The sequence below is a fragment of the Myxine glutinosa genome, chromosome 5 (genome assembly GCF_964187855.1).
Source record: "Myxine glutinosa chromosome 5, kmMyxGlut1.1, whole genome shotgun sequence".
NCBI classification, from domain to species: domain Eukaryota; kingdom Metazoa; phylum Chordata; class Myxini; order Myxiniformes; family Myxinidae; genus Myxine; species Myxine glutinosa.
Window position 1 is genome coordinate 136,974,254 of NC_136265.1, and position 121,896 is coordinate 137,096,149.

The window sequence follows — 121,896 nt, forward strand, 5'->3', positions numbered from 1 at the left end:
CAAAAGGACCGTCTTTGGAGGATTGGAGGAAAGGAAAGATTGGAGGCAAGCGCTCGAATCTACTTTCTTAATATTCGGAAGTTCAATCATTCAAACTCCTGGGTCTCACTGTCAGCCATGTTCTTTCTTGGGCAAACCACATTTCAAAGTTGGCTTTCAAAGGCAGACTAGGAATCCTCCGTCGTACAAAGAAAGTCCTTCCTTAGCTCTTATTCACCTACAAGGTGGATCCGCAGCTTGATGGATACTGCTCTCCCCTCTGGGCTGGCGCTCCTGCCTCACATCATGCTCAGCTTAACGCCGTGGACACCAAGGCCTATAAGATTAATGGAATCTCCCAAGATGAAGCTGATTCTATGGGCCTATTACTTTGCCATTGCCGACAGGTCGGTGGTCTCTGTCTGCTACCGCCTCCTCTGTTGTCTTGCACCATCTGCTCCTTCCGTGCTTTGTTCTCCCCAGGTTTCTGCAGGGCTCACATGGTCCACCATCAACCCCCTTCTGGTGAAACTAACTAAATCCAGGATCACTGCTCACCTCCACTCATTCGTTCTTCTTTTTTTTCCCACCTGTGGAACCACCTTCCACATTCTCTTCAATCCAATCCTTCCATCAAGGTTTTCAAGACAGCTGTTCACCACCATCTGAGATGGACATCGACGTATTAGAGGCCAAGTGCTCCAAAGATCTTAAGGACATCGATGTATCGGAGGACAAGTGCTCCAAAGATCTCAAGGACATCGACGTGTCAGAGGACAAGTGCTCCAAAGATCTTAAGGACATCGACATATTAGAGGTCAAGTGCTCCAAAGATCTCAACGACATCGACAAATCAGAAGACAAGTGCTCCAAAGATCTTAAGGACATCGACGTATCAGAGGACAAGTCCTCCAAATATCTCAAGAACATCGACAAATCAGAAGACAAGTGCTCCAAAGATCAGAGGACAAGTGCTCCAAAGATCTTAAGGACATCGACGTATCAGAGGACAAGTCCTCCAAATATCTTAAGGACATCAACAAATCAGAAGACAAGTGGTCCAAAGATCTTACGGACATCGACGTATCAGAGGACAAGTGCTCCAAATATCTTAAGGACATCAACAAATCAGAAGACAAGTGCTCCAAAGATCTTAAGGACATCGACGTATCAGAGGACAAGTCCTCCAAATATCTTAAGGACATCAACAAATCAGAAGACAAGTGGTCCAAAGATCTTAAGGACATCGACGTATCAGAGGACAAGTGCTCCAAAGATCTTAAGGACATCGACGTATCAGAGGACTAGTCTTCCAAAGATCTCAAGGACATCGACGTATCAGAGGACAAGTGCTCCAAAGAGGCAACAGCATCTCAGGCAAGGTTACCCACCACCTTGGCTTGGAAAGAAACAACTACAGAGAGTGGCAACCACATGAGCAGCAACCAAACCGGGCAGAATGCCAACGGTGCACGAGAACATTCATAAGGGAAAGTGACAGAAAAAAAGGAGACGTGGATGTATTTTGGGGAGGATGAAATCTGTCACAGAGCAGCATGAAGCTGCCCATTGCCCAGCATGTAACAGATGGTTCCACAACCACGGAGGCTTTACAGCAAATAGATACAGACCATACCCACTGTGACATCATACTGGATGAATACTACTCTTAGCTCTCCCTATTGGGGGTATCAGGCTCGTGTGAACAGGACAGGACACAGAACAAGTGTGTGTGTGTGTGTGTGTGTGTGTGTGTGTGTGTGTGTGTGTGTGTGTGTGTGTGTGTGTGTGTGTGTGTGTGTGTGTGTGTGTGTTTAATGTATTGTCATATAATGAAATGTGTGATGGGATTTGTGCCGATGTGATAATACATTAAATCCTCCAACAAGAGAAGTTCGATTAGTGATGTTGTATTGATGGGTTGAATGACTTAATGGACGCAACTGAGGTTGTGGATCTACTGATGTCGGTGATCTACTAATGTGGATCCATGATTGAGGTTGTGGACCCACCGTTTGGAGAGGTCCTGTGCTGAAAGGATTGAAACCTCAAGGAAGAACGATGCCCAGCTGATGATCCGTGCAGTCGGGAAACCAGTCAATTGCTTACAGGTGAAGGTTCTTACTTTAGGTAAGGGAACTATGTTTTGAGATTTATTATTTAAATAAGATTGAATATGGGATGTTGTGGAATTAACATAATTTACAGCAATCCTTTAAATTATATTAGAGTTTCGGGTTATCCGATACTGTGCAATGGAGAGATAGGATTGTGAGGAACAGACATGAAAAAAACGAGATATGTGTGTGTGTGTGTGTGTGTGCATAAGTTGGTTTGTGTGTGTCCATATGTGGGTTTCTGCGCTTCCTCCCCACAAGGGTTTGTGCACTTCTGTATTTGGGCTTCTTTGTGTGTCCATGTGTGTGTTTATGTGCGTCCATATGTGGATTTGTGCACTTCCATATGTGGGCTTGTATGTGTCCATATGTGTGTGTGGTGTGCATCCATATGTGTGTTTGTGTACATCCATATGTGTGTTCATGCGCGTCCATATGTGGATTTGTGCGCTTCCAAATGTGGGCTTGTATGTGTCCATATGTGTGTTTGGTGTGCATCCATATGTATTTGTATTCGTCCATATGTTGATTTGTGCGTGTCCATATATGGGTTTGTGTGTCCATACATGGGTTTGTGCATGTGCATATCTCGGTCTCTGTGTGTGCTTATGTAAGTCTGTGTGTGCATACGTGGTGGGTTTGTGTGTGTGTATACGTACATTTGTGTGTGCACATCTATGTTTGTCTGTGCATACAAGGGCTTGCATGTATCCATTTGTGGGTTTCTGCGCTGCCATATGTGGGCTTCTTTGTGTGTCCATATGTGTGTTTGTGTGCATCCTTATGTATTTGTGCGTGTCCATATGTTGGTTTGTGTGGCCATTATGTGTTACGTGTTCCTCCCCGACCTCCTGGTCTCGGTATACCTCCAAACCCCGGGAGGAATCACGGCAGAAAAATATATACTACTCCGTGTCGAAATCAATAAGGAAACCACACCAATGTGTATAACAAACCAATAATATATTTTAAAACCACACAATAATAATATTACCAATAATGATGGCAAATCCAGACAATCAATATATCTTAGGTTGGTACCAACACTAAGTCACATAACTCACTGCGTTCCCGGGGACTGGAACAAAAACCCCTCAATGTCTCTTTAACTCAACGGAGATGAGGCGACGGGGCGATGGCAAGTAAGGAGGTGTAGGCAAGGCATGGACTGTCACGTGATCCACACCAACAGCAAACGGGCAGTGGAAAGGGAACTCCCAAAGACGCGATCCAGACGTGTACATGCACCGTTCAATCCGCGAACCGCAGTGCAATCTTCAAGCGCCGCTTTATGGCACAGCCGTCCCCGGCAAACCACCGGAGGATAAGCCCAGCCGACGCGACAAAAACCTTTTCCGATGAAGGTAGTGCGCGGGGCGAAATGGCGGATGGTTCTCACTCGAGCCGCGGCCTCGCGGCGAAGATTCTCCGGAACCTCACGCCTGCACCTGACTTCGCAGGCTCTTCCACAACTCCAGCGATAACACCGATCGCACGAGATTCCTCCCAAGGACTCAAAGTTCCCTCGCCATGTACGCTTGACCACACTAGGCCCGGAGCTCTGACGTCACGCCTTCTTCCCCGACTTTTTTGCGCCGCCTCTTCCGGGTCACGATCCCTGTATCATTTTACGTTAACCTTTTAAACTTTAGATAGCTGTTCCTGAATACTAAACCTTTTGAGAATAATAATAATACATGATATCAGAAACATGTCAAGTGGGTGAAAACCACCACAGCGGAAGTGACGAATCCGTAACACTTACCCCCCTCAAGAAAGAAAGTTTGAACACAGCGAAAACTTTCTTTGCATGCAAACTCTTTAAACAAACACAAACAAACTCACAACCTCAAATCACCAATTCCCGTGAGCAGCAATTAATATCTCCCAAAAAATAAAGCAACAAACTTCGAACAACCCACAGAGATTTCCAACATTAATTCACTCTGGACAAAGCTTCAGCAACGACATTGTCCCTGCCCTATACAGGTTCAATTTCCAAGTGGAACCCCTGCAACGCCAAACTCCATCTCATCAACCTCTGACTTTTACTTTTTAGTCTAGTAGGAAGACTAGGTCCCCCTGCACCCCCCGGAGATATACTTCTAATCAGTGTTTCTAGATTGGAAAAAATGTGTAGAAAATGACTAGCTATGGCCCCAAGCTGAAAAAATGTCCCACATACCATTTTTATGCAAATTACTGCTGCCATTATCAAAAAAAGACTAGGTCCCCCTGCATCCCCCGGAGATATACTTCTAATCAGTGTTTCTAGATTGGAAAAAATGTGTAGAAAATGACTAGCTATGGCCCCAAGCTGAAAAAATGTCCCACATACCATTTTTATGCAAATTACTGCTGCCATTATCAAAAAAAGACTAGGTCCCCCTGCACACCCCGGAGATATACTGAAACTGGCAGTTACTGGTGATTGAAATGCGGTGCCTTTTTGTGTTTCAGGTCGAGGTACGTGAACTCCCCACGATCTACAGCAACCAGGAAGAGACTGATACCAGGGTGGTTCTGTACCTCCATCATGCTGCTACCATCGGATACAAGAACGCTGTAGTCAGAACACCGGACACAGACATCCTCCTGATCCTGCTCCACCATGCCCACAACATCAAGCTGACGGTGTACCTGGATACAGGGTCAGGGAAGCATCGCCAACTTGTCAACGTCTCTGAGCTGGCAGAATCCCTGGGAGAGGACTACTGTGCCACTCTCCTGGGGTACTATGTGTTCAGCGGAGAAGACTGCACCAGTGCCTTCAAAGGGAAGGGAAAAGTCGGGCCCTTGAAAAAGCTGGAGAAGAATCCCAGGTTTCACAGGGCATTCGGTGAATTTCACAGGGTATTTAGAAAAATAAAACTTTGTGTTAACGTCTGTGTAGACGGACCTTAATATGAGTCTATTATTTCGTAAAACTGTGATTATTTTGTAAATAAAGCACTAATTAGCATACTAGTATACCATAGACACATGTAATCATGTTATGAATAGTTCTATCATGATCTATGCCCTTCAAAACATGGGTCTAGACACCTTCATTTTTCAATTATCTGCAATATTGGCTGAGATATGTCAAAAATCGTTTTTTTGATAATGGCAGCAGTAATTTGCATAAAAATGGTATGTGGGACATTTTTTCAGCTTGGGGCCATAGCTAGTCATTTTCTACACATTTTTTCCAATCTAGAAACACTGATTAGAAGTATATCTCCGGGGGGTGCAGGGGGACCTAGTCTTTTTTTGATAATGGCAGCAGTAATTTGCATAAAAATGGTATGTGGGACATTTTTTCAGCTTGGGGCCATAGCTAGTCATTTTCTACACATTTTTTCCAATCTAGAAACACTGATTAGAAGTATATCTCCGGGGGGTGCAGGGGGACCTAGTCTTCCTACTAGACTATTTAGTTTCCTTTGAATGAAGGTCAAGGGGTTGATCAAAAATCCAAAGTCAAGCAAATCGATAGCACTTTTTCTGGGAGGCTGAGCTGAGGGCCAGGTTCCATGGTGGTTGGCTGGTGAGGCCTGGACATATTCACTACATGGACGCCTTTAGGAACGTGGAGTTCACGGTTAGTCCGTGTAGGAAAGTTCACTACATGGACGCCTTTAGGAACATGGAGTTCACGGTTAATCCGTGTAGGAAAGTTCACTACATGGACGCCTTTAGGAACGCGGTGTTCACGGTTGATCCGTGTAGGAATCTTGGCTCGGCTGCTCCGCAGCATTCAGTGCTTCAACTCTTTCTAACTTTCCTAACAATCCTGGTTGGACCACTTGTCACTGTAGTCACATGAATAGCGGTCTCCTTCTCGGCCACTGCTCTGATAATCCTTCCTTCGGGAGCTGTCATTACTCTGGAAGCCTCCATAATAATATCGATTGCAGCCACCACCACTACTACTCCGTGGTCCTCCTCTGTAGCCCCCTCGACACCTAGGAAATGCCTTCCCTACTGTTATGGTCCGACCTTCCAACTCCTTGCTATTAAGATCCTTTTCTGCAACCCTGGCGTCCTTTGAGTTTTCAAACGTGACAAAGCCAAACCCTCTTGACGTTTGTGTCTCCCTGTCTTTTATCAGCAGCACTTCCAAAAGCGGTCCATATTTGCTGAAGGCAGACTCCAGAACATCTTCCTTTGTTTTGAAGTTCAGTCCCCCTAAAAAGAGCTTGCTAATATTGCCTCCATCCCTGACGTGCGTGTGCTGACACTTAGTTTCAGGGTATTTCCTCTTCTCTTCAGGGTGCTTCATACTAGGCTTTTCAACAAACATCGGGTTACCAGAAACTTGACCACCGGCCAAATCATTCCCGATAACAAAAGATGCTCCTTCTACAGGAAGAGTGGTTTGTAAACCGACGGTGACCGGTCCTGACACCAAATCGGACTCCAAATGGATGACATGAAGTGGAGCACTAACACAGCCACCAATCCCCTGTAAACGAACACTATCACCAGTTGCCGTCTCCTCTGACAATGGCAAGATACCTTCACGCATTAAAGATTGATGTGCTCCTGTGTCCCTCGATACCCTAAAGCCTAAAAGGTCTCCGGTTAGTCGAGGCTCCATCCAGTGACACAAACCCCTCTGAAATAAATGGTTGGTAACCCTTTTGAGGGCGATTTCTCACAATGGCCATTGCATTTGGAGTTGTACTAGTCGAACTCCGCTCCTGATTTTCCCTTTTCAGGGCATAACATTGGGACATCAAGTGTCCAGGTTTATTGCAAAAAGCGCAAGTAGGCCAGAGGAAAAACTCGTGGTCTGCCTCGGGCCCCCCGGAGGATACGTCTGCCTTGGAACTGTTGTCTTCTGATTTCTCGAAGTCGTGTTATCAGAGTGGTCCTCATAGTCATCTCGAGGCTGCCCCCATGAATTTTCGTTCTCCGCCCCTGAGGTACCATAGCTCCCATGGCTAGGTCTAGGCGAGAAGTTAGGCTTGTGGAACCCCCTCCTGTAGGTTAAGGCATAGTCATCTGCCATGGTTGCTGCCTCATACAACTTTGGTACTTTCCTTTCCTCCAGATGTACTTTAATGTCCTCATGGACACACTGCTGGAATTCCTCCACCAGGATCAATTGTTGCAATAGTTCGAAGTCTTTCCCAACCCCTTTTGAATCACACCACCTATCAAACATGGTTTCTTTCATTCTGGCAATCTCCACATGGGTCTCACTCTCCCTCTTCCTGGCATTCCGGAATTTTTGTCGGTAAGCTTCCGGGACCAATTCATCGGCTTTGAGAATGTTTTTCTTCAAAATCTCATAATCTGCACATTGGTAAATCGGTAAAGCCGAATAAATATCTTGAGCTTTACCCACCAGAACACTTTGCACTAATATGGTCCAGGACTCCTCAGGCCAGTTTATCAGTTGAGCCACCTTCTCAAAGTGTGAAATAAAATTGGCTACCTCCTTTTCATTGAAGGGTGGAACCAGCCTCACATGTCTGCCAACATCCCAGGTGTTCTGACTAGGTGTCGAACCAGTCGGCATGGATGGACCATGTTCCCGTTCCGTTCTTTCCATGTTCCCTCTCCCCGTTCTTTCATCACATCCAGTTCCTTGAGTCTAATTTCCTGCTGAAGCGCCATTTCACGGTCCTTTAACTCCCTGTCGGCTTTTCTCTCCTCTGCTTCGAGTTCCCTTGCAGCTCTCCTTTCCTCTGCTTTTTTCTCTTCTAACCTTTCCTGGAGTTCTCGTTCCTGTGCTGCTCTTTTTTCCTGGAGTTCTCTTTCCACTCTCCTTTCTTCTGCTTGTTTCTCTTCTAACCTTTCCTGGAGTTCTCTTTCCTGTTCTGCTCTTTCCTTTTCTGCTTTCCTTTCCTCTGCTTTTAACCTTTCTTGGAGTTCTCGTTCCTGTTCTGCTCTTTCCTTTTCTGCTTTCCTTTCCTCTGCTTTTAACCTTTCTTGGAGTTCTCGTTCCACTCTCCTTTCCTCTGCTTTTCTTTCTTCGAGTTCTCTTGCAGCTCTCCTTTGCTCTGCTTTTTCCCTTTCCTGGCTCAGTAATTGCATCTCCAGTTTCCGGAGCTCCACATCTTCTGGTTCCTCGGGTAACCAATACCAGGCTACCTCTTCCCATGTTCCTAATCCCACCATAGATTGTATCACCACTGTCTGCATCTCTGCCTTCCTCATATTAGTTCGGACCTCCAAGCTTAAATGTTTGGCCAATTTCAAGAGGTCCGATTTTACTAACGCTCTGAACTGTGCTTCACTAGGGGTCACTGCAAACTTCTCTGCGTCAAACTCCATGGTGACTATTGTTAACGCATGTTAACCTTCACACAAAAAAATTTTTAAAAACAAAATATATATATTTTTTGTTTGTTTTTGGAAAAATTTGGGAATGTTGGAACAAGTTCCAAATTTGGGAATTCTGGGAATGTTAGGGAATTCTTTCCCGGACTAAATTTAGGGGATTTTTAGATCCCTGACGCAGACCCAATTTCGAGCCCACGAGTCAATTGGACGAGCCCCAAATTTCTGTTACGTGTTCCTCCCCGACCTCCTGGTCTCGGTATACCTCCGAACCCCGGGAGGAATCACGGCAGAAAAATATATACTACTCCGTGTCGAAATCAATAAGGAAACCACACCAATGGGTATAACAAACCAATAATATACACAAAGAATTAAGTTAAGCACCCCCCCCGTTTTTTTACAACCTCGCACATTACAAGTTTGTTGTCGTCAAAACAGTGTAATATACCCATGATATTGCTATATTTTCTGGAGAAGTGATATTATGGTCACATAAAAACATAACAATCATGCCGTTTTCAATATTTTATTCTGAATAATTTAAGGTGAAATTTTTTGGGAATTTTAGGCATATTTTCACCTCAATTTAAGTATGGAGCTATAGGTCCATCACGGACAGTGTGGATGACGTTTATGTTTTCTAACGTACAGTCATTGTTCTGAGAAGACCTCTAGCGATCTTTGCGTCAATAACGTGTGTAGGACCCACGTGATCGGATCACTGACTCAACCAATCACTTTTTTTCACTTTGATCACTCAATTTCATCAATGGATAATTGCTAATGTCATACCAATCATTATTTGATCTCACATACCTTAGAATATATGCCAATGTATACATATACACAAAGAATATATATTAGGGGGTGCTTACCTTAATTCGTTGTGTAGGGGTGCTTAACTTAATTCTTTGTGTATATATTAAAAAACCACACAATAATAATATTACCAATAACTAGGGCATTGCCCGTACGTGGGTGCCCGTTCCTTGCCAAAAAAAAGGGCATTGCCCGTACGTGGGTGCCCGTTCCTTGCCAAAAAAAAAAAAAAACGCTACCCGTACGCTCTACCCCGCCCGTACGCCCGTAAACAAAAAATAACAACGCTCTTCGCTTCCGCCCTTCGCTCTGACTGAATTGGGAGAAATAATGCGCATAAGAAATCGAATTACGTACCGTAATGGCGGTCAGCTCGTAACGCGCACACTGTCCGGAAGTTCGCATATCGCATATCTATCTATCTATCTATTAATGCCCATTTATTCAATTATCGCCAACGTATTTTGGCTTTTTGCAATTTAATCGCAAGGAAAAGTAGAAAGAGAAGAGGGAAAAAAAGAAAAGCCTTGCCTTGCTGCAAACAGCTGCTGCAAACAACAACAACATGGAAGGCTGCACTGTCCGGAAGTTGGCATATCGCAGTTACGATTATTTTAGTGTTAATGGCCAATTATTCAATTAGCGCCAACGTATTTTGGCTGTTTGCAATTTAATCGCAAGGAAAAGTAGAAAGAGAAGAGGGAAAAAAAGAAAAGCCTTGCATTAACGCATTAACGCTTGCATTGCATTAACGGTTCGGCACACGTGATAGCTCGCTGCTCTCTGATTGGTTGAAGCGTTTTTTGGACATAGCTCGGTAGGTACTTGTCCGATTAATTACAAACCTTGAAAAGGCACATCCTCGGGTCCCCAGCAATATACCTGGCAAGTTTCAAGTATATCGGACCCGTGGTTGTCGAGAAACAGCGGTCACAGACAAACACACAGACACACAGACAGACACACAGAGATTACTGGCATTATAGATAGATGATGGCAAATCCAGACAATCAATATATCTTAGGTTGGTACCAACACTAAGTCACATAACTCACTGCGTTCCCGGGGACTGGAACAAAAACCCCTCAATGTCTCTATAACTCAACGGAGATGAGGTGACGGGGCGATGGCAAGTAAGGAGGTGTAGGCAAGGCGTGGACTGTCACGTGATACATACCAACAGCAAACGGGCAGTGGAAAGGGAACTCCCAAAGACGCGATCCAGACGTGCACATGCACCGTTCAATCCGCGAACCGTAGTGCAATCTTCAAGCGCTGCTTTATGGCACAGCCGTCCCCGGCAAACCACCGGAGGATAAGCCCAGCCGACGCGACAAAAACCTTTTCCGATGAAGGTAGCGCACGGGGCGAAATGGCGGACGGCTCTCACTCGAGCCGCGGCCTCGCGGCGAAGATTCTCCGGAACCTCACGCCTGTACCTGACTTCGCAGGCTCTTCCACAACTCCAGCGATAACACCGATCGCACGAGATTCCTCCCAAGAACTCAAAGTTCCCTCGCCATGTACGCTCGACCACGCTAGGTCCGGATCTCTGACGTCACGCCTTCTTCCCAGACTTTTTCGCGCCGCCTCTTCCGGGTCACGATCCCTGTATCATTTTACGTTAACCGTTTTAACTTTAGATAGCTGTTCCTGAATACTAAACCTTTTGAGAATAATAATAATACATGATATCAGAAACATGTCAAGTGGGTGAAAACCACCACAGCGGAAGTGACGAATCCGTAACATATGTGTGTCTGTTTGTGTCCATATGTCGGTCTGTGTGTCCATATGTGGGTTTGTGTGTGCACATGTGGGTTTGTGTGTGCATATGTGGGTCGTTGTGTGCACATGTGGGTTTGTGTTTGCACATGAGTTTGTGTGTGCATATGTGGGTATGTGTGTGCATATGTGTTTGTGTGCATCCATATGTATTTGTGCATGCCCATATGTTGGTTTGTGGGTCCATATGTGTGTTTGTGTGCATCCATATGTATTTGTGCGTGTTCCTATGTTGGTTTGTGTGTCCATATGTGTGTTTGTGTGCATCCATATGTATTTGTGCATGTCCATATGTTGGTTTGTGTGGCCATTATGTGTGTCTGTTTGTGTCCATACGTGGGTCTGTGTGTCCATACGTGGGTTTGTGTGTGCATATCTGGGTCTGTGTGCACATGTGGGTTTGTGTGTGCACATGTGAGTTTGTGTGTGCATATGTGGGTCTGTGTGTGCATATGTGGGTCTGTGTGTGCACATGTGGGTTTGTGTGTGCACATGTGAGTTTGTGTGTGCATATGTGGGTCTGTGTGTGCATATGTGGGTTTGTGTGTGCACATGTGGGTTTGTGTGTGCACATGTGAGTTTGTGTGTGCATATGTGGGTCTGTGTGTGCATATGTGGGTTTGTGTGTGCACATGTGGGTTTGTGTGTGCACATGTGAGTTTGTGTGTGCACATGTGAGTTTGTGTGTGCATATGTGGCTCTGTGTGTGCATATGTGGGTCTGTGTGTGCATATGTGGGTCTTTGTGTGCATGTGTCGTTTTGTCTGCATATTGGAGTAAACTCCGTTGAATTTTATTTTCAAGGTCAGGCTGCCCTGCCATTTAAATGAAACCCAACAGGGGAATAAGATTTCCGAAAAATTGCAGTCAAGCTGAGTTGCTAAATATTGAAACTGCAAGAAGACAGTTATTTGTCCCAAGATGGCACTTAACTCCAAATGGGAAGAGATTATATCATTGATTTATACAAGGAAACATGAGGAATTGTCATTTGGCCCGTTGTTGTTGTGCACTCCTATCGTGTTGCACTACAGACTTTTAAACGTTGCACATTTACAAGACACAACTGAATTTTTTTTTTTTTGCCAAACAAACTTATGAATTTGCCAAAATTTGAATTTGAATTTGGGCTTCTTTGTGTGTGTGTGTGTGTGTGTGTGTGTGTGTGTGTGTGTGTGTCTATGTGTGTGTGTGTGTGTGTGTGTGTGTCTATGTGTGTGTGTGTGTGTGTGTGTGTCTATGTGTGTGTGTGTGTGTGTGTGTGTGTCTATGTGTGTGTGTGTGTGTGTGTGTGTGTGTGTGTGTGTGTGTGTGTGTGTGTGTGTGTGTGTGTGAAAATATGAATTTGCCAAACAAAGGTAAACATTTGGGGTTTCCATTCCCTATATGTCTACTCACCTTACCTTGCTTGTTGCACAACCACTCCCACAATGAGCTTTGTGACATAATATAATCTGTGATGGGGATAGAAGGGTGTGCTGCTAAATCACCGGGTCATTCTCAATTTAAAAAGATGAATTGATTGGAAGTGAAGTTTTCTCATTTTAAACCTTTTGCAAGCCATAGTTTGGCGTTTACAGGTTAGAGTTCAGCGTGTCGAGTTCCGAAAGACGTCCACTTCAAATCCATGGATCACCTATGGTTTTCCTTTCGATAAACTATAATTTTACACTCATCGCCTGTCACTATTTAAAACCAATTTTGAACTATTGCGGCAAACCTTTGAAAGAATTGTTTGAAAATCCGATACTTTGCGTCACTTACTGTAACTTGTCCAGCTGTGGTTTCTTAGCGACTAACAATAAGTACTAAACAATAATTACCTTTGTGACGTCATGGGCTACTCGTTTGAGACTCCGCAGAGAGGACCATGTTGGTTCACAAGTCTTATCTGACCTTTTACCGAAAACATTCCGTTTTTGTACAACATTACAAGCAAACCAAAGTTGGAAAAGGGCACACGATGGTGGTGCTGGAATGTTTGAGGGTCCGCATACCGCTGTCAAACGGAAACCCATTTTTCTCCAGTTGTGTGGGAGAAAGGCCATGGGTGTTGGAGCTGAACCCGTACTGACTGTTTGTCCATGCCGGGGCAGGCATTCTGAAGCCATTTGTCTTCTTGTGACCCATTCCAATACACACCTCCCACAGTTTTATTGGTGTTTACAGTAAAGTTTCCATTTTGCAGCCATTTTTCATTGGAAGGATGGTTGACCACATAACACAGACAAACATAGGACCGATACGCAACATGGTTCAAGTATTAAGTTTTGTATTCGTATGTGCGTATACAATTGTACGTGTACGAGGGATGTTCAAAAGGTTCAATGAAAGAGATACTCATAATGGTCCAAGATACGCAACACATTTTACTTTCCAACATATGAGATGTTATTTGTACGAAAATATATAAACTTTAAATATGTAAGTGCACTCAAAACACACTTGCACAGCAAAAATGTCTTGCTGACTGGGTCACCATCATAATCACAGTTTCGGCCCATTAACCACAACACACCTCCGATGGGCCAACACAAAATACAAACTGTAACTCAACCAGCAACAACACTTGAGAAAAATTATATATATATATATGTATATACATACATACATACATACATACATACATATACACACACACACACGCACACACACACACGCACACACACACACACACGCGCACTCACACACACACACACACACACACACACACACGTACTTTAAAATGCAAAACGATGTAGGGATGGTTTTCCAAAAAGTATGTAAACAAGGAAGGGATGGTCACAAGAAAAAAGTATGTAAATAAGGAAGGGATGGTCACAAGAAAAAAGTATGTAAATAAGGAAGGGATGGTCACAAGAAAAAAGTATGTAAATAAGGAAGGGATGGTCACAAGAAAGTATGGCCCGGATGGCCACTGTTGCTCCGAGTTTCTGCGCATGTGCACCGAGCATTCTGGGTTGGATTACGTCATTTCAAAAATCCCGTATTATCCCGTCTTTAAATCCATTGTTTTCCGAGACCATTAAGATAGTGCTTGGGTGAGGTTGTGAGTTGCAACCTTTTGTTACCTCTACCACCGAAGGTGGATGGAGGTTATGTATTCACCCCTGTTTGTCTGTCTGTCTGTGAGCAGAATATCTCAAAACGTTGTGGACGGATTCAGACGAAACTTGGTGTACATGTTGCGTGTGTGCCGCAGACGAATTTATTAGGTCTTGGTGAAGATCCGGATACTATAATTTAAGTGATTCTTCACCATTGAGTGATAGGTCCAAAAACGATATATACTACGATATCTCAAAAAGTTATGGACGGATTATGACCAAACTTGGTGGATGAGTTGGGTAGGTGACAAGAACAAGCTGATTACATTTTGTTTCAGGTCCGAATCCAGATCCGGCCTATCAGTGGATACAAAACATGATTGTTCAACCTGGTGGGGATATGTGCTCTACCAAGTGTTGTATTAGTTCATGAAATGTTTCATCCTCATGTCTGGATGGTCCTTCGCCTTCTGAGGATCAGATCTTGAAAAGCTAAGCTCGGGATCAATGTGTGCTTGAAGAGCAAGGAGAGAGAATCTAAGGAAGAAAGGAAGGAAAGCGAATAAAGAAAGGAAGGGAGGATGAAATAATTTTCTGCTTTTTAAACAAGAAGTGTAAATAGCGAAGTTAAAATCCGTTTATATAAATCGGCCATCTTGTGCTTTCTGCATGCACCCTCTCGTTTGCATTTGTGACATCATTGTGACGTCATTGGTGTGCTCGAGATCGTCATAATCACTTGTTACATACTGCCCTTCAGTTATGGAATGTCTCATAACACATGTCGACATGTCTGCTGTTATTATTCTCAACATAATTTTATTGTAAAAGTACAAAATGCGGTTTGTTCTCTCGCGGTGCGGGGCTGCGTTTTGTTAAACTTTTCATTTTTCGCCAAACGTTTGATTTATATGTCGTTTTCTTGGACCGTTTTTCTTCCATTCCTGCAACAAGTGATTATATGGATCTTATTGTGCTCAGATTAATGTTGGAATGTTTCAGGTGCAAGTTCATGCTGTAATGGTCATATACTGCCCCTGTAACCCCCCCCACGAACTCTGGGGGGTGGTGTTGCATTTCATGGTGATTTACAAGGATTTGGTTGAAACAAATGAGGGCTTGTGCAGTTCTGTAAATTAATTATATTCCTCTACCTCCTTCCCCCCCCCCCCCCCCTCTCACTAGAGGGTTTGTTCAATATCCCTCTCCCTGCCCTCACCCCTACTCACAGGAGGGTATGTGTGGTAAATTCCTCCCCCCCCCCCCCCCTGAATCCGTCCACACTCTTTTACCAAGGGGCTTGTTCTGTAAACTGCTCATCTCCCCTTTAATAGAGGGGTTGATCAGCAAATTCCCCCTCCCGACTCACTAGAGGGTATGTTCAGTACTCGTCTCCCCTCCACTCAACACTGGCATTTCATGAGTAAATTCCTCTCACCCCCTTGACCCCCCCAACAGTATGGCATTTGTCGGGTAAATTTCACGTACCCAGCCCCCCCCCCTCCTTCACCACCACACCAGACCAACCTGTTACCACACACTCCACTAGCGAATCGAGTCTTCCTCCATTTATTGCACATTTTACCAAATAACATTCTTTAGAGATTTAAAACATGAGATTGTGATAAAGAGTAAACGGAAGGAGGGATTTTTTTATAGCGATTCAAGACCTTTTTTGTAGAAACAGTTTAAAATACCCCTTTCCTCCTCTAACCACATAGATCCGTACTTTACCATAAAAACGTTTCAGCAATAACTCGAACCTCCAAACTACCCAGGCCTTTTCAAGAAGGTTTACATTTGTTCCCCAAAGCTTTGACCGTTGTGTCCTGCAGGCCTATACAGTTGTAGCTTAGCAAGCTGGGACCTTCAAACAGATGGGCAAAGGCAATTGTGGTTTGGCTGAGATGGTGAGAGTGAGCGTATGGAAAAGGGAGGGTCTCTGTTAGTAAACCTACTTTAGTCTGACCACAGAGGAAGTCGAAATGTTGACAGTAAACTACTTGATGGAGGGTTGTGGAAAAGAATATCGAGGAGTACTTCGATGCAATCCGAGGCTGTGGTCAGGATGCCTCCGCTTGGATTTCATGGCCTTTTAACCCGATCAATGCTGCGAATACCAGGTACTCGTGGATGTGGATATCGAGCCAGACAGTATATCTCCGAGTCCCTTGAGAATAAAAACTCATAAGAACAGATGTTCTTACGATCGATAATTTAGATGGAAGTCTTAATAATTAATTTTTGCCATTTGTATCAAAAGAGTGGATTCTGTGGGTAGGTCCACGGTCTTCTCAGTTAAACCACCCTCTCTGCTCTTGACGCACCGTGCTTCCAGAATCAATCTGATCTGATTCCGAATACATGGCATGCCGAGAGCCATGAGGATGATCTAACTGGGGAAACCTTGGAAATACCCACAAAAACTGATGCAAATCATGGACAGGGGAAAAGATTATTTCAATTGTTACGGCTATCGCATCGGCCAATCAGTTCAGACGCACTGAGCCGGATCGAAGGCCTAATCACACCTTTACCTCGCCCAATTTGGTTCATCCAAGGTCGATCAAGCGACACGGCAGATTCCTCCTCCTCACCGAGCCATTCAAAATGGTGACTAAAGCTGTCTCCACACTTGATGGGGGAAATGTTTAAACGTGGATGCTAAAGGTCCTGCCAGATCTGTCCTTTATAGTTTATAGGAATGATAAAACCGAACAGTTTTATTGATCGAGCTGACGAGAGAAACTCAATTGAGACCTAGTTCATCACATGACTAATAACAGGGGGAGGAACGTTTTACCATGAAAACGTTTTATACAACTTTATTTACAATGTGAAATACATGTCCCAGGTTTCATGTGAGTGGGAAGTCCTTGATGAAATAAGCCTAAACGGGCCCACAGGCACACCACAGTAGAAAGACCAGAAGAAGCGATAGGACAGAAAATACCCATTACGGCCCGCTTGTGCATAGCAAAGGTCTGTCTGAGCCAATGGCTGCACAGCCCTGCCTAGGAGTGTTGGGGGGGGGGGGGGGGGCAGCACCCACCAGCTCACTTGCAGGCGAAAGGAGGGAACATATGATCTCTTCTTGATATTGCAAATGGAACATCATCACAACCCAGGAACTGGAACCCACACTGGGCATACTGCGTCAGCACTCGCTCGGCTCTGACTAGACCCTGACTGGACGTGCACACAGGCTTTTATCGACATCCACTATGCCCGCCCCATGACATCATCCCACCATGTCTGCCCCGTACTGATTGGCAGTTCGGTCATAAATCAAAGGAAACCCCCTCCCCTGAGCCTTGGATTTGACTTGAATGTTCCAGGCTCACGTGTTCATCCCAAAGCTAATGCCTAATCAGTGTTACAAGGCCGAATTCCCCTGTAAAAGCACATTTAGGACAATTAAAAGAAAGTAACATGAAAAAGTTTCAATGGAGAAGCGGTGTTAGACACAAACATTAGGGAGGGAATACGACAGCTATCTGTACAAATATTGATGCATAATCCTATATTACAATAAAATTACCTCATTCTTACACTAATACATGTACTAAGGAAATGACAAAAGCAATACAATCTTTTAACCCCTAGAAGCCATTCCGCAACACTATCTTCAACCAGCAAATCGCAAAAATGGCTGAATCTATGACAGTGTTTCTAATACGAGGAAGTGGCATTGTATCTGGCACTCATACCATAACAAAAAAGAAAATGGTAAAAAATTGATGATACAAATTTTTTTTACAACTACGATATGACACCATAAGCCGTTGCACACTATTTACGCAAGTGCAGACTGGGAAACTCTGCCATAGTAATGTCTGCCATGGATTGCAAGGTAAGTATGCATCATTTACAAAGCCAAATGGCCCAGAATAAACAGAACTGTTAAACCAATACATGTAGCTGTTGACCTCGGCTACTTAAACCTCGCCTATCGGGCTGGAACTGACGAGAACTTTCCAGAATGAGAGACACCTGCTGAGACTGCAGGGCAGGTGGTGGTTATAATACGAGTTCCTTACAAGGACCTTCGATGCAGAAGGAGGCCATTTGGCCCATCAAGGCTTACGCTATTATTACCAACTTATGGTTCTTTGTCCATGCTCTATCCTTTTGAATGCTGAGTGTCGAGTAAGGAAGAAGCACGTACTATTTTCTTTTAAAATAAAGTCTTGAGAAAAATGAAGTGAGAAGGGTCTTTTCAAGTCTTGCTTTGTGTTTGTGAGCATGATGTTTGTTAACTTTGTTCATGAACTTAACAGTAGGCGGGCTGATGGCAACCACATGACCAGATGGCAACCATACGAAGCTGATGGCTCAAACAGTACAACCCATAGCTGAGCCTATTGCCAACTTTTCCTGGAAAAACTGACGATTTGGGAATGATCTTTGGGGAAAAGATGCATTTAAACAAACATCTTTGAGACTAAGTTAGCTCTGCGGTTGTATCGCTGGGCGCCGCCATTTTGTCTGAATCTCACTGTTACTATGCCCTCAGAGTGCGCAGCAAATTTGATTGGTCAAGACGGCATAATTTTTGCCCAAGTACTGTACTATACTAAACCGGAGGTTTTTGGAAATGCAAACAAGGTAATTTGTGTTCTAAAGTGTTCAAGTATATTGTGACAGACATCGCCTCTGGATAACTCCGAGAGGACGGGGTGTCTTTAAGAGTCCACGAACACCAGTCGCCCCAGAACTTCCTGCGGGATCCGACGCCCATAGTCGTGTTACCATACACAAAAACCTGAGTGTGAGCGGGTACCGTGCCGAAGGTCACGCAACAGACCTTAGTCAGTCGGCCAAGCAGTACCAACCTTGCATAACTGAACTTTGATCTAACTTAGATTTTTTTTAAATTAGTGCCGGCCAAACACCTCAGCAGTCTTATGCCGCCATCAGAATAGACAGAATAAGCCTGGACACAGTTTATTGAAGAAATTGTTTTATATTGGCAGTATTCAAAATGCAAGTATTTACAATGTGAGAGAACAATCACGTGACATATATGTACAATAATTAATCACAGCATGTATATATTCCCAAATTATCCCCTATGTGACATCACCACCTTAACAATGACGTAACACTCTACTGTATGTGGCATCATGCATCTGATGTGGAAGAGAGAGAAGAGTGATTGGCAAGTATGATGAGATAAGGACAGAAAGAGATAGATGGGGACAGGACATGCCCCTGCACACCTCACACTTGTTGATCCTGGCTCCCATGTCCTGACTGAAACCAGAACCCTCCGCATTTCCATTTCTCATACAACCGTGGCTCCAGCGTTTCCCTACGGGCCAGTGATGTGACTCGTGACACTTTTTTAACGCATCTCTTGGCGGGATGACTGAGTGATGTAGATGAGGTGGAGGGTCCAGCAATGCAGCTAGCGGATGTGGATGCGTGAAAATGAAGGTGCACAAGTGCAGAAGCCAGAAGGTGAAGAAATAACGAAGGTAGCGAAAGGACAGAGGTAAAGGATGGAGGAAACAATGAAAAACAAATAGTGAAGCAAAGATAACGAGTGGTGAGAAATGAATAGATAAAGCATGAAGGAAAATGACAAGGACGAACGAGCAAAGTGAAAGGAAGGACAGAAAGGACGCAAAGGACCCTCATGTGCTTATGAATAAGAAGAAGCGAGCAGCCCAACAGTGATTTTGTGTTGTCTGTCAGGAGAATGCGTTTGTGATGGCATCAGGTTTTGGTGCGATATATTTTCTCAGGTGTATTGAAACCTATTTGGGCGGTTTTGGGGGGCATCTGTGAGGAGAATATGCTCGTGATGCTGTGAGCTGTGGTAAATGGCTTGTAGAAAACAATGTGGAATAAGAAAAATGACACATGGGATTTCTAACTACACAAACAATGCAGATCTATCAACACAGACTTTAGACGGTTAAACTAAACAGTATAACTATGAAAGAAATAACATAACTATGTGAGGATCTCTTTGGGGTGCCTCAAAACCGTAATATAATTCATTTGAAAAAAAAAAAACACCAAAAAATAAAACATTGAATCCGAAGTTTACCGCCTCTTTTACATGCAACTTATTTAACACGTTAAATTATTTTTTGTGCCTGTTGGTGTGCACTTTATGACATCCATAAAATAGTAAGTTTCATATTTGGAATGATTTTGTATTTTGGTTGACTACTGGACAGACATACAGACTGAAGCAAATTGCTACCGTGAGTGTGCTACGGCATAAAATAATAAGGCAATGTTTGACTGTGTGTGTGTGTGTGTGTGTGTGTGTGTGTGTGTGTGTGTGTGTGTGTGTGTGTGTGTGTGTGTGTGTGTGTGTGTGTGTGTGTGTGTGTGTGTGTGTGTGTGGGTTCTCCTCCATAACTCCAAAACCATGATACCCAAACTTTGCATGAATACTTATCAAACTCCATTGGAGTACCTGAATGAAAACTGGGTGTTTGGGTGTGTGTGAACACCCCTTTTGAAGATCATTTTAAGGGGTGCTTATCAGAAGAAAAAAAAAAACAAGAAAGAGTAATCAGAGATTGCAGACCCTCGCCAGGATGTGTTTGTGTGGTGTATTTTGTGTGGTGTTTATTAGCTGCTGTACTCGTTTATTCACGACGTGGTAGCTTATTGACGATTTAGATTTATGTTCAATCCAATATGGCTACAGAACCACATGACCGATGAGTCATCAATTTAATTATCCCATACAATATTTGTGTGGGTCACATTCAAGAAATATCAGACTGACCGGATCAAGTGATATACTCGCCTAATTATGACATCATAACCAAGGCACCGATGACATCATCATTAACATATCTTATTCCCCATGGGGAGTACTTGACAATGAGCAATGTTTCAATTATTTCCATGGTGTGTTTTGGAGTTGTAGAAGTGCGACGTTTTTCGGTTTTTCCAAAATGGCGCCAATACCATGTGACCTTGGACGTCATAATTAGTTTTAAAATTCTACAGGAGGAGACGCTCCAATGGTGAAAAATTCCTGTCAATTGGACCAACGGTTACAGAGAAAAGCGTACTCACATTCTGTGCGGACAAACAAACAGACAGACAAATAATCAAATGGACTCAAATGCAATACCCTATCCTCTGGTGAGGGTAACAAAATAAGCCTTACCAAAATGGAGGTGCACCATCTTGGTCAGCCCTCTGTCACATCGCTGGGTTCTTAAGCTGCCATTTTGTTTTGGCCTATTTAAACGTGCCTTGCCGTGGAAACACCAATTCAAGTTATGGACCAATTCAAATGTATGATCAAAATCTGTGTTCGGGTCAGATCTCCAGGATCGGATCTCCAGAACTAAATAAGTGGTGAAATCTGGAGTGAAATCTGTAAATTTTAAGAAAGTACCGATTCTTATAACTAAGTGTATATCTTATAACTATAAGCTTTAAGCAAGGCTGTCCTTCCTCCTTCTCCATATTGCCAAAGCATTAAACTTAACTTTTTCTACTGTTCCAATAATTATATTGAGTGAAGAAAAGATTAAGGAATGTGCCCAAATTGTAACTTTATTGAGTGCAACGAAAATAATTAATCAGCGGGATCAACACTAAGGCTTCCGCAGTCACGCTTGGGTACTCCGTCGGGGAAATATCGGAGTTAGGAAGGCCAAATAAATCAAATGAAAGATCGAATTGAAAGAACAATTGACATAATGGGAGGATTACAATGATTAAAGCAACAACGGGACGAGTGAACTCCAAGCGCTCATCATTGAATGCCTGATCTTCATAAGTACGAATCGCGAATTACTCTCCAAGCCAGCCGTTCCTTATCAACCTTTTCGTTGGAATGCTTGCTTGGATGCTTAAGCTGCCCCATCATTCCAGACTCAAAGAGAAGGGCAGGTTCAGAAATGAATTTTGGATGGGGGTGGGAAGGGGGAGGTTTTAATCATAAAAAGGAGGGGCTAATTGGAAGTCACTCTTCTCTGGACATGCTGCTTCTGCTGTTTCAACAATGGATGGAGGTGCTCAATGTCAAACAGGAAATTAGAGCTGTCTCCCTTGATATGTCACGTGCCTTCGATACGGTCGGGCACCCAGCTCTGCTCACAAAACTCTCCTCCTATGGAATCCATGGAAATCTCCATGCATGGCTTGCAGACTTCCTCTCTGGTCATAGTCAACGTGTGGCCCTGAATGGATTTCTCTCATCTCCCCTTCCTGTGCTGGCTGGAGTTCCCCAAGGCAGTGTTCTTGGCCCTGTGCTTTTTCTGGTCTTCATCAATGATATTTCTGACTCTCTGGAAAATCCTCTCTATCTCTTTGCTGATGACTCCACTCTCTGCCGCTCCATACCTCATCCCTCAGATCGGCAGTCCGCAGCCTCCTCACTCTCTGCAGACCTGGACAAAATCACAGACTGGTCAAACAAGTGGAACATTTCTTTCAATCCTGACAAATCTCACACTCTCTCACTATGTCTCTCTGAAAAGACTGTCTGGACAACCCTCCCATCTACCCTGCTCAACAATCCTCTCCAAGAAGTTCTGTCACTAAATCTCTTGGATCTCCCAATCTGCCATGATCTTTCCTGGGAAAACCACATTTCCAAGCTGGCCTCCAAAGCCAGTCGCCGACTGGGCATCCTCCGTCGTGTGAAGTCCTTCCTTGGCACACCTGAGCTCCTCACCACATACAATGCTTTCATCTGCGGCTCAATGGAATACTGCTCTCCCCTCTGGGCTGGTGCTCCTGCCTCACACCTAGCTCGGCTTCACGCTGTTGAAACCAAAGCTTTCAGAATCATTGGAATCTCCCGCGATGAGGCCGATTGTGACGGCCTTTCAATGACTCACCGCAGGAAGGTTGGTGGTCTTTCTGTCTTCTACAGACTCCTCCCTGGCCTAGCCCCCCCCCCCCAGCCCTGTCTGTGCTCTGTCCCCCAAATATTCCTACAGGTCGCACAAGATCTGCCTGCAACCCTCTTCTGGTGAAACTGCCAAAATCAAGACTCTCTGCTCACCTTCACTCTTTCATTCCTCTTTTCTCCCACCTCTGGAACAACCTCCCTCACTCTCTTCAATCTCACTCCTCCCTCCAGGTCTTTAAAACAGCTGTTCACCACCATCTCTTATCTTCCCCCATCCAAAACCTTGATCTTTTCTACCCCTGTTAATTCACCCCAGATCCACTTTTCTGTAATACCGACTTCTGTCCTGGAAGTCCTAGCAGTGTCCATGTGTTTTTTTTCCTCTCCCACCCCACACCCCCTTCCCACGCCTCCTCCCCCAAGCCCTGTCCCTCCCACAGATCTCCCGATTTCCCTGCTCTCAAATGTTGTACTTGTGTGCTTAACCCTCTCTCCCCATCTTGTCTCCCGCTCCCTTATTTCGTCTTATGTGTCCGTTATTATTATTATTTTTTTTGTCATTAATGTTAGCTCTTACACAAGCCTCGATCTTGTATCCCCAAAAAAATAAATAAATAAATAAACAGTATTACCGGGCTCCACGTGGTGATTTGATTGACATGGAGCATCATGGGTATTGTCATGACATTTTCACCGTCAAGATGAAACTAACGGCACGAGCTAATTTAACATTTTTCTTTAACACTTACATATGACAATCCCTCCTCCGCCCCCAAAACCCCAAACCAACCTCACACCTTTTCCTGAGCATGCACCTCATCTTTTCAAAAAAGTTTCAGAGCAATGGCACCAGGAATCTTACCCAAAACTGGGAAGAAAGTACATGGAAGAAAAGTACTTGCTGGAAACTACAAAATATAATGACCACCATTGGTGCCAAGTTTATGTGATGTATGACGTAATGTCTGTATCGAAAAACAAATAGGCAAGCGGACCCTGTCTGTTCTTGAGTTATAGGAATCTCATCGTGAGCAAACGAATGTTTCAGTAACATGGCTTTTTAACTTCCCATAACTGTTTACTCATTGATGCAATTCCCTGCCAACAAAGTATGAGGATGCCAGCTTTCGTTGGTACAGGAATCCGACCAATACATCTCAGGGGTTAGCATAGCGCCCCTACTTACTACCTCCGAACTATACTGTGAGCACTGACTATGAAATATTAGACATAGAACTGCCAGGTGGAGGTAGCCTTCAGAAAGTGATAAGTAAACCAGATGTCCTTCCAAAACATGACAAGCAGATATTAGATCAGGAAACATGGGAAAGGTAAAATAATATGCAGGGTTTCGTAAGGAAAGCGTAGGGGATACAGCATACCACACACAGATTGAATATACTCTCCGCAGTACCTCGCTGGCCTTGACAGCCACTAGCTCCACCCACCTTCCTGCAATAACAAGCAGTAGGGGGGAAACTGGCAAAAAGATCAGAGGTTAAGGTTGAGAGGTCAGCGAGCAATCTTGCAGCTGCCTGAGTCACAGAGACGGTGCGTGGAAGATCTCCACAGGGTATTATCGTGGATCACCAACCATAAGGGACAGTGTGTAATGGTCACATGGATTCAGTCCCGGACAGCTTCCTTAATGGCTTCTCCAGCAGGACAACATCTTCAATATGGAACTCGTGAAAATGAACCCTGACTTAAGGTCAAAGGGCACCATGAATCCAAGGGTTCTGAAAACACAAAATCCTTCACGATAGACATAGACAGACAGACAGATGCAAACAGCCTTGCTGATACAACTGCGCTGCTTCCTCTCGGCGTCCCCCTCGCTCATGGCGAAAGCACCGTGGGGTTAAAGGGGCCGTGCAATTTGGGACAGACGGGGCTAGGCTGGGAGGGCCTGCACCCGAAAACAAACAGGCCAACGGAAAGCGCCCACGTACGCACATGCCTGACGCTTCGCTCTCTTGTTTTCCCAAACTGGAATGCAGCTTGGGATTGAATTGCCCGTGGGATGGCAGAACGTCGGTGCTTTCACCTCAGAGGCGAGGAGAACTAGAAGGGCCTGTGGTTTGAATGGCAAACACCACCACAGCATTTACATTAGGATACAGGACCGCCATTATATGCCCGTAGGAATGGCCTCGCAGCAGCGTCATGTACTTCCGAGATGGCGTCCACAATACACCATCGGTTAGGTGAATTCAGATTTGCAGCAGCGTGACAGTGATGCGCACGGACAGAAAAGGGAAGGAGCCGGGAAGATGGGATGTGGTTTGTGAGGTCAACGAAGAGCAAATTGGACAGAAGGCGGGTATCATCCTCCGCATGAACCTACTCAAGAAAACATTCCATCAGCCAGCAGAATTTTTGCCATTTGTTGGAATCCAAACTTGTTTTGCCGAAGTATGCTTGTATCTGTCCAGTTCCCTAAAAGGGCTTTTCAATTTTCTCTCTGTCTCACGATACCCGGGCCCCGGCAGGCCATGTCTTTCTTACTCCTGTTTTCCTTTCCGTTTTTTTTTTTCCTCCATCTCCTTTCCAACCAGAGGACAAACAATGGATCCATTTAAAGCAATGGTTAATGAGGCCTTAGCGCTGATTTTGTTAGACTCGCGGAGCGAGCAGCTCCAGGAAACGTGCATTTAACGAGTCGCCTCCAATTTGCTGCAACGTTTCTCCGCCAGGAGCCCGCAGCAGCCACTGCCGAGACACAAACGTCACTTGTTTCTTACTATTTACGTCGGTCAAGACCCATGGAGGAAGTCGTACAACACAAATGAAGAGTTTGTATTACAGATGTTTTGCATTGTACATTGTCATGTTGTTTTGGTTGCAAATACCTAGGTAAGTCACAAACTAGGTGATAGGAGAGAGAGAGAGAAAGAGAGAAAGAGAGAAAGAGAAAGACAGAGAAATAGACAGAGAGAGAGAGAGAGAAATAGACAGAAAGAGAAAGAGAAAAAGAGAAAAAGAGAGAGAAATAGACAGAAAGAGAAAGAGAGAAAGAGAAAAAGAGAGAGAAATAGACAGAGAGAGAGAGAGAGAGAGAGAGAGAGAGAGAGACAGAGAGAGAGAGAGAGAGAGAGAGAGAGAAATAGACAGAAAGAGAGAGAGAGAGAGAGAGACAGAGAGAGAGAGAAAAAAAAGAGAGGGAAAGAAAGAGAGAGGAAAATAGACAGAGAGAGAAAAATAGAGAAAAAGAGAGAGAAATAGACAGAAAGAGAGAGAGAGAGAGAGAGACAGAGAGAGAGAGAAAAAAAAGAGAGGGAAAGAAAGAGAGAGGAAAATAGACAGAGAGAGAAAAATAGAGAAAAAGAGAGAGAAATAGACAGAAAGAGAGAGAGAGAGAGAGAGAGAGAAAAGAGAGAGAGAAAGAGAGAGAAATAGACAGAAAGAGAGAGAGAGAGAGAGAGAGAAAAGAGAGAGAGAAATAGACAGAAAGAGAAAGAGAGAAAGAGAAAAAGAGAGAGAAATACACAGAAAGAGAAAGAGAGAAAGAGAAAAAGAGAGAGAAATAGACAGAAGGAGACAGAGAGAAAGAGAAAAAGAGAGAGAAATAGACAGAAAGAGAAAGAGAGAAAGAGAAAAAGAGAGAAATAGACAGAAAGAGAAAGAGAGAAAGAGAAAAAGAGAGAGAAATAGACAGAAAGAGAAAGAGAGAAAGAGAAAAAGAGAGAGAAATAGACAGAAGGAGACAGAGAGAAAGAGAAAAAGAGAGAGAAATAGACAGAAGGAGACAGAGAGAAAGAGAAAAAGAGAGAGAAATAGACAGAAGGAGACAGAGAGAAAGAGAAAAAGAGAGAGAAATAGACAGAAGGAGACAGAGAGAAAGAGAAAAAGAGAGAGAAATAGACAGAAAGAGAAAGAGAGAAAGCGAAAAAGAGAGAGAAATAGACAGAAAGAGAAAGAAAGAAAGAGAAAGAGAGAGAAAGAGAGAGAGAAAGAGAAAGAGAAAAAGAAAAAGATAAAGAGAAAGAGAGAGAGAGAGAGAGAGAGAGAGAGAGTGCTTAAGTTTAAGTAAGCCCCCTAAGGCTGACTTGTAACGAAGAGTGAAAGAGAAGACTGTTGTCATGTTGACTCTACAAACCTAAACATGGCTGACTTAACATAATTGTACACTTGGAACAGGAAAACCTCATACTCTCTCTCCAACTGTCTCGTGAACCCTCCCATCTATAGTTCCTTAACAATTGGAACAGAGTATAGTATCTGGGCCTATAACTTTCACGTAGCAAACACACAAGTGGTCTCTCCTCTACCGCCTCCTTTTTGGTCTTGTACCCTCTTCCCTTGCACTTCTGGTTAAAAAAAAACATTCCCAAATCCAGGTTCACTGTTCACCTCCATTCATTTGTTCCTCTTTTCTCTCGCCTATAGAACCAACTTCCTCAGTCTGTTCCATACAATTCTTTCCTCCAGAGCTTCAGAATGTCCATTCATCACAACCTCAGGTCATCTCCAATCCATACTCATGATCTTTTATACCCTCATTAGCCCTCCTCAAGCCTACCTCTTCCTTTCCAGGTTATTGTGCTTTCCTCCTCTCTTCCTCACCATTCTTTTTGCTCTTTGTTTCATTTCTGATTCATCTCCGGGTTTTACCTTCATATTCTTCCTGTGTTTGATGTTTTATCCATCTTATTCACTCCCTGTGTGCTCCTCCCCCTCCCAGTACTTTCTCTTTCTTCCGCATCCCATTTCTTCTTTCAAGTGTCTCTCTGTTGTATACCTCTACATTGCTGTTTATGAGTCGTCGTCCCCCATTTATACTATGTTCTTGTTGTTCTGTTATGTTTTTGTCCGTTCTCTGTTCTACCTCTTCCATGAGCCTCGACTTTGCACACAAAACAAAATGATGGATGATGAACGTTGTATAATTTGATTAAGGGCTGTTTAGGGTTCCCATTGGACCACATAGCTCATGATGATGGGATCCCAAATTCCCATCTGATGTTATACTCCAATTAACACTCTAATATTAGATATTAATTTGCCCATTGTCCTCAAAGTCCTCGCAATAAACGACTTGATATGACATATGAATGTTAAACGAGGCCTTTCACGCATGTGTTGTATATGTGTTTACACGGAGTCGGTTCTGCTCACCGGGAACTTTTAACCTGCCGTTGCTAACGTGAAATCTGCGATTCGAATTGTCTTTCAAACATAATTTTCTGTATTTAGAAAAAGAGTGGCAATTTCAAAATGAATACCGTAATTGTTCTGTTCCTGAATGCAAATCGGACTCACGGACATGTAGGAATACGAGAAATATCCTTGGATGAGAGATGTCAGGTTTGTACCATTTCACACCACACACCAAGATGGCGGCGAGGGGGAGGCGACGCGCTTTGCCACTTCCCTCTTGCCTGAGACGGACAGGACCGAGGGTCGCATCGTATACATCAAAAACGTCCACCACATCAAGAGTATGGTTGCCAACCTTTTTCTGCTTCTATTTCTTTTTTTCCTGGCATTAATTGGTGGAGGTTGAAGATCCCAAAGTGTCTTTTACGAAGAGTAGGTGTTGGTGATGAAAACTGGACGCGGATCACTCAATAAGCTCTTGCTTCTTCTCAATATGAACAGAAGACGTGGGATTTCTGCTCCGTCAAAGGGTTAATGGAGGAACATATACTGTATATATATATATATATATATATATATATATTGTTGCGGTTGTGCCATAAAGGCAAACCCCCTATAGTCAGTTGCACCACAACATGTAGCCTGCAGTAGTTAGATATGTCTTATTGAATGTAAAGATTAGCCCTTTCCCATTGTGTAGTAATCAAGACCAATATGCATTGAAGTTAAGCAGGATTTCAAACCTCCGTGTGGTTAAGGGAAGCCATTACTATGAGCAGGAAGGCGTGGCCAAAAGCACAGCCCAGGTGACCAATGGCGAGCCGGGAACCCGTCGCCATGATGCGACAAGCCTCAGCCAATGGGAGGCTGTAGAACATTTTTTCATGCGTGGGCAGATCTGGTAAAAGCCCACGCGGATCGCAATTTCATTCCCTTGGCTTGGATTTCGCCACGTGAACGACACCCCTCTTGGACTCTGCCTCGCCGACGATAGTGCTCTTTGCCTTGGATTTCACAGCGCAGAGGACACACCTGAGCTCTTGCCCTTTTTCGCCACGCCCACGACGAGACCTCGCTTGCTTTTTCGTAGCTCACACGACACGTGTTTGGCCTTTGTGTTCTTGGTCGACACCCATCGCTTCTGCGCCGATCTCTTGCGCCATCAGGCTGACCTGCAAGCTTGTCCAACCTGCACTGAAGTTCATCTACCTGCGCTGAAGTTCATCAACCTGCGATGAAGTTCATCAACCTGCGCTGAAGTTCATCTACCTGCGCTGAAGTTCATCTACCTGCGCTGAAGTTCATCAACCTGTGCTGAAGTTCGTCCATGCCAACTTTGAGGTGGCGGTTCGTCCTTCGGACCTGACCTCGTCCAGGCTGCACTTGAGGACCGAACTGCGCACACCAGACCACATGGCCAATTGCGAGGAATCCCAGCACGTACATCGGTACGCCCTTAACCAGTGTCTTTTCCCCTGTGTGAGAGTGAGTGTGAAGGTGCCAGTGGGGTTTATTATTAGGTAAGACTTGATAAGCTGTATCTTTTGTGTATTCTCTGTGCCTTCTAAATAAAAGGCTGTACATTTGGTTACTTTCCAACCTATTCGGTACGTCCTTTCTCCATTGGCCTAGCATCATCCGAGACCGAATTTGGCTAGATTCAGGTCCATAAATCTCGTGAGGTAACGCCGCTTTCCACACCGTGCAAATCCGCCCGGCACACAATTGAATAAGGTGTGTGAAAGCGAGGGTTCGATCCCCGGTTTCTCCGGTCACGTGTCTTGAAGGTATTTGGGAATATTGACCAGTAAACTCTTCGACGCATAGCTGGGAAATTGGTGATCGGAATTGCTTAGCTAATTTGTTTCCAGTTCCTCCATCTCCTTTGTGACCTCAAAGGAGATGAGTTGTCCGTCATACTCTGACGTCCCATGAGTATCTGACGGAAGGCTCAGATCAAAGGTTGGCATTTGTATATATATATATACACACACACACACACAACAAACTGACATGGAGGGTAAGACTCGGAGACATCAGTGAGACCTTTGTACCATTTAAAAGGACGTTGGTGGATCATTTAAAGCTCAATACAGGAGACAAGGTTTGGACCTGGGACAAACAGCATAAATTTAGCTGAGTGCTCAGATGGGAACACCAAACAGGCCAATCCATTTGGGTTGGAATCTTTCATGTCTTGGGAAACAAAGCCAAAGCCTTGAGCGAATCAACCATTGTTTACATTGTACGACTACAGTCACTACTACAGTGTGGACCTAAAGTAATCGATGGTGGCGTTATCAATTGGACTTTGAGATCATAAATGATAACGTGCGGTTTTACCCACAACCCATTCAAAAGCATTTCACTTGCAACTGCTGTTTGCACAGAATTTAACAGGTAACTGTGTTGTTAGCCAAAAACAAAAACCATTAAATTTAACTGGTAACTGTTGTTAGCCAAGAACAAAAAACATGAAAATTAACAGGTAACTGTGTTCTTAGCTCAGAAAAAAATACATGAAAATTATGAGCACCAAGGAGTTTTCAAAAGACTTCCGGGATAAAGTTGTGGAAAGGCACAGATCAGGGAATGGGTATAAAAAATATTTCAAAGGCCTTGAATATCCTAGCAACCAATCATTAAGAAGCGGAAGGCGTGTGGTGCCACCAAGACCCTGCCTAGATCAGGCCGTTCCTCCAAACTGGATGACCAAGCAAGGAGGAGACTGATCAGAGAGGCCACCAAAAGGCCTTTATGGCAAAGACTGGTCACTGTGTGCATGTGACAACAATATCCCAAGCACTCGACAAGTCTGGCCTGTATGGTACAGTGGCAAGAAGGAAGCCATTACTCAAAAAAGCCCACCTTGAGTCCCGTTTGAGGTATTCAAAAAAACATTCTGGAGATTCTGAAGCCATGTGACAAAACGTTTTGTGGTCTGACGAAAACTTTTGGCCTAAATGTAAAACTTTACATTCGGTGCAAACCCAACACAGCACATCACCCAAAGAACACCATCCCTTCTGTGAAGCATGGTGGTGGCAGCATCATGTTATGGGGATGTTTGTCATCAGCAGGGATTGGGGCACTTGTCATGGGAAAATGGATGGAACAAAATACAGAAAACCCTCAAGGAAAACCTCCTGTCCTCTGAAAGAAAGCTGAAATTGGGACGGAAGTTCACCTTTCAGCATGACAACGACCTGAAGCACACAGCCAAAGCTACACTGGAGTGGTTAAGGAACAAAAAGATAAATGTCTTTGAATGGCCCAGTCAGAGCCCCGAACTAAATCCAATCGAAAATCTCCGGCAGGACTTGAAGATTGCTGTCCATCAACGCTCCGCACCCAACTTGACTGAGCTTGAACATTTTTGTACAGGATGGGTAAATATTGCCCAATTGAGGTGTGCAAAGTAGGTCGAGACCTATCCCAACAGACTCACAGCTGTAATTGCTGTCAAAGGTGCTTCCACCAAGTATTAACTCAAGGGGGTGGACACTTATCCAACCGAGATATTCTAGTTTTGTATTTTTAATTAATTTTCTGAAATTTGCATAATTTATTTTTCCCTTGGAAGTTGTTAGCTGTCAAAGGTTGGGTAATTGTGGATTACGATGTGCAAATTAAGGTGGAAAAAGTTTCATTTAATGCAATTTAATTCCAGGCTGTAAGGCATCAAAAGGTGAAAATTTTGAAAGGGGGTGTAGACTTTCTATAGGCACTGTATACACGCACACACACGCACACCATACTCGTGGGCCGTGCAATCCGTGCATACACACTCCAAACAACTACTGGAGTATATACTAAGTGCTTAGATAATAAATATAACCTTTATATATTTGATTAAGTGGATTGTGTGGTTGCATTTTGTAAACAACTAAATATGGTAACTAAAATCACAAACGAGTGATTAAAATGAGCTCTTCATTTAAAAGTTTACAGCTTTTGAAATTTTAGTGTAAATACGGCAAAATTTAGAAAACGAGGCGGAAGAGGGAAGTGTTAGCGTTGCCGAGCAACCAGTTCGAGCTCCATTGTCTTGGTCACGTGTCCTCTGTGAGCAGAGCTAGGCTGCACCGACCGACTTTTATTCGCAAATATTATTGTTTATACACATTTTCTGATGCTTTTATGATTTATTCTTGGGCTACTGGCTTCGAGTTGCATCAATGTGCAAAATTTCAGCTTTCTCGGCCACAGGGAAAACATAAAACATTTATATCAGTGAGTGGTTAGAAAGAACTGTTTATATAAGATAAAATTTTCCGACACCATCTTACTCCTCTGCGTGAAGCAGAAGAGCAATCTTGCGTGGGATTCCATTATGGATGATAATTACAATGAAAGTTCATGATTTATGGCAATTCTTGGTGGCAAATCCCACCACAACTTACTTACAGAGATCTTGTCAACTGTTTCCAAAAAAGGATATGGTTTAGGCCTTAAATCATACTGTGGAAAAAATTGTAAATAGCAAGAAGCGAATCAAGAAGCCGTGTCGGGCAACGTTTACAGACGTACGCCACAGGCATGCAGCCGCGGCCTGTTTCCATACGGAGTACGTCTCGCTCTCAAATCCCCCTGTTTTCATAAAATCAGCCATGTGTACCGCCTTCACTAACAAGCTCTTAGCCAAGTGACGTCATAACCTCCACAGTGTTGGCATTTGGTCTGCCATGTTGAAGGCTCAGAAAAACAAACTATCCTGCATGTAAGGCTCGCCGCGATGTTCCCCGGCCTGTGCTTTTGGCTCCGAGACTACCGGTAGGCCTATACATCTTCGGAAGTTCAGAACGGCACGGCGGAGAGACGACGATAAATCTGGAGGCCCAAAGAATCGGCGCTAGTTCAGGAATCCGAAGGCCCAGGCCTGCGTTGGCTCTCCAGCTCCGTTAATCCTCGCTTTGTTCCATGACCAGGGATGAGAGAGAAGACAAAGGGCGAGGCCATGAGGCCGCTTGTTAGCCGGGGATTTCTGCAAAGTGCCCAGGTTCATAAAAGCTTTGACGCTTTGGCCCGCCGGGCCGTTGTGAAAGGGATTTGCCTGTTCCTAATTGACTTGCATGAGATTCAAGAGGAATAAAACTTCAGGACGGACTCTTCGAGCTTCTATGTGACGTGCAACATATATATATAAAATGACATCATTGGGAGGAAGTCTGTACTTATTGTACTGAACATCAAAATGGTGATTGTTGTCCGGCAGCCTTGGGGTTCAATTCGGATAAATATAATTTATAAATGAAAGAGAGGTCAGGTGTTGGAGGAATTTGGGAATAGTGGGGAGAAAGTTCCCATTCCCCACCCCCCTCTCCCACCTTCCTGTGCCTCCACCCCCCAAGCCCTCTCCCTCCCACAGATCTCGCGATGTCCCTGTTCTCTGCTGTTGTACTTGTGTGCTTCCCTCTCTCTCCCCATCTTGTCTCCCGCTCCCTTTATTGTATGTTTTGTGTGTCCGTTTTCTTTTTTTTGTGATTAATGCCAGCTCTTTCACGAGCCTCGATCTTATATACAAAAAAAAAAAGAGAAAGAGGTTTGGGAGATGGGAGAAAGTGTGGTGGTGCCATCGGCCGGGTTGGTTTGGGAGGTCAAAAAAAGTCCGCCATTTTCCATGAGTAAGACTTATTGGCTCTATTTGCACACAATCACCTTTGTAAGAAACACGTTAGGGGTATTAAGGGTCGATAGGAGGTGGAGGGTGAATGGACCGTTTGGAGTGACAGCGGCGTCCGCGTGGTTCAGGTGTCTCAGGGGTGTCAGAGTCGACTCGCGGTAAGTTGGCGTCGGGCCCGTGTCGGGTCCACACTGATTACACCAGAATGTGCTCCTTGTTCGCCGGGACGGGAGCGAGGAATGCTGCCAGTTGTTGTCGTCCCATGAGAAAGCGGTGGGCTGAAACCCATCTTGAGCAAATCTCTACAATGTCCTCACATGGGGAATTTGAAAACAGGAACAATTGGAGGGTCTGATGAATGGACAGAAGCTTGTTTGGTCAGAGTCCGGGGGAACAGGTGCTTGGAAGGGATCTTCGTGCAAAACGAAGGCAGGTTGCCAGGTGAGTTCATGAAGATTGTGGACAAAACAAAACAAATTCAGGAGATGAAACACAGAACGTTATCGAGCTAAAGAGGGTTGCACTTCTTTTTGACATGAAACATTGGTTGAGTGCTCAATAGAAAAGCAAGTGTGGAAACACAGGGCAGATAACCCCACAGTGTGTTGTCCGAACATCTGTGCTTGTTGGAGGATTATTATGAGTCACTAAGTTGGACACGAGATGAGTTGCGAAATAATCAAATTATATCTACTAACACTCATTCAAGGCTTCATTTACTCCAAACCTTTTGTGGAGGGGCTTCCGGGGAATTATATTGGGCCAAGACTTTCACGAACTGGCTGGCTAGGCCTGCCGATTGACTTGTTTGGGCAGGAATTTGTATTTTTTTTTCTCAGGGTGCCGGTGATAACTATAGCCTACTCTTAGCGAAAGACATCGTGAGATGTTCAACGTTCACGAATGACCTGTCCTGGTGAAGGGATCCTCATTCTTTACGTCTTTACGAGGGACAGCGCACACCTTGATGTGTCGCCCTGCATGTAAATAACCAGGATGGCAGTTTACAGGTGCGTCGAGATTCGAACAGCTCAGAGGAGGAGTGTGCACACATAGAATCTCTCCTGCCTGGTCCAATAAATTATATACAATGTATACGGGCCGAGTACCCACCCTGTGGGTGGTAGAGTTTCTGCATTAATTGCAGGAAAAGTGGTCTGTATATTGTAAGAAGACTATAGATGTTTGTGTGGTGTGCATCTAAAAGGGTCTGATGGGTCTAAAGGGTTTAGGGGTCAAATGGTCATCTACATCCCGCACATCCAATAGTAGTTGGGGTCTACAGGGTTTTAAGAGTGTAAAGGGTTTAAGGAGTCTAAATGGTTAAAGGGGTCGAAAGGAGTTCAAGGAGCCAAAAGAGTCTAAGTTTCTAAAGACCAGTCTAAAGGGTTTAAAGAGCCGAAAGGGTCTAAATGATTTAAGGAGTCTAAAGGTTTTAAGGAGTCTAAAGGGTCTAAGCAGTCTAAATGGTTTAAAGAGTCTAAAGAATCTAAGGAGTCTTAAGGGTGTAACGAGTCTAAAGGAGTTCAAGGAGTCTAAAGAGTTTAAGGAGTCTAAAGGGATTAAGGAGCCTAAAGGGTTTAAGGAGCCTAAAGGGGTTAAATAGCCTAAAATAGTTTAAGGAGTCTAAAGGAGTTCAAGAAGTTGAAAGTGTCTAATCAGTCTAAAGGGTTTAAGGAGCCTAAAGGGTTGAAGGAGTTTAAAGGGTCTAAGGAGTCTAAATGATTTCAGGAGTCCAAATTATTTAAGGAGTCTAAAGGGTTTAAGGAGTGCAAAGGGTTTAAGGAGTCTAAAGGGTCTAAGGAGTCTAAAGGGTCTAAGCATTCTAAAGGGTTTCACGTGTCTAAATGGTTTAAGGAGTCTGGAGGGTTTAAGGAATCTAAATGCTTTAAAGAGTCCCGAGGGTTTAAGGAGTCCAAAGGGTTTAAGCAGTCTAAATGATTTCGGGAGTCTCAATTGTTTAAGGAGTCTAAAGGGGTTAAGGAGTCTGAAGGATCGAAACAGTCTAAAGGGTTTAACGTGTCTGAAGGGTGTAAGGAGTCTAAAGGGTTTAAGGAGTCTAAAGAGGTTAAGCAGTCTGAAGGGATTAAGGAGTCTAAAGGGTTTAAGCAGTGTGGAGGGGTTAAGCAGTCTAAATGATTTCAGGAGTCTAAATTGTTTAAGGAGTCTAAAGGGTTTAAGGAGTCTAAAGGATCTAAGCAGTCGAAAGGGCTTAACGTGTCTGAAGGGTTGAAGGAGTCTAAAGGGGATAAGCAGTCTAAAGGGGTTAAGCAGTCTAAATGGTTTAATGAGTCTAAAGGGTTTAAGGAGTCTAAAGGGGGTTAAGCAGTCTAAAACGTTGAAGGGATATAAGAGGTATAAGGGGTCTAAAGTTTCTAAAAATAGTCGAAATGGTCATAAAAGGGTCTAAAGGAATCTAAAATGTTATGTTTTTTGATATTATATTCGATAGGCATTGAAATATCACATAATGCGGCTGCTCGTGGGACCTCTAATGAAAGGGAGCCTTCGTCTCAGAGTAGTAGAAAGTGATGGAACTGGACAGCCACAATGGACAAATAACCCAAATAATAATACATATAATGAAAAATCCGGAAAAAAACATTCAAAAGTAAAAAATTTGAAATTTTTCAGAAAAAGATTTCGTGGAAAACAGAAGTTTTGGACTTTTTAGGTTATTTTTGGTTTTGCGGACCCCCTGAGTATACCCTGAAAAATTGGTGTTGATCAGTCCAAGTGTCTCGGAGTAGTTACCGGACATAAGGACATCCAGACATAACACGTCCGCCTGTACAGTATTTATAAGGTAAGATAAGAATATTATTTATTTATTTATATATGGTATAAGTAGTTTTTTTTATGGCGCATCCTTCATCACGTCTTAGAGCACCCGAGCCAAAAACCCGACAGTTCCTGTCATTGCGACCCCAAAGTAAAACACCTGTTCCCTGCTCCAGTCGGGCCGCCTTGCCGATGATGGAGCCGGGCCAGAACCCACAAGCTCGGTCCAATTTATCCTCCCTGGGTACAGCTTGGATTCTCGTATAAGATTCCATCGTGTTGAAAAATCTTAAGGCGACTCTCCTTCCCACATCCAGCAACCGCCGGGGTTTGAAGTCCACGTTCTTGACATTTTATCGAAGCACAAAAATGGCCGCCATTAAACATTTTTCCTATGGTGCTGCGCTCGCGTGGGCCTAGCCGTGTTTAACATTCTTCCCACCCATTTTGTGCCGTTGTTTCGCGTTTCTGGGTAGAATTTTTTTCGCCATTGCGATTTTCCACAGGAAGTTCATTGTGGACGCCTTGTGTCATGCACAGTTGGTTTTAGGCCTACTCAAGGCGTCAAACAAGATGGCGGTAAAAGAATCATTGTTTACGACTTGTATGGCCTCTAACACCTCATGGCAAGACCATATTGAGATCGATAAGAATCTATCGATATTATACTTGCAGGTGTGATCAGTTAAGATCAGATCAGGCTTCTTCGGAAAGGTCAATGGATGACACTGAACAAATTGGTAGCGCCATCTTGTCTATTTTCCCCCAAATTTCCATTTTAGATCATGGATGGCTTATGTTGTGGAATACGTCAACTTATCCATGGTTAACCCTTTCTGGCCCTCCGAGCACGTGATCAGCAATGTTGGTTTTCTGCAACCCCCCTCTATCCCCAAATAGTAATGCACTATTGGTCACTGTTCACACAATGGTTGTACATTTACAGTCGGCTGTGCGTGTTTGACGAGCTCTGCATGGGTAAACATTGATGTTCCAAACAACATTTCCTCTGAATTTCCAACCAAAGTGTGAAAGTGTTTTGACCAAACCCTGACTACGCGTGGAAATGTTTACCTCCCAAAAGGAGCTCGCATTCCACGTGCTTGCTGAAAATGCAAGGAACCCTCGGAGACTTACTGGCCATTCCCATGCACTTCCAGGTTTCTTCATTTTTCTTCTTTGTTGGTCCGTTTTACATTGTCCGTCTGTTTATTATTGTCCATCTGTCATTATCCATCCATCTATCGTTATCCCTCTGTCTATCTTTATCCGTCCATCTATCACTATCCGTCTGTCCATCATTATCCGTCCATCACCATACGTCCGTCCATCATTATCCGTCCATCCATCATTATCCGTCCATCACTATCTGTCCGTCCATCATTATCCGTCCATCCATCATTATCCGTCCATCACTATCCGTCCGTCCATCATTATCCGTCCGTCCATCATTATCCGTCCATCACTATCTGTCCGTCCATCATTATCCATCCATCCATCATTATCCGTCCATCCATCATTATCCGTCCATCACCATCTGTCCGTCCATCATTATCCGTCCATCCATCATTATCCACCCATCCATCATTATCCGTCCATCACTATCCGTCCGTCCATCATTATCCGTCCGTCCATCATTATCCGTCCGTCCAACATTATCCGTCCGTCCAACATTATCCGTCCATCCAACATTATCCGTCCGTCTATCTTTTTTTTCTTTTTTTTGTATACTGAATCGAGGCTCGTGAAAGAGCTAACATTTATTTCACAAACAAATCAAACAGACAAACAAAATATATAAAAAGAGGGAGCGGAAGACAAGATGGGGAGAGAAGGGGAAGCACACAAACACAACATTTGAGAGCAGGGAGATGTGTGGGAGGGAGAGGGCTTGGGGGGAGGAGGCGTGGGAAGGGGGGGGGGGGAGTGGGAGAAGTATAAAACACAAGGAGACCAAGAACTTCCAGGACAGAAGTTGGTATTTCAAAAAAGTGGATTTGGGGTGAAATTAGCAGGGGTAGAAAAGATCAAGGTTTTGGATGGGGGAAGATAAGAGATGGTGGTGAACAGCTGTTTTAAAGACCTGGAGGGTGGAGTGGGATTGAAGAGAGTGAGGGAGTTTGTTCCAGAGGCGGGAGAAAAGATGGACGGATATCTATCCGTCCGTCCATCATTATCCGTCCATCTATCGTTATCAGTCCGTCTGTCATTATCCGTCCGTCTATTGTTATCCGTCCATCTATCATTATCCGTCCATCTATCATTATCCGTCCATCTATCATTATCCGTCCAGCTAACATTGCCCATACATCTATCACTATCTGTCCATCTATCATTATCAGTCCATCTATCATTATCCATCCGTCTATCATTATCTGTCCATCTATCGTTATCCATCCATCTATCGTTATCAGTCCGTCTGTCGTTATCCGTCCGTCTATTGTTATCCGTCCATCTATCATTATCCGTCCATCTATCATTATCCGTCCATCTATCATTATCCGTCCGTCTATCATTATCAGTCCATCTATCATTATCAGTCCATCTATCATTAATCAGTCCATCTATCATTGCCCATACATCTATCACTATCAGTCCATCTATCATTATCAGTCCATCTATCATTATCAGTCCATCTATCATTTATCAGTCCATCTATCATTTATCAGTCCATCTATCATTATCCGTCCATCTATCATTATCCGTCCGTGTCTATCATTATCCGTCCGTCTATCATTATCCGTCCGTCTATCGTTATCCGTCCGTCTATCGTTATCCGTCTGTCTATCGTTATCCGTCTGTCTATCGTTATCCATCCATCTATCGTTATCCGTCCATCTATCGTTATCCGTCCGTCTGTCATTATCCCTCCATCTATCTTTACCGTCCGTCTATCTTTACCGTCCGTCTATCTTTACCGCCCGTCTGTCATTATCCGTCCGTCTTTCATTGTCCGTCCATCTATCATTGCCGTACATCTATCACTATCTGTCCGTCTATCATTATCCGTCCGTCGTTTATCATCCGTCTGCTTCCTTGTTTTGTTCATATCCCTTAAATTTTTGTCATCGCCCATCCGTTTTTCATCCTCCATCCACTTCTTGTTTGTGTTGCGTCCGTTGTTTAAAAAGAAAACCACTCATTGTTCATCATGCTCACCTACACTCATTTATTCCTCTTTTTCCTCACCTGCGGAACAAACCTCCTCAGTCTGTTCAACTTCAATCCCATCCTTCCCTCCAGGACCTAAAGATGGCCGTTCACCACCTCTTCAGGTCATCCTCCCTCCATACTCATGGTATTTTCTACCCTCATTAACCTCACACCCCAAACACACGCCTTCCTTTCCAGGTTATTGAGTTCCCCTCTCTCTCCCTCACTCTCTTTGTATTTTTTGTTCCATCTGTTTCATCCTTCGTGTTCCCTTCCTCTTCTTGCTGTGTTTAACCTTGTATCCAACTGGTTAACCTCCTGTGTCCTCCTCCTCCTCCCTCTGAACTCATTCTTCACCATGACCAAATGCCCTCCACCATCAACCATATTCTTCTTGTTCTGTTATGTTGGGCTCCATTCTAAGTTCTCATTTTTCCATGAGCCTCGACTTCATATAAAATAAAAACCCAGCTGTATTCATGTACAGCATGAAATATTCATATTCCCACGAGGAATTCATTCCAAGCATCTAATCTACATGATAACAACCCATAAGGAGGTGCATGTTTTTTAAAACTAGTTTGTTGACATCATAATCGATATTGTTACATTTGACAGGTAAATGAACATGTTTGGAGTCAATGTGTCGACAGACCACTGAGATGTCAATGAACCCAAAATGTAAAACACCAGAATGGACCCAGAAATTGCTGATTACTTTCAGTTTTGTCCACAAATTACGTTGTCGGTGGCAATCTTTACTGTTAATAACATTCGCAGTAGTAGAAAGTTTGATTTCAGATGGAACTAGTGCAGCACTAGGTAGAACGCATACCTGTGCCAGGTTGAACAGTTTACGTTTTGTATCCCACTGATAGCCTGGATCGGGATCCAGACCTGAACCAAAATCTCATTGACTTGTTATTGTCACAATGTCACCTAATCAATTCATCCACCAAGTTTCGTCCGAATCCGTCCACAACTTTTTGAGACATCCTGCTCACAGACAAACAAGCAAACAAACAGACATGGGTGCACCTTCGTCCATATTTGGTGGCACAGGTATATACTTAATAACTAAAGAAGTGTTCGATTAATAATAAACTTAAATGGGTAAAAAGTTAACGAAACAAAATACTTCACAATGTTCTTCTTGCATCGCCCGAGATGCTGTGTTTGCTTTATGATGCAGCGCCCCCTGCTGCCAAAGTTGGTCTCATTTGTTAATCATCCAGATCGAACCTCAAGCTTGGGCGTTAAACCATTTATAACGAAACAAACTTTATAAAAACCTGCTAAGTTAGTTGTAAACTTGAAATAAACTCGAATTGGTATTTTAAAAGAAGCCTCTCACAACGATTCGTGTGTATATATATATATATATACGTGTGTGTGTGTGTGTGTGTATATAGTGTGTATGTATTATGTATGTATGTACAGTGTACATTATATATATATATATATATATATATATAGTATATATATATATATATATATATATATATGTATATATATACACACATACAGTGTGGTCCAGGAACCCTGGGCACATTTTGAAGAACGATACCTGCAACCAACAACGAAGTTTATTATTGTTCTTTGGTGCAAAACAAAACATCATTACTTGTTAAATAGTCTAATCAGTGGAATATACATGAAACAGATCAGTTCAAATGTTCAAACTGCTTTCCTTCATTGTATATGCACAGCTGTAGACGTGACGAAACACTCTGACACACAGTTCTGCATGTTTCAGTCGTTAAGGCAGCAGTCTCATTACGGATGAATTGTTTCAAGTCTCTAAGTGTCGTAGGATTCCTCGTATACACTTTGTGTTTGAAGAAACCCCAAAAGAAGAAATCACAGGGTGTTAAATCACATGACCGCGACGGCAATTCAACCGGACCACGATGACCAATCCATTTGTCTGTAAAGTTCAAATCAAGGGCCTGTTGTACACTGGCAGCATAATGAGCAGGCGCACCATCATGCATGAACCACATTTGGCCAACATCGAGTGGAAATACATGCTGCTCCAACATTAGAAGGTAATTTGCAGCATTCACATTTTCTTCGAAAAATATTGGTCCAATAATGCCTCCAGAAGAAATGCCTGCCCAGACGGATACACTAGCTTGATACTGTACGTTGTGATCAACAGTAAATCGTGGGTTGTCTACTGCCCATATCACGCTGTTATGTCAATTCACAGAACCAGATAAAGTAAACTTGGATTCATCTCACCACAATATCCTGTTCTGCAAATCATTGTCCATTTCCATTAACCCAAGCAATGTCTCACTTGCCTCAACCTGTCTCACTTGCCTCAACCTGCCTGTCAAAATTATCCTCAGATAGTTGGTGAATTAATCTGGGTACGTATGGTTTCACATTGTCTTTTAGTATTCTTTGAATCGATGATCACCTTATGTTGGTGACGCTTGATAAACGACGAGTTGATAATGGTGTGTTACTGTCGAGTTGTTGTTGAATGACCGCTCTGCTTTCCTCAGTTCGAACAGTACGAGGCCTACCTGGTGACTGTTTTGGAAGAATGCTGCCGGTTTCATCAAACTGCTTGTTTATTCTGCCGATGGTTCTTCTGTTAATTGCGTTGGCGCCACATTCTTTGACAAGTTGTCTGTGAACTTCAGCCGAATTTCCAGATACAGAATACAAGCGTACATTCTCCGTCTATGTAATCCAAGCGAATGTTCTGTCTCACGATATTATCCATCATATTAGGGCATCTAATTCACAATGAACTGAACTAATGCAAAGACAAACACGTGCAGGACAGTGAGTGAAGCTCACCCCGATCCATATCACATGATGCACCTCACGCTGTTGTGTATCACGTGATGCCTGTGCATGTTGAAGCGGTCACATCCATTTATGAATAATCATGTTTTGTTTTGTACCAAAGAACAATAACAAACTTAGTTGTTTGTTGCAGGTATAGTTCTTCAAAATAAGCCCAAGGTTTCTGGACCACCCTGTATATATACACTACATGGCCAAAAGTATGCGGACACCCCTTCTAATTAGTGGATTCGGCTGTTTCAGCCACACCCATTGCAGCCAGGTATATATAAAATCAAGCACACAGCCATGCAATCTCCATAGACAAACATTAGCAGTAGAATGGGCCAAACTGAAGAGCTCAGTGACTTTCAACGTGGCACCATCATAGGATGCCACCTTTCCAACAAGTCAGTTCGTCAAATTTCTGCCCTGCTGGAGCTGCCCCCGTCAACTGTAACTGCTGTTATTGTGAAGTGGAAACGTCTCGGAGCAACATCAGCTCAGCCGTGAAGTGGTAGGCCACACAAGCTCACAGAACGGGACCGCCGAGTGCTGAAGTGCATCGCGTGTAAAAATCGTCCGCCCTCGGTTGCAACACTCACTACCGAGTTCCAAACTGCCTCTGGAGGCAATGTCAGCACAACAACTGCTCGTCGGGAGCTTCATGAAATGGGTTTCCATGACGGAGCAGCCGCCCACAAGCCTAAGATCACCATGCGCAATGCCAAGAGTCGGCTGGAGTGGTGTAAAGTTCGCCACCATTGGACTCTGGAGCAGTGGAAACACGTTCTCTGGAGTGATGAATTACGCTTCACCATCTGGCAGTCCGACGAAGAAAATCTGGGTTTGGCAGATGCCAGGAGAATGCTACCTGCCCGAATGCATAGTGCCAACTGTAAAGTTTGGTGAAGGAGGAATAATGGTCTGGGGCTGTTTTACATGGTTCGGGCTAGGCCCCTTAGTTCCAGTGAAAGGAAATCTTAACGCTACACATGGCATACATGTGCATATTAACGCTACACGTGTGTGTGTGCGCATGGCATACAATGACACTCTAGACAATAATTGTGTGCTTCTAACTTTGTGGCAACAGTTTGGGGAAGGCCCTTTCCTGTTTCAGCATGACAATGGCCCCTGTGCACAAAGTGAGGTCCATAGAGAAATGGTTTGTCGAGATCGGTGTGGAAGAACTTGATTGGCCTGCACAGAGCCCTGACCTCAACCCCATCGAACACCTTTCGGATGAATTGGAACGCCGACTGTGAGCCAGGCCTAATCGCCCAACATCAGTGCCCGACCTCACTAATGCTCTTGTGGCTGAATGGAAGCAAATCCCTGCAGCAATGCTCTAACATATAGTAATGCTCATGACTTTGGAATGACATGTTCGATGAGCACATGTAGTGTATATATATTATATATATATTGTTACGGACCGCGGACAAGATGTTGTTTGCCGAGCGGATGGCGCCGCGGCCGAACAGTTACCCCGACTAACCCGATTTCTGAACGTTGGCCAAAATCGCGCCACAGATATTCAATGGGGAAAAGACTAAAGCGAAGGATGTGAAGAAGAAGAAAGACAAAGGGTAAGGAATACAAATATAATTTATTTACTATATACAACCAAAAGTAACCAAGGAGAAGGAAGAATAATAAAATAATTTACAGAAGATATTAGAGACACAGTGCAACGCTAGCTTACCTACAGTCTTAATTAACCCAGGGACAGAACAAACAAGGACAGACTCACGCAGGGAATGATGATAGGACTGGCAGGAGGTGAATGGCTGGAGGGAGAGGAAGGTCCACGGGTACTGCAGCACGATCGGCGCGTTTAGCAGCCGTTGTTCCTTCGCGGCCCTGCTCAAGAACTGCCGTCAAGGCCCCAAGCTGCTGTGGCTGCTGCTGCTGCTGCTGCTGCTGTGTGTACGTCGTGTGCTCTTTCCAGGACTCATCTGACTCATCTCGTACTCAGTCTAACCACTCAACTCAACAACTCAACCACTTCCTTGCTTCTTGCGCGCGCGCTTTTATAGCGCCTCAGGCGATCAAGCCGCCGGCCTTCAGGACACGCCCATCGGTCAGCTCGCCTCGGCCCTGATTGGTCGGCATGGCCCTCTGGCTCCGCCCTTGATGACGATGGGCGGGCACGCCCTTCTTCCCCGAGCTGAGCACATGTTCAATGGTGGTTTTGGGGCGAAATCAGCAACCCACAGCTGTAGCAAACCTGGCAAACTGCCCAGTGCAGTTGGCAATGGAGGCTTGGAGGGGATGTAACTGGCAATTGAGGCTTGGCAATGGAAGTTTTGGGAGTGGGAATGGGGAATGAAGGGAATCTATCTTATTTCACTAGGTGCAATGGAGTGTCATCTTAATGGAAGACAAGGCCTTACCCTAATACACATAATAAAGATATAACTATCAACAAGGGGGAAATCTATGATTGGCTAACGTGTATGCTTTATGGAATTAACTACGGGAACGCCCTTTGACCTTTATACATAACTGGAGTAAGGAGGGTCCAGAATAAAGCAATAATAATAAAAAACACAATAAAAAAACACAATCCTCATATCCACAACAATATATATATACATATATATATATATATATATATATATATTATATAATATATATATATATATATATATATATATATATACTAGCAGAAGTACCCGGCATTGCCGGGCGGGGGAGGGGAGGGGAGGGGGAGGGGGGGGAACGGGGGGGAGGGGAGAAGAGGGGGGGAAGGGGAGAAGAGGGGGGAGGGGGAGGGGGGAGGGGGAGGGGAGGGGGAGGAGGGGAGGGGGAGGGGGAGGGGGAGGGGGGAGGGGGAGGGGGAGGGGGGAGGGGGAGGGGGAGGGGGAGGGGGAGGGGGGAGGGGGAGGGGGGGGGAGGGAAGGGGGAGGGGGAGGAGGGAGGGGGAGGGGAGGGGGAGGGGAGGGGAGGGGAGGGGGGAGGGGGAGGGGAGGGGAGGGGAGGGGGAGGGGGAGGGGGAGGGATGGGAGGGTGGGGGGAGGGGGAGGGATGGGAGGGTGAGGAGTGGGAGGGTGGGGGGGAGTGGGAGGGGGAGGGGGAGGGGGGGAAGGGGAGGGGAGGGGGAGGGGGAGGGGGATGGGGAAGGGGTAGGGCAGAAAGGAAGGGGTAGGGGGGAAAGGGAGGGGAGGGGGAGGGGGAGGGGAGGGGAGGGGGGAGGGGGAGGGGAGGGGGAGGGGAGGGGAGGGGAGGGGGGAGGCGGAGGGGAGGGGAGGGGAGAGGGGGAGGGGGATGGGGAATGGGTAGGGTGGAAAGGAAGGGGTAGGGGGGAAAGGGAGGGGCATGGGGGAAAGGGAGGGGGAGGGGAGGGGAGGGGAGGAGAAAGGGGAGGGGAAGGGGAGGAGAAAGGGGAGGGGGGAAGGGGAGAGGGTAGGGTGGAGGGGGAAGGGAAGGGGAAGGGGAGGGGGGAAAGGGAGGGGGAGCGGGAGGGAGGGGGAGCGGGAGGGAGGGGGAGGAGGGAAGGGGTGGGGAGGGATATAGATGGTTACTGGCAATTGATCACACCCACAAATGATGTAATCCACACAATTTATGTACTTTACATAACGTTAATAGGAATACATGGCCGTGTAGATGGGAAATACAGTTTGTTTGAAATAAATCAAAGATATATGATGAAAGTGAAAAAAAACCGAAGTGGTGTGAATGGAAATGTTCCTCGCTGAAATGTGAAAAAACTGAATTACGTGCGAACGCATAACTGTGAGATTATGGCGGCAAAGTTGGAGCATCACGTGATCGCTCTGAGCGAATCAGCGCGCTGCTCTGCCACCAGCTGAGATCCCGTGTATAATGTTCCTCGCTGAAATGCGCTGAGGTAAATATGAATAAAAAATTCGATATATTTTCACTTTTACGTTTTGGCTAACTCGCTCGCGAACCTGACGAAGATCCTGAGCAAGGATCGCTACGTTATGCTACATTCGCTACATTATGGCTAAAAATATGGATCTAAAGATGAAAGAAAAAAAACCTATGTGGTGTGAATGGCAATGTTCCTCGCTGAAATGTGAAAAAACTGAATTACGTGCGAACGCATAACTGTGAGATTATGGCGGCAAAGTTGGAACATCACGTGATCGCTCTGAGCGAATCAGCGTGCTGCTCTGGCACCAGCTCAGATGCCATTATATTCCTCGCTGAAATGCGCTGAGGTAAAAATATGGTAAAAAATATTATGAAATAATTTTTTTAGGTTGGCCATGTTCTTCCCAGGCTCAATGGCCATGTCTATGCCAAATATGAAGCACGTGAGCCTCTCCGTTTAGGAGTCTATCGGTAACATTACACACACACACACACACACACACACACACACACACACACACACACACACACACACACACACACACAAACTGTGTTTTATATATATAGATATATATATATATATATACAGTATATATTGTTTTACTAGCGAGGTACCTGCGCTAACGCACGGGTGGGGAGCCGGAAACAAACAAACAATGCGGAAGCAGCAAATGCTAAACCATGAACCAATTAATTCCACATTCCCTGTGCCACCTTCATTCACACGTCAGACATCTACAGCAGGTTTGTGAAGGAATTGCACGAAAAGCAAAATGTACTCGTCTGAATGGTTCTATTCCCAGTCAATGGCGAATCTGCATATGACGAATCCACGAATGTCACGGTTAGAAAGTAGAAACCCTCACGTCATTTCCTCATTCATTTGAAATCAATATGTCTATTTCATTCCAACAGCATACGCTTATCATCTGTTCTCTGCTATGACTCCAATCACAAATTAAATAGCATTAATATAAAAATCAAACTTTTACCAACACTCATGACATAAACAAATATTTAAATTCATGCTGATGTTACATCCGGATATGGAGCAGTTCCGTACAGTTGGAAATTCAAAATCGTAATTGTATTCACTCAATTCTAAACGTCATTCCAATCATAAATTGATACTTTAACAAAATACTGTTTTAAATGACGGTTATTATCAAGCAGCTCATTGCCGTTATCTGTCCACTTCAGGATTCGCGGCAGGTTCGTATTGAGTTAATTTTAAAATCGTAATTTTATTGAGGAATTTTTGAAACCTCCGACCGACCTCAACATCCGCTGGGACCCCAAAACGTTCCACAGGGGGTTTGGCGGGGCTAGCCCCAAAACTGCGGGAGTAGTTTGGGGACGGACAGACAGACAGACAGACGGACAGACACTCTTGTTTTATAATATAGATATGTGTGTGCATGTGTAGTATGTGTTGCATATAACAAACAAATTACATAACAAACGTCCAACAGATACACCCCTCCATCCCTTGGGCCAATGGGCGATCTCCATGTTACCGATGTGCATATTAAAGCTCATTACACACGATGAGAGATCTACGCAGCAGGCAGCAATACCATAAGACGGATTTATTTACTGGGTGAGGTGATAGAAATAGGGAATTAGGAAAAAAGTGAATCTGGATGGAAAGGAGTTTGTAAACATCAAGCTGACACGTTGACACGTATCACGGAGTTTAAACTGTAAAATGTGATTCTAAACGTTGCTTCTCATGATCTCACGAGTTTGTTGTATTATAATTTATATACAATACTGTGGTGCTGTGCACACACGAATCGATTGCCAAAGATGTAGGCCACAACGCGTTGGTACAAACAAAGAATCTTTATTAAGAGCTCGCACTTCAGCACTGGGCGGGCTCGAGCTTAGAGCCCGCATATATGTCCCGAGGCCACGCCTTGTCCCCGGGCGTGGCCAATCAGTCGAAAGGCGGGGCATGCGCTTTCGTTCCCCGCCTGGACGCTCGCGCCACCCACTGGTGCGCGGAATTATTGTCCCTTGTGCCCGCCACACGCGCCCCCCCCAGAATTCCCGCGCACCTGAAGGGTGAGTTTGCGGGGAAGCCGGATGACCCGGCCGAAACGCCCCCTGGCGGTGCGTGCAGGGCTGGGGGGTAGCGGGACGGCGGGGCTGTTGGGTGCCGGGGGGCGGCCTCGACGCGGAGGCAGAGCTGCTTGCGGGGGGTGGTCCAGATCGAGGTGGGCCGGCTTGAGGCGGTCCACGGAGATGCGATCCGGGGCACCGCCGATGTCGATGGTGAAATATTTGTCCCCGGTCTCCAGCACGCGGAAGGGCCCGTCGTACGGGGGCCGTAGCGGTGCCCGGTGGGCGTCGTGCCGGACGAAGACGTACTCCGCCGTGCGAAGCTCCGGGGCGACGTGGGAAGACGGGCAACCGTGGTGTGCCGTCGGCACCGGGGCGAACCTCCGGGCAGTCTCCTGAAGGGCGGAGCGCTGTTGCGCCGCGGACCAAGGAGCCGTGGAGTCGGGGATAAATTCGCCCGGTACCCGCAGTGGTTGCCCGAAGACCAGCTCCACCGAGGACGCGCGCAGGTCGTCCTTGGGCGCCGTCCTGAGGCCCAGCAGGACCCAGGGGAGCCTGTCAGCCCAGCTGCCATCGCGGACGCTGGCCTTGAGCGCGGCCTTCATCGAGCGATGAAAGCGCTCGCACAGGCCACTGGCCTGGGGGTGGTAGGCCGTGGTGCGGTGTAGTTTTACGCCGAGCCCTTGCGCCACCGCGGCCCAGAGCTCCGAGGTGAACTGGGGGTCGCGGTCGGAAGAGATGTCCGAGGGGGCACCGAACCGGGCAACCCAAGTGGCGATGAAGGCTTGCGCCACATCAGCCACAGACGTCGCCGCCAATGGGACGGCCTCCGGCCACCGTGTGGTGTGGTCCACCATGGTGAGGAGGTGGGTGAACCCCCGCGAGGGGGGCAGAGGTCCCACCAAGTCGACGTGCACATGGTCGAACCGACACTCGGGCATCGCAAACAGGGCCAACGGGGCCTGGGTGTGGCGGTGGACCTTTGCGCGCTGGCACGCGAGGCACGTCCTGGCCCAGTCGCGGACGTCCTTCCTGAGGCCATGCCAGACTAACTTCGCCGCGACGAGCTTCTGGGAGGCCTTCGTGCCCGGGTGGGACAGGCCGTGGATGGCGTCGAACACTGGGCGCTGCCAGCCAGTGGGCACGATGGGGCGAGGCCGGCCGAGGGAGACGTCGCACAGGAGGGCTGCGCCCGCAGCGTCGAACGGCACCTCGGTGACGCAGAGGCCCGTGACGGCGGTCCGCAAGGCCTGGACGCCGGGGTCGGCGGTCTGGTCCTCCGCCATCCGGGCATAGTCGATCCCGAGGTGGACCGCGTGCGCGACGGACCGGGAAAGGCCACCGGGTTGTCTTTACCCACCACGTGACGGATGTCCGTCGTATACTCGGACACGGCAGAAAGGTGACGCTGCTGCCGTGCCGACCATGGCTTGGCGACCTTGGCCATCGCGAACACAAGGGGCTTGTGGTCGACGAAAGCCATGAACGGGCGGCCCTCCAGCAGATGGCGGAAGTGTTGGAGCGCCAGGTGGAGCCCGAGCAGCTCGCGGTCGAAGGTGCAGTAGCGGCGTTCGTGCGGGCGATGCTGCCGGCTAAAAAACGCCAGCGGTTGCCAAGCACCACGCACCCACTGCTCGTGCACCGCGCCCACCGCGTCGTCCGACGCGTCGGTGGTGAGGGCGATCGGCGCATCGGGCGCCGGGTGCGCCAGCATGGTGGCGTTGGACAGGGCCAGCTTTGCGCCCGCAAACGCCGCGGCCATCGGCTCCGACCAGGCGATGTCACCTTTGCCCGGCTTGCCCCGGAGGGCCTCGTGCAGGGGGCGGAGGAGCTGGGCGACGTGGGGCACGAAGCGGTGGTAAAAATTTCCATGCCCAGGAACTCCTGGAGCCCCTTGATCGTGCAGGGTCGCAGGAAATCCCTGACCACCTCCACCTTGGCCGGGAAAGGGACGGCCCTGTGCCTGGTGATGCGGTGCCCCAAGAAGTCGATGGTGGCGACGCCGAAACGGCACTTGGTGGGGTTGATGATTAGGCCATGCTGGCCCAGGTGTTCGAAAAGCATGCGGAGGTGGAGCAGGTGCTCCTCCCGGGACGTGCTCGCGACTAGGATGTCGTCCAGGTAGACAAAGAGGAAAGGTAAGTCGCGCAAGACGCTGTCCATAAGCCGTTGGAACGCCTGGGCCGCATTCTTCAACCCGAAAGGCATTCGCAGGAACTCGAAGAGGCCGAAAGGGGTGATGACGGCCGTCTTCGGGGCATCGCCCGGTTGTACGGGGACCTGGTGGTAGCCCCGGTTGAGGTCCACCTTGGAAAACACTGTCGTGTTTGCCAACCGGGCGGAAAAGTCCTGGATATGCGGGACCGGGTAGCGGTCGGGGGTGGTGGCATCATTGAGCCAGCGGTAGTCCCCGCATGGCCGCCATCCCCCGCCGGGCTTCGGCACAATGTGCAGAGGAGAAGCCCAAGCGCTGTTGGAGCGCTGTACGATCCCCAGCCGCTCCAGCATGGCGAACTCCGCTTTCGCCACGGCGAGCTTCGTGGGTTCGAGTCGGCGTGCCCGGGCGTAGAACGGCGGCCCGACCGTGGGTATATGGTGCTCCACCCCGTGTTTAACGGCCACCGCTGAGAAGGTGGGCCGCGTGAGGGCCGGGAAACTGGCTAGGAGGCGGGTAAAGTCTTCCGCTGCCGGAAGCGTGCAAACTAAACTCGCCGGGACGGAACCTTCCAGCAAGCCGCTTGGCAAGCCGCTCGGTGAGCCGCTCAACGAGCCGCTCAGCGAACAAGTGAGCGAGCTGAAGGTTTCGGCCTGGACGAGACGTCTGTGCTTCACGTCGACCAACAGCCCATGCGCACATAGGAAGTCTGCGCCCAGCAGAGCCATTGGCATGCTGGCGGTCACGAACGACCATTGAAAGCGCTGCCCTCCGAACCGCAATGAGAGGCAACGCTTCCCGAATGTGCGGATGGGTGTACCGTTGGCTGCAAGCAAAGCGGGGCCCCGGCCCGCGGCTTGCTTGTCGGACGTGGAGGCGGGGAGGATGCTTACCTGCGCTCCTGTGTCGCAAAGAAAACGGCGCCCGGACAAGGTGTCCGTGATGAACAGGAGGCTGCCGGAATGGCCGACGCTCATGGCCGCAAGTGAGCGCCGGTCGTTTCCCGACCTGTCAAAAGAACACGGCGGGCGGCACGTTTTAGCCTTGCGGCCGAACCTGGCATGGTAGTAGCACCAAGTTTGCGGCGGTGGCCACCGCGGCGGCCGTGTCGGTGGCGGTGGTGGTGGCGGCGGCGGTAGTGGGCGGGGCATAGCAGCGGCCACGAGGGAAGCAGGGGGCGCTGGAGCCTCCGCACCGGGAGCCACTATGGCAGCACCGTACACCGACCGCGTGTCGCAGGCCGCGAAATACTTGTCGGCCTCTCCAGCCAGGGCGCGGGGTTTCGTTAGTTTGGAACCGGCCAGCGCGAGGCGCACCTGTGCAGGTACCTGGCGGAGGAAAAGTGCGCGGAACAAGAAATCCGGGCGCTGGTCTCCAAGCAGTGACAGCATGAAATCCATCCGGACGGATGGTCGTGTGTCGCCGAGGGCGGGAAGGTCCAGGAGGCGGTCGGCCCGGTTGATCTCCGTGAGCCCGAACGTGGCGAGGAGGAGACGTTTGAGCGTCTCGTACTTGTTGTCGCCCGGCGGGCGCCGAAGGATGGACACGACTCGGGCGGCAGTGCCGGGCCCGAGGGCGGCGACCACGTGGTAGTACCGGGTCTCATCCGCCGTGATGCCTCGGAGCTGAAATTGAGCTTCGGCCTGCACAAACCAGACGTCGGCTTGCACTTCCCAAAACTCGGGGAGTTTGATGGCGTTGGTAGCCATGGCGCGTTCGGGGGTCAGCAACGGCTGAACCAATCGGGGTCACCAGTGTGGTGCTGTGCACACATGACTCGATTGCCAGAGAGGTAGGCCACAACGCGTTGGTACAAACAAAAAGTCTTTATTAAGAGCTCGAACTTCAGCACTGGGCGGGCCCGAGCTTCGAGCCCGCATATATGTCCCGAGGCCGCGCCTTGTCCCCGGGCGTGGCCGATCGGTCGAAAGGCGGGGCATGCGCTTTCATTCCCCGCCTGGACGCTCGCGCCACCCACTGGTGCACGGAATTATTGTCCCTTGTGCCCACCACAATACGATCAAATGGAGCATTAAAACGATTTTTTTAGGGTGTAACTTGGCGCCCCATTCACTATGCGCATGGTGCGGTTGTCCCCTCCACCCCAATCACTACGCCACTGTGTGCGCATGTGTGTGTATGTATGTGTGTGTATGTATGTGTGCGCATGTGTGTGTGCACATGTGTGTGTGCGCATGTGTGTATGTATGTGTGCGCATGTGTGTGTGCATGTGTGTGTATGTGTGTATGTATGCGCGTGTGTGTGTGTGTGTGTGTGTGCGCGTGTGGTGTGCGCGCGTGTGTGTTTGTAGGTGTCTGTGTGTATGGATGTGTGCATGTGTGTGTGTGTAACCCGAATACCTTCATACAGAATTACAGAAAAACTGGGCTTTCAAGGTGTATAGGCACAGTTTTGTCTTGTAAAGTTCGCATTGTACACTTACCACAGCCTTTCGTCAATTCCATTTACTAGTGAAACATAAACGGTGATTCGGAACCAGGAAGCCTCAACAAACGTGAAAATTGGACAAATAATTGAAAGTTAATGTTACATCACGTGTAGATCGCAGTAGATCTAGGAAGCAACGACACGACACTGTATTTCCGGTCTTGATGGCTGATGCTGCTTCCGGTATACATGTGTGTAATAGAAACGAACTGTCCATAGGCAATTCTGACTAATTAAATCGGTAGTTCATTTGTACGTGATGTCGGACTCGTTGTGGAGCTTTGATGCACAGCAACCTCCGGCTCGAGATTGGGATGAGGAGAGCGATGAGGAAGAAGAGGAGCGATCGGAGGAAGAACAAAGGTCGGTTTTCGCGGATACACAATAATACTGTCCATCATATCAATAATATAATTAAATGGTATTTTACGAAGAAAAACATCTATTTCTAGGAAAATATATATACTGCGTCTCTAACGATTTAACAATTTTGATGTTGATTCCTGAGTAGCTAACAAACTCTAAAATGGACGTTATCACTTTACCTTTTATGAGACTCGACACCTCGTTTTCCATCCCATCCATGTAACATGTCTTGTAAAAGCGAGAACAGCACTCAGTAAATGGAGCGCATATCTCCAGCAGGCTGAAGATTATGTTTTGCATCCCACTGAGAGGCCGGATCTGGATTCGAACCTGAACCAAAATCTCATCTCGTTCTCGTCACCGAACCAACTGGTCCACCACTCAATACTGAGTCTAGGCTCGTATGAGAACTGGCACATGGAACATATAATAAAAAGGGAGCGGGAGACAAGAGAGAGGGAAGCACAACAATAGTTGAGAACAAGGACATTGGGAGATCTGTGGAAGGGAGAGGGTTGGGGCAGGAACACGGGATAAACAAGATCAGGAAAGGAGGTGGATTTGGGGTGTATTAACGGGGGTACAAAAGATCAAGGTTTTGGATGGGGGAAGATAGGAGATGGTGGTGAACAGCTGTTTTAAAGACCTGGAGGGAGGAGTGGGATTGACGAGAGTGAGGGAGTTTGTTCCAGAGGTGGGGAAAAAAGAGGAAGGAAGGATTGAAGGTGAGCAGAGAGTCTTGATTTTGGCTATTTCACCAGAAGAGGGTTTCTGGCAGATCTTGTGCGACCTGCAGGAATATTTTGGGGGCAGAGCACAGAGCTGGGCTGGAGACGATTTGGTAGAAGACAAAGACCACCAACCTGCCTGCAGTGAAAGAGAGAAAGGCCCTCGGAGTTAGCTTCATCGCAGGAGATTCCAATGATTCTGAAATCTTTGGATTGAACAGCGTGAAGCCGAGCTAGGTGTGAGGCAGGAGCACCAGCCCAGAGGGTAGAGCAGTATGCCATTGAGCTGTGGACGAAAGCTTTATATGTGGTGAGAAGCTCAGAGGTGCCCAAAAATGACCGCACGATGGAGGATGCCCATTTGGTGACTGGCCTAGGAGGCCAGCTTGGAAATGTGGTTTTCCCAGAAAAGATCATGGCAGATAGTGAGACCCAAAAGCTTGAGTGACAGAACTTCTTGGAGAGGATTGTTGAGAAAGTGGATGGGAGGGTTGTCCAGTCAGTCTTTTCGGAGAGACATTGTGAGAGTGTGAGATTTGTCAGGATTGAAAGACATGTTCCACTTGTTTGACCAGTTTGTGATATTATCCAGGTCTGCAGAGAGTGAAGAGGATGCTGCCTGTCGATCCGAGGGATGAGGTATGGAGCGGCAGAGAGTGGAGTTATCAGCAAAGAGATAAAGAGGATTTTCCAGAGAGTCGGAGAGATCATTGATGAATACCAGAAAAAGCACAGGGCCCAGAACACTGCCTTGAGGAATTCCAGCCTGAACAGGAGGGGGAGATGAGAGAATTCCATTCAGGGCCACACGTTGACTGCAACCAGATAGGAAGTCCACAAGCCATATGTGGAGACCATGGATACCATAAGAGGAGAGTTTGGTGAGCAGAGCGGGGTGCCAGACCGTATCGAAGGCACGAGATGTCAAGGGAGACAGCTCTGATTTCCTGTTTGGCATTGAGGACCTCCATCCATTGTTGAGACAGTAGAAGCAGCATGTCCAGAGAAGAATGACCTGGTCTGAATCCAAATTAATGATCAGACATCAAGCCATTGGAGAAAAGGAAGGATTTAATATCAGAAGTGATGATTGATTCCATGACCTTGCTGCTGATTGGGAGCAGGCTGATTGGTCTGGAGTTGCAAGGATCTGTTTTTGCACCTTTTTTGTGTAAAGCGGTAATGTTGGCTGATTTCCAAGCTGATGGCAGATGACCTTGAGCAAAAGAGAGGGTGAAGAGAACAGACACAGTGACATAGACAGAGACAGACAGAGAGAGACAGAGAGAGACAGAGACAGAGAGAGACAGAGAGAGAGAGACAGAGAGAGAGACATTGTGAAAGAGACTGTGAAAGAGACTGTGAAAGAGCGAGGCTGTGAAAGAGCAGTAGAGCAGGATTTTAGGACCCATGGGCTAATGCCATCTGGTCCAGTTGCCGAATCAGTCTAGGTTTGACAGAAACTTCTCCACCTTGTCAGGAGAGAAGGACACAGAGTCCAGGAGCAGTTGGGTTCGACTGGGTAAGGTGGGTCCAGAGAGAGATGGGTTTGGGAGACAACATTTTGAGGCAAACACAGAGACTTTGATGCATTCGGCTTTTTCACGTGCAGTGTCAGCTGTGCAGGCATTTGAGGTGAGGGAGGGGATGGAGGGGGAACAAACACCAGAAACATATTTGACCAGATGACACCAGGATTTGGAGGAGGGGAGAGAGAGAGATAGAGAGATAGAGAGAGAGAAAGAGACAGAGACAGAGAAATACATCTTCACCAAAATATAATATTGTTGCGGTTCTGAGAATGTACATATTTGATTAATAAAGGTTAAAGGTTTTGCCCCCATAGTTAGTCCACATGCAACACGTAGGTCACCTTAGAACGTTAGTTATTTCTTAGTATATGTGAGATAAGGCCTTTTCCAATAGTGATACCTGCGTTGTGTAAAAGAAATGAATAAGAGTAGGCCCCGTTCATTTTGCAGCCCTCCCTCCAATCGACTCCATTGCGCCCATCCAGTCTGCACCCCATTCCCCATTGCGCCCATCCAGTCTGCACACCATTGCCCCTCGCATTAGGAGGCTGAAACCAGCCAAATGCCACGAGGTAAGGCCTGGAAAAGGGGCAGAGCGCAAGGGTGGGGGTGTGGCCACGTCAAGCAGACATCAAGGGCGGAGCTGGTAAGACCCCAACAACCAACCAGGGCTCCGTGGGCATGGCTTAAGGGGCGTGGTGAGAACGTGGCTGGGACATTCGGGAGGGTTCGCTAAGCGGCGATATATAACCGCGAGGACAAAGCCCTTCGACAGGACTTGGACAATTTGCGCGTTGCAGAAGGACTGCGCGAAGAGGGCTGAGCGAGCTGGTATTAAGAGGACTTATGCAGTTTATGAGCACTTGAAGATTTCGCACATTACCAAGGACTGGAGAGTATAAGCGCTTTGTGAAAGGATTGTCACGTTTGGCATTGATTGCAAGAACTCGCTGGGGGTTTGGCTTTGGGCTTGCTGAGACCGCCAGTATAACCGTCTAGCCGGTTCGTTTATTACGTACGCGGCCGTGAGCCGTGGAATTACAGCCCAGCCTAGCTCACCTTTCCCATATAATTGTCCGATCCATGCCAACGACACACGGAGAGCTTGCCTGCCGTCTACCATCTTCTACGTGGCACGAGGCTGTGGACATCATCCCTGGACCTTCAACCCCGACCATCTACAACCCTCGTGTGAGTCTGAGTCTGAGTGCGAACGGGCCCGTGTCCAGGGATAAGTTAAGACTGTTATAAGGCTGCCCTGTGTATCTGCTTCTTCTTCTTCACTGTACATTGCTTCTTCATCTTCTTCATTGTACAAAGTGTGTAATAAATTACTTGTTCTTCCTGTTTCCTCTTAATTCGACCGTCTTAGTGATTTCTCCATTGGGTATACGTGGCACGAGTAGAAACCGCTCAAATCTGGTTAGTTCCTGATAACGGCCCGAATCGCGCCGAGCTATCCCGGGAGACACTGGTAATTAGGTAATAGGACTAATTCGACCTACCACCCTATTCAGCGCTGACCGGAAGGAACGTGATAGCCCCGGATCACGTCGGCTAGTAAAAAGACAAGGGGATTAATCCCCCCTTGGTAAGGGGAAGGCCGACGTTTGGAGATCCGCAACAATATTTTGTCTGTCACATGCCCAACCTGTCCACCATGATTCTTCCTAATCCACCCATCACTTTTTGAGATATCGTGCTTCCAAACAAGCAGACAGGGATGAAAACATAACATCCGTCCATCTTCCGTGGTGGAAGTAATTAGCGTGGGGTTCACTCCAGTCCACAAAGTGAGTGAAATAGAGGTGGGGAGTACGATTTGGGGGACGGTTGACCTCGACTATAGATCCCCGCAATCATGTCCAGATGTTAGAACGGGCGGCATTTAAAGTTTGAAACTTTGCCAGTAACAATAAAGTTGAAATAAATAAAATCATTTCTCACGCAATTACACATCTGGGCCTGGTGTTGGCTTCATGGTTAAGATGGCTGGCTTTAGATATCGGGGTCCTGAGTTCAATACCCTGTTAAATTCGTTGAATTAACACCAGTTGGGTTGACAGCCTGTCATCCTTCCGAGGTCGGCAAAATGAGTACCAGCTTAATGGGATGAATGAGCCATTCGAGTATCCTGCGTAGGAGTGGCGCCCGACCAGGATTGTGCCCAATAGCCAAGGAAACTGCTTCAGCAGCTCTATGCATCTAAAGATGCAAAAGGAATGGTCTTCTTCTTCTTCATTGCGAATCTCACATGGAGTCTTTTCTTTACCTCCTTTCCCCTTTAGTGGTCCGAGGCTGACATCTCCTCCTCTTCCTCATGAGTCGTACGAGCTCCTGGTCATATCCTGCGATGCTCAATCAAACGGTGAAACCTTCTCTTCTGTTGTAATCATGTTTTGTTCGTTTTCTGATAATGTCCCGAAACTCTCCCCTCAATCTCTCATGTCCTCTCCTAGCATTTATATCTAGCTGTGTTTTGCGGACGGATGGCTGGACGCTGGTTGGAGATGTAAGCTGCGACGGACAGCGACGGGCGGAGTGCGAGGGTGAACATCGCACGGAGAAGCTCTGCACTCTGCACGAACACTCGAAGGCCCCTCGGGTGAGCGGGATGGTATGCTCGGATTAAAAAGCTTTGCCTCGACTGATAGTCCAAGATTGCGAGAGATATTGTTTGAATGGTTAAAGTTTCAGCATTGTGAGAACCTGCCTTCCCGTCCATAATTTGTACCGCAGACGCTGATCGGCTGTTGCTCTTTCATCCCAGAGAATGTGCTGTACGATCTCACCGACATGGTACTAGTATATCTAAATTTGTCATAAGATTCATTAATACTCGTACAATACCAAAGGGCAATTATTCCCATCAAAGCCCTTGGCTCATGATGATCCTAGGTTCGACTACGCTGTGCTGATTTGTCGGTTGTCTCTCCACTGTCTTTGCCCACGGTCTATTAGCTCTTCCATGAGCCTTATGTAATTGGTAAAAAAAATGAAGGCATCATCACAATAAAACGATAAATGTGACTTTTTGTTTGTTTTTATAAGACAATGGTTATTGTAAAACAAACAACTTAACCATTGTTCGTATTACAATAACAGGACAACTTCACCACTTCCCAAATGGGATGACAAGGTAATGTACAATAACCATTGTGAGTATTACAAAGTAATGGAAGGTGGAGGTATCCGTTTGTATAAGGTGGTGTGAGAAACAAAGATCATGCCAACCATTGTGATTTGGCTGCGTGATAGACTTGGTTTTCGACGTAATATCGTTTGCTTATTTATTTACTATTTATTGCCCTCATGGTTGTTACCTTTTGAATGCAGGCCGGAGGCAGCCCTGCCTGACCCCACATCCCAATATACACTTTATAACGGCCTTTGCTGGCCTCACAATGGCCGTTAAGTCCAACGTGTGCAGGAGCTTGAAACCTTGCCCAGATTGTGAAGTACCTACACTCTGCGTGCTACTATTCGGCCGTGAAATAAAAACATATTAGAACAGCACTCGGTGGAGCGCACACCTCCGCCAGGCTGAATAGTTCACGGTTTGTATCCCACTGATCAGGTCCGAATCCAGATCCGGCTTTACCAAAATCGAATCGGTTTGTTCTTGACACTTACCCAACTCATCCACCAAGTTTTGTCATGTCATCCACAACCTTTTGAAATATACTACATATCGTTTTTGTCCCTATCACTCAATTTTTTTTTTTTAATTCTCTGATCTGGATTCGAATCTTCACAAAAAAATCGAATCATTTTGTCCGTGTCACATACCCAACCTCTCCACCAAATTTCGTCCGAATCCGTCCACACATTTTTGAGATATCTGGTTTGCAAACAACCAGACAGGGGTGAAAACATAACCTCCATCCACCTTCGGTGGCAGAGGTGACAAACGCACAGACAGACACTAAAATTTATTTATTTAGTTTTGGTCTTTCGTGAGAAACCCCATGATGATCTTCCATAGCCACCTCTGATCTCAAACTCTTAATGACCTCCCTCCCCCAATTCCTCACCCCTCTTCCCATTTATGACCACACTACCCGTTTGCAAAGTGTCGATTGGCCACGACAACTTGTGGGGCATAAATTTATATTACAGATGCAACTATGGTGGAATTTTCAAACTCACCTCAAACCTAACTTTTCCCTATCCCCCCCCCCCCCCCCCCCCCTCATACCATCTATCTATCTCTCATCTTCCTCCCTTCTCTCAATTTAGTCCCATACAGTCTGTACATAATAAATTGATGGCCCCTGAGCAAGGAATAATGGGGAAAAAATTATGGTAAATATTTTTTGTGATTTTTAAGGCATTCTTTGCTTGCCAAATGCCAAGTGGACTCCACATACATTTGCGAGATCACCAGAACCAATATATGGATGACTTGTTCTGCAAGCATCACACTGGGCTACAACTTTTAACTTGGCGTTCACTTCCTTCCTGCCATTTTCCTCAGTTCCTGAAGTATGCAAGTGGGAGCAAAGGAACAGATACTTTGCCTGAGAAACAGAACTCTTCACTCAAAGTTGTCATCCTCACTTCACTCCCGCTGTCTTCCTACCTGTCACCTCATTCAACGGACCAGCTCCCCACCCCGCTAGTCCGCTCGCTCTCGACGGAGCCGTACCTCCTGACGTTGGAGCGACCTGCCCCACAATTGGAAGTTCCAAACATTGTCACGGGAATTGCTGCAGCAAGTAAGGCCAGAAAAACGGGATGAATAGAGTTTGAATTTTTTTTTTTTTTTTGTATACTGAATCGAGGCTCGTGAAAGAGCTGACATTTACTTCACAAACAAATCAACCAGACAAACAAAATATATAAAAGGAGGGAGCGGAAGACAAGAGAATGGGAAGCACACAAACACTTGAGAGCACACAACATTTAAGAGCAGGGAGATGTGTGGGAGGGAGAGGGCTTGGGGGGAGGAGGCGTGGGAAGGGGGTGGGAGAAGTATAAAACACAAGGACACCAAGGACTTCCAGGACAGAAGTTGGTATTTCAAAAAGTGGAATTGGGGTGAAATTATCGGGGATAGAAAAGATCAAGGTTTTGGATGGGGAATGAGAGGAAGAAGAACTGTGTGTTGGATTTTGAGTTTGAACAAGCAAATGACTTGTGCAGGTAGACAAAGGTGTAACCTAATTTACTTCTTCTTCACTTCCCAAACAATCTCCAGCCTTGACAGAGTGTGCACTGCAATCCATCTCGGCCACACTCCTCTTGTCATATTCATCCCTCTCAAGCCATGATCCGGTCACCATCTCCTCTTTCTTCAAACCCGCTCACCTCACTCCCATGGCTTCCTTATTGGTAAGTCCCCCAGAATAGCACTTTATGATCACAGACTTGCAAGTTAAAAAAAAAAAAACATCGATAATTTTTCAAGTTTAAAAGGCTGATATTGTTTACCTTACCACATTCAACATCTCATTTGTTTACCTGCTTGTTCCCTTCCCCTGTCTTCCCCCAGCGTGTCTCCCCAACCATTTACACCCAGCCTCAACTCGTTCCCAGCAACCTTTACTGCTGATGGAGCCACTGATAAACATTTTTATCTCAAGACGTATCTCTTACTGTGCCCCTCCTCGACTTCAAATTACAGTCTTCAAACATTACCATCAACCTTAATAAAATGTTCCATGTCTATCTCTGCACAGTCGGCTCACGATTCTTGCTTCCCAAACCATCCAGTTATTATTATTATTATTATTTTTTTTTTTTTAAAGATTCTCATTGCAATTTAGAAAGTTTTTATTTATTTATTTACAAAACATACATCTGTGCCGAACCTTGTTTTCCACAGTAAATGCACAATATATCTCAAACATCCCACATGTAGTGAGAGATTTATCCAAAACCGTATTATGACATGATCGACCAGAACTTTTGAACCCTTGACGGTGCTCCATTTAGGGATGAGGTATGAGGGTGATTGTGGAATGTACACAGATTGAGGGGGGTGGGAGGAAGTACAGAAAGGAATTACAGGAAGAATGACAAAACATGGTGGGATAAGGGTGAGAAGGATGCGATTGACTGATCAATCTGACTGATTGACTGATCAATCTGGACATGATCGACCAGAACTTTTGAACCCTTGACAGTGCTCCATTTAGGGATGAGGTGTGAGGGTCATTGTGGAATGTACACAGATTGAGGGGGGTGGGAGGAAGTACAGAAAGGAATTACAGGAAGAATGACAAAACATGGTGGGATAAGGGTGAGAAGGATGCGATTGTCAGTGAGTTACACATCCGAGTAAGAGCTATTCCAGAAGATGATGAGAGGCTGCTGAGCGGAGCACCACAGCAGCTCTATGTATCTCTCCCTGCGTTAGCTCGACATTGACGGCCAATCGGATGCTGTGAAAAAGGCCAACAGGGTTAGGGATGCAGGGGTGGAATCAGAAGTAAAAGTGAGGGCCATAACAATAGTCATAAAAGGGAATAGGTACCTGGGAGGAGGAGGAAACACTTCATCCTTTTCGATGCATCTCGCCAAAGTCACTGCCACTCCTTCTTGGGCACACTAAAACAGAACACGTGATGTCAAGGAGGCACACGAGCTTTCACCGACTAGTGCACCCGCAGACACCGGGAGGGGCAGGAAGGGTCATCCCTCTTTGGGGTATATAGATTACAGTCGATCTATGGTCGGGTCTCAAGAACATTGGGTGTGTGTTCATTTACCAAGTTTCTTGTGGAGAGATCGCCAAGTGGTTTAAGCATTTGAGCAAGCACGCCATTCAAAACCGTTAAGGAACAGCTGGCTTGGCAAGCGCTAGCTAGCTGCTTGGTAAAGGAGCACAACCCGAGCTTCTCCCTTTCAGTTTCGTATTAAACAGCAGGAGCGAGTTTCAAAAGTTCGCTATGACAAATGCCACGGATAGTGGGGCGGCTTAGCCCAAATATTCAAAAGAATTGTGCATTTTGTGATACAAGCACCAAATTTGGCACAAATGTACATTAATATGTTGCGAACATTTTCAGATATTGGGCCACTTGAAATTCTCTCTTTATGTCCGCCATATTGGATTTCAAAATGGCCGCCACTTGAAATCTACATTTGCTATTATCTCTGGACGTAATGCAGCTATTGACTTGATTCTGGTATCTAAATGTATTTTTGGGGGCAAGGAATCCAATGGTACCAATTTCAACTTAATATTATCTATCACAGTCTGTTATATAATTTTATTTGGAAATTATCTAGGCAAATATTGGATTCAACACAATACTTTGAAAAGAATGTCTTAGTTCTGTAAATATAAATAAAATAAAAAACTATACTAAATCACTAGTAACAACTCAGACAAACTCATATATATACTGGCAGTCTAAAATATAAATTCATATCCCATTAGGAAACAAAGTGACCCATTCATTTGTGTTTTTCATATGCATATTTTATGTAACATTACATTCATATTGTCAATAAATACCAAACATGCATAATCCCCTTTTCCTAGACCCTTTAAGCCATCTTTTGTATTTCTAGAGCACAGAAATTTCTTGTATAGGCTTCCATCTGTCTTGTTTCCTTAACAATGCACTGTAGCATGTCTTTAACAATGTTTACAAACATGACTCCACTACATGTCTTTAATCACAGCCCTGACCCAAATAAAAGAGTAGAGAGGCTGCATGTGTGTTGACCCACATCAACTGTGTTCTTTGTGTGTGGCTGTGTTTAAATCACCTTGTGACTCCACATAAATGAGTTAATTACATACAATCTGGGCTCAGCTAGACAACATTGTGTGGTCAGCAATGAAGACGAGAGTCTGAATTACATGTATGCAAAAGACCTTGTGAACCAGTGAAGCAAATACACGGGTAAGCATGAATTAAATCTAGGGCATGATATAATTTCCATGATGTTTACCTCTACACTCAATGGTGGAAGGAGGTAATGTTTTGATCCCAGCTTGTCTGTATGTCTGTTTGTCTGTTAGTCCACAAAATTCCAGACAAAGCTTGTAGTAGTGGTAGTTGTAGTGGTAGTGGTGATAACAGAAATTGTTATATAGAACTGAACTTATATTATTATTATATGCAGAAAATAACTTCATTTCTATATGCCCTGCAGTGGACAGGTTAATTGGTTTATGCACTGAAGGGGTCACCCTGGTGTGCACTGCTGTGTTCTGCCTCACTGAGTTGTTCAGGTATGATGTACTCAGCACAAGCTTACCTGATACACATGTGTGCTGGCTAAAACCACTTGTCTGGTGGGCACGACAGAGGCAGGTTGTCTAATAGCCAACCTGGTCTTACTTTTTTGGGGTTTATCTGAAATTCTTACTATAAGGCTTTAAATTAGAAATGTTTTATATAAAGTAGTATTTTGAGTGAAGTGTGTATTCCACACTGACAGTTTTGACATGTTCTGAATTTAACACGAAGGCTGTAATTAACAGAACGGGGTATGTCTGGAAAATGTACTGTCCAACCTAATAAGAGTTTAGACTGATTTATATTTAAATCTTGGCTGTGTAAATATTGTAAGAATTTATGAATTCAAATGTTTTGTAAATATTCAATAAATTTGGGAATATTTTTTAACTAAAGAATCTCATGTGATTTTATTTCTCTTCTTGCCTCCGTATGGGTGAAAATTTAATTCCGGCATAATCTCACAAAACTAATTCCCTAAGTGTGCCAAGCTAAATGCTCTACGATATAGAGGAATTATCCTCCTCTCCATTAGTATGGCGGAGGAAACCCCTCTATTATATATATATATAACAAAATGTTAACATTATATCATTGTATCGTTGCAGATTCAGAAGACAGTTCCACCATGTCCAAGAGCTTCAGACTAGCTGATGTTGAGCGAACTTCACCATCAACATCACAGCACCTCACCACAACTGACTGGAAGTTATGCCTTATATGTCAAGAGGACAAGACGGAGACACTGACCAAACCTGACCAATCAAAGAGAAAAGACATTGGGAGTGGGTACAGTTCACTCGCAGAGAACTTGGTCAAATTCAGTGAACTTGGAGAGCTTCCAGGATCATTTCACCTGGAAAGACTCGATGATGGTCATGGCATTGAAGCTGCGATGGTTGCACACGGTGCAAAATATCATCAGACATGCAGGCTCCAGTACAACAACACCAAACTGCAGAGAGCACAAAAGAGAGCACTCAAGAAAGAATGTGAGAGCGATGAGGAACAAGCTGCATGCAAACGCACCAGGTTACATTCACGCTCATCGAGTACAGAGAAGAAGGTCCCAGAAAATTGTTTCTTCTGTGAACAACCTGCTGGGGCTGACAGTCTTCGGAAAGCTGCAACATTCCAAATGGACAAACGGGTGCGTGCCTGTGCAACCCTTCTTGGTGATACAGAACTGCTGGGCCGTCTCAGTGGTGGGGACATGATAGCGTTGGACGCCCAGTATCACCCACGGTGCTTGATAGGACTTTACAATCGCACAAGAAAGGCCCAGTCAACAGGATCACAGGACACAAAACAAGAGCGAGCAATGTCGGCAGTTGTCTTCGCTGAACTCGTCCTCTACATTGAAGAAACCAGACAAGATGAGGAGACGGCACCAGTATTCAGATTGGCTGACCTTGTCCAGCTCTATAAGTCCAGAATGGAACAGCTAGGAGTCCAGCTCGACACGAGAGTCCACTCCACACGACTGAAACAGAGACTGTTGGCTCAGTTTCCTGACATGCGGGCACACACCAAGGGGAGAGACATCCTGATGGCATTTGAAGAAGATGTCGGTGCTGCTCTTGCCAAAGCCTGCGAGCTGGACAGTGATAGTGATGCAGTCCATCTTGCCCATGCTGCACAGATTGTTCGCCGTCACAGCTCAGCAAGCCACTACTGCCAGATCTGACCTCACTCGCCCCATGTAACCATGAAGAGGCTGACAGTCGGATGTTGCTGCATGCATCTCACGCAGTCCAGCATGGACACCATGCAATACTCATCCGGACTGTAGACACCGATGTTGTGGTGCTGGCAGTGTCCCTGGCACGTTGCAACCAGAAGACAAACTGTGGCTGGCATTCGGAACAGGCCAGAGTTTCCGATACCTAGCAGCACACGAAATAGCAGCTGGATTGGGACGAGAGAAGGCTCGTGCACTGCCAATGTTCCACGCTCTAACTGGATGCGACACTGTGTCTAGTTTTCATAGACATGGCAAGAACACTGCGTGGGCAGTCTGGACGGTACTGCCAGAACTCACTGAGGCGCTGCTGCTGCTGTCCTCTGCACCTCGTGACATACCAGACGATGCAATGCGCATCATCGAGAGGTTCGTGATCCTGTTGTATGATCGAACCAGCAAATGCACAGACATTGACAAGGCCAGGAGGAAACTCTTCGCAAGGAAGAACAATGTGCAGCTCATCCCTCCAACGAAGGCAGCTCTGGAGGAACATGTCAAGAGGGCAGTGTATCAAGGTGGACATGTGTGGGGTCAGATACTGCTGCCAGCACCAGAGCTCCCTCCACCAACCAACTGGGGTTGGTCAAGGACTGGAGAAGGACAGTACACACCTTACTGGACCAGGCTAACTGAGGCAGCTCACAGCTGCAAGTGCAAGAAAGGGTGTGTGAGGTGCTGCAAGTGCAAAAAGGCTGCCCTTCAGTGCACAGCCCTCTGTGTGTGTGAAGGGGACTGCACATGACGATGAGTCAACAACATACATGTACTTGTGGCAATGCTGAACTTGTTAACATGACACTGTTTATGTACACGTATCTTCAGTACCGGTATATACCTAGCCTCAGATACCAGTACACCTAGCCTCAAATACTAGACCATGTAGCATGTCAGTATTATACCTAAGACATTTACAGAACTAAGACATTCTTTTCAAAGTATTGTGTTGAATCCAATATTCGCCTAGATAATTTCCAAATAAAATTATATAAAGACTGTGATAGATAATATTAAGTTGAAATTGGTACCATTGGATTCCTTGCCCCCAAAAACATACATTTAGATACCAGAATCAAGTCAATAGCTGCATTACGTCCAGAGATAATAGCAAATGTAGATTTCAAGTGGCGGCCATTTTGAAATCCAATATGGCGGACATAAAGAGAGAATTTCAAGTGGCCCAATATCTGAAAATGTTCGCAACATATTAATGTACATTTGTGCCAAATTTGGTGCTTGTATCACAAAATGCACAACAGGTTTGCTATGCTGCTACACTAGGAAGTGGCAGAAAGGGCCATGTTATTAATCCAACATTTGTGGGTTATAGCCGGCGAAGCCGGTGTTGTCAATGAACGCGTACGTATTATATTGAAAAGCCAGATTTTGCTGGATCCCTTGAGAATTCCGAAGCTTTGACGCACCAAATCGCTCAATGGAGGCCGCCATCTTGCGGATGCGGAAGTATGCATAACAAATGGAAAAAGTTCAATAGGAGTTTGTTTCACCCGTCTTTTTTTGATTCACAATCTTATGCACCTCTAATTTGTAATTAAAATACTTTAAGACCAACCTCGGCCCGCACGGGCCTGGTTATCTTCAATGAAAATCGTCACCAAACACCGGAACCAATGAGATTCGAGCATTTGAAAAAATATTTCAAAAAAGCTTTTTACCACATTTTGGACGCTGAAAACGGCGTCAAATATTCTAAAATTGACGAAGAATTATTTTTTAGAAATCTCGCGGCCGTAGGGAATAGTTTTTCACAGCCGGAAATATCCGAAGTTGAGATGGAATTCACCGAATTAATCAAGAAGGAAATTTTATAAATTTTAATCTCATCCAGAATGCAAATGGTGTCATTTTGAACTAGGTACGGGACCTACTACCAACTACCTAACCTACTGATGCCATAGTGATGGGTAAAATAGTGGCAAGAGGCTTTGGCTTCGCCGGCTCATTGCGGCTTTGCAGTCGGGTACTAGTATAGAGTACAGTGGATCTTCGCTCAGTTCTGTAAGTAAACCTTACTTCACAGATGTTGGGATTCCTCCAAATTTCTTCATTTAGTGTTATAAAGAGCATTAGCGACTGTTTAAAAAGCTAAGCATACGTGTTTGTGGTGTATAATTTTTTACTTCCTGAAGAAGCTGTTGCTCCCACGGAAACGCCATTATAACTATAAGCTATTTATACACGTTATCACTGCAGGAAAAACGTCTTGGGGAAGTGGGACATTTTTAGTATTAATATTGTTTTGTAATAACATTAACAATATGCGATTATCATTAATTTTGTTATTAAAAGCGTCTTTGGAAAAATGCCATGATAAAGCTAATGTAACATTTATATACACCTCAACGTGCAACCCCATTGACGGCAATGGCGGGCAAACTCGCTAGGGGGGAGAAACACCCCTTGGAGAGGGAGGGAAATGAATGTGCTACAACTTTCATTGTGTAACCCTTCATCACCCTGTCAAGTTTGGTTGAGATTGGATAAGTAACGACAGAATGTATTGGCATCAAAAATTCATCAGACAGACAGACACAAATGGCGTATTTTAGTATGATTGAAGTTACTTTAAAAAGAGGAAATTTTGCAGTAAACGCAGAAGCAAGAAATGCGGGAATTTAAGGGGTTGAATATATTGACAAGTTCTACAAATCCCCAATATGTAAAGCGGTTCTCCTCTGGCGTTCACCACGTTCACCACGTTCACCAAATTACATAAAACGATCGGTGATTTTTAATAATTAATCAAGTTGAGAATGTTTTTGGTGAAAGGGTAAAAATCACGACAGCTGTCGAACCCAGTACGAAATTTGTCCATAAATCGAACACATCTCAAATTTTAAACACTTGATCTCCAGAGAGTTCGGATACTGCATCGCTCTAATGTCAACGAAGGCAAGGTTGGCTGAGGTAGGAATAGTAGATCGATTCACATTGTCTGCGTCATTCCATTACTGGAACAGTCAAGTACACGGGATTGATTTTTTTGGTCTTACATCGAGTTAATTCGCTTTTTGCTTTTAAAAGGGGGTTCCTAATTACTAAATAGAATGCATTTGTTACTAAAGTGTGCTCGTCCATATAAAACCATAGTCCCCCTTTCGCTCCGCGGTGCGACGGGGGACAATAAAGGACGCTGTTTCCGGCATTCATTGAAAGCTTCTGGCTTCCAAAAATCCATTGGACGCTGCTTCCAGCACCATTCCAGGAATTGTTGGTCTATGTCCCTCATTCCCGCAATAATGATTGACCAATAAACAATATAACGAGTGAAAGACAAAGTTAACTAGAACGGCACTCGGTAGAGCGCATGCATCCACCAGGCTGAACAGTTTATTTTGGTATTCCAATGATAGGCCGGATCTGGATTCGGGCCTGAACCAAAATCTAATCAGTTTGTTCATCAAAATCTAATCACCTCATCAACTCGTCCACCAAGTTTAGTCATAACTCGTCCATAACTTTTTTTTGAATATCATGTTATATATCGCTTTTCGCCCGATCTCTCAATGGTGAAGGATCACTTAAAAATTAAATAATTATCGTATCCAAATCCATATTCAGATCTTCACCAAAATCGAATCGATTCGGTCTTGACACACACCTAACCTCTCCACCAAGTTTCGTCCAAATCCGTCCATAACTTTTTGAGATATCGTGCTATGCATCAGTTTAGCCCTATCTCTCAATGGTGACGAATCACTTTCAAAAATTAAATAACTCGTATCCGAATCCACATTTAGATATTTACCAAAATCGAACTGATTAGTCCTTGTTACACACCCAACCTCTCCACCAAGTTTCGTCCAAATCCGCCCACAACCTTTTGAGATATCCTGCTATGTATCATTTTTGGCCCTATCTCCCAATGGTGACGAATCACTTAAAAAAATTATAGTAGCCGGATCCAGAAACCAGATCTTCACCAAAATCTGATCATTTAGTTCTTGTCACATACGCCACATCTCTGCCAAATTTCGTTCGAATCCGTCCACAACTTTTTGAGATATCTTGTTCACAGACAGACAAACAGACAGACAGGGATGAAAACATCACCTCCATTCACCTTTGGTGGCGGAGGTAATGAGATTATGAAAAAGGAAAGGTTTATATTCAAAATAAGCGCCCAGGCAGAACCATCAAAGAACCGAGCAAAAGATGGCTACCGTATTTTCATTCAAATAACCCACGGGTTATACGTTAAAAAAGTTCCATGGAACTGGTGACTGAAGAAAAAGTGACCACTTCCCTGAGAAGATGATATATGTTATATATTCATATCCTTTAAATTGTACAATTTTATTAAGACATGTTTTTATATCGCTAAAATCTGTACAGTATAAAACAAGAAAGAGCAGTCAGGGATTGACGACCCTTGCCAGGACGTGTTTGTGTGGTTTATTGATGTAGCTTTATGTTCAATCCAATATGGATGCCAAAGCGCATGACCAACTCGATGGTATTCATAGAATACTTACCCTGCACAGTCAACTTGTTGTGAGCTAACTCTTCTGTTTTTGAATATTTTTTTCCTTTGATCCAATATGGCTACCAGACCACGTGAGCGATGACATCAAAAATTTATATTCTCTAATATAATTGTTGCATCAATCACGCTCAATACATTTCAAACTGATCAGACTAAGCGTTGTCCCTGTCGAATTATGACGTCATAATGATGGCACCAATGACATCATTAAGAACACCTATTCCACATATGGAGTTCTTTACAATGAGCCATGTTTCAATTTTTTCCATGCAGCGGTTTTGGAGATATAGAGGTGCAAAGTTTTTCGGTTTTCCCAAGATGGCGCCAGTACCGCGTGACATATGACATATGACGTCATAATGAAATTTTTAAAAAATTCTATAGGATGAGGCGCTCCTATGGTGAAAATGTCTTGGCAGCCAGACCAACGGTCGCAGATAAAAGCATACTCATTCTGTGCGGACAAACAGACAAACAAACGAACCCAAATGCAATACCCTCTCCTCTGGTGAGGGTAATACTACTAATGAAATGTAAATTGCAAAAGTACAAAATTAATATTGTTGGTGCAGTTTTGACGACTATGCCATCATTGCTATTTCCACAGACATTTAAATCTCATTTATAAACGAAAGCAATTCAAAACATATTCACAAATGATGACATTGCTCCAAGCGATTAGTCCGAAGACGTCATTACAGGAATTCCGACTGCGACCTGCTGCCTTTACTTTTCATAGTAACTGAAAAATGAAATAGGGAGAGGGGGCGGAGTCCTCACTCGAGCGTTACGTAATATTTTAGGTGTTGTGTGAAGCGTTACGGAGTGTTATGAGGGAAAGGGGTGTCAAATTTACGCAAGTAATATGTTGCGTATTTTTTGGGAAAGAAAGCATTTGATATAAATTAATAATGGCGAAACTGCTTAATTAAATTAATTTTTCTTGGATTAAATACTCGTCCGTTAATTGACAAATTAATTATATATAGTACATTGGCTCAAATTTGCATTTCACAATTCTCCTGCCGTGGAAATTTGCTCTTTCCGCGAGTGCTATGCACACTGATTTAACTGCAACATGTGATCAGGGCCTCTTATAGCAGAAAGATCACGGTGTGACCAACAGCACAAATCGTCTGTATATTTTGTGACGAGTCGGAAAAGCAACCACGCTTCTGCTGAAATCCGCAATGTGGTGAAGAGCAACACACAAGACGTGAAGAGTCAAACACCGGGGCGAGGAAGACCGCAGAACTTTCTGTTCCGATGATGTGGGTGAGGAGCGGCATGCAAATGGAGCTCACCGACTCGATGATGGCTTCCAACGTGGCCATGTCACGCTCCCTCGACTGCGACGGCTCGGCCAATCGGATGTGCAAGACGGGGGAAACGGGATTGCCTCCAACGGTGAGCCCGGGGATGCTGATTGGATACAAACAAAAGTGCGGGGGAGAGAGGTGGCATTGGGGTTCCATACATTTTCTCCGTAGCCTACTCTGTCATTATTACCTTTAAAATGTCCATCAACGAGTGTGAGTATACGGAAAAGTATTTTCATAAACTACAAGGAAATTTCATGGCACCAATTAAACGGCGTGTCAGTGTTCATAATGTTTATAATGTACCGGAGTACGAGAGGAACAATATACAGTGAGGGAAAAGAGTACTCGACCCCTTATTAGGGTACCAGGCCTTACAGGATAGAGGTGATAGGTCGAATCAATCTATCAATCAATCGGTTAAAATTTCAATGTGATTGCTCGCACAATCTGGCAGCCAGAATGCTTTAAAAACATTGGAAGAAGAAGAAACCTTACACTTTTATCTTCTCCGGAATGACTTACAAGATCGATGTGAAAATTCAAGCACATGATCAACGAGTGTTTTGGAATATAGTTTGCCAATTTAAATGCCATTGGTCGCATTGTCTGGCAGCCATTTTAAATCTGAATATTTTTTGAATTCCTTTGAATGAAGTTTTAAAATCCAATTTTGAATCCAGTTTTTTATTTTTAGGACGTCATGGGTCACATGGCTGATCAAAGTGGGGTTGTATCAAAGCAGGAGGCAGTGTATAGGCTAACCTCTCCCTCACAACTATCTGACCCCTCACTCCACTCCCTGATTGTTCTTCAACACCTCAACCCCACACCCCCACCTCAATATATCCCTCTTCCCTTCCCCCCTACCCCCCTGTCTGATTCCAAGAACTCTATCCCTCCCATCAACTCTAAACACTCTCCCCCTTTCAACCCCAAGAACGACCACCTCACCCACAAACACTATCTCACCCCCTCCACCGACCCAATAACTCTCTCCCCCCTCCTCCAATTTCCTCTCACCCCCATCCTGCCCCCCCCCCCCTCTCCCACTTCTAACTCTCCACCCACCCTATCTTTCTCACCCCACCCAACCCAAGCAAATTCATCAGGACAAAAGAATAAAGAGGCTGTCATGGGTCAGTATCAATGCAGGGGAGGGGGCAGGGGGGGGGGGGTGTATTGGTACCCGGTCATCACTGCCAGCAGTTATAAAGTGGCAGTTGTAGTTTATTTTTATTTCAATGGGGTTTAATCCTAACAGGGATGGGATATTTTGGGGGTTAATTTGATTGAGTGGGGAGATGTTTTGCCCTCTCCCTCAGATCTCGGCAACGGAAGATCGTATGTGCAATTTGCGCAAATTTGATATCAAAACGTGCGTGAGAATCTAGAGAAAAAAAAGTCATGAAAAGTCATTCTCTGATCAACAGTGGTTTGGAGGTTATCACAAAATAATAATAATAATTCATTTATTTTGTATAGCGCTTTTCAAGAAGCCCAAAGGCGCTTTGACAGAGTGGAAAACATAATGCATAACAATACATGAAAACAACAATTGCAAAAAGACAAGAATCAATAGGGAAATATGTAAAGCAAAAGGAGGGAGAAGGAGAAGAGATAGTCAGGGGTTAAATGCTGTGGGTTGAATGTTGAATGCAGTGTTGAACAGGTGGGTCTTTAGTGATGTTTTGAATGTGGTGAGTGAGGAGGAGTCTCTGATGGTGTGAGGTAGTGAGTTCCAGAGGGTGGGAGCAGCGATAGAGAAGGCCCTGTCCCCCCAGGATCTGAATTTGGTCCGGATGGAGGGGGTCAGGAGGTTGGTACCAGCAGAGCGGAGGTTGCGGGTGGGAGTGTGTCTGGAGAGGAGGTCAGCCAGGTAGGATGGGGCCAGGTTATGGAGGGCTTTGTATGTCAAGAGGAGGATTTTGTACTGGATTCTCTGGGGGATGGGGAGCCAGTGAAGCTTGTAAAGGACGGGGGTGATGTGGTCACGGGTTCGCGAATGGGTGAGTAGACGGGCAGCGGAGTTCTGAATGTATTGGAGTTTATTGGTGATTTTTGAGGGTGAACCATAGAGGAGGCTATTGCAGTAGTCCAGACGGGAGGTGATGAAGGCGTGGATGAGGGTTTCTGCAGCCGTGGAGGAGAGGGATGAGCGGAGACGGGCAATGTTTTTCAGGTGAAAGAAGGCTGACTTTGTGATCTGTTTAGTGTATTTGTCGAAGGAGAGGGTTTGGTCAAAGATGACGCCAAGATTCCGGATGTGAGGGGAGGTGGATACTGGGATACCGTCGATGTTGAGGGCAAAGTTATGGGTGGATTTTGTGAGCGTTTTTGGGCCAATGATGATTATTTCAGATTTATCACAGTTAAGCTTGAGGAAGTTGATTTGAAGCCAGGATTTTATTTCAGTGATGCAGTTTGTCAGGATAGAGTGGGTGTCGGTGGAGACGGACTTGGTGGAGATGAAAAGCTGGATGTCATCGGCGAAGCAGTGGAATTGGAGACCACGACGGCGGATTAAGTGACCGAGGGGGGACAGGTAAAGGATGAAGAAGAGGGGGCCAAGAACTGAACCTTGGGGGACACCTTGGGGGAGGGGAGCAGTGGGGGATTTGCAGTTATTGATGGAGATGAACTGGCGTCTGTCAGAGAGGTATGATTTAATCCAAGAGAGGGCAGTGCCGGTAACGTTAAAGGTGGATTCAAGTCGGGTGAGGAGGATGGTGTGATCGATGGTGTCAAAGGCAGCGCTGAGGTCGAGGAGGACGAGAATGTTGAGGTTGCCAGCGTCAGAGGAGAGGAGAAGGTCATTGGTGATTTTGAGGAGAGCAGTTTCAGTACTGTGGTTGGAGCGGAATCCGGATTGGAATGTTTCATACAGGTTATTGGCAGAGAGGTGATGTTTGAGTTGAGTGGCTACAGCGCGTTCCAAAACTTTTGACAGAAAGGGTAGGTTGGAGATGGGTCTGAAGTTGTTTAGGGTGTCAGGGTTTAGACCAGGTTTTTTTAGAATGGGGGTAACAGCAGCAATTTTTAGGGAAGGTGGGACGATGCCTGTAGACAGGGAGGAGTTTATTGTTGCAATGATAAGTGGAGAGAGAGCAGGGAGGGAGGCCTTGACAAAGCTGGAGGGGATGGGGTCAAGAGTGCAGGTGGCAGTTTTCATTCCTATGAGGAGTTCAGAGAGGTCAGTAGGGGAGATTGGGGAGAACCGAGACAGGGGATGGCAGGACAAGGGGGGGCAGGTGGTTGGAGGGGGAGCGGGTGCGGCGGTGGTCAAGCTGTTGTAGATGTTGTCAATTTTGCGTTGGAAGAAAGAGAGGAAGGAGATGCAGTTGTCTACTGTGAATGACTGGGTGGTGGTGTTCAGGGGGCGGAGGAGTTTGTTTATTGTCGAGAAGAGTGCTTTTGGGTTTCCGGAGCCAGAGTGGATAATTTGAGAGTAGTAGGCGGAGCGGCGCGGGAGAGGGCATCTTTGTAGTGTTGTTGGTGGTCCTTGTAGGCTTGGGAGTGAACTGAGACCTGTTTTATTGCGGAGTCTTTCAAGTTGGCGAGCACGAGTTTTCATCAGGCGGAGTTCAGGGGTAAACCAGGGAGCAGAATGGGTGAAAGAAACTGTTTTGGTTTTTACAGGCGCAAGCTGGTCAAGGCAGGAGGAGAGAGTGTGGTTGTAGTACTCAGTGAGGTCGGAAGGGGTGTGGAGGTCAACGAAGGGAGAAGTGGACATTTTTTCAGAGAGGGTGGATGAGAATGAGGTAGGTGAAAGAGCGTTTAGCTTACGGAAGTTGATAGTGCGATAATGTCTTGGTGTTGGGGTGGGGATGTTGATGGTCATAGTGATAGCCATAGTGATAGCTAAGTGGTCAGAGAGGGTGAGGTCGGAGCCAGAGAGATGGTGCAAATTTAATCCAGTGGAGCAGACAAGGTCCAAAATGTGACCACAGATATGGGTAGCAAAGTCGACATGTTGAGTGAGGTTAAAGCAGGTGAGTAAATCAGTGAAGTCAGTGGTTATTGTGGAGTCAGTGGAGTCCATGTGAATCGACTAGGGGGAAATCGACTAGGGGGAATTCTGCCCCCCCAACCCCCTCCTCCCCTCTTAACTCCGCCCAGATAGGGGGCTCACGGAGGAGCGACAACACAAATCAAGTGAATACAGAGACAAATACATGAGACAACACCGAGTTTACTTCAGACAAACACATTCACTGAACTTGGGGGAAGTGACATCACCGAGAGCATTCTGGGTACCAGCGACACCATCTTTATGACATAACTTTTCTCTCCACCGCTCAGCGGAACAATTCAGGAGGAATTTCCACATCTCTATGGATGCCAATCTATTGTGTTTGTCCATGCACTAGCCTCTAAATGCTGAGCGTCGAGCAAGGAAGAAGCACGTACCATTTTAAAGTCTATGGTATGACTCAGCAAGAGTTTGAACCGCCGAGCTCCAAGACTCCGAGAATGCTCTAACCATGGCAGGATATGCCACTGTGTGATTCAAACTGAGATTTTCTTTGAGCCCCGATAACGGGTGCTGCAACGATCGGAAACTCGTTCTTAGAAAGTCGCAACTGATGGTGCAGAGTGCCAATGGATAAATGTTAAGCTAGGACACCAAATACACATCTTTCTTTCCACAAATTTGTCCCGTCTTCCCTTCACAACAAACTGAATTATTGTCATGGTGATCCTTTCAACGTACTTGCAATTATACGACTCTCATTGGTTGCCATCTCCATTGGCGGGTTTCAGGATCCTCCCAGGGCTCAAAATATCCTCTTCCTCCATTTTGGTATAGCATCACGTTCCAAGGGCCAAGCACTGTGTTTTGTTGTTATCGTACCTTTGTTCCAAGGGCTCCTTTAAGGATTGTAACTAAGCCTGGGACAGTCTTAAATTGTCGTTCATTTTTGTTGTAACATTTCCTGGTATACTAGTTTTCAAAATATTTTCTCATCTATGAGAAAACATTTTTCTGATAGTTTTATAGGCAGGCACGTGATCTTTACGCAGGTGTTTGGTACGTTTCAGACAGAGGGTGTCTTAATGCCACGCAAGCTATGCAATGGCATGAGGCTCCGAGACAATGAGGGGCCCCGCATGAACGATCGTGGTCCACAAACTTTCAAGGCAAGGCCTCCTAAAGGGTGTGGGGTCTCACTTTGCTGACATAACACAACTTGAGTGGTGATAAACTCAGTGTAAAGGGAATACTCCATCTCAAGGAAAGAAAGCACGGTTGGCTTGGGGGGGGGGGGGGGGGGGGGAACTTTCTCCCCTGATGTTTAACTAGACAAGACTATTACAAACTTAGGGAGTGAGGTTGGTGGAAAAAGCAGGTTAAGTGGAATAATAACTACGTTTAATGAATACAAATGCAACAATAATCACAATAAACTATTGTAACGGATTTAGGGTCAGGGGCCTCTCTTGGACCCACTCCCTGACCTCCGAACCTAAGGCCACCAGGCCACAGATAATAAAGGGGCGCCAATTTGATTCATAAAACTGCATGAAGAAGTAAATGTATTTTATTTGCCAGATGTAGGGCACCCCTTTATATAAACTTTTCAAGAGCATTCCTTGGTTCCTCCTAAGAACACAAGGGTAGACTAGCATGTACACGAGATTTTTTTTGATGATCAAAGGAAATTGGATGCACCCGAGCTCAATTTGGAGTGTCCTAAGAAAGGGGTTGAATACTTGTTAACTCAAGACATTTCAGCTTTTTGTTTTTAATTATTTTGTAAAAGATTCGATAAAAAAATCCACTGACATTATAGGGTATTTATTATGTGTAGATCAGTGACAAACAAACTCAATTGAAACAATTTTAAATTCCGACTGTAACACAACAAAATGTGAAAAAAGTCAAGGGGTGTGAATACTTTCTGAAGGCACTGAAGATACATCCCACCCATTTAGCTTTTCTGTATCGGATTGTTTTTGCAAATCCCAAGGTGTCCCAGGAATCAAGTAACCAGCAGTGGCAAAGATCGCTATTTTTCTCCTTTCCTATACAGTCACAAGATTGCAGATCTCAGAAGGGGCTTTCCAAGAAAGGAAGGAACAAAGTGGGTGTTTGTGATATTACGTTTGCCTTACCCCTGCACGGAGTCGTAAAGTAGGCGACACTGTTCCCTCAACTCCTTGAACATTTCTGCAACAAAACAGACTTCTAATTTGTTTGCCACTCAACATTGGCCATATTTTACCCTTTGGAACCTAAAGCTCAGCAAATTTGTTGCCAATGCACATTACACACTGTTGTTCTGTTCTGTTCTGTCCTTCCATTCCCTCTTTACCTGGTTTCTCCTCCATCATAACCAGAGCCTCCAAGGCTGCCACGGTGAGCAGTGGAGGAAGAGAGGCCGAGAAGCAGTAGCCCTGTCCAGACAAGCGCTGGAGAAGAAGCAGTATGGAAGTGAGTAATGGGAATGTTGGTAGAAGTAAATGAGCTGTACACTTTTAAAACTCGGTTATTACAAACAATGGAAATCGTGAACACATCATGACACTCATGTGAAACATCTGCAGAAGGAACAAGGTGTGAAACAGCAATCCAAACATCTCACCTGGTGGTCAATTACAAAGGAGCGGCCACAGCAGAACCCTCCGATCGTTGCAAGAGAGTTCTCCATGGTGGAACATATAAAGTCTACATCCTCAACCTGGGAAGAGGAGAGCTTTTGTAAGATTTGGCCGAGCCTTAGAAATCCCAATGTAAAAGTGAGATATCGCAGAAATGAAGCTAGAAAGTGAAGAAAGGTGGGGTAAGAACGGGGGAGGGGGAGGGGAAAAATAAAAAACGGCTGATAAAGGAGAAAAAGGCTGAGGACAACATGAAAGTTGGGATTCAAAGCAGGAAGAGTGAGACATTATCCCTCACATTAATTCCAAAGTGTTCGGTCAGACCCCGCCCGGTATCACCGAGTACTCCAAAGGAGAGAGACTCTTCCAGGAAGATCCGAAACTTGTACCGATACTTGAGTTGTACCTGTCCGGCAAAGGAAGGTCAGTATAGATGATGTAAGGTGACAGATACCAAAGGTGGTCGTTTGTTTTCTTGGCTCAAGCCACAATCGTGCGATTTTAAACATTGGTTGCAGAGTATGTGGATTCTCATCTCACAAAATAATGAGAAGTATGGCCTTATTTTGAAAATGTAATGCTGCAAATTGGACAGCAGATGTCATATTTTGAAAATGTAATGCTGCAAATTGGACAGCAGATGTCATATTTTGAAAATGTAATGCTGCAAATTGGACAGCAGATGTCATATTTTGAAAATGTAATGCTGCAAATTGGACAGCAGATGTCATATTTTGAAAATGTAACGCTGCAAATTGGACAGCAGGTCATATTTTGAAAATGTAACGCTGCAAACTGGACAGCAGATGTCATATTTTGAAAATGTGACGCTGCACAAATGCATAAAATGTAATACAAGCCGGTTAATGGAATGACCAATGTAGTGTTACATGAAGGAAATTATTATGCCTGGTACCATTATTGATATAAATAATATTACCAACTCTGGTAGTGGACAAACATTGCCCGTGTTGAGATATATTCCTTCAACCAAGACAAACCGCCGCACCACCCTCGCCTTCTTTGGATTCTGGGCACAAATCACAGACATTGTCCGCGTATCACGACGACATCTCAACATCGACAGTGAACCATCTACACTCTCGAGCAATGCTCGTCCGCGACAATATTTCCGTGCAATTTTTTATAACCTTCTTATCTTCAGCAGCCTGTTCTTTAAGAAGCGTCTCGAGATGGTCCAGATCGTTGTGCCGGAACCACCGGATATTGGAGCGAGAGGCGGAGAGACCCTGTTGCAGTGGCAAGCTCACAGCCATGTCGCTGCAAAAGACGTTCAGGCAGTACCATTAAAGGAGCATCACTCAACTATAGCCCTGATATCCAAAAAGGACTACTCCAACACCACTCAACATTCTTTGCCTTTTAAGTGTCCGAAATGACTGTTACCATCATGTGCTTCTAATGATTGAAATCTATGTTACAGCTGTACGTGGTTAACGACCATTCAGCCTATCCTGCCTGTGTTAAGTCCACTTCCAACACTTTAATCTGTGTGGATTGCAGTGGTGGTGAAGGGGGAGCCATAGATTAAAGGCCGAAAAAAAAATATATATATATATATATATATACATTGTTATGATTTTTGTGCTCTAATGCCTATGCAAAATTGCCCTGAGGGCATCAAGAGCAAACCAGGATGTATGGACTGGCATCACAAATAGACCCTATGAGGCCGCTTTATAAAAATTTTATTCTTGAATCCTTAAATTGATTAACTTTTTGAAAAAAAAGCATTTCTCTGTCATTTTGAAAGATTACTGGAAAGTTAATCATTCAAAGTGATGTAAAAAAGGTTCAAAGTTTATCATTCTGGTCATATAACTGTGTGCAGAGCTAAATTATATTATAGAACAAGAAAGAGCAATCAGAGATTGCAGACCCTCGCCAGGACGTGTTTTTAGTGGTTTTTAAAGGCTTTTGTGTTAAAACAAATATGGCAGCCGAACGACGTGACCGATGGTCATCATTATCTTGCCAAAACGAAGTTTTTGCAAGATGTATCAGTCAGCTTGTATGTTTGTTTGTTTGTTTGTTTGTTTGTTTTTTTGTTTGTTTTTTTGTTTGTGGTTAATCATTTTTTTTTCACGTTTAGATCACTCTGTAGACCACAGTTATTATTGGAAACTCCTGTAACTTCGCATATCAGAGTCCTATAGAGATACCCTTCAGCACACAAAATTTTGAAGGTCAAGGTCAAAGGTCAAGGTCACTTTGCGGTCAATCATGGAGGTCAACGAAACCCTTATTTTTTGAGTAACTTTGATCTTATGATCTCCAAACTTGGTGGGTATATAGGGTGTGGTATGGCGCTCAGCTGATTAGTTTTTGGTGTCGATCGGCCTTGACCTTCAAGGTCATTTTGAAGGTCATTCATTTGTTTGTGGTTAATCATTTTTTTTCACGTTTAGATCACTCTGTAGACCACAGTTATTATTGGAAACTCCTGTAACTTCGCATATCAGAGTCCTATAGAGATACCCTTCAGCACACAAAATTTTGAAGGTCAAGGTCAAAGGTCAAGGTCACTTTGTGGTCAATCATGGAGGTCGACGAAACACTAATTTTTTGAGTAACTTTGATCGGATCGTCTCCAAACTTCATGGGAATCTAGTATATGGTCCGGCGCTCAGCTGATTAGTTTTTGGTGGCGATCGGCCTTGACCTTCATGGTTAGCGCTGGAGGTCGAAAATTATTGACCCCAAGGTCAAATTTTGAAATCGTAGGTACCATATCGAGTAATACCTCATATGAATGCCCTTGATGAGTGCTTCCCAGATCTGTAAACAGTTTGACGCTATGACGTCATTTGATGACGTCATGACGAAAAAACGGAATTTTCATGAAAAAATTATTTCCTCAGTTCTCATCAAAATCTTTCAATATTTCATGTGCGTTGGTCATGAAGACATACTATTCACCATACGAAATTATTAAGGTCAAGGTCAAATGGCAAGATACGGTTCACCCTGTGGGTGACATATGTTCATTTTTGTTTTCTCCACCATTTTATTCCTCGATGACGCTCAATAAATTTCATCTTGATCGGATGAAGTTTTGTACTTGTCGAATTATGATGTCATAATGGAGGAACCTATGACATCTTCATTAACAAATATTATTCCCCATGGAGAGTTCTTTACAATGAGCCATGTCTCATTTTTTTTTTCTGTGCAGTGCTTTCAGAGATCTAGAGGTACAAAGTTTTTCGGTTTTCCAAGGTACCACATGACCTATGACGTCATAATTATCATTAAAAATTCTATAGGAGGAGGTGCATCTATGGTGAAAGTTTCCTGTCAATCGGACCAATGAACCGCCTTTAGAGGCCATTTTTCCCCGCTGAGCGGGGGTTGGCCTTTTTTGGGCACCGTGGTCCGCTTTTTGAAGCAATGTTTTATGGCCGGATGCCCTTCCTGCCACCAACCCTGTTAGTCGCCTCTTGCGACACACAGGGAATTACCAGTGAACTGGTACTCAATTTGCCGACCTCGGAAGGATGACAGGCTGAGTCAACCCCCCTGGTGTTAATTCAGCAATTGACCGGGATTCGAAACCAGGATCCTAGGATCCCAAGTTGGCACCCTAACCGCTAAGCCAACACCAGGCTTTCAATGGGACCAATGGTTGCAGAGAAAATCATATTTATTCTGTGCGGACAAACAGACAGACAAACGGACTCATGTTGTGTATTGATCCAGAGAGCAAATCAACTTGGCTCTATGGTGAGAGTAACAAATCAACATGATGTTACTCACGCAAACACGACGTCTCCACGCTTGGCATAGGCTGGGATGGCAGAGGAGATGGCGGAGGGACCGTAGGCATAGATTATCGCCTCTTGTGTCGCCATCATCGAGGCCAGCTTCATCTCCAGCTCTAAGTGCACGTCTAAGCACAACCAGGAAGTAAGACATGCTCAAAGTCAGACTTGTTCAAAGCCCCGTTCCTTACGCTGGAAGCATGCTCACTCATTGGCTTAACATTCACACTCCTGGAATTCCCATCTCTAGTTCTGCAAAGGTAAGTAAAAGGTAACCAAGGACACAGGAAGTCTGTCATCCGTGGAGTCTTGCTTGTGTGATTGCATAATTTTACCGACGGCTCTTGCTATATTAATGCAATGAATCCTCCACTTTGCCTCATAGCTCTTCCCAACAGTCTACCACTACGCAAATTCTCACTCACCGAATGTTCCGTAGAACCCCCGTGGTCCACAAGTTCCAACTCCATACTTTCTTAGAGATGATAAGGCAGCAGCCTTCAAAAGCACAAACACAAAACAATAGTGTAAGTTCTTATTGTGATGTACCATACTCTGTTACAAAGCATCGGTGCTGCCGAAGCAGTTTCGTAGCAAAGGGTACAGTGGGTGGTTTGCCATTGCCTTCCCAGGAATAGTTGGAGCAGGAATTTGGATTTTTTTCAGAGTGCCGGCGATAACTCGCCTACTCTTCAGGAAGGACACCGTGGGGTCTTTAACATCCACCAACTAATGCCGGTAGACTGGACACCCGGCTTAACGCCCACCTGGGAGACGGCACACACATTGACGAATCATCCTGCCTGTAAAAGCCCAGGATGACGGTTCATAGCTGGGCCGACGTTTGAACCCAGGCTCGGCAGCTTGGAGGTATGTGTGCATACCTCTAGGCCATCTTGCCAGCCCATGCCAATACATCTCCCAGGAGCTGAAAATTCACCTTTGAGGTTAATGGCAAATCGTCCACCTCTTTAGTATCTGTGGGAGTGATGAGAAACTTTGCATTTCTTCCAACAAATTCACAAAGTACAGATACCTTGATACGTGGGCTTTCCAGGAATCCCAGGAAGTTCAGCGAGGAGAGATTCAGGCACTCACGGTTGTCCACAGTAACAAACTTCCCAGCAGCCCTAGTGAAGAAAATTGACAATATATTATATATATATATATATATCTATCTAATGTATATTATATACGGCTAACCCCCACTCTAGCAGGGAAAATGGCCTTAAAATGCATGTTGTTGTTGTTTTGTGTAATGTATATTATACATACAGCATGACATTCTGTCGGACAACGACGGGACACATCAGAGTGTAATAATTCATCTTGGGAAAACACCTGTCGATCCAGCCAATGTATGCTTTCCCCTGATTGTTTAAACCATTCAATACACATACTTTATTATTATTTGAATTTAACTTCAATATAAATATATTTAATTTCAGTAATATTATTGCAATATTTATTATTTTGGTGTATTCTGATTTTTTTTGATTTTTTTTTAAGATTACCTTTTTGGTCTTTGCTTTTCTTTTATGATGCAATTCACGTGTAATTACCTCTGCCACCGGAGGTTGTATTTTCACCTCTGTCTGTTTGTTTGGGAGCACGATATCTCAAAAGGTTATGGATGGAGTTGGACGAAACTTGGTGGACAGGTTGGGTAGGCGACAAGAACAAGCCGATTATATTTTGGTTCAGGCCTATCCATATCCATATCCTATCCATATCTGATCCATATCCGGCCCATCAGTGGGATACAAAACGTAAACTGTTCAGCCTGGCGGAAGTATGCTCTCCACTGAGTGCCATTCCAGTTTGGAATGTGGTCACAGTACCTGGAATCGAGTAAATAATTTCAATCAATCAAACATACCCCCATCTCCCTCACCACCCACCCCCACCCTCGAAGCATAAAAAACTTCAGCCTCTCAAGCTCCCACTTTTATTTTTTTTAAAAACCCACCCTGAGACAACATGGTACTTCAGGTAGGGTGGTGAGGGATTTGCAGGCACGAGGGGTTCGGGCTGCCATTCACGAATAAGCTCTTCCTCCTCCTGCAATCAATAAAATCATAATGGGAGCCTTCAGGTTTCCAACAAGTTCAAAACAATTTAAAGTGTCATGTAGATCGCTGTTATTAGTAACACAAAGAACCCCTTTCTATCCGCTCAAAATCTCTCCGCTCAAAAAGAACAAGGAATCTCTCCGCTCCCACCATGTGTTCTGTACCGTCCTCCTAACAGTGATTTTTATTTATTTTTGTATACAGAGTCGAGGCTCGTGAAAGAGCCAACATTTATCAAACAAACAAATCAAACAAACAAGCAAACAAAGTATATAAAAAGGGGAACGGTCGACAAGATGGGGAGAGAAGGGCAGGAAGCACACAAACAACATTTGAGAGCAGGGACATCGGGAGATGTTTTTGGAGGGAGAGGGCCTGGGGGGAGGCAGGATAGGTATAAAACGCAAGGACACCAAGGACTTCCAGGAAAGAGGTCAAAAGTCACCTCAAAAAAGTGGATTTGGGGTGAAATTAGCGGGGGTAGAAAAGATCAAGGTTTTGGATTGGGGAAGATAAGAGATGGTGGTGAACAGCCGTTTTAAAGACCTGGAGGGAGGAGTGGGATTGAAGAGAGTGAGGGAGTTTGTTCCAGAGGTGGGAGAAAAGAGGAATGAGGGAGTGTAGGTGAGCAGAGTCTTGATTTTGGCAGTTTAACCATAAGAGGGTTGCAGGCAGATCTTGTGCGACCTGTAGGAATATTTGGGGGACAGAGCCCAGAGAGAGCTGGGGGAGCAAGGCCAGAGAGGAGTCGGTAGAAGACGGAAAGACCACCAACCTGCCTGCGGTGAGTAAGTGAAAGGCCCTCGGAGATAGCGTCATCGCGGGAGATTCCAATGATTCTGAACGCTTTGGTTTCAACAGCGTGAAGACGAGCTAGGTGTGAGGCAGGAGCACCAGCCCAGAGGGGAGAGCAGTACTCCATTGAGCTGCGGATGAAAGCCTTGTATGTGGTGAGGAGCTCAGGTGTGCCGAGGAAGGACTTCGCACGACGGAGGATGCCCAGTCGGCGACTGGCTTTGGAGGCCAGCTTGGAAATGTGGTTTTCCCAGGAAAGATCATGGCAGATAGTGAGACCCAAAAGCTTGAGCGACAGAACTTCTTGGAGAGGATTATTCAGAAAGTAGATGGGAGGGTTGTCCAGTCGGTCTTTTCGGAGAGACATCGTAAGAGTGAGAGATTTGTCAGGATTGAAAGACATGTTCCACTTGTTTGCCCAGTCTGTGATTTTGTCCAGGTCTGCAGAGAGTGAGGAGGCTGCAGACTGCCGATCTGAGGGATGAGGAATGGAGCAGCAGAGAGTGGAGTCATCAGCAAAGAGATAGAGAGGATTTTCAAGAGAGTCAGAGAGATCATTGATGAAGACCAGAAAAAGCACAGGGCCCAGAACACTGCCTTGGGGAACTCCAGCCTGAACAGGAAGAGGAGATGAGAGAAACCCATTTAGGGCCACACGTTGACTACGACTAGAGAGGACGTCCGCCAGCCATGCGTGGAGATTTCCATGGATACCAAAGGAGGAGAGTTTGGTGAGCAGAGCGGGGTGCCAGACCGTATCGAAGGCACGTGATATGTCGAGGGAGACAGCTCTAATTTCCTGTTTGGCATCGAGGACCTCCATCCATTGTTGAGACAGCAGAAGCAGCATGTCCAGAGTAGAGTGACCTGGTCTGAAACCATATTGATGATCAGAGATCAAGCCGTTGGAGAAGAGGAAAGATTTTATATCCGAAGCAATGATGGATTCCATGACTTTGCTGATAATTGGGAGAAGGCTGATTGGTCTGTAGTTGCTAGGATCTGTTTTTGCACCTTTATTGTGCAAAGCGGTGATGTTGGCTGATTTCCAAGCAGATGGCAGTTGACCTTGAGCAAAAGAGAGGGCGAAGAGAACAGAGAGAGGGAGTGAAAGAGCGGAAGAACAGGATTTTAGGACCCGTGGGCTGATGCCGTGATAAATCCATTTACATCTCCCTGTCTGACAACATGGATCAACTTCTATCAACTCATCCCAACTCTCTCTTCCTCATATGTGGCAACTTCAACTGTCATCATGCCAGCTGGCTGGGTGTGGGTTCCTCTCTCTCACCAGCCATGGCACCTCAGCAAAGGACTTCTGCGACTCACTGGGACTGACACAATCTGTCAATTTCCTGACCCGGATCTCAGTCAATGGAGTATCTTCTCTTCTAGACTTGGTTATGACAAACTTCCCTGCAAATGTCTGCTGCTCTTCTTCTGCTCCAATCGGTTCTTCTGATAATTTGCTTGTTAAAGTGGACATCTCTGGCCATTCTTAGAGAGCCTCCTCAGCGCCGACGAGTCTGGTGTCAGGCTGACTGGCACGGTCTCCAAGCAGCCATCAATCATCTGGGCTGGTCTCCCATCTCCACTGCCTCTGACATCAACTTTTCCTGGGAATTCTTCCAAAGTAAACTGCTCTCTCTCGTGCACAGATTTATCCCAACTCGTCTCCAGTTGTCATACCCTTCCTCCCATCCATGGTACACTGAAGCTTGTGGTGAGGCAGTTGCCATGAAACAACTTGCCTTCACCCCATGTATATGGGGCTGTTCACAACGCCTCGCGAGTCAAATAACCACTCGATTTGGAAGTGACATCTATCTGACTTTTGTTCTGCAGATTTGTCTGCAAGATGAGTAACCCAGTTACTAATCCAACTGAAGGCAATCTCAGTTCCTTTCACAAAGCTTGGGACAAGTGTGTGTCCTCCCTCAGTCGAGCCAGGAAACAATATCTCTCTGCTCTCAAAACTGAACTCTCAAACCTGTCTCCCTCCTCCAAATCCTGGTGGTATCTTGTCAAATCTGTTTCTGGTGTTTGTTCCCTTTTCCCTCCCCTCCCTTACCTCAAATGGCTGCAGAGCTGACACCGCACGTGACAAAGCCGAATGCCTCAACTCTGTGTTTGCTTCAAAATCTTGTCCCAAACCCATCTCTCTCTGTTCCCACCTTACCCAGTCCAACCCAGCTGCTCCTGGACTCGGGACCTTCTCTCCTGACAAGGTGGAGAAGTTTTTGTCAAACCTCGACTCTGATTCTGCAACTGGACCAGACGGCATCAGCCCACGGGTTCTAAAATCCTGCTCTGCCGCTCAATCTCACCCTCTCTCTGTTGTCTTCACCCTCTTGTTTGCTCAAGGTCATCTGCCATCTGCTTGGAAATCAGCAAACATTGCAGCTTTACATAAAAAAGGTGCAAAAACAAATCCTTGCAACTACAGACCAACCAGCCTGCTCCAAATAATCAACAAGGTCATGGAATCCATCATCGCGTCTGACATCAAATCCTTTCTCTTCTCCAATGGCTTGATCTCGGATAATCAATTTGGATTCAGACCAGGTCATTCTACTCTGGACATGCTGCTTCTGCTGTCTCAACAATGGATAGAGGTCTTCAATCCCAAACAGGAAATCAGAGCAGTCTCCCTTGACATATCACGTGCCTTGCATACGGTCTGGCACCCCGCTCTGCTCACCAAACTCTCCTCATATGGTATCCATGGAAATCTCCACGCATGGCTTGCGACTTCCTCTCTGGTCGTAGTCAACGTGTGGCCCTGAATGGATTTCTCATCTCCCCTTCCTGTTCAGGCTGGAGTTCCCCAAGGCAGTGTTCTGGGCCTTGTGCTTTTTCTGGTCTTCATCAATGATCTCTCTGACTCTCTGGAAAATCCTATCTCTTTGCTGATGACTCCACTCTCTGCCGCTCCATACCTCATCCCTCAGATCGGCAATCTGCAGCCTCCTCACTCTCTGCAGACCTGGACAAAATCACAGACTGTTCAAACAAGTAGAACATGTCTTTCAATCCTGACAAATCTCACACTCTCACTATGTCTCTCCGAAAAGACCGACTGGACAACCCTTCCATCTACTTTCTGAACAATCCTCTTGAAGAAGTTCTGTCACTCAAGCTTTTGGGTCTCACTATCTTCCATGATCTTTCTTGGGAAAACCACATTTCCAAGCTGGCCTCCAAAGCCAGTCGCCGACTGGGCATCCTCCGTCATGCGAAGTCCTTCCTTGGCACACCTGAGCTCCTCACCACATACAAGGCTTTCATCCGCAGCTCAGTGGAATACTGCTCTCCCCTCTGGGCTGGTGCTCCTACCTCAAACCTAGCTCGTCTTCACGCTGTTGAAACCAAAGCTTTCAGAATCATTGGAATCTCCCGCGATGAGCCAGGATTGTAAGGGCCTTTCAATCACTCACCGTCTCCTCTCCGGCCGAGCTCCCCCAGCTCTATCTGTGCTCTGTCCCCCAAATATTCCTACAGGTCGCACAAGATCTGCCAGCAACCCTCTTATGGTGAAACTGCCAAAATCAAGACTCTCTGCTCACCTTCTTTCCTCTTTTCTCCCGCCTCTGGAACAAACTCCCCCACTCTCTTCAATACCACTCCTCTCTCCAGGTCTTTAAAACAGCTGTTCACCACCATCTCTTATCTTCCCCCATCCAAAACCTTGATCTTTTCTACCCCTGTTAATTCACTCCAGATCCACTTTTTTGAAATTCCAACTTCTTTCCAGTAAGCCCGAGCAGTGTTCATGTGTTTTATACCTCTCCCCCCCCCCCCCCCTCCCCAAGCCCTCTCCGTTCCACAGATCAACCGATGTCCCTGTGCTCGACTGTTGTACTTGGTACTTGTGTGCTTCCCTCTCTCTCCCCATCTTGTCTTCAACTCCCTTTATTATATGTTTTATGTCCATTTATGTTTTTTATATTTAATGTTAGCTCTTACACAAGACTAGATCTTGTATACAAGAAGAAGAAGAAAACCCCCCCCCCCCCCCCCCCCAAAAAAAAAAACCACACCAAGTTCAAACCAGACGTTTATAGTCTTCATTGTTGTTAATTTGATCGACAGAGATAAGGAGGTACCGCCTCTGTGAGCTGGGTGCGGTCAAGTGGTCGATAGGACTTGGAGAAAAACAGGAGTCTGATGATGCAGATAATGAGGAAAACCTCCAATAGTAAATGGTATGCAGGAGCCTGGAGGGGAAATAATAATTAGGAAGCAGAGTATTTGGAACTGTCAAATGTAGCCAACACACACACATCCCTCCGGCTCCACACACACACACACACACACACACACACACACACACACACACACACACACACACACACACACACACACACACACACACACACACACACACACACACACACACACACACACACACACACACACACACACACACACACACCACCCCTCACACACACACCACCCCCTCACACACACACCACCCCCTCACACACACACCACCCCCCTCACACACACACACCACCCCCTCACACACACACACCACCCCCTCACACACACACATCACCCCCTCACACATCACCCCCTCACACATCACCCCCTCACACACACACACCACCCCCCCACACACACACACCACCCCTCACACACACACCACCCCCCCACACACACCACTCCCTCACACACACACCACCCCCCCACACACACCACTCCCTCACACACACACCACCCCCCCCCCCACACACACACACCACCCCCACACACACACACCACCCCCTCACACACACACCACCCCCTCACACACACACCACCCCCTCACACACACACCACCCCCTCACACACACACACCACCCCCTCACACACACACACCACCCCCTCACACACACACATCACCCCCTCACACACACACATCACCCCCTCACACATCACCCCCTCACACACACACACCACCCCCCCACACACACACACCACCCCCCCACACACACCACTCCCTCACACACACACCACCCCCCCCCCCCCCCCCACACACACACACACCACCCCCACACACACACACAACCACCCCCCCACACACACACACATACACACCACCCCCCCACACCCCCACACATACACACCACCCCCTCACACACACACCACCCCCCCACACACACACACACCCCCCCCCCACACACACACACACACCACCCCCACACACACACACAACAACCACCCCCCCACACACACACCACTCCCTCACACACACACACCACTCCCTCACACACACACCAACCCCCCCCCCCCCCCACCCCACACACACACAACAACCACCCCCCCACACACACACACAACAACCACCCCCCCCACCCCCCCTCACACACACACACCACCCCCCCTCACACACACCACCCCCCCCCCCCACACACCACCACCCACCCCCCCCCTCACACACACACACCACCCCCCCCCCCCTCACACACACACACCACCCCCCCCCCCTCACACACACACACCACCCCCCCCCTCACACACACACACCACCCCCCCTCACACACACACACACCACACCCCCCCCCTCACACACACACACCACCCCCCCCCCCTCACACACACACACCACCCCCCCCCCCTCACACACACACACCACCCCCCCTCACACACACACACACCACCCCCCCCCACACACACACACACCCCCCCCCCCCCACACACACACCACCCCCACACACACACACCACCCCCACACACAACAACCACCCCCCCACACACACACACCAACCCCCCCCCCCCCCCCAACCCTCCACCACTCCCACGCCCTCTCGCTCCCCCCATATGACATATCCCAAATCCCCCCCCCCCTCCTCCTCCTCACATACACCCCCCTCCTCACACACGACAACACAACACACACTCTTTGACCGCTCAGATTTCTCAAAATGTACACATACAAATGATGTCACAGCCTTCGGTACATACACATCCGTAATCAAACTCAATGGCCTCTTCACGCGTGTATCAGCAAGTAGGTAACCAGGTCCCGTCAAACACCTAATCATTCACTCTCCTTGACCACCATCACACACGTGCTACCAATCTCACTGGCCCTTTCACACACCTGTTCGAACATCCCAAACACCACCATACCTTAGGCTTAACCCTCAAACATGTCCTTCTCCTACCTCATACACGGCCTGTGCCATCTCAACGAGCACCCACTGCTCACTCCCTGCCATCACGTTCAGTTAAGGGTTATTTCTTTAGTTTCACTTATATTACTGTATTATCTTCTTCCTGCCTTAAATTTCCGGAAGGATGGTTTGATACCACACCCAAGCGGCATAAATACTTCAGCAAATTAAATTTTGTTCCTTTAAAACTTTTTTTAAATCCGGCACACGTAGAACTTTAAAAATAAATGAGTAAACAGCTGCGATGCCATAGTACGTGTTCAATTTCAAATCTTAGAGCGATTTTAGACAACTTCCGGAATAACCAACCAAGATGGCGAGATCCAATTCCGACGTTTTGACTTCACATTTGCTATTTAAATTAGAAATTAAAGTTAACTCATTGAAAAAATATTTCCACTTATAATAAATACACCGCACATTTTGTTTATGTTTCAGGTAAATTGTAATAATATAATTACAATTTAAGTGTACGTATACACCGCTCCAAATTTGTATTGGTAAGATATCGAATGAAACAACGTCGTATCGGCCAGTGCTGACAGTTTTTACTTTCTTTTGAGCCTGTTACAATAAAATACTTTGCTCGTAATTAAAAAGACGTCATTTAAGAACATATATTCATTACGGATGCAATTACAGTGGAACGTTTACTTTAACGTCAAGTGTGGCACGCTACATATAAAGGCGTACCGCATTCAATACACCGCCCAACTATAAGCTCTTGAATATTTTCCACCATCCACAAACATTTACCGAACACAATGAGCGATATGGAATCTATTAAGCGTGGGATTCCCATACATCTTACCGTTTTGTGTTCTTTATCTCTCAGCATTTCAATGACGGAGAGCCCTGTCCCAGTATTGGCGGCCATTGCGATAGCGGACCGACGTCTATCTATCTCAAGACTTGTGTCTGCGCTACCTGCACTCAGGCGGTGTGTTCGGTAACTGGAACGCGTGTCGATGTATTTTATCACGGGGTGTCTGTGCTTAGATCGACATGTACAAAAGATCCCATGCCTTGACCTTTGTGTGTGCACACCTCTTTATCCCCCACGTACCCATATCATCATATGTGGATGCCGTTAGTCTTACCACAAGTAGCCCTTGATATTTAAACCATGTTATGGTGCGTGGTAAAGAACGATATGATCACTGTAATTGGAAATTCCTGAATCAGAATGTTAATATAGGACTTTGTACGACAACCTGATCATATCCATCTTCATACTCTGGTATCTATGGAAACCGTCGGTCTGTATATTAATGGCGGTTACGAGCTAGACTGGTGGCATTCCCTTTACGGGTCGACACTCCTAATCTTGAGCTGAGACAATGGAATAAAGGAAATCTTGGAGACAATGCAACAAGCAACCATTCATTCGGCCAATCGTGGACGTACAAGTGACGTCATGTTCCATGGCCAATCGTGGACATCCCAATGTGTGACGTCATAGATTCATAGAAGATTTAACTTGCTGCTGGTACATTATATATATATATATATATATATATATATATATATATATTATATATATATATATATATATAATGATGCACAATTTGATAATAAGATGTTAAAGCGCGGCGTTACGCGCGCTGCTTGCGAGCAAGGAGGAAGCGGACAAGCGGTAACTTATAAGCGTCTTTATTTCAGGAGCTCACTGTAACACTGGCGCGCTCCGGGCTGCGCGCCCGGTGTATATCATGAGGCCACGCCTACCCCTCGGGCGTGGCCACCGCCCACTTGGTGCGCGGAATGATGTCACCACGCCAGTGGGCTTTTGTGTCCGCCACACGCGCCCCCCCAGAATTCCCGCGCACCTGGAGGGCCAGTTTGCGGGGCAGACGAATGACCCGGCCGAAGCGCCCCCTGGCGATCCGCGGCGTCCGGGGTGCAGGGATGCCAGGTGGGATGCCCCTGGCTGCCCCTGGGATGGGTGCAGGACCGGGGGGCGGCGGGGCTGGGCGGTGCCGGGGGTCCGCCCGCAGGGGGGCGGCCCGGACGTGGGGGTCGGGCCACTGGCGGTGGATGGTCCACGTCGAGGTGGGCCGGCTTGAGGCGGTCTACCGAAACGCGGTCAGGAGTACCGCCGATGTCCAGGGTGAAGTGCTTCGCCCCGGTCTCCAGCACGCGGAAAGGCCCGTCGTATGGGGGCCGCAGTGGTGTCCGGTGGGCATCGTGGCGGACGAAGACGTACTCCGCCGTGCGAAGCTCCGGGGCGACGTGCGTCGGTGGGTGCCCGTGGCATGCCGTTGGCACCGGGGCGAACCTCTGGGCGGTCTCTTGCAGAACGGAGCGCTGCTGTGCCGCGGACCATGGTGCCGTGGAGTCGGGGAGGAACTCGCCCGGCACCCGCAGCGGTTGCCCGAAGACCAACTCCGCCGCGGATGCGCGCAGGTCCTCCTTGGGCGCCGTCCGGAGGCCCAGCAGGACCCAGGGGAGCCTGTCGACCCAGCCGCCGTCGCGGAGGGTGGCCCGGAGCGCGGCCTTCAATGAGCGGTGAAATCGCTCACACAGGCCGTTAGCCTGGGGGTGGTAGGCCGTGGTTCGGTGCAGCCGGACCCTGAGCCCCTGCGCGACCGCCCCCCAGAGCTCTGAGGTGAACTGGGGGCCGCGGTCGGACGAGATGTCTGAGGGGGCGCCGAACCGGGCGACCCAGGTGGCGATGAAAGCCTGCGCGACATCGGCCACCGTTGTCGACGCCAAGGGCACGGCCTCCGGCCACCGGGTGGTGCGTTCCACCATGGTGAGGACGTAGGTGAAACCCCGCGAGGGGGGCAGAGGTCCCACCAGGTCCACGTGGACGTGGTCAAACCGGCGTTCCGGCACCGTGAACGGGGCCAACGGGGCCTGGGTGTGCCGGTGCACCTTGGCGCGCTGGCACGCGAGGCACGTCCTGGCCCAGCCACGGACGGCCTTCCGGAGGCCATGCCAGACGAACTTGTCGGCGATCAGCCTTTGGGAGGCCCTCGCGCCCGGGTGGGACAGGCCGTGGATGGCGTCAAACACCTGGCGCTGCCAGCCCGCGGGCACGATGGGGCGAGGACGCCCGAGGGAGACGTCGCACAAGAGGGCCGCGCCCGCGCCGTCGAACGCCACCTCGGTGACGCGGAGGCCCGTGACGGCGGTCCGCAAGGCCTGGACGTCGGGGTCAGCGGCCTGGTCCGCTGCCATCTGGGCATAGTCGATGCCGAGGTGGACTGCGTGGGCGACGGCCCGGGAAAGGCAATCCGCCACCGGGTTGTCCTTCCCCGCGACGTGCTGGATGTCCGTCGTGTACTCGGACACGGCCGAGAGGTGACGCTGCTGCCGGGCCGACCACGGCTCGGTGACCTTGCCCATCACGAAGATCAGCGGCTTGTGGTCGACGAAGGCAGTGAATGCACGGCCCTCGAGCAGATGGCGGAAGTGCCTGACCGCCAAGTGAAGCCCGAGCAACTCGCGGTCGAAGGTACTGTAACGGCGTTCGGGCGGGCGAAGCTGCCGGCTAAAGAACGCCAGCGGTTGCCAAGCTCCACGCACCCATTGCTCATGCACCGCGCCCACCGCGTAGTCCGAGGCATCGGTGGTGAGGGCGATCGGTGCATCGGGCGCCGGGTGCGCGAGCATGGTGGCGTTAGCCAAGGCGAGCTTCGCGCCCGTGAACGCCGTGTCCATCTGCTCGGTCCAGGTAACGTCGCCTTTGCCCGGCTTACCTCGGAGAGCTTCGTGCAGGGGGCGCAGGAGCTGGGCGATACAGGGCAGGAACCGATGGTAAAAGTTCACCATGCCCAGGAACTCCTGCAGCCCTCTGATCATGCGGGGGCGCGGAAACCCCTTCACCGCCTCCACCTTGGCCGGCAGGGGGACGGCTCCGTGCCTGGTGACACGGTGCCCCAGAAAATCGATTATGGTGGCGCCGAACCGGCCCTTTGCGGGGTTCACAATCAGGCCATGCTGGCCCAGGCGTTCGAAGAGCGTGCGGAGGTGGCGTAGGTGCTCTTTGCGGGATGCGCTGGCGACGAGGATATCGTCCAGGTAGACGTAGACAAAATCCAAGTCACGCAGGACGCTGTCCATCAGTCGCTGGAACGCCTGAGCCGCATTCTTCAGACCGAAGGGCATGCGCAGGAATTCGAAGAGTCCGAACGGCGTGATGACCGCCGTCTTTGGGACGTCCTCCGGCCTGACGGGGACCTGATGGTAGCCGCGTATGAGGTCCACCTTCGAGAAGAAGGACATGCCCGCCAAACGGGCGGAAAAGTCCTGAATGTGGGGGACGGGGTAGCAGTCGGGGGTGGTGGCGTCATTGAGACGGCGATAGTCCCCGCACGGTCGCCATCCCCCGCCGGGCTTCGGCACGATGTGCAGCGGCGACGCCCAAGCGCTCTCTGAGCGCCGAACGATGCCGAGTCGCTCCAGGGTAGCGAACTCCGCTTTTGCCACCGCCAGCTTCGTCGGCTCGAGGCGGCGTGCCCGGGCGTAGACCGGTGGCCCGACGGTGGGGATGTGATGGGCCACCCCGTGCTTGACGGCCCCCGCCGAGAAGGTGGGCCGCGTGAGGGCCGGGAAGCCGGCGAGGAGGCGGGTGAATGCGTCCGCTGCCGGAAGCGTACAGACCAACGTGGCCGGAACCGAACCGTTCGGCAAGCCGCTTGGCAAGCCGCTCGTTGAGCTGGGCAACGCACAAGCGAGCGAGCTGAACGTCTCGGCCTGGACAAGACGTCTGCGCTTGACGTCGACCAGGAGCCCATTAGCGCACAGGAAGTCCGCGCCAAGCAGTGCCATGGGCACGTCGGCGGTGACGAACGTCCATCGGAAAACCTGCCCTCTGAACCGCAGAGAGAGGCAGCGTTTTACGTACGTACGGATGGGCGTCCCGTTCGCGGCAAGCAGCGCGGGGCCCCCACCCGCGGCGTGCTTGTCTGACGTGCCGGCGGGAACGACACTCACCTGCGCTCCCGTGTCGCACAGGTAACGGCGCCCGGAGAAGGTGTCCGTTATGAACAGCAGGCTGCTCGAACGGCCGGCGCTCCTCGCCACTATTGAGCGCCGGCCCAGGCGTTTCCCGACCTGTTGAAGGAGCATGGCGGATGACACTGCCGAGCTTTATGGCCGAACTTGGCGTGGAACCAGCACCAGGTGGTGGAGCTGGAGGAGCGCGGCTGGCTCTGCCAGGCCGGTGGAGTTGGCGGGTTTCCCCGCGGTGGCGGTTTTCGCCGCGGCGGTGGGCGGGGCGTGGCGGCAGTCACGAGGTGCGTATCAGCATGCTGCGTATGCTGTACAAGCTGATGCTGTGGATCAGCAGCATCAGCAGCAGCATCAGCAGCATCAGCCACGAGGGCTGTGACGGCCACGCCGACTCTCGCCCGCGTGTCCAAAGCGGCGAAGTACTTGTCCGCCTCGGCTGCCAATGCTCGGGGTTCCGTTAGCCCGGTCCCGGCCAACGCGAGGCGAACCTGCGCTGGAAGTTGGCGACGGAAAAGCGCCCGGAATAGAGAACCGGGGGCTTCGTCGCCCAACAGTGACAGCATATGGTCCATTCGGACCGACGGGCGCGCGTCACCGAGCTCGGGGAGATCCAGGAGGCGGTTGGCCCGTGCGTCGTCCGTGAGGCCGAACGTGGCTAGGAGTAGCCGTTTGAGTGCCTCGTACTTGTGGCCGTCCGGTGGGTGGCGAAGGACGGACACAACTCGAGCGGCCGTGCCGGGCCCGAGGGAGGCGACGACGTGGCAATAGCGCGTGTCATCGCCGGTGAGGCGCCGAAGCTGAAATTGGGCTTCGGCCTGGACGAACCAGACTTCGGCCTGAGCCTCCCAAAATTCGGGAAGTTTGATGAAGTTGGCCATGGCAATGGCGTCGCGTGTGGAAGGATCGCTCCGGCAGATCCAACGTCAAGGGGGTCACCAGTAAAGCGCGGCGTTACGCGCGCTGCTTGCGAGCAAGGAGGAAGCGGACAAGCGGTAACTTATAAGCGTCTTTATTTCAGGAGCTCACTGTAACACTGGCGCGCTCCGGGCTACGCGCCCGGTGTATATCATGAGGCCACGCCTACCCCTCGGGCGTGGCCACCGCCCACTTGGTGCGCGGAATGATGTCACCACGCCAGTGGGCTTTTGTGTCCGCCACAATGTAAAGATTTTTTAAATCTAATTTTAATGGTTTTTGTTGAGGATTGCACTTCACATTGCCACTGCTGTTTTGAACTGAAACCAAGTGATGGCTGCTGTGTATCCACATCAGGGCTTTCTGTGGCCGAGAGAGAGAGAGATGCCCTGTGTTCGGAGAAGCCTTTCACAAATGTTACCATGACAAATGACATGCAAAGGTGTGCTGGTGCGCTGTCATCAGGTAAGAGCTGTATTTGAGGGTATATTCTGGGTTCACATTATACTTGTCTTAACATGAATGATGGTACACCAAATGATGTGAACTGTGTCCGTTTCACCACAAAATAAGTATCATCCGACACACCAAAATATTCAGAGGAGACACCGTGATTGTTTATTGTTACACCATGTACGCAAAGCGAAAAGTAGGGTTAAGCTATTAGTTCACTTTTGTCTCTCGTTCTTCTGAATGTCCGTCTGTCTGCAGATGCCAGATCATGATTGAGGAACAACTGAATTTCAATTGAATGTTGTATTTTGAACACAAATCAGAAAACAAACCTGCAGTTTAGCAGTACTTTGCCTCTAATTTTTTCCCGATCGTGCATGCGCAGAGAGGAGTGACATAATATTTTTTTTACTATGTCTGGCAGTCAAACAAAATTGAAAGTCATTCCAAACAGGAAAGCGAAGGGGGGAGATGACTTACAATTTTTGCCTGTACACGTGCCACAGTGCGAGTGGTTTACTGTCTCCTGCTGGAGACGGGGGATTATGAGCCATAGACAACAACAACAACATGCATTTTAAGGCAATTTTCCCCGCTAGAGCGGGGGTTAGCCTTGCGGTCCCCATGACAATCTTCTCCATTTTGCCCTATTTTCTGCATCTCTCCTTGTTATCCCCCTTGCCCGCATTTCTTCTTCCACCATCTTTAGCCAAGTCTTTCTCGGTCTTCCCCGTCCTCTACTTCCTTCTACATTAACTTCCATCACTCTTCTCAACCAGTCACTTTCATCCTTCCTCAATACATGACCAAACCATCTCAACCTGTTCCTCTTCACAGCATCAATCACAGGCAATATTCCCATCATCTTTCGCAATTCATCATTTGTCCTCCTCTCTCTCAACGATACTCCGCACATCCATCGAACCATTCGCATTTCCACCCTTTCCAGCCTTCGTTGCTGCTCTACGTTCATTACCCATGTCTCGCTCCCATAAATCATAACACTTCTCACACATGCAGCATACACCTTTCCCTTCAGCTTCAGCGACACTCTCCTCCTCATCAGCACGCCACTCAGTTCCCGAAACTTCTTCCATGCACATCTCACTCGAGCAACCGTTGCCGAGTCTGATCCACCTTCTCCATTCAGCATGTCTCCGAGGTAGCAAAATGTTTTCACACCTGCCAGCTTCACGCCATCTCCAAGATCCAACTCAACATTTCCTCCATCTGCAGCTCCCTCTGCGCACACCTTACATTTGAATGTAGCTGCCACACTGGTTAATGACCCTCTCAGACCACTACATTTTTGATGAACCCACTCAGCGCACATTGTACACTGAATGGAGTTCACTCCGACACCCTTCCTGCACACAGCACACGGCCACTTCCCAGTTCTTTCCACCTCACCACATGCTTTACCACTTGCCATCACCTTTGTTTTTCCGATATTCACCTTCAGACCTTTTGTCTCCATACATTCCTTCCACTTGTTCATCTTTTCCTTCAGTCCATCCATACTTTCCGCAATCAACACCAGATCATCTGCATACAACAACTCCCACGGTAAACCCTCCTTTACGTTCTGAGCCAGCACCTCCATCACAGCTACAAATAGTAGTGGACTTAGTACCGACCCCTGATGCACTCCCACCTTCACCTCAAACTCACCACTGTTCCCATCCTTCGTCCTTACAGCTGTGCGTGCTCTTTTGTACATTGCCATCACTACTCTGATCAACCATTCCTCCACTCCTAACTTCCTCAATGCCCATGTCAATACTTTGCGTGGAACCCTATCGAATGCTTTCTCCAGATCAACAAACCCAAAAAACAACTTCTTCCTCTTATCCATGTACTTCTCCTGCAACTGCCTCACAATGAAAAGCGCATCTGTCGTTCCTCTTCCTGGCATAAATCCAAACTGCATTTCGTCGATCTTCACTTTCTTCCTTATCCTCCTTTCCAACACCCTTTCCAATACCTTCATTCCATGCTCCAATAACTTTATCGCTCGGTACGAGCCACACTCCAGAGGGTCACCTTTCCCTTTGTATAGAGGGACGAGGGTACTCAGTTCCCAATCCACTGGAATACGGCCTTCTTTCACCACCAGATTACAGATCTCTGTCATTCTCTTCACACCCCAACTTCCTGCTGCCTTCAACATATCTCCCACAACTCCCGTCGGCCCTCCGCTTTTCCACTCTTCATTGCTTTTATCGCTTCCTCAACTTCCTTCTCAGTTATCTTCTCTGCCGGTCCTAAAACTGGGTTACTCTCTATGTTGCCATCCCATTCATTCTCTGTATTCAACAGCATTTCCATATATCTTTTCCATCTTCCTTTAATTCCATCTGGGTCGACAACGATTTGTCCCACTTCATCCTTCAAGCAACTCACCCCCATCACATCACACCTCTCTTTCGCTATGTGCTTTGCAATCCTGAATACTGCTTTCTGACCCTCTTCCGAATCCAAGCGTTCTCCGAACATTTTCCTACATGCCTCCTGCGCCTTTGCTACCTCTTTCTTTGCAGCCTTCCTGGCTGCCTTATAACTTTCATGCTCTGCTGTTTCTGCTCCCGTACCCTTCGCCTTCTGCCACTCCTTGAACTTCTTCCTCTTCTCGTCAATCCTCTTTCCAACTTCAACATCCCACCACCATGTTTCCGAGTGCCTCGGTGGTCCTTTTGTCCATCCACATACCTCACCAACGGCTCCCAACAGACCAGCTTTCATTGACATCCAACCACTTTCAAGCTCAACCACATCATCCTCTACCCTACTCAGCCTCTCTTTTAATGCCTCCCTTACTGTCACCTCTTTCAACCTCCACACCTTCATTCTCGGTTGGTACTTCACCCGCCGAGCTCTCCTCGCACCTTTCACCCTTATGTCGCAGACAACCAAGTGGTGCTTTGAAACAGCCTCCTCCCCCGGGATCACCTTTGTGTCCTGGAGGTGCACCCTATCTCGCCTACGCACCATCAGGTAGTCAACGGTTGTCGTCGACCCACCTGACGTGTATGTAACAAGCTTATTGTCCTCTTTCTGGAACTGAGTATTACAAATCAACTTTATGAGCCATAGGATTATGAGCCATAGGACGAAACATATTTACCCACCTCCCCCACCACCCTCCACCCTGCTCCCGAAGGGGTATTTCTAGTAGTAATAATAATAATAACAATAATAATAATAGTAATAAAATAAATAGGCATTGTTCTGCTCTTACAGCACCCCAAGCTGGACCTACTCCAACCCTGCGTTCCGTGCTCTGCTCTGCGGTCAGTGGTCTGAGCTCTTCGCGGTCGTCGGTGACGTGTCAGGAGATTCAGCAATATCTTGAAGAACACTTCCCAGGTGGGTGACAATACAAACGACACTCAATACCGTATTATAAAGGAATGCAGCTTATCAAAATATGAGTATCAACAGAATTTGTCAACCATTTGTTTACGATCAAATGTACACATTAACCGGTCAAAATGATTCGCACAGGTGAGAAGAAGCTTTTAACAGTCAAATGCATGCCATAAGCGCACAATTTGGACTTTATCAGCACTTGATGCAATTATGCATCTATATATATATAAAACACAGTTTGTGTGTGTGTAATGTTACCGATAGACTCCTAAACGGAGAGGCTCACGTGCTTGATATTTGGCATAGACATGGCCATTGAGCCTGGGAAGAACATGGCCGACCTAAAAAAAAAAAATTCATAATATTTTTTTAACCATATTTTTACCTCAGCGCATTTCAGCGAGGAATATTATGCACGGGATCTGACCGGTGGCAGAGCAGGGCGCTGATTCGCTCAGAGCGATCACGTGATGTTCCTTGCCGCCATTAACTCAGTTACGCGTTCGCACGTATTTCAGAGCGAAAAGCGATTGCGTTTTTTCACATTTCAGCGAGGAACATTGCCATTCACACCACATAGGTTTTTTTTTCTTTCATCTTTACGAGATCCATATTTTTTATTCATATTTACCTCAGCGCATTTCAGCGAGGAATATTATACACGGAATCTGATCAGGTGGCAGAGCAGCGCGCTGATTCGCTCAGGGCGATCACGTGATGCTCCTTGCCGCCATAAACTCACAGTTACGCGTTCGCACGTAATTCACACGTTCAAAACAAACGAGATCCGCGAAGCGAGTTGGTCGAGTCGTGCTAACCAAGATGGCGACACGGCGGCTTCACTTTTCACGGAGTACGAGCGTTCTACATATTTTCAATTCAGTGCGCCCGACTCGCTCACGTACTTGATTTGTGGCATAGACATGGCCATTGGGCCTTCACGGTGTAATTTGTCCGAGTGAGCTTGAGTCGAGAGGGCGAATGTACGGGTTGGGAATGTACAGGTCTCCCTTCCCCCACCCGGCAACGCCGGTACTGGAGGGCGTCACAGGATCGGTGAGTCTCCAAAATCCGCTTTGTGCTGTTGCGAAGATGCAGGACGATGTCGCGATTGTTGTGCTGCTCTCCGACCATGAGAACTGCAACGTCATTGTTGACTGGCCCTCCCCTTCCCTCCCCCTCCCCTCCCCCGCCCGGCAATGCCGGGTACTTCTGCTAGTACAATATAATCACCAGGAAAAAAAATACATTACCTGATGTAAAATACCTCTCGCAACGAGCGACTTGTCTGCACCTATAGGAACGTCTCAGGATATGACTTGCAGACAATGTAGTGCAGCTTTTACATGGTGAGGTTTTGATGCTAAGTGGTTTGCAATGTCCCTCAGGTGCTTGGTTGAAGAATATGGCGGTCCCGTGCAGCAGCGTGCTAAGTGAGGCGCTAGGCCTGCTGGTGGAAGAGGGTGCATTGCAGCGCACATCCAACGGTCGATACCGGCTCACGAGGGGCGGCAGCTGTATTAAATTTACAAGAACCCACAGAAGCAGTCACATCGACGCTTCCTCCCGATGCTTGTCCCCTCAACTGCCATGTGCAGTTTCTTCATCAAATGACATTCCGACCACCAACCAATGCCCGACATATGAGAAGCACAAGGCCATACACCAAGCGCTTGGCTTCATTCGTGAGAGCTGGAGGCCCCGGGGCCGAGCCAAGCAGAAAGCCTCCTTCTCGGCACAGTTCCCACCGGAATCATGGCCTATGATCGACATCTCAAAGGAGGAGATAGGTCCCGCGACGGTACCTTGGGCAATGGAGAGGGAGATCATCAGGCGGATAAACCCCAAGCTCACCTACGAAAATGTCCAGCGTCACGCGAGACTGGCAGAGACGTTGTACCGTGAAGGAAGAGCCACTTCTGACAGGCCGCTGCATGCGAGGAACATCGGAAGTTTTGTTGCAGTGAGGAGAAAACCAAGGCCGTGCAGGACATGCACCTCATCGGCCTTGCCAGAAGGAACGGATTCACAGCAGGGCATCGCGGAATGGCAGTCCATGCAGTGCTCGGAAAACATGCTTTATGAACAAGATGAGAGGGCAAGAGGCCTGCATGTTAAAAGCCACAGGAGTAAACGCGCGCTCAGTCACGCCAAGCCAAGTGCGTGCTCCTACACGGACAGAAGTCTATCCTCTGATTGTCAGGCCACGTCACACGGGGAGAAGAAGAGCCGAAGTTTACAGAGGAGGTGGCTACCGAAATTAGTGAGAGCAGCTTGGACGAGTACAAAGGCCTGCTAATGTGGCGACGGGTTTTACCACAATATGCCGATGGGGACTGTTTTCCGTTTTACCGTTGTGAGCAGCCAGTGGATCGACGAAAGAGCAATATCTCATTTTGTCTACTCTGGAGACGTGATCTTTGTCTACGTCTGAGATATGCCTTAAAGAAAAAGCCGATCAGCACAAAGCAGTCGGAGCACAGCCACACACCGCAAAGTCGCACCAAGCGACCGACCGCAGACTCGTCACTATCGTTCGCTCTGCACGAAATCCATGACCATGTGTGTGGCAATTATTTAACACACAGGTACTTCTATGCAGAATACTTCCGAGTTTAGAGTAAGAAACACACACGACTTGCCTTAACATTGACTGACACCTATTTGTAACGCAAGGTTATAAAATGTGGTGCGATGGGCTGAATAGCACTGGCGTCGTGTTCCTTTCATTTTATTCTTTCCCCCCAAGTTTGCAGAAATATTTGTAGTTGCTGGAAATAAAAGTATTGGACGAACGTGTAACCCTTTATTGCCTTTGGATATTTTCTCCAGGGGTAGTTTTTGTTATATTTACAAACAGGACGATGACTGTGACAGTCTATTCGATTGCTGCCAATAACATGTGCTTGTCATGTTATCAGGCTAAACTTAAGCTCCATCCTTATGCAGCATCAACATCAAAAGGGACAGGAAACTTGACTTCGTTATGTCTCGCCTGAAAGTTTTCTTCTGCAAACGTGTGTGAAGCTTGGCGATGCAAGGTATCCATGGTGCATTGTTAACAAATGAGTACGGGGCAGAACATGGGGAAGCATCATGGAATCCTTCCCAATCGTTGCTCAACTCGTCTAACATTACATGGTTTGCTCAAGCTCCGTGCACTTGTTTAATGTAAAAGACTTTCATGATATAAAGCTCCAACAGGAGACGTTAGCATTGTGGGAATTTGTCAGGTTTGACATGATTTGGGATGCAAATCGATTTAATCATGATGCAAGGGCCAGATGCCACCTGTTATCGAACATGTGTGACCGTTTTAGCGCCACGCCAACACGTGCATCATGACACGCACTCATCTCAACACGGAAGTCAAAATTTGGCAAAGGGAAAGTAACATCCATTTTAAAATTCTGTCACTCAACCTTTTGGGTCTCACTATCTGCCATGATCTTTCCTGGGAAAACCACATTTCAAATCTGGCCTCCAAAGCCAGTCGCCGACTGGGCATCCTCCGTCATGCGAATTCCTTCCTTGGCACACCTGAGCTCCTACACCTGAGTTCCTCACCAAATACAAGGTTTTCATCCGCAGCTCAATGGAATATTGCTCTCCCCTCTGGGCTGGTGCTCCTGCCTCACACCTAGCTCGTCTTCACGCTGTTGAAACCAAAGCATTCAGAATCATTTGGAATCTCCCGCGATGAAGCTAACTCCAAGGGCCTCTCACTCACTCACCGCAGGCACGTTGGTGGTCTTTCCGTCTTCTACCGACTCCTCTCTGGCCTTGCCCCCCCCCCCCCAGCTCTCTCTGGGCTCTGTCCTGCAAATATTCCTACAGGTCGCACAAGATCTGCCTGCAACCCTCTTATGGTTAAACTGCCAAAATCAAGACTCTCTGCTCACCTTCACTCCTTCATTCCTCTTTTCTCCCGCCTCTGGAACAAACTCCCTCACTCTCTTCAATCCCACTCCACCCTCCAGGTCTTTAAAACAGCTGTTCACCACCATCTCTTATCTTCCCCCATCCAAAACCTTGATCTTTTCTACCCCCGCTAATTTCACCCCAATTCCACTTTTTTGAAATACCAACTTCTGTCCTGGAAGTCCTTGGTGTCCTTGTGTTTTATACTTCTCCCACCCCCCCTCCCCCTTCCCACGCCTCCTCCCCCCAAGCCCTCTCCCTCTCACACATCTCCTTGCTCTCAAATGTTGTGTTTGTGTGCTTCCTCTTCTCTCCCCATCTTGTCTTCCGCTCCCTCTTTTTATATATTTTGTTTGTCTGGTTGATTTGTTTGTGAAGTAAATGTTAGCTCTTTCACGAGCCTCGATTCAGTATACAAAAAAAAAATAAAAAAAATAGCGACTTTATGCCAAACTTGACACGCTCGTACTTGTACAACTGCGCTGTACCAGATGTGTGCCTCCTTTGGGAGGACTCCACCGTTATGAGGCACAGAAATCAAGAAGCTTGAATACTACTACTTCCTACAACCCCTCTCCCGAACATCTTGGTATTTATGTTTTGGTAGTTAATAGGTTATTTTAATCGGTGGTTAATGCCCACTAGGCCCACTCCCCGACTCCCTCCTCTCCCACCCAACCTCTCCTGTCTATTTTTCTATTCAGTGACCACCCCTCCCCTCCACTACCCATTCATGCATACATAGGCCCATGTCGCTGAAGATGGCAGGATAGTTTGTGATGCCTACTTACCAAGTGTGGTGAGAGATAAAACATGTTGTATTCAAACAATAAAAGGTAGCATCAAAGACCAATCGGCTCTCGTCTTGTTGATCATGTTCACATGAATGCTATTGTATCATAGCAATGCTGAATTTACATTAAGAAATGAATGCCCTTAAACTCCACAGACCACACTGCCACGCTTCCCTCACTCTTATTTCCTTCCTTCCTTCTCTCCGTCACATGAAGTATAGCTTCAATGTGGCCGGCACAAGATGTCTGCCACCACATGTGTCATGTGGGGTGCGTAGCTTTTGACCCGAAAAACATCTTCGACCACAGCCTTCCATTTGCCAGCGCGAGACTCGTCGAGCAGTGTCTCGACTCTCTGGGCCTCGCTCTGCGCTGCCGCCAGCCAAGTGGTGCGTTTGTCAGAACGAGTCGCTTCAGGAAACGATGTCACGGTGAGATGGAGATGTATCCGCCCTCCACGGTCTCGGCGAAGGAGGTTGCAGGCGACGGGCAAAGCGGCAGGGTCTTGGGGCAAAATGCCCATCAGGACGCGGTCCACCTCCTCGTCCAGTGAGAGCTGCGAGAGTCAAGTAACGCAATGAGACCTAGAACGGCACTCGGTAGTGCGCATATACCTCTGCCATGCTGAACAGTTTACCTTTTGCATCCCACTGATAGGTCTGATCTGGATCTGGATCCGGACCGTCAAAATCTAATTGGCTTGTTCTTGTCAGCTACCCAACCTACCCACCAAGTTTTGTCCGAATACGTCCATAACATTTTGAGATATCGTGCTATGTATCGTTTTTGGCCCTATCTGTCTCTCCATGGTGAAGAGTCACTGAAAAAGTCTCGGATCCAGATCCGGATCTTCACCAAAATCAAATCAGTTCGTCCTTGTCACATACGCTACCACTCTGCCAAATTTCGTCTGAACCTGTCCACAACTTCTTGAGATACTTTGTTCACAGACGAACAGGCAGATGGACAGGGGTGAAAACATAACCTCCATCCACCTTTGGTGATGGAGGTAACTAGTCGATAATCTCTTAAGAAATTCTGAGACATGTAATGCAACTATTCTATCATCATTAATTTATCAAGTGTATGTAGTCATTGTACAGGCCTAAAGGCTTGAGTTTTAGAATTTTCGGTCGTAGCTTTGTTCAGCCACCTTAATATTCCTTCTGTAAGACTTCCTCTACATGTTATAATCAACCTGTTGGCAACACACCAGAACCTCAGACCTAAACACCTGAGCAGCTACCAACAGCTACCCACCCATGTACTGAGATGAAGGATGACACACATCACAGTGAACATGATGCCACGTTTTGCACACACCTTACGGTTGTCTCCGGGCAAGACCCTGCAGCGGTTTGAAACGCCGTTCCGTTGAAGGTTCACGGAGAGCCAGTGTAGGGCATTGGGATTCCACTCGCAAGCCAAGACGAGCTTGGCCCGGCCGTGCACGAGCACAGGGAGGGTAAAGTAGCCAATTCCTAAAAAAAAAAAAAAAAAACCCGGCAGAATGTGCCGATCAAGAAGCTCAAAATTTCTCCGATGCTCCGATGGCTTGACCGTATGACACAGAGACATGTGGATACGCACTGTGATGCAATAAATTTATAAAGGAGGAACAAAAAACATCCCAAGGACTTTCGCTGTCGTAATTTAGTGGGCTCTATTTTATACAAGCTTACACCTGGCCTTGCTCCTCCTGACCTCTCCTACCTCTGCCCTCCCTTAGCCACGCCAGATTGCACGCATTCCTCAAGAAACCCTCACATTCTCACCCTCTGTCTGATTTCCCACCTGCATTCGCTCGTCCCATTATTCTCCCGATTGTAGAATAGTCTCCACGTGTCCGATATCTCAACCTTCCTCACTTTAGTCATTCAAATGTATTGCCCATCACTACCTACATACGTGGATTATTGTCCCCCGTCGCACAGCGGAGCGAAAGGGGGACTATGGTTTTCCCCTCCGTCCGTGTGTCCGTCCGTCCATCCGTGCATGCGTGTGTGCGTGCGTGCGTAAGCGAAGGACCGCATTCGAATTTGGTGTGTGGGTGCAACCCACGTCAAAATCCAAGATGGCCGCCGCCATGTATGTCTGATGCCATGTATGTCTGAACCTTGTGAACCGAATATCTTGAAAAATAAGCGAAGTACCAACTTCTAATCTGGTGTGTGGGTGTATCTCGGCATAAGGAAGAACGCTATTGAAAATTGGGTCGCCACGTCAAAATCCAAGATGGCCACCGCCATGTATGTCTGAACCTTGTGAGATGAATATCTTGAAAAATAAGCGAAGTACCAACTTCTAATTTGGTGTGTGGGTGTATCTCGGCATAAGGAAGAACGCTATTGAAAATTGGGACGCCACGTCAAAATCCAAGATGGCCGCCTCCATGTATGTCTGAACCTTGTGAGTGAAATATCATATCATAGCATGTTTTCTGCGTCTTCCACTTTGTCAACTCACATCACTTCCCCGACGGGGGACCGAGGCGTAATGCTTGTTTCCTATTCTGTTCCTCTCCGGGCCATTGCTAACTCCTTTTTGTGTTATTTCACCTTTTCTTCACATGTATGTTCATTAACCCCTCCCCAAAATACCCTGCGGTACTTTTTCTGGATCTGCTGCCCTTCGTCATTCAGCTTCTGTACGAGCTTAGACCCTTGCATTAAAAAAAAACAATAATCTACTGTCCATTAATTTTTTATCGCCAGTATATTTATTCTGAATGCAATGTTTCATGTCTTCGCACCCCGCGTACCTGCATACATGTCACACACAGTCTCTCCAGTGCAGTCCCACATTGCAGCACGCTGCTTCTCCTGTGCGTTTCCAGTAGAAAACATACATGTGCAGATATCCCATGTGTAGCTGTGGGGTTGTACCAGCAGCACAATAAATGTTATAGAGTTATTCCAAAGACTTCCATAGGATTAAAATATAATTGGTGCAGCAAACCTTATTCCATTCTCCCTTCTCTCCACCAAGCCATCGGATCCAAGAAGCAGGGTCACAGTCGGAGTCCGGAATCCATCGGGCTGGACTCTCCCCTGCTTCGCGAGACGTCGTACTCCGAGGGCTTTCGTTACAGCTGTCCATAGCTCGGGAGCTGGGAAGGCATTTCAGAAAAGTGACGTCTCCCTCGGGAAAGACAAAACTGCTTAAACAAATAGAATACATAAAATGATATTGGTTTGGATCACAGCAACAAATTTCCACCTACTTGCTCACCAAAAGAATCCCAAAAAGGTGACGCAAAGGCCTGTTGGTCAACGATAGCGAGGTCACCATGTCTTTCCCATCGTCGAGGGAGCTGGTCACGCCAATCGGGAGGCAACTCTGGACCGTCCCTGTGCAGCTCCAGGATGGAAGAAACGGCCTTGAACAAGCGCTCATGTGGAGAAGGCGAATGTCGGCACAGTGGAAACTCAATGCCTTCTACCAGCCGCCAGTCGGGCGTTCCTAGCTTCTGCTCACCACCAGAAACAGCTCAATGAGCCCCGAGCATGTTCAATCCCTGCGGAGCTGCACAAGATCCTCCAGGTTACAGAAATGTCAGTCTCGCAATATTTTCTGCATACACAATCAAGGTTCGTGGAGGAGCTAGAACACAGAACTGATCAGGATGTAACACACCAAAAGGTACAGTCACGTGAAAAAGTAAGTACACCATGTAAAGTTTTGACTTTTTCAACATATTTCAACATACAGCTATTTGATCTTAATTTCATCAATATTGATAAAGGTGCTATTGTAGCGGCTACCGCTGGGTTTACACAATCGCCTTGCACCTACCAAGGACGCGGAGCGATCACCATGCCGGGCTCGTCCAGGACGCCCGGGCAGGCCCGCGCTCAACTTGCCAGGCCTCGGCCGGGACGCCTGGGCATGCCCGGGCACGCCCGGCCACGCCCCTCTCGACTTGCCAGGCCGTGGCCAGGACGCCCGGCCACGCCCCCTCTCGCCTTTCCCGGGCAAACGCTCCGGGATAATGTGTGTTTGTATATTGCTGCCCGATAAACGGGCTTTTCAGAGTACCCGAGTTGTTTTGTGACAATAAAGAAACTCGGACGAATTCCAGCTTTTTGTCGAGTCCATTCTTCCGATTACGTGGGAGCACAGCTCCTACATTGGTGACCTACCGACATGGACATGGCAGTTGCCCTTAAACTGCCTACCTTCTGGGAGGCTCACGCGGCGGTTTGGTTCGCCCAGGTGGACTCCCTGTTCGTCCTGCGAGGCATCACGGCCGACGACACCCGCTTCCACCATGTGGTAGCAGCGCTCGGTTCAGCCACCGCGGCCCGCGCCCTGAGCCTCCTCGAGAGCCCGCCAGCCGCTGACAAATACGGTGCGATTAAAAAGCTCCTCCTCGACGCTTTCGCCCTCCCATCGGCGGAACGCGCACGGCGCCTGCTTGACCTGCCCGAGCTCGGCGACACGCGCCCGTCCGAGCGAATGGACTACATGCTTTCGCTGCTCGGCGAGCACTCTCCGGCATTCCTGTTCCGGGAGCTGTTTCTCCGTCAGCTGCCTAGCCCGGTACGCCTCGCCCTGGCGAGCACGACGATCACGGATCCCCGCGCCCTCGCCAGGGAAGCCGACAGGATCTCCGCGGCAGGCCAACGCATTGCAGCAGCGACCTGGGGCCCACCGCCGTCCGACGCAACGCCCATGGCGCCCGAGCACCCGGCACGGTCGACGACTGAACTGCCGACGCAAATGGCGGCCGCAACGCCGAGCCGACCACCTCCAGCACGACGACCGGGGCCTCCACCTGACCAAGCGTGGTGTTACTATCATGCCAGGTTCGGACAGAAGGCCCGGACATGCCGACCCCCGTGCACCTTCGGCAGGCCGGGAAACGGCCAGGCCGGCGTTCATTACCAGCCATGAGCGCCGGCCACACGGGCAACTTACTTTTCATCACGGACAAAGCGTCCGGACGGCGCTTCCTGTGCGACACCGGCGCCCAACTGAGCGTCATACCCGCCTCCGATCAGGACAGGCAGTCCGCGGTTTGCGGCCCCTCCTTGGTTGCGGCCAACGGATTAGCCATCCGCACCTTCGGCCCGTGCAACGTCACCCTCTGCTTCGGCAGCCAACCCTTTAATTGGACTTTTGTAACCGCCAGCGTGCCCATGGCTCTGCTAGGCGCCGACTTCCTCTGCGCACACGGACTGCTGGTGGACGTCCAACGGCGTCGCCTCATCAATGCCGAGACCTTCAGCTCCCTGGTATGCACATTGAGCAGCTCCGCTCCGACCGAGCTGGCATGCGCCCTCCCGGCGGCGAACGAGTTTGCTCGCCTGCTCACGGAGTTCCCGGCCCTCACGCGGCCGACGTTTTCGGCCGTCGCAGTACGACATGGGATCGAGCACCACATACCAACCACGGGCCCGCCGGTCTACGCCAGAGCCCGCCGCCTCGACCCAGCCAAGCTCGCCGTGGCCAAAGCCGAGTTCGACGCTTTGGAACACCTCGGCATCGTGCGGCGCTCCGATAGCGCGTGGGCTTCGCCACTACACATCGTCCCAAAACCAGGGGGCGGCTGGCGCCCATGTGGCGACTACCGCCGCCTTAACGACGCTACCACCCCCGACAGGTATCCGATCCCGCATATCCAAGACTTCTCCGCCCGTCTGGCAGGACGGGTCATTTTTTCAAAAATCGATCTCATACCGGGATATCACCAGGTACCTTTCAGGGCGGCCGACGTCCCTAAAACGGCCGTCATCACGCCATTCGGCTTATTCGAATTCCTATGGATGCCGTTTGGCCTCAAGAACGCGGCTCAGGCGTTCCAGCGCTTGATGGACGGCGTGCTGCATGACCTGCCGTTCCTCTTCGTTTACCTGGACGACATCCTCGTCGCCAGCACGTCCCGGGCCGAGCACCTCCTCCACCTCCGAACACTGTTCGGGCGCCTCAGCGAGCACGGCCTCATCGTCAACACGGCCAAATGCCACTTCGGCACGACGGCCGTTGATTTTTTGGGCCACCACATCACCAAGAACGGGGCCGTGCCGCTGCCAACCAAGGTCGAGGCCATCACCACGTTTCCGCGTCCCAGCTCCATAAAGGCCCTGCAGGAATTCCTGGGAATGGTGAATTTCTATCACCGCTTCGTGCCCCGCGCTGCTCAACTCATGCGGCCCCTCTACGAAGCCCTCCGGGGCAAGCCGGCCAAGCACGACATCGTCTGGTCCGCAGCAATGGACGCGGCCTTCCAAAGCTCAAAGCGGGCCCTCGCCGACGCAACACTGCTCGCTCACCCGGTGCTCAACGCTCCCATCGCCCTCACCACGGATGCCTCCGACTACGCGGTGGGCGCCGTACATGAGCAATGGGTGAACGGGGTTTGGCAGCCACTCGCTTTTTTCAGCCGGCAGCTCCGGCCGAACGAGCTCAAATATAGCACGTTTGACCGTGAGCTCCTCGGTCTAAACCTGGACGTTCGCCATTTCCGCCACCTCCTGGAGGGCCGACCCTTCACGGCATTCGTCGACCACAAGCCGTTGGTTTACGCAATGGCCAAGGTCACGGAGCCGTGGTCGGCCCGCCAACAGCGCCACCTCTCCGCCGTGTCGGAGTTTACCACGGACATCCGGCACGTCGCCGGCAAAAACAACGCCGTGGCCGACTGTCTTTCTCGGGCCAGCGCAAACGCGGTCCACCTCGGCGTGGACTTCGCGCTTATGGCGGCGGACCAAACCACCGACACCACGGTGCAAGCCCTCCGGGCGGCGGACACGGGCCTCCGCCTGGCCGACATCCCCTTCGCGGACACTGTCCTGCTCTGCGACGTCTCCCAAGGCCAGCCTCGCCCCATTGTGCCCATTACCTGGCAACGCCGCATCTTCGCCTCCCTCCACGGCCTTTCCCACCCGGGCCAGAAAGCTTCCCAGAAGCTGGTGTCGGCGCGATTCGTCTGGCACGGCCTTCGACGGGACATCCGCGATTGGACCAGCACCTGCACAGCCTGCCAACAGGCCAAGGTCCACCGACACACCCAGGCCCCGCTGGCACCTTTCACCGTGCCCAAACGACGTTTCGACCACGTCAACGTGGATCTGGTGGGCCCCCTCCCCCCGTCACGGGGGTTCACACACCTGCTCACCATGGTGGACAGGACCACCAGGTGGCCGTAGGCCGTTCCCCTCGTCTCCACCACCACCGCCGACGTGGCGCAGGCTTTCATCGCCACCTGGGTCGCCCGCTTCGGCGCACCGGCGGACATCTCGTCGGACCGCGGACCGCAGTTCACCTCCGAGCTGTGGGGCGCGGTCGCCCGCAACCTGGGGGTCAAGCTCCACCGTACTACGGCCTACCACCCCCAAGCCAACGGGTTGTGCGAGCGATTCCACCGCTCCATGAAGGCCGCGCTCATGGCCGGCCTTCAAGACGGCGGTTGGGCCGACCGGCTGCCGTAGGTCCTTTTGGGCCTCCGCACGGCCCCCAAGGAGGACCTCCGGGCATCCACCGCCGAGCTTGTCTACGGCCAGGCGCTACGCGTCCCGGGCGAATTCGTGCCCGACGCTACCAGTCCCTGGTCCGCAACTCACCAGCGCTCGGACCTCCAGGAGGCCGCCCGACGGTTTGCCCCCGTGCCAACATCCCACCACGGTGACCCCCAGTCCTACATCCCCCCAGCGCTTCGCACAGCGGAGTACGTTTTTGTGCGTCATGACGCACATCGGGGGCCACTCCGGCTGCCGTACGACGGGCCCTTCCGGGTCCTGCGACGGGACGACAAGTCGTTTGTCATCGACATCTGCGGCAGGTCGGACCGGATTGCGGTGGACCGCCTCAAGCCGGCGCACGTGGACATCGACCAACCGCCACGGTTGGCCCTTCCGCCGCGGCGAGGCCGCCCCCCGTCCACGGTGCCCCCCACTCGACCGCCCACCACCACACCGGACCCCCCCCACCCCCACGACCCGCCAGGGGTCGCTTCAGCCGGGTCATCAGGACCCCCCTCAAATTGACCCTGCCGGTGCAAGTCGATTCTGGGGGGACGTGTGTAGCGGCTACCGCTGGATTTACACAATCGCCTTGCACCTACCAAGGACGCGGAGCGATCACCATGCTGGGCTCGTCCAGGACGCCCGGGCATGCCCGCCCTCGACTTGCCAGGCCGCGGCCAGGACGCCCGGCCACGCCCCCCCTCTCGCCTTTCCCGGGCAAACGCTCCGGGATATTGTGTGTTTTTATATTGCTGCCCGATAAACGGGCTTTTCAGAGTACCCGAGTTGTTTTGTGACAATAAAGAAAGTCGGACGAATTCCAGCTTTTTTGTCGCGTCCATTCTTCCGATTACGTGGGAGCACACACAGCTCCTACACTATAATATAAAAAAAATATCATGAAACATTTACATTTTGTAGTCCATTGTATAATTTAAATGAACATAAATGCAAATTTCGCATGTGGAAAAGTAAGTACACCCTTGGCTCTAATAGGTGGTATTGCCCCCTTTGGCAGAAACAACCTCAAGTAGGCGTTTCTTATAACTGTCTACCAGTCTCTGACATCGACTGGGAGAAATTTTTGTCCCCTCCTCCATGCAGAATTCTTTCAGCTGTGCGATGTTTGAGGGGATTCTTGCATGCACAGCTCGTTTCAAATCCCCCCACAACATCTCGATGGGATTTAGATCCGGGCTTTGACTTGGCCATTCCAGAACCCTCCATTTCTTTCTTTTCAGCCATTCCTTGGTGGATTTACTGGTATGTTTAGGGTCATTGTCATGTTGCAAGGTCCACCTTCGGTTGAGCTTCAACTTTCCGACAGATGGCCTCACATTATCCTCAAGCACCCTCTGGTACAATGAAGAATTCATCGTGGATTCTATGATGGTGAGCTGCCCAGGCCCTGATGCAGCAAAGCTGCCCCAAACCATAATATTTCCCCCACCATGCTTTACAGTTGGTATCAGGTTCTTGTGGTCAAATGCTGTCTTTGGTTTTCGCCAAACATGTCTTCTGGTACTGTGGCCAAATCGCTCTACCTTTGACTCACCTGTCCAGAGCACATTGTTCCAGAAGTGCTGGTCTTTGCCTAGGTGTTCATTGGCAAACTTTAGTCTTGCCCTGATGATCTTTCTGGACAGCAAAGGCTTCCTCCTGGCACACCTCCCATGTAGATCAAATTTGTGCAGCCTCTTTCTAATGGTAGACTCGTGCACTTTGACATCAACAGTGGCAAGAGCTACCTGTAGGTCCCGTGATGACATTCTGGGGTTCTTAGAGACTTCTTTCAGCATCTTATGGTCTGCTCTTGGGCTGAACTTGCTGGGGCGGCCTGGCCTGAACAAGTCGGCAGTTGTTTGGAATCGTCTCCACTTGTAGATGATCTTCCGGACAGTCGATTGAATGATTTCAAATTGTTTGGAGATCTTTTTAAATCCCTTCCCAGACTCGTAGGCATCTATAACCTTCTTTCTGAAGGCCTCAGAGAGCTCTTTTGATCTAGGCATGGTGACGCCGCACACTTCAACAACAAAGAGCAAACCAAACTAAATGTCTGATGTTTAAATAAGACAGGTTCCTCCAAGATCCTCTCTAACGATGTTCTAATCATTTGGACCTGAGCTGGTGCACCTGATTCTAATTTTAGGTATTTGAAGTAGTGATAAATGTAGGGGTGTACTTACTTTTTCCACATGCGAAATTTGCATTTATGTTTATTTAAATTATACAATGGACTACAAAATGTAAATGTTTCATGATATTTTTAATATTATATTAACTTTATCTATCAATATTGTTGAAATGAAGATCAAATAGCTGTATGTTGAAATATGTTGAAAACGTCAAAACTTTACATGGGGTGTACTTACTTTTTCACGTGACTGTAGAGCAGAAAAAGGGAGGGGAGGGGGGCACCAACAGTAGGGATGGAGGACGCATGGGGTGGATAAGCTGGATATAGAAGCAAACTATCAATAAGGAAAAACAGGAAAGAGGTGGGCTTGGAGGACTAAGGGGGTGATTAATTTCTAATTCAATGTGTGTGCCATCGCTCGGATGGGCGTTAAACGGGCGTCCTATCTGTCGGCATTAGTTGATTGACATTAAAGATCCACACGGTATACTTCATGAAGAGTAGTCGAGCTATCACCGGCACCATGAAAAAATTCCTAATTCCTGCCCAAACTACTGCTGGGAAGGCAATGGCAAACCACCCAGTATAATCCTTGCTCAGGAAGCTTCTTCGGTGGCACCGACGCTCTGTGAAGAGTATGGTACATCATAGAGAGAAGGTGGTGAGAGTGGGTGAGGCAATATAAAGGGCTGTCTCTTTATTACATATGCAAATAAACTAGTTTTTGCCTCTACTCCACAAGAACCATACACACCTGTGTCCTCCCATAGATCCTCTCAACATGCCTTCCCTTCTCTATCCACTTCTGCACTCCCATCATCCTTCCTTCTCTTCTTTTTCTTTATTTTCACCCCCCTGAGCATATGAAATAAATTGATGGCCTGTAATCTGGCTTTTCTTTCTTTGTCACAGATTTGTCAGGCTATGATCAACACCCAGATTACATGGAGCATCCACTTGTAGACCAACAACAACAACAGCAGGCATTTTAAGGCCATTTCCCCTGCTAGAGCGGGGGTTAGCATTGCGGGCCCCATGAAAATCTTCGCAATTCTGCCCTATTTTCTACATCTCCCCTTGTTAACCCCTTTACCCGCATTTCTTCTTCCATCATCTTTAGCCAAGTCTTTCTCGGTCTTCCCCGTCCTCTACTTCCTTCTACATTCATATCCATCATTCTTCTCAACCAGTCACTGTCATCCTTCCTCAACACAGTCACAACTTCCTCAAGCTTGTAGACAATTCAACATAAAACTGTCAGGATAACGGAAGTGCACATTTCGTTTTTTAATCCCATGGCTCTGACTCAGCGAGCTCAAGTCACAACAAGCGCATTTTAAAGATGTAAATGTAACATGGAGCACAACTAGAGAGTTCATAGAACACCTTACCCTGCCATTATTTTCTTATGTTTGACTGCCAGATAAGCAGACAGAGTAAAAAAAACTTATCTTACTCCTCTGTGCGCATGTGAGCTTGGGATGAGATTCCACGTAAATTGCCAAATTCAGAGCCGAAGTTCTGCTAAACTGCAGGTTCGTGTTCTGACTCGTGTTCTACAGGGTCCAAAATATAAACTTAAATTGAAATAAAGCAGTTCCTCGATCATGGACTGACGTCTGTAGACAGACAGACAGACAGGGTGAACCGATACGCACATTTGAGAAATGAAGCACGAATTCTCATGAGGCCTTTCGTACACTCACTGTGTTCGTTTACATCGACTCATTTCTGTTCGTCCGGGCATTTTTAACCTGCCTTTGCTGGGGAGAAATGTATAATTCCAATTATCTTTGAAACATATTTTTCAACATTTAAACGAAAGAGTGGAGATTTCAAAATGGTTCACAATAATCGATCGTTGCTGGATGCAAATCGGACCCACGAAAATACAAGAAATACGAGAAATATCTGTGGATGGGACCGAGAGGAGTTGAGTTCCTATAATTTCCTGTTGATACAAGCGAGCGGCCACAGTGGACATATAACAAAACACACACACACACACACACACACACAGAGCTTTTACCAATACATGTAAAAATCTAGTATAATTTATCTTGTGGCTCTAGAACCAAACAGAGTATACAGGCCTCACCTCTCCCATCACTCTAACCCCCAGTAAATAGTAAATATCATGATTTAAAACTTACCATGTAAATTCACAAGCCCCAGATATGTCCTTTATATCGGTGTTCACAAGCATCTATTCATCAAAGTCTACTATGTCCTCATCCTTTGCCGAAAAGTTGGTTACCGTTACTTGGTAATAATGCACGGCATCTTTCCAATTGTAGATTTCCATTAAATAAATCACCAAGCCTGCCATATTCACAGGAGGCACTCCCATAAGGTTCAAAGCCCATTCACTTGTAGCGATCCGTCGGGGTTTCTGTAGCACATGCCCGTCCACTCGGACAATGCACCGGCCCACATGGTTGGGAGTTCGCAGTACGGACAGCTGCCCCTTTGGAGAGCTGAGAAGTTTATCCAAGTCTTCCGTTGTGCAAAAGAACAGCCCTTTCTCTCAAGTACGTTTCCACGTATTTTCGGCTCCATTTAGAAGCTTTATGAACCATTTTAGCTAACAATCCTTATATCTCGCACGCACGATATGCTTTATGCTGCCCTGAACACCACTGCTTCCTGCGTTTTCTGCGCATGCGCACCAATCATTAATAGAGCGGTTTACGTCATTTCGAAAGTCGCGTCTTGATTATTCCCATTTGGGGGAGGGCGGTAACAAGTAAACATCGTGACGTCAATAGTGTTTCGGGCCAATCAGATACCTTGTTGGATTCAAGCCCCGCCTCGCTGAGCAGTACGAGCCAATCCGACACATCACAGGAAATGACAGGAATGGAGGTGCTGCCATCTTCATTGCGCACCACACGGAATGTCGGATTTAACCACCCGCGTTGTTTAAGCAGTGTTCTGTCAGATAACGATCACAAACACAATATGGCACACCAAGAGAGATGAGGAAAAGCAAAATCTTTCAAATCACAGAATTTGAGGTTAAAAATAAATAAATAAACGAACACAGATCGTTTAACCCTCCGTGGAAAGCTTTGCTCTGCGCGAAGGAAAAGTACTTATTACCTCACGATGTCATTTTAATCGCCTCACGACGGCATTTTAAACATTTACCTCACACGTTGAGCGTGACCCGCTGGCACGACAAGCGCCAAACACTTCCCTGCCATGTGTAGAACGACGCCCGTATCCGTATGTATCACGTGTTCGGCGCTATCCTCGTCGCCATTGTTGTTTGTTACACACACCAAAAGATTTTGTAAAAAAAAAACAAAAATGTCGCTAAAGTCAGATTTTAAAAATGAAGATTGAAAATGAATAGAAACAAACAAGTGGGAATTCTCGCGGGCACAGAAAACCGAAAAGGCGTTTTTATTCTGTACAAATATTACGTACTTCCGCTATCAGACGACGCCTGTCTCAAACTCAAAGAATGACGTCAAGGTTTTTACAAATCGGATTATTTGGCAAAAAACATTCCATAAAACTACATCATTTTGTTCTGTAGGAGTGGCTGGAAAAGCAGGTGAGCCACGTTCTGCAAACAGCTGGATTTTTTTTGTTGTTGTTGTATACTGAGTCGAGGCTCGTGAAAGAGCTGAGGATGAACAATCTGCTGCCAAGCTCATTACATGTGCTAGAGAAGACGACATTCATACCTGGAGTGTGCTCAGTTACCAAGCAGCCAGCGAACACTCAACAAGAAACTTGGTAACTGAAAACACCTCGAGCTTTCTGACTTCCACCACTCGCACAGTCAACTCGTTGCTAACTAGATGGTATTTATACAATAATTACCATGTGCGCAGTCTTCAGAAGGACTTGGTGTGAGCCAACTGTTGTGTTTTTTAAGGGTTTTTTTTTTCAAACTATTGTGGCGGGCACAAGGGACAATAATTCCGCGCACCAGTGGGTGGCGCGAGCGTCCAGGCGGGGAACGAAAATGCATGCCCCGCCTTTCGACCGATCGGCCACGCCCGGGGGCAAGGCGTGGCCTCGGGACATATATGCGGGCTCGAAGCTCGAGCCCGCCCAGTGCTGAAGTGCGAGCTCTTAATAAAGACTCTTTGTTTGTACCAACGCGTTGTGGCCTACCTCTCTGGCAATCGAGTCGTGTGTGCACAGCACCACACTGGTGACCCCGATTGGTTCAGCCGTTGCTGACCCCCAAACGCGCCATGGCTACCAACGCCGTCGCCGTCATACTCCCGGAGTTTTGGGAAGCACAAGCCGACGTTTGGTTTGTGCAGGCCGAAGCTCAATTTCGGCTCCAAGGCATCACAGCGGACGAGACCCGGTACTACCACGTGGTCGCCGCCCTCGGGCCTGGCACTGCCGCCCGAGTCGTGTCCATCCTTCGGCGCCCGCCAGGCGACAACAAGTACGAGGCGCTCAAACGTCTCCTCCTCGCCACGTTCGGGCTCACGGAGATCGAACGGGCCGACCGCCTCCTGGACCTTCCCACCCTCGGCGACACACGACCATCCGTCCAGATGGATTTCATGCTGTCGCTGCTTGGAGACCAGCGCCCGGATTTCTTGTTCCGCGCACTTTTCCTCTGCCAGCTACCGATACAGGTGCGCCTCGCGCTGGCCGGTTCCAACATCACGGAACCCCTCGCCCTGGCCGGAAAGGCCGACAAGTTTTTTGTGGCCTGCGACACGCGGTCGGTTTACGGTGCTGCCGTAGTGGATCCCGGGGCAGAGGCTACAGCGCCCCTGGCTTCCCTCGTGGCCGCTGCTGCGCCCCGCCCACAACCACCGCCGCCACCACCATGACCACCGCGGCCGTCACTGCCGCAAACCTGGTGCTACTACCACGCCAGGTTCGGCCGCAAGGCTAAAACGTGTCGCCCGCCATGCTCTTTTGACGGGTCGGGAAACGACCGGGCCGGCGCTCATTTGCGGCCCTGAGCGTCGGCCATTCCGGCAGCCTCCTGTTCATCACGGACACCTTGTCCGGGCGCCATTTCCTTTGCGACACAGGAGCGCAGGTAAGCATCCTCCCTGCCTCCGCGTCCGACAAGCAAGCCGCGGGCCGGGGCCCCGCTTTGCTTGCCGCCAATGGTACACCCATCCGCACATTCAGGAAGCGTTGCCTCTCACTGCGGTTCAGAGGGCAGCGCTTTCAATGGTCGTTCGTCACTGCCAGCGTGCGAATGGCCCTGCTCGGTGCGGACTTCCTATGTGCGCATGGCTTGTTGGTCGACGTTAAGCGCAGACGTCTCGTCCAGGCTGAAACCTTCAGCTCGCTCGCTTGTTCGCTGAGCGGCTCGTTGAGCGGCTGACTGAGCGGCTCACCGAGCGGCTTGCTGAAACGTTCCGTCCCGCGAATTTAGTTTGCACGCTTCCGGCAGCGGACGACTTTACCTGCCTCCTAGCCAGTTTCCCGGCCCTCACGCGGCCCACCTTCTCAGCGGTGGCCGTTAAACACGGGGTGGAGCACCATATACCCATGGTTGGGCCGCCGGTCTACGCCCGGGCACGCCGACTCCAACCCACGAAGCTCGCCGTGGTGAAGGCGGAATTCGCCACGCTGGAACGGCTGGGTATCGTGCGGCGCTCAAACAGCGCTTGGGCCTCTCCGCTGCACATTGTGCCGAAGCCCGGCGGAGGATGGCGGCCGTGCAGTGACTACCGCGCGCCGGCTCAATGATGCCACCACCCCCGACCGCTACCCGGTCCCGCATATCCAGGACTTTTCCACCCGGTTGGCAAACACGACCGTGTTTTCCAAGGTGGACCTCATCCGGGGCTACCACCAGGTCCCCGTATAACCGGGCGATGTCCCGAAGATGGCCGTCATCACCCCTTTCGGCCTCTTCGAGTTCCTGCGAATGCCTTTCGGGTTGAAGAATGCGGCCCAGGCGTTCCAACGGCTTATGGACAGCGTCTTGCGTGACTTACCTTTCCTCTATGTCAACCTGGACGACATCCTAGTCGCGAGCGTGTCCCGGGAGGAGCACCTGCTCCACCTCCGCACGCTTTTCGAATGCCTGGGCCAGCATGGCCTAATCATCAACCCCGCAAAGTGCCGTTTCGGCGTCGCCACCATCGACTTCTTGGGGCACCGCATCACCAGGCACGGGGCTGTCCCTTTACCGGCCAAGGTAGAGGCGGTCAGGGATTGCCCGCGACCCCACATGATCAAGGGGCTCCAGGAGTTCCTGGGCATGGTAAATTTTTACCACCGCTTCGTGCCCCACGTCGCCCAGCTCCTCCGCCCCCTGCACGAGGCCCTCCGGGGCAAGCCGGGCAAAGGTGACATTGCCTGGTCGGAGCCGATGGCCGCGGCGTTTGCGGGCGCAAAGCTGGCCCTGGCCAACGCCACCATGCTGGCGCACCCGGCGCCCGATGCACCGATCGCCCTCACCACCGACGCGTCGGACTACGCGGTTTGCGCGGTGCACGAGCAGTGGGTGCGTGGTGCTTGGCAGCCGCTGGCGTTTTTTCGCCGTCAGCTTCGCCTGCACGAACGCCGCTACAGCACCTTCGACCGCGAGCTGCTCGGGCTCCACCTGGCGGTTCGACACTTCCGCCATATGCTGGAGGGCCGCCCGTTCACGGCTTTCGTCGACCACAAGCCCCTTGTGTTCGCGATGGCCAAGGTCGCCGAGCCATGGTCGGCACGGCAGCAGCGTCACCTCTCTGCCGTGTCCGAGTATACGACGGACATCCGTCATGTGGCGGGTAAAGACAACCCGGTGGCGGATTGCCTTTCCCGGTCCGTCGCGCACGCGGTCCACCTCGGGATCGACTATGCCCGGATGGTGGAGGACCAGACCGCCGACCCCGGCGTCCAGGCCTTGCGGACCGCCGTCACGGCCCTCCGCATCACCGAGGTGCCGTTCGACGCCGCGGGTGTGGCCCTCCTGTGCGACGTCTCCCTCGGCCGGCCTCGCCCCATCGTGCCCGCTGGCTGGCAGCGCCCAGTGTTCGACGCCATCCACGGCCTGTCCCACCCGGGCACGAAGGCCTCCCAGAAGCTCGTCGCGGCGAAGTTCGTCTGGCATGGCCTCAGGAAGGACGTCCGCGACTGGGCCAGGACGTGCCTCGCGTGCCAGCGCGCAAAGGTCCACCGCCACACCCAGGCCCCGTTGGCCCCGTTTGCGGTGCCCGAGCGTCGGTTTGACCACGTGCACGTCGACTTGGTGGGACCTCTGACCCCCTCGCGGGGGTTCACCCACCTCCTCACCATG

General features: G+C 47.8%; 4 protein-coding genes across 7 annotated transcripts; 2 read left to right on the forward strand and 2 right to left on the reverse strand.

Annotated features, from left to right (window-relative positions):
* The first annotated feature begins 52,973 nt into the window (after window positions 1-52,973).
* Window positions 52,974-61,148, forward strand: PSMG1 (proteasome assembly chaperone 1). The gene is made up of 7 exons (XM_068116110.2): window positions 52,974-53,207; window positions 57,759-57,838; window positions 57,930-58,075; window positions 58,210-58,269; window positions 59,948-60,188; window positions 60,671-60,804; window positions 60,965-61,148. The coding sequence occupies exons 1-7, from the start codon at window positions 53,104-53,106 to the stop codon at window positions 61,022-61,024; spliced, it is 825 nt and encodes a 274-aa protein (XP_067972211.2). The 5' UTR covers window positions 52,974-53,103; the 3' UTR covers window positions 61,025-61,148.
* Window positions 61,149-61,227: 79 nt separating this feature from the next.
* Window positions 61,228-90,966, reverse strand: SPTLC1 (serine palmitoyltransferase long chain base subunit 1). 4 transcript variants are annotated; one of them, XM_068116105.2, is made up of 15 exons: window positions 90,637-90,966; window positions 88,594-88,704; window positions 83,590-83,681; window positions 82,657-82,750; window positions 82,046-82,118; window positions 81,616-81,748; window positions 78,990-79,119; window positions 78,779-78,868; window positions 78,137-78,244; window positions 77,823-77,918; window positions 77,553-77,649; window positions 77,353-77,407; window positions 71,221-71,338; window positions 61,949-62,022; window positions 61,228-61,856 (listed from the first exon to the last, which is right to left on the reverse strand). In XM_068116105.2, the coding sequence occupies exons 1-15, from the start codon at window positions 90,688-90,690 to the stop codon at window positions 61,760-61,762; spliced, it is 1,422 nt and encodes a 473-aa protein (XP_067972206.2). In that variant the 5' UTR covers window positions 90,691-90,966; the 3' UTR covers window positions 61,228-61,759. The 4 variants fall into 4 exon arrangements, with proteins under 4 accessions (XP_067972206.2, XP_078634898.1, XP_067972207.2 ...); XM_078778772.1 differs by having other exon boundaries at window positions 90,602-90,784; XM_068116106.2 differs by lacking the exon at window positions 83,590-83,681 and having other exon boundaries at window positions 90,637-90,947.
* Window positions 77,660-103,143, forward strand: LOC137427013 (storkhead-box protein 2). The gene is made up of 4 exons (XM_068116108.1): window positions 77,660-77,671; window positions 96,877-96,984; window positions 100,213-100,338; window positions 101,730-103,143. Exons 2-4 carry the CDS (start codon window positions 96,942-96,944, stop codon window positions 102,638-102,640), a joined length of 1,080 nt encoding a protein of 359 aa, XP_067972209.1. The 5' UTR covers window positions 77,660-77,671; window positions 96,877-96,941; the 3' UTR covers window positions 102,641-103,143.
* Window positions 103,144-105,120: 1,977 nt separating this feature from the next.
* On the reverse strand, window positions 105,121-118,073 carry TYW2 (tRNA wybutosine-synthesizing protein 2). The gene is made up of 7 exons (XM_068116107.2): window positions 117,813-118,073; window positions 117,452-117,596; window positions 108,288-108,525; window positions 108,015-108,165; window positions 107,818-107,927; window positions 106,380-106,537; window positions 105,121-105,612 (listed from the first exon to the last, which is right to left on the reverse strand). Exons 1-7 carry the CDS (start codon window positions 117,866-117,868, stop codon window positions 105,280-105,282), a joined length of 1,191 nt encoding a protein of 396 aa, XP_067972208.1. The 5' UTR covers window positions 117,869-118,073; the 3' UTR covers window positions 105,121-105,279.
* Between the last annotated feature and the right edge of the window lie 3,823 nt (window positions 118,074-121,896).

Coding starts and splice junctions, on each gene's coding strand:
- PSMG1 (XM_068116110.2), top strand. CDS start 53,104: ATGTCGGACTCGTTGTGGAGCTTTGATGCACAGCAACCTCCGGCTCGA. Junction 58,270..59,947: donor TGTACGATCTCACCGACATG/GTACTAGTATAT, acceptor CATTTTCCTCAG/TTCCTGAAGTATGCAAGTGG. Junction 60,805..60,964: donor CTCCCATGGCTTCCTTATTG/GTAAGTCCCCCA, acceptor GTCTTCCCCCAG/CGTGTCTCCCCAACCATTTA.
- SPTLC1 (XM_068116105.2), bottom strand. CDS start 90,690: ATGGCAGGGAGTGAGCAGTGGGTGCTCGTTGAGATGGCACAGGCCGTG. Junction 78,869..78,989: donor AGGCTGCTGAAGATAAGAAG/GTTATAAAAAAT, acceptor ATTTGTGCCCAG/AATCCAAAGAAGGCGAGGGT. Junction 61,857..61,948: donor GTGTTTCCTCCTCCTCCCAG/GTACCTATTCCC, acceptor CCTTTTTCACAG/CATCCGATTGGCCGTCAATG.
- LOC137427013 (XM_068116108.1), top strand. CDS start 96,942: ATGACAAATGACATGCAAAGGTGTGCTGGTGCGCTGTCATCAG. Junction 96,985..100,212: donor TGCTGGTGCGCTGTCATCAG/GTAAGAGCTGTA, acceptor CTGCTCTTACAG/CACCCCAAGCTGGACCTACT. Junction 100,339..101,729: donor TCTTGAAGAACACTTCCCAG/GTGGGTGACAAT, acceptor AATGTCCCTCAG/GTGCTTGGTTGAAGAATATG.
- TYW2 (XM_068116107.2), bottom strand. CDS start 117,868: ATGGCAGGGAAGTGTTTGGCGCTTGTCGTGCCAGCGGGTCACGCTCAA. Junction 117,597..117,812: donor GGTCACGCTCAACGTGTGAG/GTAAATGTTTAA, acceptor GTTATCTGACAG/AACACTGCTTAAACAACGCG. Junction 106,538..107,817: donor TGTGTGTGACATGTATGCAG/GTACGCGGGGTG, acceptor TTTTTTTTTTAG/GAATTGGCTACTTTACCCTC.